General features: G+C 39.3%; 1 protein-coding gene and 1 long non-coding RNA gene across 11 annotated transcripts; both read right to left on the reverse strand.

Annotated features, from left to right (window-relative positions):
• Window positions 1-4723: 4723 nt before the first annotated feature.
• On the reverse strand, window positions 4724-9706 carry LOC120498347. The gene is made up of 2 exons (XR_005626666.1): window positions 7673-9706; window positions 4724-7167 (listed from the first exon to the last, which is right to left on the reverse strand). It is a non-coding gene; the product is annotated as an uncharacterized LOC120498347 (long non-coding RNA).
• A 157-nt stretch (window positions 9707-9863) lies between these two features.
• On the reverse strand, window positions 9864-86829 carry LOC120498344 (activating transcription factor 7 interacting protein). Of its 10 annotated transcripts, none has more exons than XM_039700936.1 (17): window positions 86693-86829; window positions 85092-85196; window positions 50085-51139; window positions 45697-45777; window positions 43519-43664; window positions 42246-42383; window positions 41076-41141; window positions 40479-40552; window positions 39882-39970; window positions 38024-38146; window positions 36440-36507; window positions 34818-35036; window positions 21138-21216; window positions 15172-15351; window positions 14128-14313; window positions 11860-11972; window positions 9864-10463 (listed from the first exon to the last, which is right to left on the reverse strand). In XM_039700936.1, the coding sequence occupies exons 3-17, from the start codon at window positions 51130-51132 to the stop codon at window positions 10047-10049; spliced, it is 3027 nt and encodes a 1008-aa protein (XP_039556870.1). In that variant the 5' UTR covers window positions 51133-51139; window positions 85092-85196; window positions 86693-86829; the 3' UTR covers window positions 9864-10046. The 10 variants fall into 10 exon arrangements, with proteins under 10 accessions (XP_039556870.1, XP_039556866.1, XP_039556867.1 ...); XM_039700932.1 differs by having other exon boundaries at window positions 34818-35033; window positions 38024-38662; XM_039700933.1 differs by having other exon boundaries at window positions 15172-15348; window positions 38024-38662.
• Window positions 86830-144179: the final 57350 nt, after the last annotated feature.

Raw genomic sequence — 144179 nt, forward strand, 5'->3', positions numbered from 1 at the left:
TACAGCAAAGCTGTTGTTGACAATGAAAAATTCATGAAGGGACTGAAGTGATTTGTTTGCTGAGGTAGGAGGTAGGTGTGACGTGCTGTGTGCAGAGACGCCTCCATGTGGTGATGGAGCCACTGCCACAGATTGGATTGAATTGACCTGGATTGAGCAGGCTGCAGCAGGCATTAAAGAGGACACTTAAGGAATGGATCTGGGTCATGAAGAGCACTGCAAGGATCTAAGCTACCAGCAAAGGACCAAGAATCAGCTGCTTGTTTGAAATAGGAAGCACAGAGGGGCTGGAGGATGGCTTGACTTCACTGTCACTCCTAGACAATGCAGCAACACTGCAGGATCTATTTACTGCTTTTTCACACAGTTTTATATAAAAATACAAATGGAGAAGTACTGTTTAAAAGTTGGTCCCCAGGGACCAGGAAACTGGCAATGGATTACTGCAGTGAACAGTGTTCTTGACCCAGGGCACAGCTGGATGCTTCCACCTGCAGGAAGTGGATCTGTGTGGCACCTGTGATGTGCCCATGACATGACAATATGCCTGGAAATAGCAGCTCTGCCTTTCTCTCACCTTGAGCCTCCTACCCTGAGGTATGACCTGTTTTGTGCTCCAACCCAGAGTTGTGGGAAATCAGAGCTCTTCTTTTGAAAGTGCCTTTCTGTAAGTAAGTATTTACACCAGTGGTACCTTGTGAGCCTTAGGACTACAATCTGCGTGACTTTGGTTATTTTTTTGCCTTTGGTTGTGCTGCTAAAGGCCACTGCATTCCTCTGGCTGTGCTGTCCTTTGTGCTTCCTTTGTTACCAGGCCAGCCAGGGCTGATCTGCCAGTCCTGACCACAGCAGCCGGGTCCAGCTCCTCCTCCCTGCACAGCTGCATCAGTGACCAGAGGAGGCTTTGATAGCATTGCATGGCCCAGTAGGCAGGAGCAAAAGAACTGGCAGATGACTACATGAAGTAACAAGGTTTCTTTGAGTATCTTATTTCCTTCTGCAGGTGCCACTTGGAATAAAAAAAAAGGAAGGTATGCTCTAAGTAGAGGATTTGTGGCAGAAGTTGCTGCATTTTTCATACCCTGCTTTCAAGTTTTTCCAAGTCCTGTGGCTTCTGACTCTTTAACTTCAGGTTTCCAGGGTTGTCTGAAGAGGGACTTAGTTGGTGGGGAGATGGAAGTGGTAGTGATAAATCTCTCTTGCCATAATGAAGAAATACTCTTCAGTCAATGCCTAGAGGAAATGACTCCTCTCAGCTGGACCTTCAAAATTGTCACATCAAACACAAGCCTTCACATGCTTTACCATTCCCGTTTTCTGAAATTCAGTCGCAAACTTGCCCCTCCTGGTTCTAGTGGTCATACCCTGCACAGCCTCAGCTCTAACAGGGGCCACAGTCTGTCACAGCATCTCTCTCTCTAGCAGGGGACACTGGGCAAGGTCCTGTCAGTGCCTGCCCAGGCCAGGCTGTACAGTACTTCAGGGAGAAACCAACAGCACTCCTTTGGCAGTGTCCTGGTGCTGTGCTGCTGGCTCAGGTTTGCTTCTCAGATGACTTCTGGGGTTTTTTCAGTTTGCCTAGTAAAAGCATCAGTGGTGTGCAGAAATGGACTTTGCTCTGGGGCTGTAGCAGTTTCCAGACTATAGTGTTCCAGATCTACTCTGCAGCAAACAATGAATGTTCTGCATGCTCACGTTCTCACTTGGCTTTACTTCAGCAGGAACTAAAATTAAAGCAGTGCTTGAGCAGAGTAGTTATGTTGTATTTGATGACAAAACATAGGCTCTGCACTATGTGCAGTACATATACTTGTAGTTTAAATAGGTAGTTTGAGAAACTCAGGACTTTCAAGTGGGATTGTGCTGAGGCATCACATCACAAGAGTCCATCATCTGGTCAGTGACTTGAAGCAAATTTCAGTAAGTGCATGGAAACTAATTATTAGCATCACAAATGAATTATATGCCCTTGAAGTACAGGCTCAGCACTAATGCAGGGTCGGCACATCAGTAACTCCATGTTCCAAGTACTTTGAGTTCTCAACAATTTGGCAGCAGAGTTGGGTCCAAGAGGCAATTTTCCCAGACTGTCTTCTAGTCCAGCTGTTTATTGGTCCCAAACGAGTTGCACAAGATGTGTCGTGGTGCTGTTCCTGGCTTCTTCCTTGAAGCAACTTGGTGGGGGAGAAGAGCCCTTCATGATGCCTGCACTGAAAGATGTTTTTATTAATTATTTATTTGTAATTTATTAATCCTGATTTCATTGTCCCTGAGTTATGCACTTTGTGCTGTGCCCAGCAGCTGCTTCCTGGCCAGGTGAGTGGGCCTTCATGCTTGAATGGTGCTCTGAAAAACTCTGGGACTTTGTCCAAAGCCTCTTGCTCAAAGAATGACCGTCGCTTCAGAGGTCAAACCTGACATCTTGGAGGGCAAGGAGAGCAGCACCAGCAATTGGATTTCCATTCCTGAATTTATCTGGGGCAACTTTGGGGTGCAGGTCACTTTATTCTCTGTGTCCATGCTTTGCAGAAATGCATGGAAGGCAACTTTCCAGAAGTTACAGCAGTGCTTTGGTTTTTTGCTTCTGTGATGGTAGCACCAGGCAGTTGACTTCCTGGGAATGACCACAAGCCAAAGCCTTGCTGCTCAGTGTTGGCTGAGCAAGGTGGCCACACCTCTGGAGAGGAGGAGCAAGCTCTGGGCTCTTTTTTGAGAGTTGCCTCCTGCTGTGTCAGGAACTAATGCACAGATGACTCAAAATGTTAAAAACCCAGTAGTTTTATTTCAAAGTATAAATTCCAGGCTTGTCAGACAAAACCCCACTAACAGTTAACACAGACACACACCAATCTAAAGTACATACAAAAATGGGGAAAGCTGGCAACTGCCCAGTTTAAAGTGGACATTAAATCAGTCCTACTTTTTTTTTTTTTTTGTATTTACATGTCCAGCTGCAAAACAAAACAAGAAATCAGATTTGGAATTTTCCAGCAAAGGATTTTGCACATTTGACTTCTGATAACCAATAAATTACTAAAGCTGAACAGGAATCCCTAAACAACTACTACTCAGCTATCTTATTTACAGCAACACCCCAACAGTTTAAACAGCAGTACAAATATATATATGTGTGTGTATATAGATATATACACACATCTATACATATATATATATATATATAGGCATATGTATATAAAAGAAGAAAAGAATGCTCAGCCTGCATACTGACAATGAGAACGAAAGATGCCTTTTTAACTTAAAAGGGATGAAAAGGAAAATTCATTTATTTGCTTTCTCCTAGCAATCCTTAATTTTTTCCTTCTTCTCTCAGAAGGTGTTTGGAAGGGAATAGATCTGCATGGCAGGGCTGGCTTAGTGTCACTTAATCTCTTCTCCCTCCAGTGTTTTCATACAATGCCCACCCCTACCCAAATCAACAAATTAAAAAAATATATATTTAATATCTCAAGCTTCTATTTAAAATATCTGCATAGATATTTTTGACAAAAGGAGAATACTCAAAGGGTGTATAAGAAGGCAGAATCACAGCTTGATTGTGTACAGTGTATGCAATACTCATCCTGGGGCATGGCTGGCTTGGGAGCAGGAACAGACGTGACCCGTCCCTTTATGTAGTATTGGGTTTTATTTACTGTACATTTAAGACTAAGCATCAAGGAAGAGCTGAAGTGGCTATTTCTGTTACAGTGCAAAATGATGTTCAGATCCTACTACTGAGCTGAGTCATGGTCCCAGTGAAGACTGAGGGGTCTTGCCTTTGTTTTCTAAGGAGACCCCTTAATTTTATAGGGAGAACACAATGAGTTTTTCCAGCCTTGTGTTAAAAACCTTGAGAAAGGGTGTCACAGTGCTTGTGCTCAGTGATCTAACATGGCCAAGGGCAGCACAAACAATTCCACGGAGCAACGTCAGACCAATGCATAGGGAAGCTGCTCAGAGCATGGAAATAATTACAGGCTGAGAGATCTGCATCCTTGTGTTTTCTGAAGCTGTCACTGGAGACTGTGCCATAGCTGCAGTCTGTCCTCTCCTAGCATTTATGGTTTTGTATCCAATACTTTTTTATCCATACTGCAATAAAACAGGCCAGTGAAGCTGTAACTAGGAGAAATGCAGAATGCCATTTTGTCATCAGCACTCCACAGCAGGGCTCCTCTCCAAGTAGATGAATTAACTCAAATTACTTTCAACCTGGACATCCAGATGCCCTTGTACCACACACAGAGAAAACAATTTAAACCTAAAACACACCAAAAGTAAATGAGGATTGAAAACACAGCTGTAGTCAGTGCTGTGTTTGCTAAAACATGGGCAACTCGGTCCAACGTGGTACTGCTGGAATGTCATGTACCCAGAGGCAGCAGCAAAGCACAGAATCACAGAATTCAGACACAGAGTCAGGAATTACTTTATACTGAAAGATGGAAAAGTTTGCATTAAGTGCAAAGAAGAAACCAAACTCAACACTTCCACTTAAAAGCCATATTAGAAATTTTTAGTGTATTAAAAAGTGGATTATTGGAAGGCTTCAGTCATTGATACTTTTCATTAATGAAGAGAGCAGTCTAGAAGCACAGTATTAATACACCTGTACTGAATGTTGCCAAATATTTTGGTAATACTTTCAAATAAAGTCTATAAAAGAAACAAACTGTTTCTGGTTGATTGTTGCTAGCAGAAAGTTTTTCAATAGTTTTAATGCTTTGTATTTACATGTCCAGCTGCAAAACAAAACAAGAAATCAGATTTGGAATTTTCCAGCAAAGGATTTTGCACATTTGACTTCTGATAACCAATAAATTACTAAAGCTGAACAGGAATCCCTAAACAACTACTACTCAGCTATCTTATTTACAGCAACACCCCAACAGTTTAAACAGCAGTACAAATATATATATGTGTGTGTATATAGATATATACACACATCTATACATATATATATATATATAGGCATATGTATATAAAAGAAGAAAAGAATGCTCAGCCTGCATACTGACAATGAGAAAGAAAGATGCCTTTTTAACTTAAAAGGGATGAAAAGGAAAATTCATTTATTTGCTTTCTCCTAGCAATCCTTAATTTTTTCCTTCTTCTCTCAGAAGGTGTTTGGAAGGGAATAGATCTGCATGGCAGGGCTGGCTTAGTGTCACTTAATCTCTTCTCCCTCCAGTGTTTTCATACAATGCCCACCCCTACCCAAATCAACAAATTAAAAAAATATATATTTAATATCTCAAGCTTCTATTTAAAATATCTGCATAGATATTTTTGACAAAAGGAGAATACTCAAAGGGTGTATAAGAAGGCAGAATCACAGCTTGATTGTGTACAGTGTATGCAATACTCATCCTGGGGCATGGCTGGCTTGGGAGCAGGAACAGACGTGACCCGTCCCTTTATGTAGTATTGGGTTTTATTTACTGTACATTTAAGACTAAGCATCAAGGAAGAGCTGAAGTGGCTATTTCTGTTACAGTGCAAAATGATGTTCAGATCCTACTACTGAGCTGAGTCATGGTCCCAGTGAAGACTGAGGGGTCTTGCCTTTGTTTTCTAAGGAGACCCCTTAATTTTATAGGGAGAACACAATGAGTTTTTCCAGCCTTGTGTTAAAAACCTTGAGAAAGGGTGTCACAGTGCTTGTGCTCAGTGATCTAACATGGCCAAGGGCAGCACAAACAATTCCACGGAGCAACGTCAGACCAATGCATAGGGAAGCTGCTCAGAGCATGGAAATAATTACAGGCTGAGAGATCTGCATCCTTGTGTTTTCTGAAGCTGTCACTGGAGACAGTGCCATAGCTGCAGTCTGTCCTCTCCTAGCATTTATGGTTTTGTATCCAATACTTTTTTATCCATACTGCAATAAAACAGGCCAGTGAAGCTGTAACTAGGAGAAATGCAGAATGCCATTTTGTCATCAGCACTCCACAGCAGGGCTCCTCTCCAAGTAGATGAATTAACTCAAATTACTTTCAACCTGGACATCCAGATGCCCTTGTACCACACACAGAGAAAACAATTTAAACCTAAAACACACCAAAAGTAAATGAGGATTGAAAACACAGCTGTAGTCAGTGCTGTGTTTGCTAAAACATGGGCAACTCGGTCCAACGTGGTACTGCTGGAATGTCATGTACCCAGAGGCAGCAGCAAAGCACAGAATCACAGAATTCAGACACAGAGTCAGGAATTACTTTATACTGAAAGATGGAAAAGTTTGCATTAAGTGCAAAGAAGAAACCAAACTCAACACTTCCACTTAAAAGCCATATTAGAAATTTTTAGTGTATTAAAAAGTGGATTATTGGAAGGCTTCAGTCATTGATACTTTTCATTAATGAAGAGAGCAGTCTAGAAGCACAGTATTAATACACCTGTACTGAATGTTGCCAAATATTTTGGTAATACTTTCAAATAAAGTCTATAAAAGAAACAAACTGTTTCTGGTTGATTGTTGCTAGCAGAAAGTTTTTCAATAGTTTTAATGCTTCTGCGAGGTTGAGGATAATAAAACCATCAGCCATTCGACTACATGGGAAAACTGCCATGAGGTAAGGAATTAACCACTACTCGTGTTTGTTAGCAAACTCACTGCAGAGATCTGCTCCACAGTGACAGTGACTGCACAAAACTGGCATAGTTCTCTTTGGGCATCAGTGATTTAAGGACCAGCTCCCTTGGAGGTCTCTGCACCAAACCAGGCATCTTAAAGTCAAGCCATGCTTTATCACGCACTTCTCCATCAGTACTTGCTCAAGATACTGAAATCTCACCTATAATATCCCTGCTGGGATGAAACAACGGGGAAGTGATTGTTCACCCCAGAGCTGTGATGTCTTTGGTCAACAAGGGTGTCTCACAAAATCCTGCCAAAACCCTAGAACTGCTGCCATACAGACCAGAAATGGATCTGTTAAGAGAGAAGCCAGTTTTTACAGTCAGTTCAGTGAAGAACTAAATCTTTAGTAAGTAAGTATGAGTCTTCTTTCTCTGATTATGCAGCCCACAAAACCTCCAACTGTACTGACACACTGTCCCTATTAATACCTCCACTGGAGGAAAGAAAATACTCTAACGCAGGACTTGCACCCCCTGCTTATCCCAAAGGAGACAAACCTTGTACCTATCCCAAAGGAGACAAACCTAACAAGAGAAATCTAAATGGAAGCTCAAGCTATAACAAAGCTCACATATAGTCTGGGCTGGAATCACAACTAAATAAATGAAATTCTAGGATGTATCCTCATGTTTATTTCAACTTTCAAACTTTAAAACTTCATACTACTGATACAGCCAAAGGCTCTTTGGTACCACCTCAAAGACACACTGACAAAAAATTGCCCAAGGACCTGACAGCCATCAACTGGAAATAACTCTTCTAATCTCTATTACAGAATTGTCTTTATAAGGACCAAAATTTAGTCTATTTCCACAAACAAAATACATTATTAAGTAATTATTCCTTAAAATAAGCAACCAGAACATTTACTTAAACACAGAAAAATTTTTTATAATAGCACCAGAAATACAGGGACAATTGCAGTTCAAAGGAAAGGTTACACAGTGTGAACCTTCTCTGAGGATACTTGGATTTAGCCAGAATTTAACGCAGGACTTGCACCTCCTGCTTATCCCAAAGGAGACAAACCTAACAAGAGAAATCTAAATGGAAGCTCAAGCTATAACAAAGCTCACATATAGTCTGGGCTGGAATCACAACTAAATAAATGAAATTCTAGGATGTATCCTCATGTTTATTTCAACTTTCAAACTTTAAAACTTCATACTACTGATACAGCCAAAGGCTCTTTGGTACCACCTCAAAGACACACTGACAAAAAATTGCCCAAGGACCTGACAGCCATCAACTGGAAATAACTCTTCTAATCTCTATTACAGAATTGTCTTTATAAGGACCAAAATTTAGTCTATTTCCACAAACAAAATACATTATTAAGTAATTATTCCTTAAAATAAGCAACCAGAACATTTACTTAAACACAGAAAAATTTTTTATAATAGCACCAGAAATACAGGGACAATTGCAGTTCAAAGGAAAGGTTACACAGTGTGAACCTTCTCTGAGGATACTTGGATTTAGCCAGAATTTTTGCTTGCCAAAATCAACTTTTAAATGCAAGTTTCCATACAGAAAATATCCATAACTCACCTGAGAGAAGTGACACTCCCAGCTACATGAAGTAGTGCAGTAAACCAGACAGAGGTCTGCAGTGCCATTTCTTTCACTGTAAAGGTTCTAAACAAACGAACAGCAGCTACAGAACCCATAATCTCTTAGCATATTTCATCAGCCCTGTTTGGGGATTTAACTTCTCTGATACTTCTTCAATTTTGCATCACACTTCAACATGCTGGTTTTGAGAAAGAGAGCATTGAAATGAGCAAATGTCATAGTCTACACCTTTGCTAGATGATGAAGTGTAGGAATGCAACTGAAAATTGCCAAAATTCAATCTTGGCATCTACTTTCTTGTCCAGGTACGTTATAATTTTGTTCTGCAAAAAGCAAGTTTAACATTATAATTATAATGACAGTGGGGGAGACGCACCAACTTCTTTTCTCAGCTCAGAAGCATCATGAAAGCATCTATGAACATTTGCAATCATTCACAAGGCTTAGGCCGGTGTCTAAAACAGTTTCTAAAATGCCCCCTGCAGAGGCAGGCAGGTGATGGGAGAGAGAAGCACACTGGGAGGCCAGCTCCTCCTTTCATACTCACTGAGCATCCAAACGAGTGCAAACATGTGGTAGAAGCTCTCATGGCACCGCACCACAGGGATTTCTTCTTTGGCTGAACTGCAGTTTTCCCAAAAGAACCAGGCAAGGCTCTGGTGGAAAACAATGTCTGTATATGCAGTATTTTTGACAGGACAAAAACAACTACTCAGGAATTACAATAAGGAAAGGGTTGAGTGATATTGCAGATAAGAATAAATTCACCATCAGCAGATGTTAAAACTTTCTTGGCTTTACGTAAATAGCAATTACTGCAGGCCTGGAAAATGAGAAACATTGATAAAAGACTAAAAGGGTAAAGGGAAAAATAACTCCAAGCAAATAAAAGAACACCACAAGATATCTGGCTACATTTTATTTCTGAAATTATTCTTTAAGGCACAAAATAAATCTAAAAAATAGGGCTGGATGTATGAGGGGAGGGACAGAGAAATTGTCGGAACTATCGAGGTGTGAATGGAGTCTTTACAATCCAGTTTCAGATCTGGGAATGCTCCCAGGGCGAGTAGGGGAGGACAGTGAAAATAGAGGAGCATTCTTACTTAGAAGAGGTAGGAGGTTGTGGGGTGATTATTTTTTTCCACCACCTCCAAATTTACACAGGTTCCTGGCCAGACTCAAGTTCCCTTCCGTCCCCTCAGAGAGCTTATTACAGTTTGTAAGGTAAGACCAGACCACTCACGCCTCCAGTACAAAAAGTGAGACCTTGAATCACCCTTCATGTCACAGACTGCTCACAGAATGCTGGGGGAGCAAGAGGCAGATAATTTTTGCCCTTGTGTTGGTGTCTCAAGAGACATTACAGATGTGTATGTTTTACTTCAGACAAACTGCAATTTACTATTTTTGTTTCCACTGTGAAGCAGAATCCCAGCATTCAGGATGTTCTTGGATTAAAAGATAGTAGGTATCTAGGTGGAACACCTGTCATGTTTTGTTTCCACTCTGAAGCAGAATCCCAGCATTCAGGATGCTCTTGGATAAAAGATAGTAGGTATCTAGGTGGAACACCTGTCATGGAAGGAAAAACAAAATTTTCAAATGGCCAATGGCATGAACTATTTCGAAAAAACAGGCTCTCTTGCTGCAGGTCAGACTTTTATTTTTCTTTTGGTTCTGAGTGCATGTAGTGTATCACACAACTGTCTAAAATAATCCTGCAGAGTGGATTTAAAGGTGAAATACATGCATGAGATCAACTCCTCCCAAAACTGGGGTAATTCTTGATAGCACGACGGGTTTAAAGGGTCCAAAGATCTCTAGTTTAACTGCTCTGGGAAGAGATCACGTCTGTGGACTGGGGATCACAGAAGGGTCCAAAGCGTCCATAGACATCCTTAGCCCGGACTGCAAAGTAGTATTTGCTGCCAGACACAAACTGGGTCAGAGTGCACGCCATGGGCAGCGGCAGCGCCTTCACCTCCCCGATCTTCTTCCACTGCGAGGCCACGGTGGCGCTGGGGTCCTCGTGGTAGGCATACAGGTGGTAACTGTCCACGGTGGCACAGCTCCGGTCCACCTCCATCACGCTCCATGACAGCACAATCCCATTCTGGCTCTGCACCCGGGCCAGCTTCAGCTGTGGCTTTTGAGGTGGAGAAGTGTTGGCAGCTTCGGGGGGCAGACGTGGGGGCTGCGGCGCCTCTGGAAGTGGAGCAGGATGAATGGGGCGTGGTGGCTCCTAAGCAGCATAAGAGCAATAAGGGAAAGGTCAGGATCTACAGCAATGGAAGGAGGCTTTAATTCATCATTCCCCAGGTGACTGGAAGCAGATGAGCCTGCAATCACCCAGCCATCCCAACTCTCAGTTCTGTGAGCACAGGAAAAGCAGCAGCTGCAAATGATGAGAAGGGCTGGGAACAAGGATGCCATAAATTCTTACATTATTCTTATATAAATCCCTAGTTGTGTGAATGATCATTGCCACAGTAATTTCCCTGTATCTTCTTTGCTTCCCAGCCAGGAGGGGATGAACTCAACACTGTGCCCTTTACCAGGACTGGGCAAGCAGGTTCGCAATGACTTTGAACCAATCTATGTTTGAGCTGCTGTTCCCACGTTACCTGACACCCCAGGCAGGGCATTAAGCTGACAACTCATCATCTTTTCTCCAGTCAGGTATTCAGTCACAAAAGGAAGACAGGGTAATGATGCCACATAGATTCTATCACCTCAAATTGACCACAAAAGCTCAGCCTCACTTTCCAGAAAATTTTGAAATGAGGGCACAAATGTGTCTTTCCAGCGATATTTCTTTTTTATACTGCAAAAATAGTCCTAAGTCTCTAATTTATATTAGTTAAGGTGAGTTTAGGAATGTGGTTACAGTGCTTCACGCCTGAGATCTTTTAGGTTGGAATCTGGGGTAGTTTTTGTCATCTTAAGTGTTCTGTGTGATATTTCTTCATTTATTCTCATTTTTTATCAGTGGAGAGAGCATTGAATTGATTGTGTCTAGACTGAAAGGATGGTAAGCCACCTTCTTGACAATATATTTACTATTTCAGGACACCATAAGTAATGTGACTGCCCAACAGTGAGTACAGGCAATGTATTTGAAATAAAATTAAATGTGTCAGAGAAAATTCTCAAATTCTAACCAAAAGGGGTTTGAGGTGATACAGAAGTAATCACCCTCAATGCTGACTAAAAACCTCTGGAGTTTGTGAGTTTGCAGCCTTGGAGGTTTGGCCTGTACCTTGTTCTCCTGCCTCAGTTTTGCAAACAGCTGAACTAAAACTGGTCACGCAATTCATAGACAAACTATTACAAAACATTTTACTGGCAGTTCTTCTGTACCCTTGACTCCATGAGTCACTTGCAGACAACTCATGCACTAATTTTCAGTATGTTCTCCTGGTAATTTGGAGAAGGCCAGGGTGAGCTAACAGATTGCAAAGCTTTTACCACTCTGGGCAGGAGTTGCTGTAGGTGACTGGGTGGTGCCATGCACAGAACTGGCCCTGAAGTGTCAACGAGGCATTTCACTGTTCTGCAGCTCACACTAAGAGCAGCCTGAGAGTCCCAGTGCAGAGACAAGGCTGTCGAATGCACGAGGTGGTTGAAGCCCCACTCACCGCGTGCGCTTGTGGCGGCGGCCGATGGTGCACCGTGAGCTGAGGAGCTGCAGAGCCCAGGGCCAGCCCGCTGTTCACCACGTAGGTTGTCTGAGGCATCCGCACGGTCACACCTGCAGGGAGCACAACACACCCTGTGAGCATTCAGTACTTACAGGCAGCTAAACAGAACACTGCAAGACCAACTCCTTGGTTCAGCTGCACGAAGCCAAATTTGAGACACTCCTCCAGCTGCCAGCAGACTGATGAAGCACAGTGTAACAACAATGTCACCTCCCATCCCCTGAGGCTGTAAAAGTGAGCGAGAGCAAGCGCTTGTGTTTGCAGAGGGGACAGAATGTTGTTTTAGCACTTTGTAGCGTGAAAGAAATGGGTGAGGAGAAGTGTGGGAGATACAGGCAGCTTAAGTATGAAAAGAACAATTACATCATTTTGGGATTCAGAGAGGAAAAGAGAAATGCTGCTGCAGCCCAGTGTTATCCACTCAAGAAGGCTGTGCTGTGGATGGCACTGAAAGCAAAAAAGCTAAGTCACTGTCCAAGAAGCTTGTCCTCCCTTCCTGAACAGACTCCATGGACACTACTCACAGGCATCACCATTTCAGTCATTCCCACAGCAAACTGATCTGCCTGGCAGGAATAAACTAGACAGTTTTATAGCCTTGTAAATATCCCAAACTCTTGCAAGCTACTAAGTTCTCATTAATTTTATACCACATCCAATTCTTTTAAGCAACACTATCTATTCACTGTTGGAATATCTATGTTCTGTGAACTCAAAGCTTTTGCTCATTGTTATGGATTACCTGGGTTATCCCTCCATTTCTGGCTAGAGATACAAGATTTGACACAATCTCTATGATACCCTAGTTCTACACTTGTGTAAGACTGAAGCATTCTAATACTCCAGAAGACAAAGCAACACATTATCAGAAAACCACAGTTATTGTATGGCAGTTTCTTCTCTTGAAAAACACACATCAAGCTACAATCCATAGGGGATGAGTGTCAGAAGTCTGTGTAATCTGTGAGTCCAAGGCAGGGAGCTCAGAGTGCTAAATCTTAATGCTTTAATTATAAAGTGCTAAACACTGGGCAGGTGCTTTATATCTTTTTCTTATTGGAATCTGTCTATGAAGCTGATGAAGCTGTGTGAACTCCTGTGGGATAAAACAGTCACCTGAGCTGGCTATTTCTCCTCTATTAGAACCTGGTAAGATATGCTGGTTTAGTATGACTGTAGTTCTCTCTCAGGAAATTACAACCATCTGAAGATGGTCAGAAATGCTATAATAAGATATAAGATACAAACATACCATTGCTTCTAGGTAGGGATACTACTCACTTGAGGCAGAAGTACAAAATTGCAATTTGCAAAACACTTTGGATGGGTTCTTACAGTCAATTTTTCAAAGACAAAGTGCAGTGATCTTACTCAAGAAGCATCTGCTACTGGCAATAAAAGCTGTTGCAATGATAATATAAATCAATATACATCAGTAGCAGCATCACTACTAGGACATCACAAAAGTAGACACATACTCATAAAACAGGGAAATTTATGTTAAACATACAGGTGTTAAAATAACCATAGTGTAGAAATTGTGGGGAGCAAAAAAAAACCAAACAGTTAAAATCCACCACTTTGTAACAAAATATAATTTAAGTTCTTTTTGACATTTATTACTCATTTCTGGAAATGAGTTTACTGCTAGGAGAAGGTATCAATTATGCATTTGCAAAGTCAAGGGGAACTTGCTGACATTTCAAGGAAACTCAAGCATGTATCAATTTCTGATACATCTGGTGAGAAATTTCATCTCTAGAGGCCTTGAGAAAGGAAGGAAATTTGCTGAGCACAGGACATCAGAGATTGCTAAGGAATTACATTAGGATGCCTGAGAGAAATGTAACTTTTAGACAGGAAATCAAATATGATTTTCTACAGTGGTGCTTGTCATATTACCTTCCACTGCCTTGTAAAGTATGGGGTGTGTCAACCAGATGCTTAATTGGCAGAGCTAGTGCCTGGGATGACTTTAACCCAATTTTTCCTCATTCACATAGCTGCAAGTAGAATTTCTTAGTAGCCTAAGATTTTTCTCAATTCTATAAGCTGGGAAAAAAACTTCTAAACTCTCTAACTAGTACCAGTATTGTAAAAAGACCAAACAACACACCCAAATCAGAAACCTAAATGCCACATCCATGAGGCAGAAGGTACCAAGCTGTGTCCCGGTAGGAAGTGCATGAAGGAATCATCCCTTACCTCCAGTCTGTGGTGTGACTGGCCTTAAGCCTGGGCTGGTCATGACAGCTCCTCTTACAGGATTCTGAGCTGGTGGTGCAGGAATAGTGGTATAGACCACCTGATGGTTAGCAGGGGTTCTTGGGATAGGAAGCTTGGGATTAGTTGGAGCCACGGGCCGATGAGTTACATTCACCGCTGTCGAAGCTGAGAAAAAGACAGAGCACACCCTAAACCTGTATTCCATGACTCAAAGCCATATGCCTATCTCCTCTGGAAAACTGACTCATCTGAGACATGTAAAATAAAAACTGTCTGCTTTGGGTCTGCAAGAAAAGTGAAAACAGCCTAAACGGTATTTTAGTATTTTCACCTGAAAGCAGTATGTATACAGCTTTCTGACAGAAAAGATAAATACAATATCTCCCCCACTCCCTGCAAAAGTCTTGCATGTAAGGACAGTGGAAGAATATAAAATCCACCAAAGTGTCTGCAGAACACAGTGGTCATAAGGTAATTCCAATGCCAACTAATCTTCAGCAATCACATACAGAAAAACAATAAAAGAAAGAGGATCCACATTTCTTTAGAAAGGGGAAAACATAACCACACTACAAAGTAATATTTAACTAGAGCTAGAACTTCAACGTCAGCCTTGCTATTCCTTCTGCCAAAAGAATTAACTGCCAAGGGACAGACACAGGAGTGATGCTGATGATGTTTTTCCCCCATTACTTAAAGAAGGCACAGGTTTCTTCTCCTTCACTTTTACCAACAACAGTACATTTAATGATTTCCATGACTATCCTTAGCAGGATTTCTTCCTCTCCATGCAATTAAATTGATCTTGAATTATTTTCAAATCAATAGTACTATCCCCTTCCCTTTTATCAGTTTAAAAGAAAAAATGTTATGGGAACCTGACTGACTAGAAAGATTATGAAATGACTCAAACATTCTGCATCTTCACTTTAAAAGATTAGCAAAATGTAGAGCACACAGCAGTCTAATTCAAGAAAAAAAAACCAGCCACTGCACAGATACAGTGAGGTCAAATGAAGTTACCTGTTGGTAATACATGGATGGTGGTCTGGGAAGGGCCACTTGTTGGCACGCCTGGCTGCTGCACGGGGCTTGGCTGCAAAGGTGGCAAAGGCTGCAGGGGCCGAGCCAAGGGCTGGGTGGGTACGCTCAGTCCTGTCACAGGCGCCTGGCTCTGGTTCTGCTTCTGCTTCTTGCCATCTGCTTTAAAATAAACAAAAGATATAGACAATAGCAAACAGAAATTGTAGTTTCTGAATCACAGTTTCAAGCATCACAGAGTTTTACAATCCTTTCCTCCCTCTCCCATTTACGGACTGGTGAGGATATTTGAAACATGACATTTCTCTGACTTTTTTTGCTTATGCAAACAAATCTGCAGAAAACTCATTTAATTTTCCTCACTTTCATCACTGCAATTTCCCCTGCCCAGACAGATTCCACAATGTTTTTATTCTATTATCATGAAGTCTGCATATTTCAGAGCAGTTTGGAAACCTGAATTCAAGGGAACACTGTGCCAAATTCTTTAAAAGTTGTTATTAAAAAAAAAAGGTAAAACCTTTGAAGGCCTTAACACTGCAGTACTCAAATTTTGTTCCCTAAATAAGTCTTGTCTACCTTTGATGTTTACATCTTTTTATTTGCTGACTCTTTCCTTTGTTCAATCTGTTAGTCAGTCCTCTTGCTGCTATTTTGGATTTTCATGGCATTTACTTAAAAAGGGGGAAATAATTTTATTATTTACAGAAAACTTTAAAAAGAAAATTTGGTTTATCACATTGACACCCTCCTCAACATGACTTACTGACTTGTGATACTGACAAGTATTGCCTGTATCTGTAGTTTACTACAGCAATACTTTTTCCTGCTTTAGTTTATTTGTGACTACATAAAATATTCATTAGAGTGCAAGTCTAATCAAGAATTTGCACAAGTTGAATAAAGAAAAATTGAGAAGCTTTCATCCGGACATTAAAGCAGTAATGGGCAGAGGAGGCACTCCTGAAGAAGTAAAAAGCACAAAATAAAATAATAGATTTTAAGGACTGACACTCAGAAGGATTCTTCCCTAATAAAACTGTACATACATCACACACTAATTTAGTAAAAGAGCATAGAATATAACAATGAAAATATGTAAATACTCATTTTACTCTTGAGAAAATATAACAATATAGTGAGGGCCACATTACAAATGTTCAGTTAAGTACACCAACTAGATTTCAAAGCATTAAGAACAGGGTTAATGCCAGCACAGCTCAAAATATTGGGGTTCCTGGCATTTCAAGACTATTTTGATGGTCTCACTGAGCTGTGTTTAACACTAGCTGCTAACAGCTTGAAGTAGCAGTACCCTTCATAAACTGCTGTATGATTCTATGAGACACAATTACAGAGTCACAGAATCATCAAGGTTGGAAGAGGCCTTAAAGATCATCTAGTCCAAGCATCAACCCAGCACCAGCATAATCACCCCCAGACCACATCCCCAAATTCAAAACCTCAAGAATAAAACACAGTATGAATTGTAGCCCATGTTGTCTTTCTGTAGATTCAACAGCCTGGCTACTTCACTGAAGCCACTGGATGAAAATATACCATGTTTTGTTATTTGTTTGTTTTGGTTTTTTTTTCCAAAGTCTATAAAAGGAGCAGTGAAGGGATACTTATTTTGAACACAAAAGGTGAGATCCTTCCTGCTCTTTGATCAACTAATGGGCCTTGGTGATTGGTTCAAGCTTCTTTTATTGCCCACGATTATGAGAGATTTCCTAGTGTTCAATAAACTACTTGACTCCAAAGAGATTTCTACAGAGCTTATAGACATCTGTTTACTTCAGGTATTTAGAGACTGATGCACATCTCAACTACCACTGAATAATTTAAACGATTAGTGAGTGCATTATTAGTCATGACTTAGAAGATGCACTTACAATCCAAGCAGCAAAAACCTTTAGAGCCTACTTCTGCAAATGTGGTTCAAGGAAAGATGAGAGTCTGAACAAACAAGAGAGCTTTTCCAGTTTTGCTTTTGTTTTTTATTTCACACAGAGCAAGTTCATTTACCCCTGACAAATCCAGAAGAGCCCTGCTGACATTCCAGTGACTGGAAACTAGGTCAGCATTGCACCACCCACAGGAAATGATGACAGATAACTAACTAGACTTCATTAAACAAATGGAAACAAGCTGCACAGGCTATTTAAGTAAAAAACAGCAAGGAAGACTGGGTACATAGTAAGCACAGGACTAAGGTTAGAAGTCATTATGGAACAGTTTCCAATACTAAATGAACACAGCATCATATTCCCAACAAATGTGGACCTAGAGGATTTATGGAAATAAGCATAAAATGGAAATTGTTACTACTGGAAGTTTAAGCAAAACTCCTTCTAATACACAAAACAGAAAAGGGACTCACTTCCATGCCAGAAACAGCTACAACACTGCAGTTATAGCACAAAGGAGTTCTGAACAGTGTTCTAGTTCACCTGTTACAGGTGGATTACAGAACACCAAGCATGCCACAGGCATGTTCAAGAATAAGAAAAAAAATGATCCAGAGAACTACAGATTTGTTACCCAGATAAAACACCTTATAAAATAAAAACTGATTATGTAATTAATATTTTTTCCTACAAAATAATAATAAAAAAGAACACTTTTAATTTAAGAGTATATTTACATATCTTTCTCAGGAATACAGACCCACTATAGACTAAACTTATTCATTGTTTCAATATTAATACAAAATAATTTGATGATCCTTTTATAAAAAGGTCAGCAGAGTTCAAAGTGCAAGTATTGAAAGATACTTGCAGACAGGAAGGTATCTAAATTACTCTTAACATGGTTTCTCAAAAATTACACACCCTTTTCATTCATAATTTTTGCACAAATTAGAAGATGTTATTAGATATTAGGAGATATTAGTATCTATGTACATAGCTTTTACAAGTAGCAGAATTAGGCTTACTATTTATGTGGGTGACAATGCTGTAAAGAACACAATCAGGAACAGTATGCTCCCAACAACACTAAGTGTTGATCTTCAATCTGAACTAATATTGAGCTAATAATCCTGCAAGAAACATCATAATGCTGAAAGTATTTTCTATCCTGAGGTTGTGTAAATCTAGGAGAAAATAAAACCTGTTCCACATTTGCTGTAAACAAATTTCAGTGGAAAAAATATTTGACCAAAGATGCTTACAATCATGCACTGAGGTTAAACAGAGGAAGTGTACTCTTCCTCTGTTCAACCTCAAAGTTTTTATCAGAACTCATTCCTGAGAAACTTGCTCCAAATCCTTGTGCTGTATTCTCAGTGCAGGGAGAAACTCTTTTATTAGGATTTCCCATGTTTCTACAGCACATATTAAAAAAAACACTGACTTCTCACACAAATTCTAAACATGGACTAATCTGCATTAGCTTCAGCCTATCAGCTTCTGCTCTGCAGAGAAGAGACACACGGGAGCTAATAACCCAGCAAGAAAGTACTCCTTCCTCTTAAGACCTGACAATTAAGGGGAAAGAATCTCAGAATATCCCACTGTGTAAATTTTTAAGATACTGCTTCAATCCCCAACAAACAAACTGTGGAAGAATTAAGCTGCAATGGAGCTACAACTCTGTAGCACTCCTACCTATAGAAGCAATCTTACAATTGTATGTACAACTGTGGTATTGATCTTTGATGGCAATTGTGAGGTGAGCATTTACTTAATGCAATTAGGAAGAAAAAAGCTCTCTGGAAAATGTTATTTTCAGAAACTTTTAAGACAGAAAAATATTAGCTGAAATATATTACAATACTGTGACATGCTACTTTAAAATATACCACAAATCAATTTTAATCTATCTGCTGGGTGTCTCTTACAAAATATTAAATAGGACTGGGGAGGTTAACCTTGCCTGACAGGCTTGCACAGTCCCAAGGCAACCACCTCTTTATCTTTTTGACAACTAACCCTCAGAAGAGATGACAGTGATAAAAACTTGATTGTCTCAGCTATTCTGCCACTCAGCTTGTCAAGTCAAGCCTTTCCTGGCTGAAAAGGACCTCTGGTGGCTGTGTAGTCCAATTTCTTGTTGAAGCTGGACTGTCAATAGCAACTTGTTGCTATCTGTGGTTTTGCCTTGCTAAATCTCAAAAACATTCAAGAGGACAGTTTCTACCATCCCTCTGTGCAGCACTATGCTGACTTCTTTCCTCCTCATTCCTGAACTTGTAGTTCATGGCCACAGCCCCTTAATGTATCACTTGGCACTGCTGAAGAGAATTGTGGTCTGTTGTTTTTGTAACATCCCTCCAAGGAGCTGTAGGCTGTCCTTACACTCTCTCTTGCTCAGCTCTTTGCCAAACTGCCCTGGTGTGATCTCTTCTGACAGGTCATGCACTCCAGGCCTTCACCATCCTGACACCATCAATGGGGGCCCCTCCAGTGCTACCACAGCTCTTCTGAGCTTGAAGAAAAGGGAGCCAAAACTGGACACCCTATTTCAGCTGTGGTTCCACCAGTGTCAGTTTGGGGGAATACTTAAATTGAAATGAGAACACACTATTGGCTCATACTCTGATCTCTTCTGACAGGTCATGGCCCCAGGCCTTCACCATCCTGACACCATCAGTGGGGGCCCCTCCAGTGCTACCACAGCTCTTCTGAGCTTGAAGAAAAGGGAGCCAAAACTGGACACCCTATTTCAGCTGTGGTTCCACCAGTGTCAGTTTGGGGGAATACTTAAATTGAAATGAGAACACACTATTGGCTCATACTCAATTCACTGTGCACCACATATCCTCTACTGATAAGAAAAGCAGACCGTCAGCTACCTGAATTGCATCATGCTTCCCTAATACTTGTGTACCTCACACACTCCCTTTTTGGTGATAACATCACATGGAACTGTTCAAGGCCAGGATGGATGGGGCTTTGAGCAACACAGTCTAGTGGGAGGTGTCCCTGCCCATGGCAGGGGGGGTGGAACGAGATCACCTTAAAGATCCTTTCCAACCCAAACCATTCTATAACTCTATGATTTCTTTCTCACTGGAAGAAATGCTACCACATGCCAAAATGATTTTCTACATTTGTGTAATGCAAATGCAAAGCAAGTCAAGCTATTAAGAACGTTTGTGTAAAACTTGAATGCACAAGCTAGAGAAATAACTATCAAGGTTGTCCAGACTAATCAAACTTCTTGTGGCTGGACTTCAGAAAGTAGCACAGGGACATGCATTTAGAGACCAAACAGAATGAAAATTTTACCTCCAGTAGTAAAAATATGATTTTTTTCCAATGGAAATGACAGCACAATACATGGCCTTAAGTAGAGACTCATTACTTCTGTGAAGTACTATCATTCTTCACTAATCCAATGCTAACTATAATTAGACTGGCCTACATTTACACAAGATTTATTTAAAATGTGTTCTTTTAAATGATGAAGTGCATCCAAACTGCCAAAGTACATGAGAGCGTGACTATATTTACTCTGCTCTTGGCATACAGTCCTAAAGCAAACAACAGTTTGCATTTGGTCTTTAAGCTCTTGCCCAAAAAGTGTTAGTTAAACAAAAGATTAGAAGCTGTAATACTCTAATGCCTAAATATCAACTGTAGAATTAAAAGGCCTTTAATTATAATCAGTAAACAGAAAAAATAAATACATCTAGAAGAGCTTTTGAAAAGATCATCAAGAACTCAAACATCTCAAATTACTCCCCAAGCCTGAGGTATTTAAGGACAGATAGTACTAATGCTTAAAGTAAAGGAATAATAAAAATCTTTAGGACTGTAAGCAAAATTCCTTTTCTTTAACACCTAACATAATTTTTTAAACTCTAGTCCTATCTAACCGAAACACCAAAGAAAAAAATACACTAAGCAGAAACAGAAGTTGATTCCTTTCTGTCATTCACAGGTTGAAATAACACTTGTAGCTCAACTATCCCTGCAGCTAGGAAAGTATTTTTCACTTACCTTGAGAAGAGCTGTCATCCTCTTCATCCAGTGTAAGATCAATGACACCTCCTGATTCACTTCCTGTGAACTTCCCGCTCTGAAAGACAAAACTCCTTTGTTTTGCAAAAGCAAATCCAGGGAACACAGGTGGAAAAGGGACACATTGAACATTCAGGAGAGGTCTCAGCATTGATACTTATTAGAAAGTAATTGATGAAATGAGCAAGAGAAGGAAATTTCAGACAAATATCCCAGGACGTGAAAAATGGGCCATAACCTAAGGACTGTATTGCACTAACAAATATTAAAGTATTTTCAGCTTTGTAAGTAAGGAGTAAAAACCCCTGATGAATAGTAGCACATTGCTGTTTTACAGGTAAATGCATAACAATTTTCTGTTATAAAGTATATTTCAACTATGACTCCTAACACTTTAATCTGGTTGTAACCTGTCCTTCCTCTGCAGTGGTGTAACTTTCTGACAGAGCAGTCATCAGGACAATACATTACTTATCTTGAGACAGCTTTGCCTCTGTACTTATGAAGACACTGACTTGACATTAAGAAAAAGAGAAGGCTACACTGGAACTTGTATGCTTACAAAACACACCAAAAGCCATCAGAAAACTCCAATTGTATTCAGTAATTTCATTAGTGTATTCTCACCTATTATGACAAATTTTAGCACTTATTATTCTACATACAAATCAATTTTTAACGTTCCCTTTAGAGAGCATAAAGGAATCTTTTAAGTTATTGCCCAGGTTATATGTTTTAACAAAAAACCCCAGAAGACCACCAAACAAGATTTATCTTCTAGATCAACTACTGTCCCTTGGCCGGTCAGACTGCAGAGATCACCAACATTTTGCCTTAGGTGATGAGAAAAATATGGGGGAGCTCTTATATATTTCTGTGATTTTAAAGACTTTCTAGAAAAAAAATCATGATTATATGAGTTTCTATTTCCTTAAACTTGCTACAAAAAGTAGTTGAGGTTTCTTCTTTTTGTTGTTGTTTTGTGGAGAGATTATCACTGATTGCTGTTGGACTGAACTACAGATTTATGGATTAGAGTCATGAAGTTTCCTTAGGACAGACAAAGAGTTACAAAAGCACCATAATTATCAAAAATCTTTGAACAGTTAATATGGGAGAAAGTATAAGTTACCAGACCCACATGGTCTGTACAAATGCTGACATGATACACCCTAGGAATATCAGATTTTTCCTTGCAGTCAGATGGTGACAGATGCACAAAGCCTAAGCACTGAGATTATTTTCTCTATGATCTTTAATTTGGGTAAGACTAAGCCTTTAAGGAAGTCCTAAAGGCAGTCCTCACACAGGCAAGGCTCTGAGGAGAGGCAAACAGAGGTATCACGATTACTAAATGTAAGTAGAAGCTGCCTGAATTATCAGTCACTGAATTTGGAGGGCCTGACATGACAGTTCTCTTTATTATCCATTATCACAACCTGATTTCTTTTGCCTTAAGTTCTGATGCTGCCACTGATTAAATTCTGTTAACAAAATACAATACCAAATTTAAGCATGAAATGCCTAACTAGCTATTTATGTTCAAAGGTGATAGAAGAGATCTCTATAAGGACTCATCTTGCCAATACACAGAGAAACATATTTCAGAATTATTAACCACAGAATTTTTCCGTTGAGTGGTTGCTATTTAAAATACTTTCTAGCTTCAGGTTTCTTAGTATGATGAGTTGACTTAATCATGTGAAGCTTAAGAAAAAGGCACATTAAAATAATCAATGATAAATTGATTAGCATGAAGTCAAGAGGAATTTCATTCCAGCTGGGTGATCTTCCTAGCAAACAATGTGTATTTTGAACCGTGGCTCTCTCTGCCAGGAGACAGCAGATTGATAAAAGGAGAGGGTGATTTAAAAGGAACTAGAAAAAGAAAAAAAACCTAGTATCAAGCTATTAATTTCTTCCCACTAAAAAATACATTAGTCTGAAGTAATTTCCTTTTAATTCTTCCTCTGTAAGGAAATCAAAATCCTTAGAAAAATACTCTGTATGACAGCTAAATGTTTTGAAGCCCTACTTGACTGCCAATTGAGAAAATTCTCTGAACTTCCTAGTCAGCAAGTGTCACAGCATGCATTTCTTTATTTTGGTATGTCTGGAAGGCCAAAATCTTGAGTTAGTTAAACAGGCTTATTAAATCAACTCAGCCAACAAGGTCTCATATGTGCAATTCTCAGGAAGAAAGACCTTCCCTTGGCCAGCCACACTATTCAAGGTTTTTTATTAAATGACCCTGGACAGCAATCTCCTTAGCAGAAGCTATCCAGAAGCAGTCAGGCTCTCTCTGCAGCCCACCGCAGAAGCTGCAGATCTGCAGTGCAGCCTTTGAGCAGAGCTCTGTGCAACACCCCAGTCCTGCTTCCGAGACACACATTCCAGCTACCCCCAGCAGATGCTGTACTCAATACACAGCACACCATGAAATCCCCAGCCAGATTCCCCTACTTCACCAACCATGCATTTCCCTCAAATTAAATTGAGGGGTATAGGAAAATCTTAAGGAAACTTGAAAAAAACAAAAAGGTTAAACATTGTGTTTCCTACTTAGAGGAGCAATGTAGGCAGGATATCCCCCAACAAAACAGACTGCTCATTATCCCTGTCATAAAGGTCAGGACTTTGACTATTTACAGCATCCACCTACACTCATAAGGAAGAGGAGGAGCATCCATTTCTATATCCTGTCGTGCTGGCACACACAGTTTTTAGATACTTGTAGATATCTCAAATTTGAGATTTCATTTGAGAATGAGAAGGAAATGCAGGAAGAACTGGCAATCTGGTATTAGAGGACTGCTATACACGACATCCCCATGGTGAAATTAAGCATCTCCATGATCTGAGAGAGCAACTTTACCAGCTTATATCCAGATATTTCTGGAGTACTGACACCACCAGAATGGTCAAGACCTACAAATGTAACCACAGGGCATCATCTGTGTGAAATGCAAATAATAAAGAGTTTTCAGAAAAACCTGTACCCAACCAAGCAAGAAAATAAAACCACCCTTTTTTAGTATCATGACTCTTTCACCCAGAAATTCTCTCAAGGAAATTTTTTGTAGTACAAGGTCTTGAGAAGACTCCAGTTTACAAAAGAACTGTGTCTAAGGAAAGACTACAGAGCAACAGCTGCTCTTTTCTTCCTTAAAAAGGAAGGAATGGGATTCTTTGGACAAGACTGCCATGTTACACATAAGAAATGGAGATTCAGACATGCTGCTCTGAGCAAAATTAGAAGACAACTTCAGAATGCTTGCAGCCCTGATGAAGTCAAGAGGAAGCCTGGCACTGGACTGTCAGTCATCTATGAACAACAATTTCATTTGTGTCAAAAACCGCAACAAGAGAACAAGTCCTTCAGCCCCTAATATTAGATTTCAGCAAGCATTTGGGTAGAAACTGGTAAAGCAGCAAAGTGCAGTCAAAGCATTCTGGTCTGCTATCACTTTTTAACTATCCCCAAACACAAGAAGCCAACACATGAAACTGCTTCAGCTGATCTCTGCAGAAGAACAGATGATGCCATCTTAACACCTTTCTATGAGTGCAGCCACATGTGTGAAATAATGAAAACCATTAATGAGAACCTCAAGCATTTGCCTGACAGTTTAGTTTACCTACTGCCTAGCAAGTCTGAGTAACAAAGGATTCACACACCTTAGAGCACACATAAGCTGAAACAGAAAAAAAAACAACCATGGCATCATAAAGTGATCTGTATATATTTAAAATGTCACAGTTACAAATAATAAACACAAAACCAAACAAATCCAACCAAAGCGAACAAAATCACAACCCCACAAGACAACCTGCCATCCTCTGTCAGAGCCAGTGCACCCGTCTCCAGACCGAACAGAAGCTGCTCTTAAAGCTGATTGCTTAACACAGCATCTGGGCAATTTCTAGTAATCTAGCAAAAAAAGTTTACATTGAGATTTAAAAGAAATGTAAACTACCAAATTCCATTTTCCATACTTTTGAACATTCAGTACTTTTGCTCATTTCAATATGAACATTTCATACTGAAATCTAATGTAGCTCCACCCTAAGACAACACACATAACTTGGAGTTGAAAGGCAAAACGTAAGGCGAAGTGGGGGGGAGAGGACTGCAAGGTATGACTAAGAGCAGAAAGAAAGGTGAAAAAAGGAAGCAGGAGGAAGAAGAAAGGTAGTAGGGGAAATGAAAATAACAAACCATGCAGCAACTAAGCCTGCACCACCACAAATATGGAAGGATGGGGTAAGTGTACTGCAAAGTTACTTCGCTGTTCCCAGCGTTGTTTATTTTCCCTGAAACAGCCCACTGAGCAGAAGGCCCTTTGCATTTACAGTTTTGATCTGTTTTGAAAAGTGTGTTTCTTGAAGAAAACCTTGTCAAATTGCAGGCCCTCAGCCCCAGCTGCTTTAGTGTGCAAAGTCACGTCCACACCTATTGCAATTACCAACACGAAATGATCTGTTTGTGTGTCAGATGCCCCAGGCAAGCAGCTAACTTGGCGAGTGTGAAGGGAAAGTATTTTAATGGCAAGCACAGAACTTGTGAAAGCAGCAACTGAAAGACCTTAGAAGAAAGGGCAAAACTGAAAGTGTAAACACTCATCTCTTTTAAGTATCTGAGTGAAACCTGTCAAGTCCTGAAATAGACATCATAACCTCTTCTAAATTTCTCTCTACTAGTTACATGGAAACTGCTTTATAGTGCATATGGAAGTGAAAACAGTGAAAAGCATGCATAAAATGAATACAACTACTCAAATGTGTGTAATTTTTCCTACATCATATTAGAAATTGGTACTTCTAAGAGCTCTACTAACTGCAAAACTTTTGCTTAAAACTAACATTTTCAGATTTTCTTGACCATGAAAACTACTACAAACAAAACTTTAAATTAATTAATTACACAAAATCTCTATTAATATTTTAGTAAATACACTTCAATTCAGGGTTTTCTAAAAAGAATCAGTAAAAATTACCTATGCTCTCAATTTCATGCATATTCTACTGTGTATGCATAGACAACATAATTGCTTTCTTCCACTCCCAACCACTAAAGTCTTTTTAGGAAAGGAAGAAAGTGCTGAGAAATAGACGGACTGACAAATAAGACAGATTTATGGGGATAATTGCTAGAAAAAACCCAGCAATTATACAGTTTCCTTGAAAAAGAAAGTAATTATACATTGACTTTCTAAAACCAGTGGATATCAGATGGATACTGAAGAAATTTAAAATTTAAGTATAGCAGAAAAGGGGTTCTTAGAAGTAATAAAAATTATGGAACTTGTCGAAAATGGATAAATACAGGGTAACCTGAACTTGATGTTACACTTAAGATTTGCAATAAAACCAATGCAAACATTTTATAATGAGGAACTTTTTTCCTTCTATTGGAAGACTGTCATAATAGCCCATATATTATTGACTGCAATATCAAATAATCAAACCACACACTAGAAAACAGTATATTAATAAAGGGAAATTAGAAGGGTATCAGCCTTGCAATAAATGATGGGCTGTCTCTGGCATTCAAGCGATTCTGAAGCAGTTCTAGAAAAACAGGGACATTCAGACAGGCTAGTACCATCATATTTGTTTTTCTACTTCCACAGACCATTTTACAGTGTTGTAAAATACAGTGGAGTGGGAGAAATAATATTACCTTAGCTTTGCTATCCACCAACTTTTTCAGATCATTACTGCTGCAAATTAGGTTGATTCAATATTTGCAATTTTGAAAGAGAAAGCTTTTTTACAGACACCCATCCCCACGATTTTTTTCTATTCTGATACCACAAGGAAAACAAAGGTAAGGAAGGAGACAATTTAAGGACCAAAGCACATATTGGTAGAATGATATTGAGAAAACAACTTATTTCCTGCCATAACTGCAATTTTGAAATTTACCACAGAAAAAGTTAAAACACCACAGCACATATAGGCCAATGGCAAACTACTGTGGAAAACTGGGAAAGAAAACCTCTAAAGATCAAATGGAACAGCTCAACAACATGCACATGTATTGTACCAAATGAAAAACCAAAGGCTACAACTTGGTATTTTGAAGACAGTTCTAAATATGCACTTCTCTATTTAAATAGGATAAAAATGATTTTAAAAGTTTTGGTATTATATAACGCCACAGTTATTTTCATCACAAAGAGCTAGCAAAGTTATTGATTGTAATGCCACCTGCTTTTCATAAAGGAACATTTCAGTATGTAAGAGTGAAAAATTAAGGGGAAAAAATACATTGCAAAATAAAAAAAATAATTTCGAAGTAGTAAAGATCAAAATTCTGAAGATTATGCGTGGCACACTGACACAGTGCAGACAATTTTATTAATAGTTTCTACTGTAATGAACTAAAAAAAAAATCTGGAGGTTGTAAACCAGACAATTAATGAAGCATCACACCACCACAATAATACATGACGCACCAAGGCGTTATATAATAGCAAAATCAATCTTAAATTATGGGGAGTGATGTTAAAAATATGTCTTGGGAATGGAATGCATGTAGAGAGGGTGGCAATGCCGTGTTTGTATGCATAATTATAAGGTCAATATTTCATTTTGAGTCATCCGTATACAAAATTACAGACTTCCAGCACAGTTTAAGCAGTTGTGAAAATTACTTTTTTTATACATTTTGGAGCATATTTCAGCCACAGACTGTTTCAGTGTCAGATTCATCACTCCTCAACCGTTATTTTTTCCAATGCAGTAACTCCCACAAAATTGAAGTAATTATTCCAACTTTCCAAAGATGTCATGATAATCTACTCAACCAGGTACCAAACATATTTGTCATCTCTTACCAAGATAAAAGGAAAATGATAATGCAACAAAGGAAACAGTTTACCCAGATCAAAGTTCACACAAACAAAATTTTACAGTGCTGCAATACATGTTTTGATAGTGTGTGGTTGCATATTTGTGAAATACTCAAAAATACTTTTAACAGACACATTATGTGTTTCATTCACATGATTGCTCCATTCCCCTTACCCTTAACTGGTACTGTGCTACACTTCCTAACAAACAAGAACAATGCTAGCATGGAAAAATTGAATAACCAGTTATAGTAACCCCTATGTATTATATACCCTCTCATTTCTTTGGTGCAAAGAGCAGATGTTGTCCATCTTATTGAACAGTAAATATATTTATAATACTTTTCAGATTAGTTTACTGCAGCTTTTAAAAGCTATTATCCATGCCTGGAGTAATGGCATAATCAATGAGTTTCTTTTAATATCTCTCCCAAATTTTTTGGCCTCAAATGACAAATCGAAGCCCACAATATACAAGTACATTTACTCATTAAAAACTGCTCTCAGTAGTTGGGAGCAGTTTAAGTAACACAGATACAATCGCAGGGAAAGACAATCACTTCAGAAGTCACATGAGAATGGATTCACTTTAACTGTGTTCCTTAAAACAGCCATCCAATTCAGCTACATGACATCCTGCTAACAACTTTATAATTTAGTTTTCTAATTAGTCTCAGGCAAAGGTTCCACTCACAGATGAGAGCTAGAGGCATTTGAAACAGCCTGAACATAACCCCATGGTCAGAGACAAAAGTCAAACAGCCCATTTTACATATATAACTATAAATGTTTATTTTGAGTGATAAAACCATGAAATGCAAGGAAATATATTCATCAATAATGCTTCAACAACATAGAATTAATAGCTGCTTATAAACTGTAAGCTGACATAGCCACTTTGCTCACATTATTCCTAAGAGACACTCACAAAGTTTGTTACACATTGCAGAGTAATGTGATAGGAGTTATAAATATACTTTATTAATGCTTTATGAGATGAATTTCCAATAGTCAGCAAAATAACTTAAATTAAACTGTAGTTCAAAGAACTCAAGGTATGTCAGAAACAATGGGAAATGGGTAGGACACTGGTGGACTTTATTTAATAAACTAATAGTAGCTGTAAAGTGAAATGCACAGATGACATTTAGATTAAAAAACAGATTTGCTCCGCAAGAGGGTAAGTTGCACATGAAGTAGAGAACAGGAAAAAAAAGACTATTCACCTGAGTTGGTGTTTTACTAAATATAATGCAAACAATTCTTGAAGATTGACTTATGCCAGATATTTTCAACACATCAAACCCTGTTAAGATTTGTTCACTGTTACCTTATGTTACAGCATAATAAAACTGCTTTCATAGATTCTCTCATTATACCGTAACTATATTTATATATTATATATAAAAATCCTGTATCTATAACTGGGATTCATACTAAAATACTTTTAAACCTGTCTAAAGATTTGCTATATAATTAAAAATGCCTCTGCCTCTGTAACAATAACATTTGCCCCAATGCAGTAAAAGTGCTTATCATGTCTTCAGAAATGCAACCCAAGGACCCGAGGCACTGGAACAGCAATTGATTAAATGACTTGGAACAAATAACAACCCTTACATTTCTGTGTACACAGGAAAAAGCTGAAGATGAAAGACTAATACAAGTAGTAAGATGTCCCCTTCCACATCCCTGCAGCCACTCCTTTTGGAGCAAGAAGCAGAGAGAAAGGCTGAAAAGAAGAAAACAGTCATATGGCAAAATCGTACATCCAAGCTGCATACGGAAAACTTTAGCAACCACTGAGAAACAGTTCTGTTCAGGATAACCAGAGGTACTAGAACAAAACCACAACAAACCCAAGAACAAACTCAATTCCAAAGCATCCTTCCAATGCCTTCAGGTATTCGACACCGTGCACATTGGAGCACTTTACATGGTACAGAGAAGGTGCACAGAAGCAACACAGAGGTGCATAGAGGGAAATTTAACATACTTTAAAATACCATGCCAACTTCATAAAACCAAGAAGTAATCAGAGTACCCCTTAATTTAACAGCTGAGATTTCCAAACTTAACAGGAAAACAAGTTCTATATTCACAACACTAGTACCAAAGCTGAATTATGAAAATGAGGTGCAAAGGAAGAATTATATAAGGAACCAGTTGTTCTCCACTCTTTTCAGGGTCATCTCCATCAAAGAAAATGGAATTTTATCAATAACATAGCAATCAGTATTAATTTAGTTGACTTAGACTAAGTGCTGGAGGTTTTTTGTTGTCATTGTTTGTTTGGGGTGATTTTTTTGGGGTTTTTTTTGGTTGGGGGTTTTTGGTTGGTTGGTTGGTTTTGCTTTTTAGGGATTTTTTTGCAACTGAAATGAAACATCCTTATTTTAGGAGATCTGATTGGAAAACTCAAGATCATAGACTATAAACTTCTTTCAAAGAATATTTGTTCTGTTTGGATATTTGAAGTGAATTTTAAATTATGATTGGCAATTTTGTGTTAAATTTGCAGCCAAAGTATAAATCTAAGTTTAGACAAACAAACTACATTTAACCTGTTGGTTCACCAAACAGGTTCACTTATAGCAGAAAAATAATGGGAAAACCCCCAAAAACTGTTATCCTGCTGTTTTGAGGTTCTCTGCTGATACTGCAGCTGAGGAGTACAATGCATGTCCATTTTGATAGAATTCATTATGTTCATACAGCATAACCTGTACTGCCATGAACAGCACTGATTTGAAACTTGACTCCCTGCTCCCCATATCACTGTACTCACAGCCAAAATTGACTTTACAAAGCTGCAAAATATGCATTTGGTTCATTTTTTCTAGAAATAAATACATGTAGGAAAGATTTATTTAACACTCTAGGTGGGAGAGGAAACAGGAGAAAGATTTTTTTTCCAGTTCTAGAAGGTTAGAAAGATGTTCTACTAATTAGAAATAAAAGTTTACCAGAAAGCTTAGTAAATAATGGTCCCAGGTCTTGTGAAGCCATAATACTTCCAGCCAAAATGAGGAATACTTTCTTATTAAAAAAAAAAATCTCCCATACAAAAACCCAGACGATAGTAATATTGCAATCAGTAGCTTTGAAGTATCAAGTTCAAACTGAACGTAGTAAGAGGATACTGTATAGTTGGTGCCAACAAAATTAGAATTTAACAAATGAGAATCCAAAAAGACCCCATTATAAGCCAAGAGAACGGAAGTCAAGTTAGAAGCCAAATGATAATCCAAAAGAATGAGAGACATGCCAAGACTGGCCTAGAGAGTCCCTTTTTCTATTTTAATCACCAGCTAGATTTGTGTTGAAGAATGAAGCCATCAGCAATTTGCTGTTGCACTAAGTCACCCAGATGCAGTTAGAACTAGAGGAGGGTGTGTGGTCAGTATGACCATAGTATGCAGCAAGAGGGAACACAGAATCATCTGACATCACACTTTTCTTGTTTCTGGAGGATAAATGTTCTGTGCCAATATGCTGGAAGAAGCATATGTACCTGAGACAAAGATGGGAACACTATTTTGGAGGGGACAGTAATACATACCCATCCTGGTGGAAGTTTAGATTAAATTTAGAGATTAATTTTGCCAATTTTGCTGAGTGATTAATTCTATGAATCCCTAAAATTTGGAAATCTATGTCACCTAAAATATCCTAGATTAAGTTACTGCACAGTTCTCCTACATTTTGAGAACTGTCTGCCCTTTGTTTTTTCACTTTTTCTTCTTGCCATTAGAAAGGATCACTTTCTCAACCATCTCTAATTCATTTACTTTAGGCTTGACAAAATTGACCCATGCCTTCTTTCCTCTAGTCATTTATGTCGTGAATTAATGCTCCTACTAAGGAAGCAGGACTGTGTAAAAGTAATTTCTATATTAACAATTACATCTGATCAATTATCTCAACCATAGAGGAGTTTAAGATCACTAAAGAACTTTTAAACCTTTATCACGATCCATTAGAAAACAGAGCACTGTGTTGGTCTTACCCTTTGGAAAATTGATGCAGTAAGTATGAATAATTGACACAAGGTCACAAAGGTAAATATTATCAGCCAAGACAAAAACTCCAACATTTAGGTATTATCAAGTCCTCTGTACAGACTATAGCAGTGTCTATATCGACTATACACTACAACAGAGTGATAAATCTCATTCAAAATTTGAAAGCCTATTCCAGCAAGGAAGTTCTCCACAGAATTAAGAGTTTATCATAGTCAATTTGTCATTTCAGATGGGACTTTTCCCTATTTTGTCCATTGTTGAGCAACCTCAACACTTCCAAGTGAAGTCCTTAGTGTGATAAACCATGTGAAGTGCATCTGTGTACACACATTTGAAGAGGACAAAGCAATTTCTATTTCATTGTTAATATATGGAAAACAGTTTTAAATGCTACACTGTTTCTTCTTCCAAAGTGGACCAACTATAATCTGTAATTCTAGAACCAGTTTTGTATTTTTATTTACAGGGAGATCTCTTGTCAGAATCTATGATGAAAATTATTCACATATGCTGAGAATTTCCAACCTGTAAAAACCTAGGGAAAAGATAATGACGGGACCAAGTTTACTGATCTGAAGAAGTTAAAACCAAAAATAATAATTTGACAGGGTTCAGTGGGGAAGAACAAGATGTACTTCTTGTGAATTACATATACTGGCAAAGACTAGAGTGCAAATATGATCTGACCTGTAAGGAAGGGGGTTGGTGAGTGGAAATACTAAAAAAAACCCCTCTCACAAGTTAGGCACAGAGACAACACAAACACCAATTAGCTGGCATTTAAGCAAGAAATTGTTTTCAGCTCTTTTGAGAATGTTTTCCCCATTTCATGCACAACCAGAGAGATCCCAATTTTAATACCACACGTATCAACAGTGCCCTCCAAGAACAGAATTACTGGAATCTTAAGCCAAATATATTAAATAGGAAAAGGAAAGACCTGCAATGCAAATCTTCAGCTCACAGAGAAAATCAATTTAGAAGAAGGCTTAAAAAAATAAGGAAACAAAGGCACAGTGCTCTGGTAGGTCTGATAACAATTTGAACAGAGGGGGACAGTGGTTAAGCAATTCCAGGTGTTTTCATGCGTATGTATATATTTGTAGTGCATCTGTGTCTATTTCATTCAGCTTCTACTTTCTTGGTGCTCTTCAGTAATCAAGTATTTGATTTGTAAGATGCTACATTAGTGCCAGCAGTCACAAAATGGTGTGATAAATAATACTCTTCAAAAAATATAAAAGCCACACTCTTAGTGAAGAAAGCAAATATCTTCAGCTAAGTGGAAATTAATATCTCCCTTTCATGTTTTTTAAATAACTCTGCTTAGCCACTTGGAAGAGTCCCAGCTGCCACAAAAAAAAGTCATACAAACTCCAAGCCCTCCTCAGTTTAAATTTCTGCTCCACAGCTCACATCTTGAGTGCAAACAGGACACTTCTTGCTGAATTAGACCATAAGGAATTGCCTTCGCAGACCAAATAAAAAACCAAATCTGATAATTTTTCCATTTTAGCAACTCATCTGAAATCAGTTCTATTACAGAAACATCAAGTCATAGGTTCTTGTTTTATCACACGCTTTATAAAGACAGGTTTGCTACAACAGCCTTGAAGGGGACCGGCAGTCAGGTTCCCACTGGTCATGCTCTTGGGCAGAAACACCTTGGACGTACTGCGGTTCAACAGGACCGGGCTTTTGCAACTCAGAGCTGGGTGTCCCTCAGGGACTAAAGCCACAGAGTTTGTGCCAGGTGGCATCACAGATTTTGTAGGGAATAAAATTTTGTTTTGTTCTAGAACAGTACGTTTTACAGAGGAGGTGGATGCACCAGATACTGATTCTTTTATCCCTTCATTTGGGATCCTGCTATATCGATAACTGGGGGCGTTATTTTCCATTCTATCTGACCAGGCCCTGTAGCGAACCTCTGCAGATCCCCAGTAGTGCCTAATAGCAGACTCGGAGCGGTGGCCTGTCACGGCCATTATCTCCCTGGGCCCCAGTCCTGCTTCACAGAGGAGCTGGATGGTGGTAGTTCGGAGAGAATGATTGGTGTACCGCTGAGAGAGCCTGGCTGCCACACTTATCCTGGGCATCATGGTACCCAGATAGTTCACACCCATTGGTTCTCTTTTGTACCAGACAGGCTGCTCTTGCATTTGCTCTGACGTTAGCTTTAGAGGGTGCAGGTAAAAGGCAGGGGGCTCTGGAGGCAACTTGGACAAATAAAGTTCCAAGGAAAACACAGGACAGTTTGGGTCCCCAGGCATATCATACATTTTACCCATTTTATGAGGATCTTCTCCATTTTTGCCTTTGCCAGGATATCTAAACATAGCATATCGACGCCCATTCTTGTCCTTCTCAACCACAAATGCATCTGGAGCCAGATCTCTCAGAATTTCCCTCCCTCGCTTGGCAAAATGCAACTGCAAATCAAACCACACCTTGTTGACGAGTGCCAGGGGACTGTGCAAACCCAGCACACCAGATTGCTTAATCCTACGCAGGTCCTCGGCAGCTATAGGAGGATGGTGGTGAGTCTCATCCTTTCCCTGCATGCGCAGCATCTTCAGCACGCTCACAAACACCATGTTTGCACTGGCAAACTCTTTGTCCTTCATTAAGCAAATCTGACGATTAAAAGGCGGCATTTTGAGATGCCGGTTTAAGCCAGCACGCATTGACTTGTAGCTTGCCACACTGTAGGTATTTCCATCATGATTTCTTATTGTGTAATAAAATTCTCTTAAGATATCATTGAGTTCACTTACTGGGACCAATTCAAAGCTAGGATCCTTGCCATTTTTGGCCAGCCACTGTTTTAATAGGTTAGCTGCCCAGCCAGTCTGCTTGTGGGTGTTTTTGATGCTCTTAGCATCCTCTTCCTCTTCCTCCAAGCCAAAGAGGACATCCTCAGGGAAGTTAAAATTCGTCTGTGCTGCTTGTACTGCTTCTTTATTTTCTGATGGTGTCTCTTCCTGTTTCAACTGCTTTTCGAAACAATTGATCAAAGTTGTACCATCAAATATGCCACAGGTATACGGCACACAGCGAGCTACGTTATGATCTGAGAGCTGCGAAGCGTGGAGTTATACATAATATTTGGGATTTTGTGTAACAAAAAGCAGGTGGCATTAACTGGATTTTTCAAATGAACGGCATGTCAATTCCATACCTCACTAGCCAATTAAAATACATCAGGTGCTTCCTTTTTAACCATGGCATTACACATGCTTTAACTGATTTCACAGAAAGCAAACCTAGAACATATACTACACAACAGAAGACTGAAAACATCTTATGCCTTATTTCCCTCCTTGTAGCTCATCTTCCACTGCTAAATACCATTATCATACACAATCTGTTTTTCCAATTTTTCCCAGGTTTCAGGCTCTAACTGAAGAAAAATTCCAAAATATGCATCTTATACTGAAAATTAAACCTTAAAACTGTACTACTGTCATCCATTATGGTACTGGATTTCCTACTTATCAAGTACTGACAAGGGTTTTGAATAGCTATAATCCACAGGTTGAAAAATGAAGTTCCAAACAACCTTTCTTTATCTTAATGGAAAGATAGAGTGAGACAGTTTATACTCTAAAATACTGGCTACCTTTGCCAGACTACTTTCAGCAGGTGAAAACCAGAATATTGTCCAGTATTTTTCTTCTTGCTTTGAAATACAATTTAGAATAACTGTACCTTGAAACACTAATGAATTTGGAAACGCTGTCTAGAAGAAATTACTTTTATTCCTCTTAATAATATGACTTCTGGTTAATAGGAAGAGTTAATTATGAGGTGCTCTGTGAAACATCTATAGACAGAAAGAAAATTATTTATGAAGAATTTAAGTAGCTTAATTTCAAGCTTTCAAAGCAAGTTCAACAAATTTTAGACAGGGAATCCAGAAGTATTCCAAGTCATCCTTTATCATGAAGTAGCTATTCCTGAAGAAGGTTTCTTTTCCTTTTTGTTTTTCTCCCACGATATATGGCAATCAAACATTAGAATTTCAATTTTAACTTCTGGATTAGTGTAGGAAAGAGCACTGCAATAATTTATAAAATATTTGTAGCTATATAAGTTCAAGCCATTCAGACAAAGACTGGGCAGTCTTTTCTTTGTATGCTAGCTCTGTTTTAGCAGACAACATTTAGTCTGCTCCTGATTTACCAACACATCTACTTAAAAAAATCCCATTAAAACACTTCTGAAAAAATTATCAGAAGCTCATGCTGCAAGTAACAGTGAATCAGAAAAAGAATAATATAAATTGAGAGAAACTACAAAGGATGGCACAAAACAAACTAAAATTGTTCAATTATGATCAATAATCTCCTGTGGATTGTAACTTTAGGATATTATATAGAAACAATCAACAGCCTACCTGTGTTGTTCCCTCAGCAGGTCGCTTGTTTGCCGCAGTATCTGTTGGTGGTCTGCTCATCTGGTTTTCTGAGGGGTAAGAAATTGTTCATTTGCAGTATCTATTCAGTACTAATTATTACTGCCCACTAGCCATATTTGAAGGCAACATGCAAAGCTGTTTGACACTGAATGTTCGATATGTGACATATTTTACATTTAGCCCCAATTTTCAATTACAAGTAGTCAAGTTTGATTAATGTGTTCCTTTCCTTTCCTTCTAAGTTTGACAGTATATTAAAAGCCTTTTATGAGCAATTTCCTTGCCTGCGAACAAAGTATAACTCCAACCTCTCCTCCCTCTGTACACATATTGATAAGCTATTCAACTAAAAATTAATACAATTGTTAAATATTTCTGTACAAAAAAAGACCTGACTGAAAAAAGGATGTTTTAAACAGACTGCAAAATATATAACTGAGGCAGGGAGACTGAGTATCTTTTATAGCTCAGCCAAACATTAAACTAGCAATTTAAGAAGCTGCTTTAATATTTGATGCAAATCTGTAAATTCAAATTCTGTTCTCGTTCCTTTTCATTTTAACGAGAGCTTATCAGCAACAGTGCTGGCCCAAATCAGTGATTCAGTTGTGGTGTGAAAACTACTAGGGCATACAGTAAATCTATGGAAACTGCATAAAATGAGACATTCTTTGGACACATAGGTCCTCCCTTTTGTCACTGTATCTCATCAGTCACAATCCTTTTTATGCTGTCTTAAATCACTTCAATTTGCTTTAGAGCTAAGAGTCAATATAACACATGTCTAACAATGTCTAACTCTACAGAGCACGTATTTTAGCACAGGTAACTTAGATACAGGAAAATGAAATGAAACTAGTTCTGATGTCAAGTTCTGCTTGAGTTCCTTCTAATTTATATTGTGCCAATGAGGCACTTGCCATAACTCCAACACTTACAAATCCTAAAGACTTCTTAAAAAGAAATTCAAGGTATGTAAAATCAGAAGTGCAGACAACCATCAGGGCAGGACCAAAGCTTGATAAAAAGTATTTAAAAGTAATTAATCTAATTATTGTTATTTGAACATTTATTGTATTTAGAGACTTTATTTAAATACTGTAAGTGTACTCCATTGGAACTAGGTTCATATTCAGTTGGGTTTTTTCTACCATTTTGTTTACTTTTAAGTATTGTGAAAATTAAGGTACAATTATACCTTCCTTTCAGTATGCCTTTACTTAGAAAGACAGTTCATATTATTCTGAGAGGCTGTGTTAAAATTAAACACCAAGTTCTTAATGACAGGAGTTTGACTTCATGCTAGGAATTATATAAAGCAAATTCTAAATAAAACAAAGCTTACAATGCCACACTGCTGACTCCAAGGGGAGTTTATTTTCAACAATGTCTGAAACAGATCTGTTGTAGAGATTATTTTGATCTTGAAAAATTCAACAGAAATGCAATCTAGAACTATCTCTGTAAAACACATTAAGAAACAATTTTCCACAGAGTGCAGTTTTATGTTTCTCTGTGACCACTATCTTCCTTTGCCAGTGCCAACATTCAAGCATAACTTACCAGGCTTGGGTGCTGCAGTGGTGGGTGGTTCAGTAGGAGCTGTACTACTACATGCAGGGAGAGGAATCTTCATCTGTAGGGGCGCTCGACTGGCAGTCGCATTATAAAGTCCTGGAGTACCCACTGTGGGCAAAGAAGTCCTTGTGGTCTGGGTAACAGGATGTGTAGTAGGAACAGCCTGTACTGTCAACGTTGTGCCTATTGACCCAACACTGGCTGTAGAGTTCCTTAGAATACCAGGACTGGGCACATGTGGGATGTTATTTGGTTTAGTTGTGTTAGTTGATGCCAAAGACACTGTAGTTTTGGTAAGGCTACCAACTGTAGACGAGTTTTGGACAGATATAAATTCAACGTTGCCTGATGGCTGGTTAGAGACCAAAGTCCCTGTGTGGCCTTGCAGAAGCTGAGTCTGGGATGACACTGCCACAGGTACATGCAGGATTACAGGCAAAGACTGCAATGAGACAGACACTGACTGAGTGCTGCCAGTAGGCACTTGGTTAGTGCCTACAACTGTAGCAGTGTTAGCTGTGGGAAGCACTGCTGTTGTCAAAGAACTGGTGGAGGACACTGGAGTCTGAAGCTTAGGATGTCCACTGACAACTGCTGGAGAAGCAGCAAGACTGGAAGCAGGCACTACACACAAAAAAATAAATAAAAAAATTAAGCACTTGAATCAGGTGGGAAGTTTCACTGCAACACAACAAATGGGAACAATTTATGATGAGGGCAGTGAGTCACTGGAACTGGTTGTCCACTGACAGTGAATGCCCTATCATTTTAAGCGTTCAGCATCAGGCTGGACAGGGCTTTGGGCAACTTGATCTTGTGAAAGATGGCCTGGTCCACAGTGGCAGGGTTGGACTAGATGATCTTTAAAGGTCCCTTCCAACCAAATACCTCTATGAAAAAGGTAGTGTATAATTACTTCTTTTTGCAAATAAAGGCTATAAGTACTATTTTTCTGTTGTACGCTGTCATGTTCAATGGCCTAGCTAAAGACACAGTCAATACTGCATTTCTGTTTATAAGAAATGTCAGAAAAAAGATATATTTAAACACCAATTACAGAAATGGTGGAGCAACTGGTACTTCACAAAACACAAGAAAAAAAACTATGTCAGTTATGACTAATTGCCTTGTATAGGTAGGACCTTGTATCCAGAAGGTTCTACCAAAACAAGGTATTAAAGTGTCAGAGAAGATACTGACTTTTATGCAACAAAACTTCACTATGAATTCTAAAGATCAGGAGCAAAAGACACTACTAAAAGCCAGTACATGCAAACTGTAAGATAATCCTGTGGGAAAGATTCAGCATTCGGTATTAAACTGTTTTTACAGCCAAGGACAGTGAGACTATATTGAATAAATTAATGGGGAGTTTGAGTTTATATTCCCGACAAAATTTTAATCTATAAATGCCATTTTTCAACATGCCTCCTTTAAGAAATGTGGTTTATAATTACTGTCTAGTTTCCCACTCAATTTCTGTAGTCATTAGGTAGAGAGAAGGGTATCATCAGCATCCTATTATTATCAAGTACAATAAGGGGCCTGAGACATGTTTCAGTTCTTAGCAGCCAGTTTTGCTGCCATACTCAGCATGCAGTCTACTGGAGCACCTCATTTACCACAAGTTCTGCTTGGCCAAATCAACATTTTTTCCCACACCTGGTAAGCATACTACACAAATATAAACTGGGAATGCACCAGAGAACTAAAAATAATTATTTTTTAGGTCAGGAAAAAAAAGGAGTAAAATCAGTTTTATTCTGTTTAGTTAGTTACTTCTTTAATGGAAAGCAATAAAACTTTTAAGAAATGTGTTTATAGTCCATAGGGAGTTTCTTACCTGGATTCGCAGGGGCTTGAAAAGTTGATGGTGTGCTCTCTCCTACATTCCTCTTTGACTCCAGCATTTGCCTTACTGTGCCAGCATTTCTAAGGAACAAAGTTTGAGTTGACATTTCTCCCAAAAAGCCACATAAGGTGTATTTATAAACAGTACAATGGTGAAAAAAATCCCTAATTTTACAGCTGTTCTTTTATTTCAGATTTTTTTTTCAAAACCCACTTTTTGCCTCTTAGGCAAATTAACTTTGGATATTTCCCAAATAAAAAGAAGTATGGAGTTACTTATAAATTTTCAAGTCCTTGCACCAAGCTTGTCTTGCACCATGAGAATTTTACTGTTCTTGAAACTAAACTTCCACTATTATCTATCATTTTTTAAACACTGAAACTGATGCTAAATACCATCTAGATTTAACCAAGAATGAGTTAAATTCTGTCAATTTATGACTTCTGTAAAAGCAAATCAAATTTTACAAGTGAAGAGCAATGAAGGAAAAGCAAAACCACTTTAATTTAAAAAGAAAGGAAATACAGAGATTATCTGAAGTGTCCTATTGTACCTTTTAACACTGTCCCAGTGATGTGCTTTGCTTACCGATATGTGGCATTGTTTACATTTGCAGTCTCGGGTGCTGCTTTCCCTGGAGATACAGGTGCATTTGCCACACTCTACACAGAATGAGAAAGAGAGGCCATAACAGAACAACTCTAAGTCAGCTTGCAAACTTATGCTTTCATTTTATTTCACATCCATTCACTGCTGTGTGAGATATTAATTTTCTGAAGTCAACACTGCAGGAAAATTTGACATATTTCACTAGTGCAGAAAATCTCCTTGGTCCTACTGCCTCCCTCTCCTATATCCTCCTTCTTCTTCCCCCTCTCATGCCCCAGAATCAATAGTGGGATGCACTTTTATTTGCACAGTACTCTTCATACTGAAGTAAATTAGATTCAGTTATATACAGTTTAAGGTGTTTTCACACTAAAAACAGCTAAAGAAGCTTCTGTATAATTCAGAATTACATAACAGATGTTAAGACTTCTTTAACCAAACCAGACAAATTCAATTTGTCAATGCCATTGAATAAACGAGTCACATCTTTCTGCATATAAATTTTCTTTATTTTCCAACACAACGTTTAGGCTAACTCAGAAAAAACCCCTAGACCCCAACAAATCTAGTTCTTACTTCTTGTCTCTTTTTCAAGTCCTCCTTGGCTGCTCCAACCCGCTTTGTCAATCTTGCAATTTTAGCCTAAACAGGGAGAAGATGAAAACAAACAAAACCATAAACCCCCAAGAACCATGAAAGAAATTTTATAAACTAAAAGATCTATAACTAAGACATCAAGTCAAAGGCTATTTTTATACGAGGGAACTTATTCTTCCTTGAAATACAGTACAACTGTGTTATTTTCATCTATATTATAGCAGAAAGACAAATGTATGCATCACAATCAAGGAATCTTAGAGACAAATTATTTTCCTTCCTATTCAGAACTGCACAAACTGAATCCATTGGGCACGGACATACAAAACTACATAAATGAAAACCTTACATGATGTTATTAATTTGACATTCTAGTTGATGGCTAAAGATACTGCTAAAGAAGTATATTGAAAGTATCTTAGAAAGCACTTAAAAGATCAACATAAAATGTCTGTGGCAACAAGAGGAAAGAATTGTACAGGGGGAACTTATCTGGCAAACTCCATATTTCTTTTAATGAAAAAAGTAAAATGGCCTTATTTTTTGAATTTGTTACAAGATAAGCTTTCAATTGTCTTGTCAGTACAAAATTCTTTTTTGTGATGTTCTTCATGTCACCATTATGTACATGCTTTCTATAAAAAATGCAGGAAAGCATGCTGCATTCAACACTAGCTATTTGCCTCCTTGCTAGAACATCAACTATTTACACTCTGGGGAAACGTGATGTAGGATGTTTGAAGTCCAGTGCTACTGTCCTCTCCTTTCTGAATGTTCCAATTTCTAAGCAAATTTCCAGCTTCATAAAGACCTTAGACATTTTCATACTTGGCATTTTTTTGAAAAATGTTTAAATGGTACAGAAGAGTGGAAAAGCAATCTACTAACAGCTAATGAATCACTTTGCCACATGGAAGATACCCTTTGGGGCTTCTATATGATTAATTGGTTGCTTCCCTCCTTCTGAGTAGGAAAACAGTTTTACAACTCAAAAGGAACATTAGTATTTGCTGCTCCCCCCACCACCTCCTTCCCTTGCGGAGTCAAAATGGTTTCCCTACTGGCAACTGTAGGAACCTTACTACTAAACACTGAGGAAGTTATTTTTGAATTTGACCCTAGTATGGAGTTGAACACACAAACACTCACCTGCATTTCAGTAAGCACATTTTTATGCCTTTTGTTGCATTCTACTTTCTCCATTCGGGTTTTCAAGTCTGCCAGAGTCTTGTCAAATACCTCACACTGTAAAGTGGTAAGTTTTTCTTCTAACAGTCTCTGGATAATCTGCAAAATTTTTACATAAAAAATACAACAATGCAATCCCAAATTTGGGGGACCATCTATAAAAATATTCTCAACTCTTAACAAATATCCTGCTATAAACAGAACAATGAAAACTGTTGTGCCCTGCCAATCAAATAAATCTACAGTCAGCAATAAGCATGTGGTTGCACAGCTAAGTTTTGACATAATTTTGGAAAATACAAATGATTTGCCATTAATTCAACAAATTAATTTCCTTGCAGTATAATAAGGGCATAAAATCTTATAATATATAAAAAGAACCATAACAACAGAAGGTATTCTTTTAAAGTGCAGTGCTTACACAAGTTAATTGTTCTTTTTACTTTTCTATTTTTGAGAGGGACATTGGCATTCAAAAAACAGAAGCTTAAGACATTCAACAAAAACTTTTTTCTGAGATATATTTTCTCGTAGCAAAAATTCAGTGCTGCCTTTCTTGCAGAAGCTAAAGACATAAGAAGACTGGTTTTCACAAAGTTTATTTGATAAAAGTTATTTAATGTTTTTCTCCCTTCTATACCTACTGCAGTGTAGAAAGTTTTCATAGGAAATAAAAATAAATAAGCCACTAATGTAATTCAGTTTTTGCCATACTAAATTAATGAAGTCACAACACATGCTAGCTAATGAACTAACAGAAGAACAGCAAATATTTTTTTTTCTTCAAGATCATATGTTCCTTATACAGCAATTGTGCAATCAGGCTATTAACAGCTCTACAAAAAGCTGCAAAATGCCAAATGTATTACACTCTTCTTTGGAGACTGCCTTTTTTAAAAGGCTAGGCACAAACTAAAGTGCATCACATATAAATCATCATTATTAACATTTTCAGTCCAGAGTCATATGAGGCTTGAAGTATTTTATACATTTCAGATGTAACTCCTACAGCATAGTTTTCAAAAGGTATTTGGTCTCTTTTTAAAAGGAGGGCTATGTAGAACTTTGTATAAATTAAGCACCTTTGTTATTTGAATTACATCCAATGTTCAACCACAAAAAAAGAGAAAATGTTTGGGGACACAGAGTGTGTGCAGAAGGACTGCTTATGCAAAGATGGTAACACAAGTGACAGGTGTGTGTATATGTTTTCTGCTCTGCACCTCTATTTTACCTTTTGCAATTTTAGGTCAACATCCTTTCTGGCTGTAATTTTGACTTGGAGTTCTGCTTCATAATCTTCTCCCATGCACCGACGATGTTTAGAATGAACATTGTCCATGTCCTCAGATTTGGAACGCTTTCTCTTTGATGCTTCACCTGGAACAATTAGATAAAACTGCTCATGAAGAACTCCTGAAAAAACAGGTATCTTCAGAATGCCATGATTACTGTGAAGTTGTTCTCAGGTCAAACTTTTTCATGCTAAAGCAGCAGTAATGCCTTTGGAAAAATATGCTTGATGACATCAAAGTACAAAACCAGTCCTTCTGGTATCTGTACATTACTGCCCAGCCAGTGAGTTCTGCTTTGTGATTCACCCAGTCGCTGCTCCAAATGCAAAATGGTTCTAGTACCACCACTCCTCTCGCCAGAACGTCCCTCCAGTTCTTCCTGCTCTATCAGCACCATCCTATAATGACACATGGCTTCTGAGAAGCAAAAGAAAATCTTCTTCTGAAAAACGAATTCTCTTCTCAGAATTCCAGCCAAATAAAACCACATCTCATTTAACTATGCCAGCAATTAACTGTATTTACTTGCCACGAAGCTTTACCTTGTACCTCCAACATCTGACTGAAAAACCATTCAAACTTTTTTTTCACTTCTTGGTTGATGGAAAGTAAAAATCTAACAAAAGAACAGGCTCAAAACAGAACTAGATTATAAAAGTCCTTTTTAATAACAGTGATGAAGCACAAATGAACTAAAGAGACCTCATTCTCTCCTCCAGATCCTGGCCTTGTGTCCAGAAGGTTCTCAAGGACAAAAGGGACCTCTGCTTTTAAATAATCTTCAGATTATGTAACAAGGACCCAGGGAACTACAGGATTATTAGCTTTACTTCAGTCCCTGGGAACATGATGGAGCAAGTAAATCTAGATAGAAATCATCTCAACGTCTATCAAGAAGGTGGTGATGGGGAACAGAATGGATTTATCAAGGGGAAATCAGGCATCATCAGCCTGATAGCCTTCTACAGTGAGACCACTGGCTTGGTGAATGAGAGGAGAACATCTTTAATAATGCTTCTGACACCCAAACCATCCTCAAATGCTTGATGTATGGCCTAGATAATTGCACTGGCTCAACTGTTGGGCTCCAGGAGCTGTGATTATTGGCACTTAGTCCAGCTGGAGCTCAGTAATGCACACCAGCAGATGATACTGGTACCAACACCACCATCTTCATTCATGACCTAGATAATGGGGCAAGAAGATATCTGCAGCAACTTGCAGGTGATACAAAACTGGAAGGAGCGATTTGTATACTCCTAAGTGGTTATGCTGACATTTGGAGTCACACTGACAAACTGGAGAAATGGGCAAACAAGAACCTCATGAAGTTGAAGAAAAGGAGATGCCCAAGTGCTACACTTGCATAGCAATAAAACCATGCATTAGTACAGGTTGGGAATTCACTGGCTGGTAAACACCTTTTTAGAAAAAGCCCTGGTGTTCTCTATACACATGAAGTTGAACATGAGCCAGCAATGTGCCCTTCTGGCAGAAAAGGCCAACAACATTCTCGGCTGCCTGAGAATGAGTACTGACAGCAGGTTGAGGGAGGTACTTATTCCCCTCTAACCAGGGAATGTGAGCCTGAACCTTGTGTCTTTTGTCCCGTTCTGGGTTTCTAAATACAAAAAAATATGTGAGCATGCTGGACAGACTGCAGCGTAGAGTCACCAAGATGTTTCAGAGACAGAAGCATTCATCAAGAGCTGAAATTGTTCAACTGGAGAAGGCCATTGGGGGAGATTTTATCATGTGTGTGAATTACCTGACAGGTGGAGCATGAACAGAGCAAGACTCTTAATGAGTAGCAGTGACAGGACAAGAGAAATGGATGTAAATTGAAATACAGAAATTTTCACTCAAACATTTAAAAACTTTTTCCTGTGAGGAAGGTCAAACACTGGGATCAGAACACAGGAAATTTCTGGAATCTTCACCCGTGGAAATACTCAAAACCTGTCAGGATATAGTTCTGGGCAAACTGCTTTCTAGTTGACCTGGTTTGAACAGGGGCATCGGACTAGATAATCATCAAAGGTCCCTTCCAAACCTAATGATTCTGTGCTTCTAAAACACACAACACAGTGAAACACAATGGTTTTAACATTACATACTTTTCTCTATTTGTTTCTCTTCTTTGTGGACCTCTTCTTCTTTATCTTCACATTCCTTTTTTCTCTCCCCCTCCACCTCTTCTATAAACAGAAGAAAAAAATCCATGTAACACTGTCTCAGATTTACAAGTCTTGCAACAGTCCTGTTTTGACTAACGAGTTAAGAAAACATGAAAAAAAACCATGTGAGGGAAGACAAGAGAAATAAGTATCACAAAGAGGGAATGCAGATATGAAAAAATTAAGGGAATACCCTCAAAACAAAAATTTGAACTATCATGCAACACATTCAGACTCAGTTTTGAATTTGTTAACATTTTAACCAGAATTACTGAATGCAAGTATGAGGGAAACATGTTTCAGTTACCTCTGAAACAAAATTATGTATTTTTAATGCAGCTGAAGGTCTCAACAAATTATTTTAGCTTACTTTTCCACTTAAGGACAAAGCATAAAAATTTCAGTAACAAAATACTAAAATACTAATATATTGCTCTATTTACAATTGATAACTTCAACTATAATCTTAATGGTAGGAAAAGCCTAGATTTAGGTTAACAAATATTAATTTTAATTTGAAGTTTCTTGCTAATACGAAGTATCACAATTTAGAACTAGGCATTCAAAAATACTCTTTTTAGGAAATGCTTAAAAGAAGAAAAATCTGAAGCCACCAAACAAAGATAAAAATGGTAGCACTTGCAGAAAAATTTTATTATATGTTCCATGAGCTTCCAATATGTGTTTCATATATACGTGAAAGAAACAAGCTTCCATTGTGTGTTTCTGTGCTTGTTAGAGACAACACAAAACTACTGGTTTTAAGATTACAGTAAAATCTATCCAGACTATAAGAGAGGAAGTAAGCACTGTTTTACACATCTTTATCTGTACACTTCTTCATTTGCCTATATTCATTTTGTTATTACTGCAGGGTTTACTAGCTTTTCAATGGAAAGTTCTGGTTGCAAAGATATGCTTGATGCTCTCTTAACATTAAATTTCCCTTCTATTACGAAGAACATTTAAATGATTTAAAACAAGTTACCTAATAAATGAGAAAAAGGAAGGAGTCAAAACCCAATAACCTGGCAATATGGTATTTTAATTTTTCTTATTAATGTAAAAATAATATTCGTAATACAAATTCTTCAATCCAAATCTGACTTACTTTTAAGGTAATAAATTAGCATAATGCCTATGCCACCTGCTTTTTAAGCCTTATAGATAAGCTTTGTGTATTTAATTGCTCTGAATAAAATAGGACTAGTTTACTTATGAATCTAAAGGAGAACTGTTAAGTTCAAGACAACTTTTCCTACAATTCAGAGATTTTAATATTCAGCTGAAAGACACAAATATTCCATGGAAAGACATGCATATCTAGAATGTCTTTAAAACATGTTACAATCTACAAATCCAAGGTCTTACTTTTGAAAAAACTTTATGGGGTTTTTTCCAAAAAACCTCTATATAGAGGACAAGTAATTTCAGGGATGAGAAGGCCCTTTCCTTACTAACTTCCATTACTATAAACAAATCTAAGGCACTTAACTAAAGGTGGTTTCAACATGATGCACAGCTGAACTCTCAGTTAAGGAGGAAAAGATTTCACAGTTGGCTATCAGCTTAGTTTCCACTGTTAAGCTGTGATCTCATTAGCCTGATGCTAAACAAGCAGAAGGAATGAATGCAACCTTGTCAGCCTCCTATGAGCTTGGTGTATCATAATAAAGTTTTCATGTTTCCTAATTTATTCCAATAATTTTTCACTTGATTTCTTCAACTGCCATTTTATCAATGTTTCCTCAAAAGCACCTACTATAATCCTGAAATATTTTTACTGAGAGGTCAGTTCTACGTTCTGACCAAGTTATGAATTTTGTACTCATGTGCACCACTTTGTAGATAATTACTATGAATTTCACCTGAGAAACCTGTTTGTTTCTCAGTCAATCGGCATTGTAAAATTCTCCAGTTCTTCATATCAGCAAACTGTGACATAACTAGTTACCATTCATTTTAGACAATTTATTAATTCTGTCATACAGCACAGTCTCTGGAACTAGTCTCTGGAACTCTGAATTTATTTTTTATTCTTCAGCTGATTATTTCCTCCAGGAGGCCTTTCCATTTTACTGTTTCAGTTCCAAAATTTCTTGGTAAGAAATCACTTGTGCTTGGATATCCAAGAGAATTCACATCACGGCTTCCTTGTCACATGCTTGTTTGCTTACACAAAAAGCTCCAAGGCTTTCTGATGTATGATATTTCATTACAAAAATCTGTGACAACACAGCTATTACAGTTACTAATTCCACTTGGGAAAGACATTCTATTAATCTGTTCATTTGAATAAAGTCTTCTAGTACCATTTTTCACTGCTGCTTAGCCATGTTGTTTTTTATCTTGACTTGTTGAAATCTTGCTTCTTAAATGAGGAGTTTGCATCTGTTTCTCCAATACAGAATATTGAAATTATCTCCATATGGTGTCCTTTTAAATTTTTATTTAAATTTTCTTTTTCCCAGACCCTTTCCAAAAGTTACTCTTTATAAAGTAACTCTACCTGTTTTCTCATACAACTGTTTCCTGCCTATGCAACCTCTCTGCTATTATCTTTGTTGCTGGTTAAGGCAGAACATAATTTATTTCATTTCATGAACAGTCTCAGTTACGGCCACACAACTCTAAGAGTCAAACGGTTATAAGCCAAGAAATAAAACACCTAGTCAAAAGAAATTGACTTGTCACCAAAATTTAGAATTTTTAAAATCTATTGCTGGATACATTAATTTTAAACTTCTGCAAACTGTAGTCCAGTATTTAATATTCACTTCAGTCTTTTTGCTCCATAGCAAATTCCCCTGTGACCCCAGAGTGTTTTCTCATTGGGTAAGATGAAAAAAGTAAACATAATGGCTTCAATGAGAGAACTCTTAAACTGAAGTGAGAACAAAGAGAACCAATATATTTGTACTGTTTATTTCATAAAAGGGAATCATAACACTACAATTTTGACACAACTACACACAACCTTCCTTCCCGCTGCTTCCCCACCTCCAATAGTTTTTGGAAGACTTTGTATGCACAACAGTGGTATCACTTTCTCAATCTCACTGACAACAACTAATGCCTACCTTAGCAGAAACTATGGAACCTACCTTATCTCCATTTAACTAGCATTATTTAAAGGTAAATACTAGAAAAGGAGGAGTCAAAAACAGGGCTGAAAAGCCATTCTTATCTCTGTTTCTCTAGCTGTTTGAAAGACTGAAGACTTAGAATGTCACAGTCTGATCATTAGTAAAACAAGATTTGAGAAACTATAGTCACTAACTTCCCAGAGACTAAAACCTGAATCTTATTTAAGCCATGAAATTTCTACCCAGTCAACCATATTTAAACATACTTGGGTTAATACGGTCATAATTTAATACAAGCTAGATGGGCGCGGGGGGCAGAAGAGGGGGAGGAAAAAAACCCAACAAAATAATTCCAACCCCAAGATAATCTGAAACATCTTTCTTAATTACAGATAAAAGAACATTGTCAACGTTTTGTAAATTATTAATTTTGTTTTCTTTTCAGAACTGCAAGAGTATAACAAAGACTGTCCATTGTCAAAATGAAAAAAAGCTTACAAAACTGTATTAAACAGTACACTACAAAGGACATCCATAGAGTTTAACTTAGAAAAATGTTCTGCTAACTACATGAAGAGATTCCACACTTAACATTTAAAAGCATCAATCAGTTGTCATAGTCACAGAAAACTTAGATAAAAACCACTGAGTTAAATGAATAAAAGCTATATGATATAAAAACAATACACGACATCAATTTTTCATTAAACTTTTTTTTCCCTACTGAAAGACAGTATTGGAAATGTTGAAAGAGAAGATGAGGTACACCTGGTTTATATGCGTGTTTTCCTTATCATTTATTTGCATGCTAAAGAAAGCTGAAATACTTTCTTCCCTGTGAAAGCAGTAAATGAATGCAGTTCCTCTTCTTGCAAATCCTTCTGTTCCCTCTCTGACAATTACTTATCTTTCCTTTTTCCACCCACTACCTCACCCAAGTTGGCACCCAAATTTACAGAGTATGAAAAAAACCCAGAGCAAACCAACAACAAAAGAACAAACAAACCCTAAAACCAAAATCCAAAACAAAAAAATCAAAACCACCCAAATCTGGAAGATGACCATTTTTCAGTACAAAGTTTTTTTCCTGTGCCTCAAATACCAACCTTGAAAACTAAGACTACATTACATTACTGGTAGGTAAGGTTGCCTCTTTGATTTAGAAATCTGACCCAAGTGTGTCAATCTAAGAAATGAACATCCCAAACTTAAATTGAAACTAATAATTAAAAAAATTCTTACCTGGAAGACTTGACTTGTTTGGCAATATCCCTTCAGTAAGTTCCTCCTTCTCATCACAGGGATCATCTTCATCAGACAGTACTAAGAAAGCCTCTTTTGGCAGACTTTCACTGCTTTCCTGCTTGGATGGTGAACCCAAACAATTGTCTATTTTTTCTTCTAAATCTTGGACTGTGTCATCCACTGGAAGCAGAGAACTTTTAGTAAAACAGCTCAGATCATCTTCAGCAGGGGCTAGTTTTTCCAGAATTGGAATAATGTCATCTGTTTCCATACACTCTGTATTGTCCAAGATACTTTCACCTGGCTCATCTATTGTCTTTGAAACAGTGGTTTCTGAAGGGCCTGCACTGCCTTCTTGTTTTTCCTGGTCAGCTTCCATACTGCTAGAGATGGCTTCTTCTCCAACACCCTCTTCAACAGTTACCTCTTCAGTTCTCTTTTCCTCACCTGTTCCAGATGAACTGGAATTAACAGGTAAATAATTTGTTTCTCCCTTCTCTTCAGAAGAGTCACTAATATCGCAGACTGGTTTACTTTCACCTTCCAATGGGATATCAGTCTTTCTTTGGTCCACATGATCTTTTCTATTATTTTCTTCATGGAAGTTATCTTTACTGCTACCAACTCCATTTTCAGCCTCACACGTTACTGCAATGTCAGTATCTTTAGCTTGTTCAGGAGTAACATTTTCTGAAGACAGCATTAGAGCTTTGGATTCTATGTCATTGACAATGTTTCCTGCCCTACTTTCAGGCCTTTTGGTCTCACTAATTTCATCACAAGCTGCTCTTCCTTCTTCAGAGTTAACACACAAGTCAACCACGCCATTAATTTCTTTCTTGACTTCCCCACAATCTGTATTGCTTAAAAGGGAATTCATATCAGAATCTCCATTCTCATGTTTTCCATTTAACAGTTTCACTTCAGTTGTCTTCAACAGCTCCTCTTTAGCCTTATAGACAGCTTCAAGTTGTTGCCGATCACTTACTCTCATTGTTTTTCGTGCTTTGAAGACTTTTTTCTGAGGTTCCTCTGTGCTATCCATTTTAGCCCTTAAAAAATTCAGAAAGAACTGTGAAGATAAAAATTCACCATTGTCATATTACACTGCTACTAAGAAAGAGTGCAACGTTTAGCACACTTTAAAGTAACCTGGTTGAAATGATACTGACAGAAACAAATAAACACCTGTCATCACTTGAATTTTATCTGACTTCCCAAAAAGTGAATCCAAGTTTCTCCATATGCTGCACAAACACATTTATGCAAAGGTCACAGAGGTCACACTAAGACATTATGCAGTAATATTCTAACTACACATTTCAGACCACTTGTCTCACACTATTCTATTTTAAATATATATTATACTAAGATAAGAGCCAGAAGCCTCTCTTCTCATCAAAAGGTAAAAAATAAATGTATAACTGATGGATCAAGAATATTTCTATTGTTCTAAATAGATTTAATTTCATAAGTTACAACCAGAATTAATAACTGGGGTAAATGACAAGATTTTTATATCAAATCACTTTTAAGAAAATTTCATCATGTACAAAGAATTTCTCAATGTCTCATTAAGATACTTTTTTATGCACAAATACAACAGACTTTCATCCTCCACTTTCATCTATACAATGGTTACATGAACTTGGATTTTTAGACCACTTTCATTCAGTCTGCAGTAACATTTTACTATGACTATTTGTGGCTATAAAAACTACAGGAATTGGAATACCTTGTAAAAGAATTCCCTCTTTCAAGGAAAACTGGTGGGTTTGCCCTCAAAAGTTATATTCACTCCATCCACCCACACAAGTATTAAGAAAAATATAAATGTTTATAAAAAGTGTAAGAAAAATGGTGCAAAGTCTATTTTATTAAATAAAAACATAGAGTTAAATCCAGCATTACCTAGAATGCTATAATGATTTTGCTGAAATGAAACAAAATCTGATTTCATCTGTTTCCATTTAACAAAACAAATCCATAGGGATTTTTGAAATATATTTTTCTCCCCATGTTGTCTTGCTTAATGGTCTTGTTTTAAAGGATTACATAAGATAATGTTCAGAAGCAGAAAGCAGCTAAGAATGTTCCTATATCCTAAATGTAACCCAACAACTACGATTTGAATCAGCTGGTGCTAACCAAATTAGGTCTGCTGAAGCTACAAACCACCATAAAGTTACTTCTACCAAGCATACGACTTTATTACATTTCTCAAAATCATGCAAAAATTATATTAAAAGTAATTAAGAGAAAAATCATCAGGCAGTTATCTCAATATGACTTTTTTGCCCACAAGGACCAGATAGGCAAATATTTATAACATTGACACAGCAGAATTATCAGGCAAAGGATGCACTTTAAATACTATGTATGACTCATTTTGTGTCAGCTCCCAATTAATTTTCATTTATAGAACTAAGAAATGAATAAATATATTGCATTTTGTCTATTCAGGGGGATATAAATTATTTTAAATTTTTTTGATAAAAGAAAGTAGGATTACTGCTAACACTAGCTCAGATCAATGACAGTTTTGTGTAACCACAAACTCAAGAGCATTTGGACAACCCTCGTGGGCAGGTGGAATGATTCTTGGGGGTGCCAGGCGAGGAGTTGGACTCAACCCCCTGTGGGTCCCTTAGAACTCAGGATATTTGACAATTCGACGAACCAAGGTACAAAATTCAGAACACAGATGCCATTAAATAACAATGGCTCCACTCCGTTTTGTAGCTGACCTCATCTACAAATTTTATTTAGGCAATGCTAAGATTGCCCTTTAGCCTTCTCTTCAGCAGACTGAAGCTGTCAAGCTCCCTCATGGGTCACACGCTTTAGCTACTATCATTTTGGTTTACTGCATCTTTCTTAGTTTATTTGGAATAATTTTTTGTGAAGAGAATTATTTAACATTTATCCCTAACTACAATATTCAAGAATATATATTCTAAAGTACAATATGGATGCTACTGTAAACCCCAACTCACGATATACCTTACATTACAATTCTAAGGTTTATTTTATACTTAACACGACCTGACAAAAACACAGACAAAGCACAGAGCAATTTTTTATATTTCCTTTTAACTTAGCACTGAGCTTCCCTTACCCTTTTCTTGAGTTATTTTCTGCAAAACAATCTAGAATCCTTAGATTTGGGTTACTGATAGTACTTACACTTTGACTCACACCTCAAGAACAGATTAACAAATTTTGACAAAAAGTTGTATCAGGTCTATTTATGAACTCTCAATAATACCATTATGATTATTTTTTTGCCATTCTGACCTAGATTTTCTGAACTGGATTGTCTACTACTGCATTGCCACTAGTGGGAGCAAAATATAACACCCACAGAAACACTGATCTGAAACACCAGTTTACTTGAGTTGAAAAAAGGTTCTCATCACAACCATTTTCAGTCAGATGGCTTATGAACTCCAGGTGACCTGTTAATGCCTTTCCAGAGCTGTCTACATGCTAAATACAATTACTTCATATTCCTTCAGAAAAGAATACATTTAATGCAAGAATTTTACACCTGAGAGTACAAAAAGCACGTAAAGGTCTCTAGGATTTTGGAAGTGCAAGTGCAGTTTTTAGAAGCACATCCCTTCTGTCTTCCCAAGAACTCAGAATGGAAGGCAGACATTTTCACATCACACAAACCGCTTCATTCATATAAACCCCTGTAACACACATGCTGTTATAGATTTTTATCTTGTAAAGGCAATTTCAAAAAAAAAAAAGCAGGCTTGGTTAACCTTGAACAAGTCCAAGAACTCCTAATAGGAGAGCCACTAGTGAGAACCCTCTGGCAGCACAGTACAAAAACAGGGCCTCTGCATCAAAGTTACAATAGGATAGTCTGATCTCCCAGACTACATCATTTTCTTTTATAGGCATCACGCAGAATTTACAAAATATACTACAAAATTCACAGTCTTACCTTTGCTATGATCAGAAAATACACTAATAGATTAATGTAACATTTACAGGTGTCTTAAAATCAAATCTGTAATTGCACCACTCGAATAACCATATAACTTAAAATAAATTAATATTTGCTGTTCTAATTTTCTTAAATCATCTAAGCAGTTTTTCATTAACATCTTTAATACAGAGTAAATACAGAGAAAATAAAAGACACTTCTTTTTACATTTGCCAAGAAGAGCAGTCTTTAAAAAATTCAAACATCAGAATCCCTTTATATTAATGCATCCTTACTTTTTATTGAAAAAAAAAGGATGAAGAAACTTGAATTGCTTATATATTAAAATATTATGTTCACTTTTTATCTTAGGATATTATCCAAAATCTAGTTAAAAACAAAGCACTAGCACAGATCTGGAAAGAACCTGTAGGAAATACAGGCTTCTCAAAATTCCATTGTTAAATGGTTATGGGCATAACTCAGGCATATTGTCCTGCTCAATCCCACAGTCTTTTGCAACCAAAGAGTATTTGATTAAAGCTACCAAAACCAATATTCCATAAAAACTACTGTGACAAAATTATAAGCATAGATGAGACAAACCAGTGTTTTGTGTTCATCTTTGAAAACAATGTTTTAAAATATCTTTACCAGGGCAGACCAGTGTTGAAGCATTTCCAGCCATACCCACAAGGGAGCACAGTGCAGCCAAAGAACAGACTCATGCGAGGGCTGAGTGCAGGAGAAACAAATCAACTGGCAGCCAGTCCAGACAGACTTGGTCACACCAGTGTAAGCCAGTCAGGCACCATTTGATGAATACTGGTTTCCAGTCTTTCAAAGGGGCAAGGTGCACCCCTTCAGAGAGCAACAGAGCAAATTACATGGATTCAGTCTTGCACAAATAAAACTTATCAAATTACTACTATTCTAAATGAATGCATTTTGGTAGTCTCCCTTTATAGTTAACAACATGAAGTTTAGCTATGTTTGTTAAACACCTCCCTTATCTGATGTTTGGGTGTTTTTTTTACTCATTGTGTGACCAAGTCACAAGGAGGAAACCAATGGCCCAGGCACCAAGCCAACATAGTAACACCTTTTATTTCAAAGAATGGCTTTTGCATGCATCAGTACAAAATTACTCCGGCATGTACAGATACCTGTGCAAGGGTTAAATGCTGTAAATAAAGATGTAGGTTTTGGGCTGATTGTTTTTGTTTTATAAAAGTCAACAATTTTGATAGGCCAACATACATGCTGTGTTCATTTGTTTAAATACAAAAACTCCCTTTTTCATTTTAAGCTTTGAAGTCATACATAATTAGTCATGTGAGACATGAACACATCATTAAGCACCTCCCTCCAAAATTTAGAGTCCTTCTCATGACGAAATGTGTGCTAAATAGCACAAAAGTTGCGAATGCAGCTAGGACTGTAGGAAGGTCTCTGAGACATTTCCCCTCTATTTCCTATTTTTTTATTATTCTTACCCTGTAAAGAGATGACGGCTCTAAAGCAAGAAAAGAATGTATTAGCTGGTATGCATCAGCCTATGATCACGTGCTCAGGTAAGCAGCCCATGAGCTGCTCAAAAAGAGAAGCCAATGAGCATGGAGCTGCCTGAATCCTGCCTAGCGACAGGCAGCAGACAAAGGGAAGGTCATGGGAAAATGAGGGGGGGAAGAGGGAGAAGCTGCAATCTGAACAATAGTGCGTAATGGGGTTTGCATAACATCACGGGTCTAGAACAGCACCAGCGAAGGGCTCCTCGAGGGCATGCAGCACCAGACAAATGCGCCACAACCATAAAACGTTTGTCAAAGAACAAGAACTACATGGAAGAAGTAAAATTCACTGATAATGAACATCAGCACTCAAATGTGGAAGCCTACTTACAATGTAGCATAGCCAAATCAAAGAAAGTGAAGCAGCAAATGGTCATGAGTATTGTGTTCTAGATGGAGGCTTCCAGAGAATGAAAGTGGTGAATAAAACCTACCTTTTAAGTAGTGGTTCATAAAAAGCAGTTTTCAGTTGAAATTCTCCATAGCAATTTCAATATAAGTTGTCAGAAATTTACAAACTATTTTCAAATAAGGAAAAAAATAATGTTTGCGACCTACTCTTATAAAAGACGTAATTAAATAATGCACCAGTAATTTGGTTTTCTACTAGTAATACAAGTTGACTGATCTGGCTGAATGGAATGCACACCACCAGCCTAGTGAGCTCCACATACAACTGTGCCTTTGTTTTTAAATGTAATAAACAAAGCCGAAATCACATGACTATCATATGTGAAAATAATAGCTCTTCTAGCACACCACAAACGATTTCAGTTTTTGCCCCCCTAGGCTGAAGTTAAGTTAGTGTTAGCCGAGAGTAGGGAGAAAAAGATACCATTTTCTAAGAAAAAAAAATGACGTCACCATCCTGCCCTACTTAGCCTAGTGCACACACAGCAGAACAAGGTGAGCTGTAATTAAACCCCCTTCAGCTCATCTGTGCCCGCCCCATCCCCAAGTGCCGCGGCTCAGAGCGGGCAGCCAGGCACGTTCCCCTGCGGCAGAGCCCTGCACTGACGCGGCCGCTCCCCAGAGGGCGCCCGCGGGGCCCCGCCGGCCGCAGCCGGACTAGCAGGCCCGCCTCCCATTGGCTAAACGGAGCAGCGGCGCGGCAGCCAATCAGGCGGCAGTGTCTTAAATTCCACCCAGCAACAAGCCCCACGCGGCAGCCGTCGGGCGCGGGGGCGCGCGTTAAAGGAACGGGATTTTCCAAAGGGCGCCATAGAAAGCCAAGGGCTTTCCGTCTGAGCCCTGGAGTTGCACAACAGCGCTGACCCACGAGTGCGCCTGCACAGCCGCAATAAGGAACAGGTGTTTAATGTGCGGGAGCATTTTTAGGCGACCACTGAATTCATGCGATGTTGAATGCTGAATCAAAAAAACCTCTTGAGATCCCACCTGGGTTTAAGTATGGCATCTGGAAAACCTTCCTTTCTTCAGATCCTATGCAGTACCACTGCTTTTTTAGTATTCCAACAGAAAACTGGTGTTTTGTCATGACTGCAGTATGACTTCTGCCCTGAAAGGCGAAGCCAATGTCCCCCACCTTTGCAAAAAACTGTCTCTGAAATTCAACAAAACATTAAGCCCACATACGTATCTCTGCCTAAGAAAAAGAGGCACCTACATGGTTAAAGCTTTCTTAAACCAGAGTACACTCACAGTACAATTTCAAAGAGATTGGTCTTGTTTATTGTGTATGTGATAGTATTGCAATATATATGTAATTTTTGGTTATGTAGAATATGAAATGGTTATATGTCATAATGTTTAAAAGAAGTATCTGAGAGTGTTTTCAAATCCACACATGGAAATCAAGAAATTGCCTCATAAGGCAGCAGCATATCACTGCAAAACCACAGACACAGTGAGGAGAGGCCTAATTTGCTATCAAAAGACACTAGCTCGGGTGGAGACACAGACGATGAATGCTCGTCAAAGCACTGAGATCAAGATGGCACAAGCTGTCAGGGGACTTGCATTCCAATAACCGATTCCCGTAACTCTACCACCAGTGTTTATTGTCTGGTGGGAACTACATTGTCCAGTCCACCTGGAGGAAGAAGATGACGCGAGTATGTTTGTATAGCGTTCATCCCTGATCAGGAATTAAATTCTCCAGTCCAACTCAAAGAAAGGAGGCAACAAGAATATGTTTGACTATGAAAGAAACAAGAGGGACTCTGCCTCGGGCCACAAAAAAAGTATAAAGCTTGACTCCACCCGACTGGCTTTGTGAACAGAGGGGGTTCTGATGAGATAGAGGTTGGACCAGTGTTCACCCAGCGCTGAACCCGGGCTTGACGCTGTCCCTTTGATTGTGGCTATCGAGACTGTGTATCGATCGCAAAATAAAATCTATCATCATTAATTATTAATTTGGCTTTATCAATATTTACCCATAACAGCGTCATGTACTAATTTGAACTATGCTCTCATCACGTTGACATCACAGTAAATTCAGCACTTCTCTTGTGTCTCCTCTATCTCAAGAGAATAATATTTGCTCTGGCACTGGCTCATTAATCTGTTTCTCATTCCAAATTTTTGAGTTTTTTTCCCATGGCACTTTGAAGCCTTGTGGAAAAAATGAATTCCTCATAGGACAAAAATGACTGACAAGTCTATTTACTTGGCTAACATATTTTATCTGCTGGTAGTTCTGCAGAGTTGTTCTTATATGTTCATCACTTTATACCTAGGTAACTGCCTTCTTTGGAACGTGGAAGAATGGAAAACAAGTGGAGAGTCTTTCCTACACAACTTCTACAAGCAACTCAAGTCCCTTAGAAACACCCACTATTTAGCACATGGAATTTAGGCTGATTCTCCAAGAAGAACTCTATCATTTTCTGAATTTTAACAGCTACTTAGATTATTAAACTAGTAAAACTGCAGGACTGGAACTCAGCCAGAGCAACAAGGCTGTGATAATGTGTTTTCTTACTTCCCACAAATGTGAGAGATTTCAGCTTTTATCAACAACTCAAAACATCAGCTTTCAATTCAGCTGTGACATCTCCAAACACTGAACAAATCCTGCTGTTTTAAACAGTGGTAACAGCAAAACTCATCTTTCTTGCTTAGGCTGATTCTCCAAGAACTCTATCATTTTCTGAATTTTAACAGCTACTTAGATTATTAAACTAGTAAAACTGCAGGACTGGAACTCAGCCAGAGCAACAAGGCTGTGATAATGTGTTCTCTTACTTCCCACAAATGTGAGAGATTTCAGCTTTTATCAACAACTCAAAACATCAGCTTTCAATTCAGCTGTGACATCTCCAAACACTGAACAAATCCTGTTTAAACAGTGGTAACAGCAAAACTCATCTTTCTTACAGAAAGATTTTTTTTTAGCACAAGCTAAAACACTAAGGAAGTTGTTTTTTGGTTTGTTTGGTTTTGGGTTTTTTTTTTAATTAAAGGATTTACAGACTGTGAAGTTGCATTTTTGCATTTAAAGATACATTTGATGAATATTATAATACACAGTCTCAATGTTAGATTACAGTTTCATCTCTGGCATAGGATTAACAGCTTGGATTTCCTTTTCATTGTCCTTGAGTGTGAGTAGGACCTAATAATTCCATAGATATGGTCACTAACTGCCAAAACACATCTACAATAAAAACTTACTCTACTTCGGATATTCCAAACTTTAAACCTGAACAACCTCAATTAACTGTTCGTGCACATGCAGATCAAAACATGAGACACGCTGTGGAAAAAGAACAATCTCAGAAAAAAGGCAAGATGTTCTGATCATGTTTAAGCTTTTCCAGGCATTATATAAAACGTATTTTTTTTCTTTTTATAAGGAAATTTTTTATAAATTTTAAACATCTGATTTGCACTATTTCAACAGGCCACAACTTTGACATGGTATCACTAACATATGCACATTTGCATCCCTTGTCTTCTGTTAGAAAAAATGCAGAATAACACTATTGTAATGAAAGAACAGAGATATTTACCCTGAACAGTCTGTTGTCTAGATTAGTTCCCGTATCACATATGCAACTAGCTGTAGCGATGTAACCTCAGATTTCCAACTCTGGCAGCTCAGAGATGTCAGAATTCAGAGGTGAGCTACCTGATGCTGACAGTGATCCTGAGAGTCAGTTCTCAAATGCCAGAAGCAGCAGAAGTGAGAAGAAAATTTGCAATAAAAGAGGCGATGCTGCATTGAAACATTACTGTTTGCCACACATAAGCATCTTCTATGAGGGTTTTTTTTCAAAGATTCTGTTTAAAAAGCAAGTTTAAAATGGAACTAAACCAGCAGTTGGTTCGTTGGATGTTGGGAGGGTTTCCCCCGGGGAAGACACCGTTTGTGGGCAGGGGCAGCACACCCTGCCCGGCCTGCACCAGACCTGCCCTGCACAGGCGCAGCACACAGGATGAAGGGGCACGTTGCCAGGGCGCGAGGAAAACAGCTCTTCCATAAAGTGAAGCCTGGTGGGGACTCTGAGCTGCTCGGGGCAGAGAGGCTATTTCTCGTTTCCCACATTTGAAAGGATGAGTTTTCTTTCAGCGAGTGTCTGAGGCAGGCCAAGGCAGCACCTCGGCAGCCATCTTGTCCTCTTGTCGGCTCCCTAAGTGATGGCGGGGACTGCCAAAGATTTGCATACCCATTTGGGATTGGCTGCTGCAGAGCTGCTTTGCATAAACCAAATCTGCCTGGCAACACGCTAAAAATAGCCAGCACTGCTGCTGCTGGCAGCGGCGCCGCAGCGGGGCGGGAGGGCAGCGCAGCCAACACCGGGGCCAAGGCACGCACAGCCGCCCCAACGTGACGGTGCGTGCGGGCACGGCGCACTCAACTCCCTCAGGGTTTCGGTGCGGCTTTTTAAGTGACAAAAATAGATTCTGAAGTAATTCTCTTTTCAAATCAAAACAAACCATTATAATCCGCACACTATCTTCTTTCTCACTTTCGTTTCTAGGCAAGCTGGAACAGAAGCCATCTTTCTTACTGTAATACCCCATGTCGGTTTGGTGAGTTGGCAATGGAGTAATCCACAACGCCTGCAACTAATGCCACCTAATCCTTACTAGATGTGGACTCCCAAAGTTCTTGTCTCCTGAGTTACCCCGTGTTAATCTCACCTCACCAGAAACACCTGTACCATTCCTCCACTTGAAACTAAAGACAGTGTGGGATTTGGAAGGGCAAGCAGGATGAACTAAGAAAATAAACTCTGAAAATAGAGGAAGCACTTAAGAATAAAATTTAGATACAAAATCCGTAAAGCACAAAATCTTAAAAGATGCTACGTACATACATGTTCTATGATAGAAACTCCAGCAGTAATCTATACGTACATAATATTATAATTTCAATCTACAAAGCACGAATCATCTACAGAAGGTTCATTTTCACTGAAACTGATAGCAAACTCTTCTGACTGCAGCAGAAGCAAGTAAAGAGGTTTCCACATCCGCCCCCAGGTTTCTGTTTCATGGAACAGGTAAAGGCAGGTGAAAGCCAACATGATAAGGTGAACGAAGCAGCCAGTGCACACAGGACATGTACAGCTGTCTAACCTAGCTCTTGGGCAGCCTGAGACGTGCCATCTGATACACAGCATGTACACAAGCACTGCCAGAACAAAAAAAATGGTATTTTCTCTGTCACAAGTAACGAGATCAGGAAAAAAAGTGGCCAAAGCAGGTGGCTGGTTACAGAGATCACTGAAGACATTTGGTATCTTCTGAATGACTCAACAAAACAGAATCACAAAAATTAAACAGAAATCCCAATATGAAGTAAGTGAAATTAGACAAAAACTTGTGCATTAAAATAAAATTGGGGGAAAACCCCACCATCACCACGACCAAAGAGACCAATACTCACAAATTTTCTCATGAAAACTACAGTTTACCCAAACTTTATTACCTGTACCTAGTGTCAGGACTGTTTGTCGCAAGACTTCTTCAAGGAAAGGTATCTTACTGCATAGATCTTAATCAGCTACTTTTAATGCATTTTACTAGAAATGGTATCTCCTATCACAAGGCATTTTTTCATTTATCAGGGGGTAAATGTTTTCCAAAGGAAACTAATGTTGTGAAATGATGGGAACTACGAAAGAAAATGCCAACCTAATATTCTATTTATTACTACATACAGAAGAAGAAAAAAAGGGCACATTTTAAATACCTCTAACACATTGTACTAATATGTTAAATAATGTACGTAATTCATGTTTTTACAATGATAAACAGCCGCATTCCAATAAAGTTCTAAGGCAGTCAATTTCTTACTTTACTAAAGCATGCAACCAGAGTAAGACTTACTTATTCTAGTAGAAGTCTATAATGGCAGATTAAATTCTCTTGGGTCAGCAGGTGGACAGTTATTTTTCTGTATTTGCTCTTAGGCAAAGATTTGTTACATCTCACATTTGTAAAGACTTGCAACAAAAAATTACCCGATACGTCACCCAAAAGGTCCTTTAAATGTTTAATAAGCTAATATGTAAGCAACCATTGCATGGATGATTTTTTAATTTCAGCACATATGGAACAAGCTCTAGAGACACAGATTGCCAGATATAATTCTTTGCTAAGCTGCCCAAGGAACAGGAAGCAGGAAGTAAACAAACCTATGATTTCTTTACGTAGTTCCAATCATAGAAATAAATAAGAAAAACAAACTAGCTTTGAAAGGGGCTTTAATGTCAAAAAGTAGCCTGAAAGGATACTAGTTCTTACTGTATTCTTCCTTTCTAGAACCTCTGACACCTACTCACCATACTTGCTGCACAGACAGCAGACATATGATCTCACTGTGTGCCATTTACCTGACTTGTTAGGAGACCAAATGCAATATTCTATATTTAATTGTAAACATGTAAGAGACACTCTTTTCTCATCATCTTGTGGCCAGACTTCTAAATTCAATAGCAGTAGGAATAACTTTTGAAATGATGCCACACTAGTTGTAAGTGGCACAGTTGTATTGACCTGTATCAGTAGCACCTTAAGCAACAAAGCACAATATGTTCATTTCTGAGATGCTTACACCTAATGCTAATAATTCTTGTCAACTCACATACTCTGAAAAACAAAGCTATTTAAACAAAAACAAAGGAAGATGAGAGTAGTGTCTTGAAAGTAATTACACAGTTGATGGGAAAATACCTTTTTTTTTTTTGCTAGGGTGGGGCTAAAGTTTGGCTGAAATCAGTTGGTAGGTAAAGAATCAAGAAAACAAGACTTGTGTCAATATAAGACAGACGCTTTTTTTTTTTTAACAAGGAGAACACGCGTCACTGAAACAACCTCCCCAAGGATGTGACAAAATCCCCATCACTAGAAGTTTTCAAGATGTAATTTGACAGGATGCCAGATAATCTCATCTAAGCTCTCTTTCCCACGAAAGACCAGATCACGTGATCTTTTAAGGTTGTTTCCGATCTAAGATACTCTATGAACTAAGCTGTACAACTGATTTCATTACCAGAAGATCCATATTAGGTGTTCGATATTAAAATGCTTCTAAAATGGGACTTTTAAAGGTGGTCACATGACTACACCAGTCTTCTGAAGGACTGTTACATCTTCAGCATGACAGCAACACAGTTCAGAAGGTACCTTTCAAGATAAGCCATCTTCTACTAACAAGCTAAGTCATTTAAAAAAAAACAAAAAAAACCTCTTCTTTGAATATAATATGTACATAGGCATTTTATATACTTCATGCATTTTGTGTTTATATAGATGCATATGGTTTCTACATTGTCCAGCAGGAAAACATGATCAGATGGCTTATAATAAGAGAAGCCTAAAATGTAATTAGGTTGTGAACTTGAGGATCTAGTTTCATTTGTATAGGATTTTAAATGTAATTCTTGTATATAGAAGCTAAAAATATATATGGAAACAATAGATCATCAGGCTGAAATAAGCATAAGTGAATTTATCCTTAAGGCAATTTTCTCACAGAAAAACAAATTCATCTTGTTTGCTATCTCTGGTCAGATATGTAAAAAATTCATACAGCTAAAGTAAGACTGTTTCTGAAACTTCATTTCTAATTAATATAAGACACTTGACTTTTATCACACCTGAGATATGAATTCCAAGCACCTCACTTCCCCTTCTTTGGTCAACCAATAGAATGAGTGGCTCATTTTGCATATTTTTCTTCATACTTAGTCTTCTGACATGGCAATATAAACTATTCATTGAGTAAATACCGCTGCTAAAAATATAGAGAAATATATTTAAAGACACTGCAAAGAGTATCAAATTTGACAGGTACCAACTTATTTTCAATTTTTATTTATGAATATCCATAAAAACAATGTAGACAAACAGGATGTCAAATAAAAACTGCTATCAATGTCTGTTTTTAGGGCAAGGTACACTGCAAGGCCCAAGAATTCCATTCTAGAAGGGAAAGGTTATTTTTGGAAGTCCAGACTAGGGGACACCAAGCATTGGACAAAGTCTTTAAGTGCCTGTCAAAAACATAACGCTTTTTTGGATTTTTTTTTAATTCTAATAATTCCCATGAAAAAATCAGGATAAACTTGAAGTGCAATGTAATACAACCCAGTTTTGGTATAAGCTCCTCATACCTACAAAACTCGATTAAAATGAGCACTCTTAAAGTTCACACAAATTTAAATTGTTTTCATACATAGGTTTCAACCACCACAACCCATCTTCCACCTGCAAAATTTCATTTCAGATGAATGTCTGAAACAGCTCACAACTAAAAAAGTTAGGTTTCAAAATATGGTGCAATGAGGAAAAACATGGAATGCAATTTATAGTATTCAGCTATGACTAAATATTTTTTCTCCCCATTCTGCAACTGCAGCCCATGCATGACTAATGCAGTATAATCCCACATCAGTTGTCAAGACAAGTCAAGGAAAAGGGAAAACTGGAGTTTATTGCTACTATAATATAAAATGTAAGACCAAAATATTTGATAGAAAGTCTTGTTTAACTCTAGAAAAAGATAAATTTGCAAAATAAGTTTTATTGCTAGGTTTTTGTTTCCTGTCCCTGACAAAGACAGTTAAAAGGTTCACCAAAATGAGGAATAAATCAGTATAAAATTTCATGAAGAAAAGCAATTTCTTTAGAAATCCTGCTTCAGACAGACTCACTTTACAGCAGCATATCTGTGGCTACCAGAGGCTACCACAGTTGCTAAGCAACATCTTAGTTTCATCTCAATTTTGATATTTGCTATTTTGGCATATTCACTGGAACCCTACTTATTCCTTAAATAACCTCATTTCATTCCAGTCCTTTCAGAACTGTTTTATGAAAGGCAATAAGTTTTTTCAGAGGGGAAGAAGGGGTGCGGGGGAAGCTTCCTTTTTCCTATGCTTTTCTAAGTATCTATGTGTAGATAAAATATCTTAGAATATTTGCATGTGACAAGAAACAGTCACTACAGTGCTACAGAAACCCCACAGACATTCAGCAATCATCCTGCCTTTTCTGATTTCTGGTTTCTCCACTTAAGTTAAGCAAGGACAGGAAGTTGAGAATTTCATACTAAGAGGAATATAAAAAAATTCAAACCACATAGCAATTAGCATGTTATCTAGATTTATTACAGAGGAGTAAAATACTACTCTGATACATGAGATGGAACCCCCTGAGTTAATGAATGTGACACATGAACCCATACATGTTCTCCTTCTATCTTACAAAAAAACCCCAACATAAATGAACTTCAGTGACTCTACCAATACACAGACATCAAGAAGCAGATTCACAGTGGCACAAAATGAAAGACTGCAAAAATCCACACAGTCAACGTATTTTTGCAGATAATATTGTTATGAGGTTACTGCTCCTTGAGAGACTGCCCACACTGACTGTTATCTATTCCAGAGGGGTTTCCTGTGCAACAAGACAGCATCCTCTGTCCTGGACAGCTACTCTGCATGGTTTGCATGCAGTAATAATATTCAAAAGAGGCAACAAGCTTCTCAGAACTCTAGCAGAATAAACACCACCACTGCTAGGCAGTGCCATCTTAAATAGTTTAGTCAATATCCATACACAGAGTCCCATTCTCTCCTGTCCTTATTAAGTAGCATTTAAGCATTAAGAAGTACTCTTCAATGTCTTCTTAAAAGGGTTCTGTTACATTAACTAAATACTGTGACATCTCCCTTTTGGATTAAGTAATGATTGAGGAAGAAAGAGGAGAGGATGAAATGCTAATAATTAGGTGTAGACTCTTGTGATGAGAACTGCAAATAGTTGTTTTTATGAAATACTAAGTGGAAGCATGCATGCACTTCAGGCAACAGTTCTTCAAATCATTACCTTACAATAATGGGAGAAAAAGCAAGTGCTTAATTACCCATTTGAAATAGGAGATGACAAACGTAATGTTACACAGAAGTCTCCAAGATGTAGAGTAAAAAACCAATTATCTAAAAGCAACCCAGCTATTGGACTTTCTCATCTTGCAGTATGAATCTTAATAAAAGGGAGTCAATTAGCAAGTGCTGTATCACTTTAGCTGCTAAGTACTATTTATTTTTTGTGCTGTGGGATGACCAAATGTCAACAGCCACATCTGTAGCAAAATCCTAGTACAAGAAATCTGAAGTATTTTCTGTGAATTACAGCTTGTTGTTAATATTACAAAGGAATATGGACTTGTAAACATAAGAAACTGAAATTAAAATCTGTAGTCTGAAGACATTTCTTTTCTGTAACAATGGAAGAATTAATCTTTGTGTTTCCTTGATTTCTTAGTCTAAGATCCTTGAAGAAGAAAGCAGGAAAAAGATACACAAAGTGTTCTTTGTCCACAGCACTCAGCAAGTTCTCATGCTAGGTTTCTCAGAGGACACAATGGCAAAATACAAAGGAAGACTGCAGAGATGTTCCATCTAGTCCATAAAGACCTTTGTCTTTTAGATTAAGAAGCTACAGGTCTCAAATGCGATCAACTTACACTTCCCAAAGTGTTTCTTATGTCTGTAAATGACCTCAATGAGGCTTACAAGTAATTCTGGAAGGCTTTCCCAGGTTTAAACTTCACATCTAGGATGACAGTTTTTGTTGGTTTTTTTTTCCCTGATGAATTCTTTTCAAAGCCACCATAAGCCCCACTTTGCAGTTACTCAACACCATCACCTCTGCATGGTTGCTGGCAGCAAACGTGTGGACTGAAGTCAGCCAGCAATGTTTTGTTCATGCTGACTAGTGACATCATACACACTAACTCAGTGAACTAATGAAATGCACCTAGATACATGATCTGTTTAGGACACCAGAAAAACCAGGTCTAGAGCTGTCTCCAACTCCAGTGTTGCATTCCTAAGTGGAAAGGTTGGAAGTGATAAAAAGCAGAACACACTTCTTCCAGTGATGATGTCATTGTTTTGCTTGCTAATGCAAATTTTCAAAAATAAAGAAAACAATATTACAAATACATGAAGCATTGATAGTCTGCACAGAACATCAAACTAGGATTCACATATAATATAATACAATACCAAAAAAAGGAGTTGCAAGTTTACCTCTACTGATTCATTATTTGGCAATGATTTTGCCAGAACAGTATGTAAAAATTTTTTGATCCTGGTCCCAAAAACAGTGACCAGGCTGTAGTGATACTGTCCAATGCATTCATGAGTTGGTAGTACTTGGTCTGGAAAAGACTTCTTCAGTGAAAAGCTCAAAGCAGTTCTACAAAAAAAAGATCCTTTATTTTACTGTTTTATGAGCGGGAAAAACAGCCGATGAAGCAGCAATCCAGTAATACCATTTCAGAAACACTGAAGTACATAAAGAATTTATACAGCTATTTTAGACTGCTTGCCTTCCCAAATTTCATAAAATATCATATGGAGAAAAATGCATCTGCACAGTCACTCAGAGTGACCATTTAAAAAAAACCTTAATTTTTCTTGCCCAAAAGTTTCCCAAATGTGACCCAGAGATAGAAGCCAGAAGCAGACAATAAGAATTATACTTAAAAATGCTTCCATTGATAAAATGTGTAAAAGACACAAATGAAAGCATCTTGAATTTTGACCATTTAAGGTTTGCTGTAAGTCAACTTCCAGAAAGGTTCTGCCCAGAAACCTTTAACATCAGAAGGAACACTTGTCCACAGTCCGTCTCTTGCCAGGTGACCCAGCAAGCCAACACGCTTGCTTGCTTCCTGGAAAGGACAGGCTGCAGTTTCACCTCATCCAAAAAATCAAAGGCTAGATTTCTCCTTGAATTAAAGAAGAGTCATTATACATCCCTTCTTCATGTGCTGGCACATAGCATAGCTGAACTGTTTCCTGATAATTTTTCAGACTAACTACAGACTCTCCTGATGAATTTGTATGCATGATCACCTCTCCTGGACTTGCATTTGCAACCATAAAACTATTTTATTTATATAGCCCCAAGGTGAATATGACCAGGTCATAATCATTCTTGTGCTTTTTGCCGGGACCCCTCCTAATTTTTCAGCACTGTAAAAAACCAATACAGACAACAGGACTGCAACCTGTATTGAGGCATAATTCACATCATCAGCATTTAGTATCATCCAGGAACATAACTTTATAAAGAGTACGACTTCCTTACTCTTTCTCTGTATGCTACAGAATTTCAGTCCCTCCGCATTACCTGTTTATTTTGGGCTTTAGCAATCTATTTTGTCTGTGTGATCCCCTCTTACTCCCAGGACAGTGTCCTGTCAAGCAAATATGTTTTGTGCTGGATGTATACAGATGTATAAATCAGATTTTGGTGTGCAAGGGTAACACATAGAATTTAATAAATCTAATAAATGGTGTTTGGGTCTCACTAAGCAAATTATCCTGATGACTCTGTAAGAGTCAATCTTTCCATCCCCTCTAAGTTAACAAAAAGTAACTATTTCACAATGCCAATCATAAACTCTACTTGGAGCATGATTGCTACCCTCTCCCCTTCAAAAGCTTTAAAAATCAATTTAATATCTTATCGATACAGGATTTGGGGAGGGAAGTTGTTATTTAAGGAGTATCAAAGAGTAAGTGCATTACAGATACTGGGTATTTACACCAAATAATTTTGTTCTAAAACAATTTAATTAGGATATCCTTTTTATAATAGTGTTTCAGCAATTAAATGACCTCAGCATTGACTGAAATAATATTCTCTCACATCTACTGACACACTGTTAATCCTCCATTCTTTTTCTCCAGACCTTTTCAAAAGTCTTCAGGGTCTTCCACAATTCCAACTTTATACTGAGTTACTGGGAGGGACATCTCAGATTTCCTAGCCAATTCTTTTAAAACTCCTGGATGGAGATTACAAAGACCTCATTATAACCTTTGCTAAGAAATATCTATCATGTAACCTTTAATATCAACATTTCAAAAAGTTAAGTTGTCTACATGACCTTATAATATTATCTCACTTTCATCTAAAACAATGCAAAACATTTACTGTGATATATATATTTTTCTTTCACTATGATTTTGTTATTATCACCTACATTACTGTTAGAATTCTCAATTCTTAAGAAATATCACATTTGTTATTGTTTGCTTTACCAGTCAAGGTTTTCCTCTCAGGAACATTTTATTTTAATCAGTTTTCTACATTTTTCATGCCCCACTCAATGCCATTTCTCCTGTACCATACTAACACTCACACTTCACAGAAAAGAGGGAGGCGCGCTAAAACTGCTTCCTTCATACAGCAAGGAAAGCAAGACTGGTTCTAATGGAATTTGACATTTATGGAAAACTTTATAGGCGTTAAAGGTTTCTAGTGTAATGTATGTAACCATACACCTGTGTTTGTACTCTCTCACACACACACACCCATTTTTGTACTTTTTGTAGGTCAGACACGCATGTAAGCGGACAAGCAAAATTCCGTCCACATCAAACCTTCAGTTAGCACTAAAAAGTTATCAAAGGTTTCAAAGTGTGTGAGCTATCTACAAACTGCAGCTCAGCCATCTACCATTGTAGGCATACATCATTTTTCTCGGCCATACGAATGTAAAAGTTTACCTTTCTCTATTACCGTTAAATTTTCTTCCACAGTATCAACAAGTTATGGTTCTCCTTCCTAGCATATTTACTCTATCGACCTTAATTCCCAGGCCATTTCAGAATGCCTCCCATGCTTTCAATATCTATCACTGCTGTTTTAAACTGTAATAATTTGACTTGCTTACTTTGTCCTTCTACCTCTCTAGTTGAATTCTCTTCAACTGATCTTATTTTTCCTTCAACCAAAACAGGCCTACTTCCAGTTCCACATCCCTATCTTGAGCTGATGACTGCCTTTAAGAGGCCATGTTTTGTTGGCTTGTTTATGCATCTCCAATTATCTCTTTTCTCTAGGTCAGTGACCATTTCAACTAATTTTCTCCTACCATCTCTCCCTCCCAGTCTTCCATGCTGTCATTACTTCAACTTGTAAAACAGAAACAACACAAATGTATTTGTGCAGAACTAGCACATCTGCCCCATGCAGCCATTTCATGCGCTACATGCATAACCACAAGAGAGCATATTATGTAATTAGCAATACTTCAATTATGTTAAAATTTCCTGCTTTAAGGCAAAATTATTGTCTTCTCAAGGGGAGAGATCATAAATACACCATATTCTGATCTAGTTCCCCTCTTGCAGCTTTTAGTAAGGTGTATATATAGGCATTTAAGAAGGTATATATACTAAAAAATACATGGACAACAGTTCAGTATCTAACTGCTTTAACAGCTTTGCAATCTCAACAAGAAAATTCAAGCTACAACCAGGATAACAAAGATCCTTCATAACACCACAAAGCCAAACACAATTGGTGGATTCAACTTTGTCAACTCTGCACCCCCTCCAGGGTAAGCTCTCACTATTGTTAAACCTCCATGTGCATCAACCAGTGTCACTATAGAGACAAAAATAACACACTAGCAAAACAGTAGAGGTATGAATCAAACAAAAGCAGCAACATTACCAACAAAAACTACACATTGAAATTTTGAATATTTTTTAACTACTTAGTTTTACTAAAGTAAATAGTCTACAATAATGTCTGGGTAACATTCCCCCTAAACACAGCAGCTCCAATATAATTACAACCACAACAAATGACTTTTGGGTTTATCAGAAAATGCCACTTGCATTGAAATTTAATTCCTGGCATTGTGCCAAAGTGGGGGGGTAGGACCTAAATGAAAAATTAACTTCCAAGTCCTCTAAAACATGAATTAGAAAATTAGTTGATTCTCTTACCTGGTGAGAAGATGGCACGTGCAAAATGAGCTTTCTCCTCTGAGTAAGCCACTGACATGCAGCTCATTTACCTAAGTATTATGAGCTACAAGTAGACTTCCAGGTCGGCCATCTTGATACTAAGATCTTGTTTTGTTTACACAGCAGCATGAGTACTGGTTTTCAGCCAGCCTGAGCTATGCTGTTACACCTCTCAGCTAGTAGCCTACATCTGTTCGTTAAAGCGTGCTGGAATTTCTACTTCTCCACATAGTAGCTGAATGCGTCAGAGTGCCCCTGCAGCTCACTGAGCATGCCACAGCCTCTAAGGAAACTGTTGCAACTGCAAGTGCCTCCAGTTGTACTCTTTGTGCTGCCTTCTGTGCTGCCAACTATTAGTGCTGCAGCAACTATGTGCAGTGAAGTACCTCCCACATACCACACAGTAGTACCAACAGGCAAAGATTTATTACAGCACAGCGCAAGACAGCACACTGGGGAAAAAAAACCCAAAAAACAAGAAAGCTGAAATTCCCTCAGAATTTTCACTTACTAGCAATCTAATTACACCTAGATTCCTTTGTACATCTTTTCATATTCATCAGTGCTGCTTTTTCTGTCTGGAAACCAGAGTGCTCCTGCAGCCTGTGTGAAGAAGTCCATGACACATGTTAGCTGCTGCCGACACGGAGCCAGACTGCAGTTACAGCTAGCTGGCGCCAGTAAAAATTTACATAAAGGGGCCTGATTTCAAGATTAAATTGCAGCAGGATATTACTGAGCAAAGCCTTGCCCCTCCCCACGGGTTCTAGAATATACCTTTCTAGGTATTTGCTTACTAATAATCCAGATCCATGTCAGAAGTCAAGTGCTGCTCTCATTGTTCATATAAATGAAAATTGACAATGGTGTCTGCAAAATAAATTTCACCTTGCAGTCTGTTTCAAATAGGATGTTACACGCACTGTTCACAGTTATTGTCTAGTAAGAGAAATAACAGCAGAAAAATTACACTATGCTCAACAACCAGGTTGTCTTAACCTAATATTTCCAGTATTTTGCAGATTTCCATCAAGAAATAAATGTTAGTGCCAAGTAAGACAATTTTTTTAACCTAATACTGACAAGTAACATGTCTGGCCATTTAATTTTTTGTCTCTATTTCACATTTAACTTTTTCTTAATTAGTTAGGTGTAGGAGGGAAAGAAAAAAAATCTCTCAAGCATAATTATTTTTTTCAAGTATCTCTAAGGTACAGTGGCAGAAGCTGGGATTTCAGCCTTACTTTGACTTGTAATACCTAATTTTAAAATTCTTACCTTTTTTCTTCCAGTCAAAGTCCAGTTAAATAAATGAATAGGTTACATTTGAAAAACGTCTGTTCCAAAAATCACTGTACTTTTTAGGGGGAAAAGAAAAAAGAAGCCAGGCTTTAAGAATGAGTATGTGTATAAAGGATGATTAATTTGCAAATACATCATCCCTCCTCACCTGCCGCCTTGCAAGAACTCTTAGGGTATGAAAGAGCCAATGCAAATAGGTACATTATTATACTAGCTGTAAACATAAATTTGTGAAACCTTAAATAAAAACAAGTTTGGCTAGCTACACATTTAGCAATAGGCAGCTGTAGTTGCAGCCTGGCACCATTTAGTGAAAAAGCAAAGCAAAGGAGACAGGGATGCTTATTAATCTGAACATGGCAGAGCATCTCAGGACCAAGAGGGCCTGCTTTACACCCCTGGCCTCCTCTTGTTCCCTGCATTGTTCCTTTTTAACAGTGTCAAGGCTATATACAGTCAAATTGTATGTCCCATTTTCTGCTGCAAGCATAATTTGTTCATTATCACTGGTTCCAGGTTATTTGAGCATAACATAATATGCTCATCTGTAATGTCAACAAGATACTATTTTTGTATCTGAAAATACTTAGCAATGCAAAGTATTCCTAACTTGTTGTTATAATTTATCCTCAACTTTTGCATCCAAAACACCAGAGTGATTTGTAAGGGAAAGCTAATTATTTTTCCAGAATTCCTGTCACTTTAAAGTGACAATCACTAACATCCCTTTTATTTTAGCTCTATCTTTTGATTTGCAGTACTTTCAGACTGATTTATGCATGCTAGCGCATCTAAGCGCATGCAAAATACATCTTTCAGCGATTCTGTTGTCATTTGCAGAATGAATCATCGGATTAACAGCTTCTGAGCTTAAAAAGAAAGGGCACCAGTGCTGCTTAAAAAAAAAAAATCTTAGATTTCCCAAATACAACCGTGTTACTACCCTCCCCCCAGCTCTACTGCATTATGCACAAGTACCTGAATTAACAGTATTGTTCTTAACACAGTAAAACACGCTGTAAAAATAAGAGCCTTGGAGCATTTTCTGTTCCAGGCTCCAGTCCGCTCTGGCAAGTCCATGCCTGAACTTGCCGGCAGCCCCCGCGGGCGAGCGCTGCATCTGCAGTCTGCGGGAAGCACCACCCCGCTTCCAGAACGTTCGGGCAGAGTCACCCGCACCCCCTGGCTGTGCCTTCCTCCCTCTCACACCACTGGCTATGACAAAGCTCAGTTTCAAACACAAAACGTTTTCACAGAGAGGAGGAGCCACTGATTAGGGAGTTAGAAATGCAGCAGCGCGGTTCGGCAGGGCAGAGGGGCCGAGCCCCGGACCGGCGGCAGCCTCTGTCTGCCGCGCACAGGGCTCGCAGCCGACCCCAAATCAAGTACAGGGATCCTTCAGCAGCCTCCAGAGAACTGGATTTGGGCGGGATTTTTTTTTTTTCTTTCCAGCTTGGGCTTTCCCCCCCCCGCCTCGGGCTGGAGTGGGGAGGGGGGGGGAGTGGGAGGGGAGCATGGTTTGTTTTGTCGTTTGTTTGTTGTTGAGACAACAAATCGTAATGTACTCAATCATAATTCTCCGGTGACTGCCACTACGGAAAAAGCCAAAATGTCTGCCTGCTTTTTCCACGTTTTGCCCGTGATGGTAGAAACACCTAAAAGCTATTATATTCTCAGAGCCAGTTCTCTTCCTCAAACAGGTAAACGACTTCCTACTCCGCCACCAGAAATGACCTTAAAGAACAAATGTTGCAGTCAAAAGTAGTGATTCTAGCTGTGTTCAAAATAACTATTAACTGTATGGGTTCAATAGGTACTAATCCAAGACAACTGAAAAGATCAATTCAGTTCTCTCAAAATAGTTAGAGGAAAAAAGTCATATGCCACCAGAAATGACCTTAAAGAACAAATTTTGCAGTCAAAAGTAGTGATTCGAGCTGTGTTCAAAATAACTATTAAGTGTATGGGTTCAATAGGTACTAATCAAAGACAATATCTGAAAAGATCAATTCAGTTCTCTCAAAATAGTTAGAGGAAAAAAGTCATACAAAACTATTTCCCCAATCCAGACAATTTTAAATATTGAAGCATTTCATTGGCAAAATTTGTCTAAAATAAAAGGAAAAAAACCCCATAAATCCAACCATGATGAAATCTATCACTAGCGCCTTGACCTAAAAAAACCAAACCAAACCAAAACAACAACAAATCTTAAACAAATAAGAAACACCCACCACAGAGCAAATGAAAATGAAAGGCCCTGAGCGTGCTGACACCAGTCCAAAACATTATTTTCCCTGACTTTTCTTCTCCAAAACAAAACAGATCAAATTACTACTTATTTAAGAGTCAACTAAGACTTTAATAATTCCCAAAATATTCTCACAATTGTGTTTCAAAGACACAGAAAATTGTGCTCATTTCTGAAGCGGAAAACCGTCTATCAAATCATTATCTTAGCTGCTGTGGTTTATTTGAAGATATTTTACAGCAGAAGCCTGTATCAGCAGAAAGAACAGGAAGGGCAGGAAATGGGGGAGGGAGGACTGAAAATAATTCTATCTGCTTTTCTGTTGTAGAAAAGGGGTGATGAATGTCTAAACCGGCTAAGTTCCAGGCTCTAACAGTCTAATATGTAGCACCCCCTTTCTTCTAGAAATGTGGAGTCCTCAGTATGAGTATTTTCATCAACTTCAAAACTCCCACATTTTTCTCATTTAAATTTACATGCAGAATTTTGTTATTTACTAAACAGCTGACTGATCTCAATCTGAAAAGCAAGATGATGGAAGATAGCAAAAAATTCAGCTTACTCATAATTCCTTCAAAGACAGTACACGCTTAAAAAAAACCTACTAAATTTTACAGCTAAAAAATAAAGGTCCAATTCAACTGTTTAATAACCGTCATAACATGATTAAGATTCCAAACAGTTCTAAGAACTTGGTAACCATTTACTTCCACCTAAAGAACCAAACAAGTCAGCTGTTTTAAAGTGATATCCATATATTAAATAGTATTGCATTCATTCAACAGTCTGTTCCAGTCCATTTCAAATCCTGCCTGAAACTGTTTGCTCCTGAAATTTCTATCAAAATAGATGATGCAGCTATGCAAATTGAGAGAATTCAAAACTTTAAGAGGGACATAAAAATAATCAAATCATGTTAGAATGGTTTCAAGCAACTATGATTTAGTAATGAAAAACAATCCAAATAAGTTAGTGTATAAATGAAAAAATAGAGTCATTACAAGAAAATTATTCTTTTAAAGTACAGCATTTGCAAGGGGGGAAAAAAAGGAATCTACATACTTTTTCAGAGTGAACTACTGTTTTTTCTTTTGGAAATGGTATTTCTCTTGGACAATTAGGTAGATTTGAGACTACTACCCTATTAGAAATTTGTTTAACTCCTGATAGTCTGTCCTTCAAGTTTACCTATCAGCAGTACAAAGCTAATTTTTCTAGTATACACAGACACAAGAATACTGACCGCAGTCTGACATCGCATCTTGCATTAAAACTGCAGAGCAATCAATTCAGTTAAAGTCACTGCTTCATTACACTCATCTATTTCTAATTCAAAGCATGGACATCTAATTTACGTATTTAATAAAAGTGGTGGTAGTAGGAGGGTGTTTCAGCATCCACTCAAGTACCCTGTTCCTCTGTACATAAATTGGTGGTTTTCATTTTTTTTGACTAGTAAGACCCAAACTATTAGCACCATGGAAGTCAAGACAGAAAAAGACTGTGCTTTCAATTACTAGTACTACCATAAAAAACCATTACAATGCACCTGGATTTCTGAAAATGGGAATCTATCCCATATGCAAAACCTACCATACTTTTAATATTCCAACACCTACTTCAGGAAAGAAAAAAGAAAACCAACCAGCAAAACCCCAAACTAATCCACAGTACCCATGCAGCTCATAGAACAAAACACTACAGGCTCCCTGTTGGGCCACTCAGTCATTTTGTACAGCACTTCCAAAAATGGATCTGTGTTCAAAATGGCCCATTAAAAAGCAAAGGAAACCAAAACCAAAGGGAATGGGAAACACAGAGACAAGAGCTTTTCTCTGACCTCTGGCAACCACTCCATGCCTTTTCTGCAAAATGGGAGTAAGCTCACTCAGCTCAAAATAAAAAAATAAAAAAACATGGGCGACAAAAAGTCACTAAAAGAATTTTTTTATAGAAGACAAGGACTTCTTTTAAAGACATGGTCTAGAAAATACAGTATCTTATTCAAATGAAATAACTATGAAAAACCACTCCTTATTGCAATTGTCCAAAATATTCTACTTTTCACACTTCCATTAAAGCAGAGTTTAACAGAGAAATATGAAATCAACAAAACAAAGAGCACTGGGCAATATTTATATGCCTGCTGTTTTCTTTGAAAAACCCCTACCAATCAAAAACCCAACTCCCAGAAAACCAACAAACCACAATAGGATGTGTATGGTAAAGTACGTTTTAGACATAAAACTTAGTCCCCTTCAGAGATTATAAAGTAGGAGTTTGGTGATCTCAAAGAATGAAATGTTTCAGATTCCCATGAACAATGTATGTTACTAACATCTGGAACTAATGAACAATAACTGACTAAACACATAAATGTCAGTAATAATTTCCAAGACTAGGGTAAGGATAACTCAGTATCTTGCAGAAAACCAGAAAGATTATTGTTGCACTACATTATTAATCTACATAATTAGATGAGGTAAACGTATGGCAGAACTTCAGATTTTATCAAGATGTGTTTAATTGGAATTCGTGGTTTGAATTTTCAGACATTTTAAAGGACCCAGATGTTCCTAGGATCTTAACTATCTTACCCAGTCAAAAAAAGCCACTATGAACTAAAATCTGGTGTAAATCAAATTCACTAAACAACGTTCCACTAACAACTAAAATAATAAAACTATCTGGTTTTCATCACCACTTCTGACCACATATTTGCATTACTCTTATCTCGTATCCTAAAGCAGAAAAAAACTACAACCAATTACATAGAAATTTACTGTTAATTGAAGTCATCAATCCATCTCACCTTAAAAACTCTGCATTTTACTGACTTTATTTCTTTTTATCAAATAAAATAAACATGGAGAAACGTCTCCTGAGAATCTAACATGCGATGTCTGCACAAAATATTCAGTGTCTTTATAAACACTGTGTTGTCATTAACTGTGCAAGATAATGTATGAGAAGAGATATTTAATACTAATTTAACCACCAAGTGCTTTGTTATAGGTTATAGTGAAAGCGGAAATTCCGAAAAAGGACTCAACGTGTTGGCATTTAGACTAGCTTTCACAGTCCTAGCACCAAGTTCAACTACAGCCAGGAAATACTATGAGCTACCCACTGGTGAGTTATCCAGCTCATCTGCTACTCCTGGTATTTCTGGAGAACTTCCAGAAGCTTCCTGTTTACTTAGTCTTGGTTTAATTTCTGCGCAGTTTAGGTTCAGAACCCATGAAGAGCTGAACAAGACACAAGACACAGAACAAGAAGACTATATAGACAGTCATGAACAAAAATGCCTTCTTTCTTCTCTTCTGCTGTCCAACTCCCCAGTGAAAAAGCTGAGCATTACTTTTCTTCTACTTTCATCTCCCAGGACACAAACAGTACTTACTAATGAGTTTTAAGGATGACAGCAAGATCACCAACCGGTACCACACAGCAGAATACATGAGGCCATGTGAAATCATTAACACTTCGAAACTCAGATTTCAATGAAGTTGTGCAAAAGAAGTAACAATAGACCGCAAAACTTCCATCTTCTGATTTGTAGGAATCCCAGAAAATTTGTAGTATTATTCTTGAGTAGCAAATAAGTGCTAGCTGCAAAACAGTTAACATTTATGTAATTGTTGTTTTTCTAATGTATTTATATAGGCATTGTAATTATCTACCATTGGAGAAGTTGCACATTGGAAACACGATAATCCAATGTAATTGCTTGGTTACAAAAATTTAATAAAGTTTGTAAAGAGTTTATTTAATTTTTCACTTAAAGTATGAGGAAAGCATTTGACAAAGGGACAAAAGACCTCTTCTGGTCTGCTAAGAAATTAAGCCAAAACAAAGTAATTTTAGTAGCAAGACAAATACGATATTTGACCTGTCCTATCTCATCTAATCTGTTCTGTAACTGAGACAAGATAGAGGTCTGTGAATTCATTCAGTGTAAAAGCAAAGAGAAAACAAAGCACAAACCAAAAAAACCTAATGAAAACTGAACTCCAAAAACTAAACCACAAACAAACAAAAAGTCAACCAAAAACCGAAACCCACTACAGTTGACAAAAAAAAAAAAAAAAAGACAACAGCATTGCAACTTATTTTACATAGCTTAGAATTAGTTTTAACTATGCCTAACCAAGGTTTTAAATTGCTTCTCAGCAGAGTAGAGCTGGTGCTCACCTCTAAGGTCTAGAGCACGTGATGATAACAGTTCTGTTCATTTGCACACAGTCAAGCTGAAGTGCTACACTGAAAAGCACTTTTTCAGCCATTCTGAAACTGCTCTGTCTCAGCTGTACTGAAAATAAGACTAAAATGGCTGCAGCATTCACTCAAGCCAAATCAGAGACAACTCAGCAAGAGGTAAAACATTTACACAGCCAAGCACCTCTGTCTTTACCACACTGCAACAAACTGCAGAGGTGGAAGGGGTGGGTACGTGTGAGCAGAGGAGTGGTTTCTTTGACAGGCAGGAAGTGGTTAATGCACAGCTACAGCACTGCAGCTTCCTAGCACCACTGGTAAAGAGAAAATCAAACCAAACCAAAAAGGAGCAAGAGGCAGCCCTGCTAGGCTTGTGATCCAGGTTTGTGTAACATGCTTCAGATCTCACAACTGCAAGGCAGTTCAGAATTCTTGAATTCATGTCACATATTAACAGTCACAATCTCTCACAAGTGCAAGGCAGTTCAGAATTCTTGAATTCATGTCACATATTAACAGTCACGGATCCAGAGCCGGATCACGCGCAGAGCTGACAAACAGTAAGGAATACTTTTCAAGAGCAGGCTCACTTCAATGCTTCTAAAAAAAAAGCAAAACAAACCAAAACAGCCCACTTAAAGAGATTAATCTACAGCTTTGTACTGCTCCATCTATTTTGAAATAGTCTTTAATATTAGTTGCCCAATATAAATTTTACTTGGGGAGGAAAAACAGATGTTCACTTTACAAGAAAGCTAGCAAAATCCTAAGAACATTCCAGAACTTCATCCCTTGAAGAAATCTAACTCTTTATGACTTCAATGCAGCTTGTTGTCTAAGTTTTTCAAAGAAGGACTGTATCTGGAATCACTTAAGGAATTTTGATGGAATCTTGTAACAGAGCAGTTCCTGAAGACTTGATTTGAGAACCTATGGTAGGGAGAAGGGAGTTGTTAACCAAAGACACAAGTTTAACACAAAATTAAATTAATACAGGTTTCGCTCTATTGTCTGTTTATTGTAATAAAAATAGTAATATTAGTTATTAATGATAATAACCAATCACGTACTCTCATAGAGGCAATGCTGGATCAGTTCTGGAGTGTGCTCCTCTATATCTGCCTCACTTCTTTCTACATAATCCAAATTTATCTATTTCAAAACAAAATACTTGCAAGAGTCCATGGGGCAATTCTAAAGAAAATTAGTGTTGAATTATATCTAGCCTTCTAACAAAAAATACTCTTTGCAATCCAAAATTAGTGCAATATAGTAAGTCACTTCTCTCTAAAAAGCAGAACATGCCCTCCAACCACTCAAATTATGAAATGGTCTAGACTCATCTAACTGTGCATGTCTGTTGCCAGCTGTAGCTAGTTATTTCTGGATTGATTAATCATGCTAGCAGTAGTTGTCTGATGCACTCATCAGCACTACAGTCAGTATCTCTAACTTAAAAAATGGTGAAATACACCATCTGGCTTTTCCTTTTGTCCTTGTATTACCATGACCTGCTGTACAAGGAAGGGCACATGCTACACAGGAGAGAGCTCCACTGATTGTCTCTGATAGTACTACCGTACAGATTTAGAAAACTAGATTAAAATACACTTGAAGTTCAAAAAACATATTTCTTAAAAAACAAACTCATGAACATCAGAGAACAAATTAATTACAGATAATTTAAAACTATCCATTACAATGAAGCTTTTTTCACCAACACCTTGTACTAAAGTAAAAATCAAATCTACAGCCAATTCAAAAGAAAAATTTTATATTATCTTGATTATATACCCCATGTTGCTTACTCTGAACACCATATATACCACACTAGTTGGTGAAAATTTACAATAACTTGTAAAATTTCAAAATTAAAACTTAAATATTTCATTTGTATAACAAATATACATATACTTTGATTTCCCCAGTAGCAATGTTTTAAACAGAATTCTGTTTAGTGTATCTACAAAATTTGTACATCAAAAGGTGAATTCTGACTCCAAGTCTTAAAATTCCAAGAATATCACAAAAACCACAGGGACGTTCTAACCCAGAATCCAAAAGTTGCATTTGTCACTGTGTTTTATGTAACGTGGCATCTTGGAGCTTGACATACGGATGACAATGACTTAAATAGGTTTGAACAGGCAAAACAACAAGTTTGCAAAAAAATTTCACAGAACACTTTCCCTGAGCCAGAGAAAACAAAATCCATGTCACAGTCTTGTTGCTACAAATGTCTTGCCTTGTCAGAAAGCTTCAGCAACATGCAGAGGCACTAATACATTAACACAGACACATGGATGCCAAAAATCTTACTGAATAGTAAGAAATAATATGCGTTAACTTAAATGTCCAGTTCAATATACCTCCATTAGCACACAAAAGCATGTTAATAAGTGTGCTAAAAGTTATTAATCAAACTAATTTTAAAATAAAACCTGAAGTTTAAATAAACACAGACTTACGAATGGATTAAGTTCTCTGAAACTGCTTTGGCCCAGGAAATGTTAGACTCAACCTCCACTAACGTGTAATTCTGTACTAGCACGAGACTACAGTTTTTTTCATTGCTACCTAGCATGGCATTTATACAGATTCTTTAGTCAAAATCTCAAGAAAATAAAGCATTTTTTTAACACTAGAGAACAAAACAAACATGTTACGATAAGAACTGCAAACAACCTTTAATCCTGCCCTCTTTTGATAACATGCCAAAACACTCCAATATCATCTCAGTAAGTTCAACTACCATAGCCATAAATTAAAACAGGGCTTCCATTTTCCCAGTTTCTCATGAACATCAAACAAGAACCACAAGAGAATGGCATCCTGTTGTTTCTCTAGGTATTGCCCTGTGTAAGTAACATCACCTTCCCACGTCTCTTAAATATTATTACATAGAGGCACAGTTCATAATACCAGGGCTCCTTCCCTGAAGAATCAAGGCCAGACAGCAATTTCTGCCCTTTCATACAAGGTTTTATGCATTTAAATATAATAAGGGCAGGAGAGAACAGCCAAGGCATGAATACTTTTTTTTGCTCAAATTTGATGCTTAGAAACCAGTTAGCTACATGTCATCCACAAATCCTTGTGTCTAAACTACATCCTATCCACTTTTCTCTTCTACCCTTTTCCATTATTGATCTTTTTTGTTTTGTTGAGTGGAGTTTTATATGTTCATCAACATTAAGTAAGCAAAACAGTTCTTACACCTTGACAAAATTCAGGAGAAACTACTATTTGTACACATTTCAACTTAAGTCTCTAAACACTATCCACTGAAACCCTTTTTTACTCCCATGTTCACATGCCAGTAGACTGACTTCAAGAAACATCTTGGCTCTCATTAGGACTTCAGAAATAAACACTACCTAAACTTCTGGGGGAAAGAAAAGAGCTCATAATCATGAGACTGGAGTCTGACATGGAGTACTGAAGTTAAGAAAAACCAAAAGTCTGCACAACATTTAAGCACACTTCATTATTCCAAGCTGCTTGGTGGTAGGACCAAAGAGGGAAATTTTCAGTGCATTGACTGAAGTTGGCAAGCATTTATATTAATGTGTTTAAATACATTTCTGAAAAAAACAAAAAAAATTTGAATTCAACTTCTTTTAAAAATGACCTTATGGAAACTGCAATATGTTGGAAGCAAAGGTAGAAGCAACATGGCAGCTTTTGGATTGTTTGGCTAGGGTTTTTCTTTTGTGGGGGGTGGGAGACAAGAGGGATGTGCTTTTGTTTGGAAAACTATTTGTTGGGTTTTTTTTTTTACCATAACATTCTTTACACTGCTGTGAAATGAAAGATAATGCTTGAGACAGCACAAAATGACAGTTGTTAAAATAACCTGTGTAGTTCTTCTGTCTCCCATATCCACAGCCATATAATTAATAAAATCTGTGCATTGACTACGGAAGTTAAAAGCATTTTCAGAAACCACATCTAGAAGCGGAAAACATTTTTCATGTATTACAAAAATTCATGTTACCCATAGCAAAGTACTTCTATTACTTGAGCTAAATATTTTTTTAAATACATTTTAAAGTACATTACACCCAGTCATCTAATTTCCTAAGTTCTCAAACGATTTGATGCTTGTTCATGGAAGAAATAAGAGCTAGTAAGTAGTTCCTATGTACAGTTTTTAATTATTTGTAACAACCACAGCTCAAAATATAACAAAAAGCATAGTATACTTTCGTTTTCCAAACAAAAGCTTTCCCAGAGAAACCTAAAAGCTATTTATACAGCACACATCTACTTAGACAAACTTATGAATTCTTCCGCTATGATGGGATGCAAACTGATGTACAACTGAATATCAAGCAGTTATTTAATACCATATAGTTAGTACCATGCTCTCAGTTACACCTGCATGGGAGTCTTTACTTTCAGAAAAAACCCTGAAAGATGGGAAGGCATGGAAAGGGAAGGGCAGACTTGCTGTTAAATATACGGTCAATTAAAAAAATATACACCAGCAATACTAAACAAGATAAGAAGAGAGCAATGGAACTAGCGGATCCACATTTCCTACAGATTATAAACATTGTTTTGTTACTTTTTATTCACGTTGTCACTGGTGCCTTACTACACCAAGCAAGTAAATAGTGGACAAAACAACAACAACAACAAAAACACCAACCAAAAAACTACCAAACCCCAAAAAAAAAAAAAACCAAACAAAACACACCAACAAAAAAATCTGCCACACACAACAGCCCTATCTTGCTCTCCATCCTGTATTTGGGGAAGTCACTGCTGCTTGACAAACAGCTTCTTACAGTACAGTGGAACTAGGAGAATTTTTTCATGCAGTACACACAGTGCAGTGAGTAGAACAGAAACACCAGGACTACAAATATAGATCATGAAAGCAGCATTTATCTTGACCAGTTTATGAACTCCCACTTATATTGTCTGAATAGTTCACTTTCTCAGAGTAAGGTCACGTACTAGAGAAAACGAAGGAGACCAATGAGAGATGTTTCTCAAAAATAACATTAGATTTCATTGCATGTAAGAGCAGTATTAAATAAAAACACATCAGGGAGGAGAAAAAAAATCCCAACCCCCCATATTCATATATCATATCAGTTTTGTAACTTTTAACTTATTTTCTTCATTTATTAACCCTTATGAAAATGGTCATGAACATGTGTAATTGCCGTAATTCTCAAAATAAAGTCATTATGTAATGACGTAATACAAAAAAGCATTCAAGAATAGAGCAAATAGGAAAAAAGAAAATCATTAAATGCAAACTGTCAGGTAAGAACAACATACTGGTTTAAAGTGCTTACATTACATGAATAAACTTCACAATTTTGCCAGATGTATAGTTTCTGACAATTGAGATAAATCTGATAAATAGTTACCTCATTAGAACATCTAGATCGCGAGAAATGAGATTTTATTCCCGTATTTTGAAAACAAAATGCAGTATTTGGCTTAGTCAGCTCCTTTTAATGGTGAAAATATTTCTAGTTTGTATCGGGAATCACATGCAAATACATGGAAAAGAAAAATTGAGTTAGTAACAACCAATCAGTATTTTAGAATTCATTGAACGTGTAAAACACTTCCGTTTGCATTGAATTCTGCAAAATCAGTACTTAAAGCTAAGTTATTAGCTAGCAACTTTTATTAAGTTGCTTATGCTCTTTCTTGGCTGGCAAAATCACCTTCCATGATGGTAGGAAAGCATATGCTTATGTGTTTTATGTCCCCAAGGGAAGCATTACTTAAGGAGCTTTTATAAAGAAATTCACACACTCTAGTTAATGTTGATATTTTAACTTTGTGAAACAACCACAATAATACAAGCTACAGCTTATAAAGGTACAGGAAACATGGCAAAAAAAGATGTGCACAGCTAGTAGAATCAGCATCTCTTGAAAATAGACTTCAAATGGGGTAGAAGATAAATGATCTCGCAAAAAAAAAGCATCAAAATAACTATTTAAATTGATACATATAATTATTGTTGCATCATTTTACAAATAAATGCTGCTGTGATTAGTTTCAAGCCTACACAACATCCAAAACACTCTTGCTAAATTATTTCATACAGCAAAATACAACGCTGTTCCATATTATCACAGAAAGCACCAGCTCAGCACTGCTGCAGTTGGTAGAAAGGTTGCAGCTGATAAAAACACCATTTACTCCAAACAATGTCCTAAGTTCTCTAAACCAAAAATGGAACAAGAATCCAAAATTATTAATATAATGCTCTCTAGATTATATACACAAAGAAACTTAATTTGGCGCTTCTGGAGCATATTAAATAATAACTGCCATATATTAAAAATAAATAGATGATGCAGTTACGACAATTCATGAATTGCATAAATCCTCATGCAGTAATAACTGCAAAATTATTTTACAAATGGCCTGACAAAACCATCAGCCCCATTTCACAGATCTGAAACTGAAAAATTACCTACCCAAGATCACGTATCAAACAGCAGTGGTTTTTGTGCTTGGTTTCTTCTCCTCCAAGAAATTCTTAATATCTGCAGCAGCACTCTCCTTCATACCTTTCTGTAGGACTGCAAAAACCAGCACCTAATTAGAACACCATTTATTTTTTACATTGATAGTTGATGGTTGTGTACAGATTTCATATTTAATTTATTAATCCCACATTTAAGCAGACATTAAAAGCATTCCTCACTCTTATGCTTTTGAAAGTATGAACGTATCATGAACAATAACGAGCGCAAACATATATTTTAACTTGCAAAAAAGAGACAAATAGCATGCTTGTAAAATATTCTGATTTTGCAGTTCTAATAAATGCATTCATAATAATGCTGCATTTCCTTGTATAGTTTGGGATAGTAAACCAATATACCTATTAACACGCGCTTCCTTCTGCTGGTTAACATAGTAAACGTCCAGATGCCTAAGTGACATTTTTTGTGTGACTGAAGCCTGCATTTTTAAGCTCACTGCTTCCTAAAATAGCAGAGCTGTTCACCCCTTTATTTTAAGCAGGTACTTTTCCATCAACATTTCCATCCAACTTTTCCGGTAAGTCTATCTACAGCAAGGACTGCAGTCATGTGACACTACTTAGAATGATTTCAAGATTACTGTTAAGCAACAAAATATCCTACTATCAGCATTTCGACTGAACATCTGCCAACGACTGAGAAATCCAAAAAGATGGATTTGCTAGAGTAACAAATTACTCATGGGCAGAGCGACACCAGGCCTCAGAATTAAAGAAAAAAGCATTTAACTGTGAAAATATTTATTTAAAGTATTTAATATTTAAAATACTTAAGCTTAAGGAAGAGAAGTTCGAATGTGCCTTGTTTAACTTAGCACATGGCTTAAACTCTTTTGCCATGTTGCCTGATGTGGGCGACCATGACACCTCGCGGCGCCACTTGGGCTTTGTTTACTGCTGGCATCACACAAGGAAGCATAACTCGGCCCTCTGGTTTCCAATGAACAAACATATCCACAAAGTACAAAAATTGTGCCCTGGTTCCTGCCAGCGTAGGAACACCACCAACAGTTTCTCGCCGTTGCTTCCACAGTCCATGCGCTGCGACGTCCCACGCCCGTCGTGCCGCTGCGGCCCTTCCCGGCGGCGCCCAGCAGCACCCAGGCCACGCCGCCCCATTTCCGTCAGGAGCGAGGACACGCTCTCGAGGCGCGGGACGCGCCCCTGTCCCACCCAAACACGCGCCGTCACCTCGCCTCGCCTCGCCCAGGCCGCATGAGGCGGGTCGCGCCCGGGCGGGTGCCCGCTGCTCCCGGTGCACGCCCCCGCCAGACCCACCTGTGCCCGCGCCGCCGCCGCCACCGCCGCCGCCGCCGCGCGAAAGCAACGGGGACGCGCACGCGCGCCACCGCCGCTGCACTGGAGCCGGGTCACGTGCTCCCATGCATGCGCGCGACCGGAGCTGCAGCTTCCCGGCGCATGCGCACTGTTGTTGCAGCCGCTGCAGCCGCCGCCGCGCGGAGCAGCGAGCACAGCCGCCGCTGTGCCCTGCCCGCCCGGCCCCCGCGTTCCGAGCGCGCCCCGCGGTACCTGCACCCTCGTGTCCCGCGGTAGCTCCCGCCCGAGCAGCCGCCGCTGCCGTTGCCTCCGCCGCTGCCGCCGCTGTGGATTCAAACTCGCAGCGCGCTCCGGGCGCCGACGCCGCCTCCCCCCGCCGCACACGCCAGGCCGCTATGCAAATGAATCCTGTGTCTCCTCCCCTCTCTCCGTTGGCCCCGCCCCCTCCGTGGGCACAGGGGCCGGCAGTGGGGGGCTGCTCCGGAATCGGCCAATCGCGGGCCCGGCCATCTTGGTGGCATGCAAATAAGCCTCGGTGATATTTAAATGAGCGGTGGCCCCGCCCCTTGGCGCGCAGCCGTGCAAGGGTAGGCGCATTAAGCGCCGGGGCGCTGCCGCTAGGGGGCGTGGCGGCGCACCGAAGGGCGGTGCCGGGAGCAGCCCGCCCGGCCTTCCTTCCTGCCTTCCTCCCTTCCTCTCGCAGCTTCCCGCCACAGGAGCTCCGGGCTGCGTGGCCCTGCAGCCTCTCTGGCACCTTCGAAAGCCCGCCTGCAATCCGCCAGGCTGCATTATCAGTGACCTGCAATGCTCGCTGCTCGTCCCTTATCTCACCTCCTGTCCCGCTTCTGGGCTAGGGCTGTGCCTGACCAAAGCCCAGACGTTTGGAGTTGTTTGATAATGCGCGTTGAGGTTCAAGAGTGCCAAGAAACCAAAGGGCGCCTGTTTGCTCTGTTTTTAGGTGAATCTGAAGCACATGGGTTGTCCTGGGTGAGCCTCAGGTCAAAACCACAAGTGGCTGTTTCCCATCCACCCTCCATTTCTGCCTCAGGCATGGGGGAGAAAAACACACGGCTTGCTTTGACATGTACTAGAACATGGTGTTGTTTGTACCACCGGTAAAGGCAGAACTGAGCAGCAGGTGTTCTGTGCCATGAGCGTCGGTCAGGTCTAGAAGAGAGACCCATGGCTGTGTCCTTATGTACACAAGAAACCATGACAGCATAGGAGGACATGTATAGACTTGTCAGAAGAAGTACCAGTCACTTACTAAGCTGGTAGTGGAGAATTCTCTTCTCTCCCTCTTAAGACAAAGAAAGATCACAATCTTCCTGAATTGAAGGTATGAAAAACAGCATTTTTATTTGTTTCCTTGAAAATTAAGTTAAATATGGGTAAAATTTGTCATATATGGACCAGGCTGACCAATAGGTTTCTCTGTGCACGTATGTCGTGAAACAGTATTTATGACGCAGCCATTGTAAGAGACCCGTCAGAACCACTCTGGCAGTCACACTCACACCACCAAAGCTGGGACTGAAGCTGCTTCGCATTCACGGCTCCAGCAACCAATGGGTGCCCCACTTGACTCCCTGCCCTCACCACACTCTCACAGTCAGACCAGGTTTCTCTACTGATTGACCCTAAGTTTCCCACAGCAGAGTCTCCAATATCTAGATCCTTAAAATAATAAAATCACAGTGCAACAACAGAATAAGAGCTGGAGTTGGTGCCTTGGAGAAGGGATCCTGAACAAAGAAAGCCCTGGGCTTTTATACCCTCCCATTCTACGCGCACAGGAGTCTGAGGAGTTCCAGCTGAGTCCTTGGCTCCTGCCATGTCTCTGAGTGTCCTGATCACATGGCCAATGCCACAGGCCCTTTGCTTCCATTGTTATGCAGAGGGTGGCCACCAGTTCACAGCCTCTTGCCCCTCTGGGGCTCCTGCCCCGCAGAGCTCAATCTGCAGCTGCACACTGAGTTACCTGCACTGAAGGTATTCTTCCACAGCTTAAGGGGCAGTGGTTTAGTTAGCCATTTAGTTAGCCATTCCCAGTGGTTTGCCCATCTCTCTGCTATGTGTTTCCATTGCACAGCCAATAGGGAACAAGGAAATGTACACATGCCCATTAAGTTGCAAAACTATCTGCAACACGGCTTTAAGAAGGGGTATTAGCGTGGAACTTGAACTGCTGAAATGGGAGCATGCATCTTCCTCAGCTGTCTTTGCTACAGGCATGACAATTTCTAAGAGAAAGTGTGACAGAAACCTGTAACCATAATGTCTTAAACTTTCATTGTTGAGCTACAGTGCTGTGGTGAAATGTTTTGTCTTGAAAAAGGGATACATGAATTTGAAGTTGAGTCTTTTGAGCTTTTGTGTACAGTCAGATGACAAGGTTTTTCAGAAAGAAGAGGCCAGAACTACCCAGAAGTGGGCAGTTCCTAGCTGTGCCTGTTGTTTAACTCGTAAATTCACTTCTGGTGAGCACTTTTGCAGGGTCCTTGCATATAAATCCTTTGGGAATCAATCAGGATTGAATGCTTTCTGGCTAAAAGGTGAGTTTCCAGAAGACTGTGAATCTCTTCAATCTCTATAATCTCTTTGAATAATGACTGGCATTATTCCAAACCGTATTTAGTAGAGAAGCTATTACAGCAATGTAGTTTTGTTCAATGTAGTAAAATTAATGTAGTGAAGATAGAGTTAACAATGAGAGCTGGCACCAATCTCTTCTCCCTGGCAACCAGTGACAGGACCTGAGGGAACAGCATGAAGAGGAGTCAGGGGAGTTGTATTAATGTAGTGTCATAGCAAGTTAGTGCCCTGCTATGGCATTTCAGGCACCAGCAGCAATAGTAGGACTGTATCCTTAAATTTGAAGAAAAGACAACGTTTGAATTACAAGATTAGGAATTTGAGGAAATGAAAGTCCAGGTTTTGGTCCACCACTCTTCCTATGACTGGTCATAAATTTGAAAAAGCAATAGTATCAGTTTATGTTGCTCAGCATCTTTGCAAGAAGAAGGTAAAAATAAAAATTTTCAGAAAACCACAATTTCATCAATTTGTCTCTATTTGCAAAATGTGAGGGTTTTGCTGTAAAAGGAATGTGCAAAACAAACAGTACACTGGAATTATATTAAAAAGATAAGAAATTCTAACACCACAAAAAAAGTAGATATCCATCTAGTTTCCTGTCTCATTACTCTGTTAATGTTTTCAAGCATTGTAATGATAAACACAGAGAAAAAATATATTCCAGTGCACTTTACAAAAATAATGTTAAAAATTGAGCATCTTATGTGCAACAGAGAATTTCATCTTGATTTCCAATTCTCCAATGAACTTAAGGCTTAAAATCTGCATACAATATTTACTTTTCTTATTTCCACTACATCTATGAATTTATGTTAAGACATTTTATAAATCTTTTGAATATGTTAACTTTACAGTGTAAGAACAAAGAGCAGACACATGGAGAATATAACCAAAGTACTTGAGGAAATTTTCCAGTAATGAATTAAAACTAGTAAAGGCATTTGCACTTAAGTTCTTTTGACAGTAGATTAAGTACCTTCCTGTAATGTGAATTTTGTAAAATATGCTGTTATTATCTATTATCTTTAAGGCTAATAAGAGGATTTGGGGGAAATTCCTAGATCTTCTCTATTCCTCTCTGATTTTATGTTAGTTTCAAAAAAATTACTAATTATGAAATAAATATTCTCCTGCTCAGCCGTTTTTAATCAAACTTACTTTATTGTTACTTTGGTGTAGTAATCAACTAATTTATTTGCTGAGCAGACATATTTAGTTTAAACATTTACCAGTGATTTTTCCCACGGAGTTGTCCTCTCTCACTTCGCTACCTTCCGCCTCCCCCTTAACAAATTATATCTAACTTAATTTCTGTTTTTAATAAGAAAATCTTCTTTTGTAGCAGCAATATTTGTATATTTCAGTGGTACGTGCAAAGTCTAATTAGTGACAAAACCATGTTTTACAGCTTTTAAAATTTGGTCTAGTAAACTATCAGTATTTTGAGATACAGGCAAGTATTTCTCAATTTTTATGTTTAACATCTAGTAAAGAGTCTATCAGACTTTGAAAGAAAAAGTGATTTTAACAAAATGTGACGTGATTGACAGCTGGGATCTATTAAATGATGATCCTTTCAAAAGGAACCTAAAAATAAAGTCAATTCTGAGCACCAATCAGGAACATTTTTTGGAAGGAATAGCTTGTCTCCTATTGTCTCATTTGATATGAGAAACTTGGGAAACCTAGTTGTAAAACCAGTACCTAATATACAGGATATAATCACTAGAAGTATTCATGTGGCCACAAAATAAGCTGGTTGCCATCAAGTGTGTTGACTGAAACTTAGTTCCTGAATGCTGTTCTCTTTCCATTACTTCAGGAAAATTGCTGTAGGAGTAGCTTGGTTTGGAAGATGTCTTTCTCCTTCTAAAAATGCAAAGTAATACAAAGTAGTCAGGTAAAATAGCATTGTTACTGCAATGTTGTGAAATTAGTACTTAGTTTTAGCTCCCATAATACTTCTCAGATGCAGGATGCTTTATCTTTAGACTACACAGTTTTCTGAACATGTTAAGTTTTATACAATATAAATATTTTTAGAATTGGGTAAAGAGATGTAAAGAATATTTTATATGATTCCTCCTTGGGAATATGATTTGACCTGTTAGAAGGAATTTGTCTGAACATGTCTGGAATGTAATGCCTACTGGATGTTTTCAGTAAATAAACTGATAATCTCACCTGCATAAAATAATCTGAAATGTGTGGGATGATTTTGGTCTATTCTAACTTAGTCTAAATAAATGAAAAATAAATGAAAAGACACTGACCTTGAATGCTGAGCTATGGAAATATACTGGTAAAAAGCCTTATCCTCAGGGCAAATAATTCTTCTCTGTTTTCTTATTCTCAGCTCTAGCCTTAAGCTTTTTCAATGTCATACCTACTTTAGATCCTTCTAGAAAGTGGAAGACTCATGGGTTAAATAATTAGAATGGTATGTCTCAAAAAATTATGTGTATCTGGAGGAAATTGCCAGTGAAGAGTCAGATGCAGAGTGATTTAGTAACAGTTTGAAAGGTAAAATACTTGGGCTTAGCAGCAGTAAACTTTTCAAGATGATGTTAATTACATAATAACTGGGACGTAGGGTATCTCATTATCTCAATTGTATTTTAAAAGGTCTCTTCTTTTTTTCTTCAATCCCAATACAATCAACCTTCTACAGACTTGCTGGAGACTTTGTAAATAAAAAAATGGCTGACAGATGAAGGGTGGAATGTAAGAAAGAGCTTGTTTGGATTTATTTACTTATATTTATCAGTTTTGTTACTTCTGTATTTCCAGCTTGGGTTGAATTTTCTCCACAATGGCTTAAAGTGGAAATGAAGGATAACTTAAATGTTACTGTATTTGTACAAACCTAAAAAACCAATCATATTAAAAAAAAAAAAAAAAGTTTTGTATTTGTACAAACCTAAAAAAACAATCATATTAAAAAAAAAAGTTGTTTTTTTTTAAATCCCATCAAGTTTTGTATTCAGTTGGCCATTGTTTTTGCTGGAAGTCATTGTCTTCCTTTAAAACCTCTTCGTAATTAAAGTTGTCATCTGGTATTTTTTGGCCAGATTCTAAGTACTTTGTCATTATTTCCTCCAGTAGGGTTTTGTTATAACAAAGATGTAATTTGTTACAAACGAAGATGTAATTTATTGTAAACAAAGATGAATATTTCTTCTAGAAATATAGCTCAGGTAATATCCAACTGTTCTTCCAATACTGAGGCATGTAATTAACCAAAACACATGATATTCATTGGTACTGATTAAAGTCATCAACAAATGGAGGAATCAGCACTGCCCATTGGCAGTTACCACACTGTTACTCAATCATGCATTTAATTTACATGACTTAGTAGAATAATTTTAGATGATTCCTCCAGAACGTTGGTGGAAGGAAGTGGCGGAAGTAGCGGAAGGAAGGAAGTGGAAAGGAAGTGGCGGAAGGAAGAAAGTGGCGGAAGGAAGTGGCGGATGTGGCGGAAGGAAGGAAGGAAGCGGCGGAAGGAAGGAAGTAGCGGAAGGAAGGAAGTGGCAAAGGAAGTGGCGGAAGGGAGGAAGGAAGGAAGGAAGCGGCGGAAGGAAGGAAGTAGCGGAAGGAAGGAAGTGGCAAAGGAAGTGGCGGAAGGGAGGAAGGAAGGAAGGAAGCGGCGGAAGGAAGGAAGTAGCGGAAGGAAGGAAGTGGCAAAGGAAGTGGCGGAAGGGAGGAAGGAAGGAAGGAAGCGGCGGAAGGAAGGAAGTAGCGGAAGGAAGGAAGTGGCAAAGGAAGTGGCGGAAGGGAGGAAGGAAGGAAGGAAGCGGCGGAAGGAAGGAAGTAGCGGAAGGAAGGAAGTGGCAAAGGAAGTGGCGGAAGGGAGGAAGGAAGGAAGGAAGCGGCGGAAGGAAGGAAGTAGCGGAAGGAAGGAAGTGGCAAAGGAAGTGGCGGAAGGGAGGAAGGAAGGAAGGAAGCGGCGGAAGGAAGGAAGTAGCGGAAGGAAGGAAGTGGCAAAGGAAGTGGCGGAAGGGAGGAAGGAAGGAAGGAAGCGGCGGAAGGAAGGAAGTAGCGGAAGGAAGGAAGTGGCAAAGGAAGTGGCGGAAGGGAGGAAGGAAGGAAGGAAGCGGCGGAAGGAAGGAAGTAGCGGAAGGAAGGAAGTGGCAAAGGAAGTGGCGGAAGGGAGGAAGGAAGGAAGGAAGCGGCGGAAGGAAGGAAGTAGCGGAAGGAAGGAAGTGGCAAAGGAAGTGGCGGAAGGGAGGAAGGAAGGAAGGAAGCGGCGGAAGGAAGGAAGTAGCGGAAGGAAGGAAGTGGCAAAGGAAGTGGCGGAAGGGAGGAAGGAAGGAAGGAAGCGGCGGAAGGAAGGAAGTAGCGGAAGGAAGGAAGTGGCAAAGGAAGTGGCGGAAGGGAGGAAGGAAGGAAGGAAGCGGCGGAAGGAAGGAAGTAGCGGAAGGAAGGAAGTGGCAAAGGAAGTGGCGGAAGGGAGGAAGGAAGGAAGGAAGCGGCGGAAGGAAGGAAGTAGCGGAAGGAAGGAAGTGGCAAAGGAAGTGGCGGAAGGGAGGAAGGAAGGAAGGAAGCGGCGGAAGGAAGGAAGTAGCGGAAGGAAGGAAGTGGCAAAGGAAGTGGCGGAAGGGAGGAAGGAAGGAAGGAAGCGGCGGAAGGAAGGAAGTAGCGGAAGGAAGGAAGTGGCAAAGGAAGTGGCGGAAGGGAGGAAGGAAGGAAGGAAGCGGCGGAAGGAAGGAAGTAGCGGAAGGAAGGAAGTGGCAAAGGAAGTGGCGGAAGGGAGGAAGGAAGGAAGGAAGCGGCGGAAGGAAGGAAGTAGCGGAAGGAAGGAAGTGGCAAAGGAAGTGGCGGAAGGGAGGAAGGAAGGAAGGAAGCGGCGGAAGGAAGGAAGTAGCGGAAGGAAGGAAGTGGCAAAGGAAGTGGCGGAAGGGAGGAAGGAAGGAAGGAAGCGGCGGAAGGAAGGAAGTAGCGGAAGGAAGGAAGTGGCAAAGGAAGTGGCGGAAGGGAGGAAGGAAGGAAGGAAGCGGCGGAAGGAAGGAAGTAGCGGAAGGAAGGAAGTGGCAAAGGAAGTGGCGGAAGGGAGGAAGGAAGGAAGGAAGCGGCGGAAGGAAGGAAGTAGCGGAAGGAAGGAAGTGGCAAAGGAAGTGGCGGAAGGGAGGAAGGAAGGAAGGAAGCGGCGGAAGGAAGGAAGTAGCGGAAGGAAGGAAGTGGCAAAGGAAGTGGCGGAAGGGAGGAAGGAAGGAAGGAAGCGGCGGAAGGAAGGAAGTAGCGGAAGGAAGGAAGTGGCAAAGGAAGTGGCGGAAGGGAGGAAGGAAGGAAGGAAGCGGCGGAAGGAAGGAAGTAGCGGAAGGAAGGAAGTGGCAAAGGAAGTGGCGGAAGGGAGGAAGGAAGGAAGGAAGCGGCGGAAGGAAGGAAGTAGCGGAAGGAAGGAAGTGGCAAAGGAAGTGGCGGAAGGGAGGAAGGAAGGAAGGAAGCGGCGGAAGGAAGGAAGTAGCGGAAGGAAGGAAGTGGCAAAGGAAGTGGCGGAAGGGAGGAAGGAAGGAAGGAAGCGGCGGAAGGAAGGAAGTAGCGGAAGGAAGGAAGTGGCAAAGGAAGTGGCGGAAGGGAGGAAGGAAGGAAGGAAGCGGCGGAAGGAAGGAAGTAGCGGAAGGAAGGAAGTGGCAAAGGAAGTGGCGGAAGGGAGGAAGGAAGGAAGGAAGCGGCGGAAGGAAGGAAGTAGCGGAAGGAAGGAAGTGGCAAAGGAAGTGGCGGAAGGGAGGAAGGAAGGAAGGAAGCGGCGGAAGGAAGGAAGTAGCGGAAGGAAGGAAGTGGCAAAGGAAGTGGCGGAAGGGAGGAAGGAAGGAAGGAAGCGGCGGAAGGAAGGAAGTAGCGGAAGGAAGGAAGTGGCAAAGGAAGTGGCGGAAGGGAGGAAGGAAGGAAGGAAGGAAGTGTCTTAACAAAGTGGCAGAAGGAAGTGGTGCAAGGAAGTGGTGGAAGGAAGGAGCGATCCACTGATGAGAATACCTACTTAGAATTTGGCTAAGAAGCTTACATGTACATATAGAAAAAAATCTTATTCCTCTTCCACTGTAGCAGAGCCCTCTCATGGAGACATTCCTTATGATACAAGGACCTGAAATCACAGACACTTTTGTCATTATAATAGATGTTAATCCCACAGTCTCCACAACATGCACTTACAACATGAAAAGAAAACCTCTCTCAAATTACTCCACTCCCTGACAATGTCTAGTTCAAGTCTCTCCCAATTACTGTCCTAATCTCTAATTCTTTCAACCACATATTGGACAACAAAACAGACTGGTGGCTTAGCCTTGTTTAACAGTCCCTCACTCCCCCTCTTTAACAGGGCCAGTTGGAAAAAATAAGCTTAGGACAATGAAGATAGACAGTGAAATCACTTACCAGTTACTACTACTGGGAAAACAGACTTGACTTGAGGAACATTAATTTATTGCCCATTAGAATTGATTAGGGGAATGAGCAGTACAAAAATTAAACCACCTTTCACCCTTCCCTATCTCAAAATAAGAAGAGCCCGAAGTTATTATTGTGTAATAAATCATGTATTTCCCTTTATTATTTGCCTTTTGATAAAAATACTGAAATGTTAGTTCCTTTTCACACAAGTTGGTACAGGTTCATGCTTTCTGTTTTTCTGATCTATCTTACAAATTGGAATTTTAATGTCTTCTTGACAGAGCTCATCATGTAAGTCAAACTATTAATTATTAACAAAATCATCTTTTCAAATGTAGCTCATTTGTTTCAAAATTAGGTGAACAAGTTAGACAAATTCAAAACAAAACATTATCTCATCATGCTCAGTTTCTTCATTATGACAGGGTAGAGCCACATTTATAATGCAGTCTTTTCTGTAGGAAAAAATAACCCTGTTGGAGCTGGAGGAAGAGAAATGGCTCATGGAAAAACCCCATAGATATATGGAAGATGTTATGCTGCCACTCACTTTAGGACATAGTTTAATGGTTTAGTGGTGAATGTGGTGGTGGTGCTGGGCTGAAGGTTGGACTTGATATCAGAGGTCTTTTCCAACCTGAACACTTCTAGGATCCTGTGATTCAACAGCATGTTCTAAATGCTTATAACAACTTTGAGCAAATTCACACTTTATTTTGTGTTTTCACCTAGCTTCCAGATGTCAATGCTACTCTTTAGAATTTATTGTGAAAGAAAAGTTTGTTTTACTTTTAGTTGCATTATATTAATACCACTTTATGAAAACATTAAAATTTATTTCATTGAAAATGCACACCTTTTAAACCAATAAGCACTCATTGTATGCCCTCACTTTATCTCTGTCTTTTGTTTCTAAAGAGAAAACATACAGATCTCTAGAACTCCACACCCTAACCAGAATTAAACAGCTCACCCTCATGATGCTAGTGCTGAGTTGTCTGAAATTAGAGACATGCATAATTTTTAGGGACAGCAACACTGTCAGATACCAAACTAAAAGTTTTTGTGTGATAAATGACAGAGAAGTAAATATATCACAACACTTAAAATAATATATCTTCCACACAGTGTTTGATTAACAACAGACTTGGACAACTACAGAAATAATTGTCAGAAATACCACTTGAATATTTTATATATTTTGAAGGAATATATCTGTTAAAACCCACTTAACTAATTAAATGTATTCAATTGTCTTTTCTTTACCTCCTCCTCTTCATAATCACTCTTCCATTCCTGTCCCCAAAACTTGACACACAAAAATATATTTTGAGATTGTATTGAAAACTGGTCACAAATCACTGTCAGGGGACAAAATTCCGAACAAAAGAAATGAAATACTCAGGTAAATTGTCATACTATTTCAGATTACTGAGATTTTTAGGTGCATTTCTTTCCAGTCTTCTGTGTAGTTCTGCATTTTATTCTAATCTCCCATTTACTTCTGAGATGTGTCCACAAGGCATGTCTTTGTTTCACGTGCTCCAGCAACTCCAGGATCTGGTATCTCTTTTGCCTTACTCTTTGCCAATGTGGCCACAGTTTTCCAGTTCCACCAGCAATGTGAAACTGTTCAGGGCTTCTCAGCTGAGGAAAAAGCAGGTTCATTCACAATTTTGGTGACCCAACAGCAAAACCAGCGAGGAACTACGTAGCTACCAGTTCACAAATCTGTAAGCTACAACATTGGAGCAACAGCAGAAAACCAAAGTTGTTTTATATATATCCATTGAAACTCAATTATAATGAATTACCCTACAATTATAATGAAAAGGAGGTGAAGCTGTTTACCCAGGAAAGACACCTACATGTTTGCAAAAGGGTCATAGATTTGTGCTGTTTCAGATTTTGCTTGGATGAATAACTTTCTTGTGCTTTGTAGGCTTGTGGTTTTTTTAGTGGCCTTGATGCCTCTAATTTTAAAGTGGCTCAAAAGTAATGTCCATTTGCAAGAAGGGGTTTGAGTTTCCCTTACACCATTCTGCTTCTTGCCAAGGATTAGCACCACGGTTTTACTTATTACTTACTTGCTAATTCACAAATGGTAGGAGTAGTTTTCCTAGAAAAGGAAACCAAATGCTTTTAGGGATTTATTTCCCATTCAAAATGACCCCTTTGTGATGTCTCCTCTCTGGCCATGCACAGGTGTTTGCACGCATGTGTGCAAACACTTTTCATCTCCCTTAAATACCTTCAGAGGAAACTAATTCCACCAGCGTACGGCATTCATGAGGATAACACCTCTGCCTGTTGGCTGAACCGTGACCACAGTGGGGTGCATCATATTGGGTTGTGCAGCCCATCTGAATGCCCAGGTTCTGCTTTTAGTGAACAAAACTATGAACAAGATATTCTCATTGTGCTTTTCAGAGCCACGGAGCGGCCAGTGGTCCCATATCCACGTAGGGCAACACAGGGAATGTGGCTGGGCTCGGTGACACCGGCCTATGGATGGAACCCCAGTGGCAATGCATGAGGCACTCGGCGTTGCCTGGCAATCAGGGCTCGGGACATGAGGTGTCTCCCGAGAGTTCGGAACATGGCAGGGAGCGCAGGGGGTCAGGGGCACCCAACAGGGCAAGCAGCAGGAGCAAGGATCGGCTGAGGTGGAAGGGGCACAGCCGGTGTCTGGTACTGGGCGTGCCAGGCCAGCGTTGGCCTGGTGCTGCAGGATCTGGCTCTGGCTGTCCCTGGGGATGGCTCCTGGCACACACAGCTGGCTCTTCCTATCTGCTCTGTACCCCACTCTCCAGTCCACAGATGGGGCAAGCAGAGAGAATGCTGGTCTGCATTACAGACCATCCCTGCCCCAATTCTGGTTCTCTTGGTGGAGACCGAGACCAGAAGCAGCCCATTGGAGAGTATCACTTTCAGGCAGTGGAGGTGCTCTCTAAAATCTGGTCATCATGGTTGTACTTTTGTTCCATCAGTAGCATTAGTAATACAGGTAGATAAAGTACAGTTCCCAAAACCAGAATGTGTTTACAGAGACTTGCTGAGATTTAGACTTTGCATCCCAGCAAAAGAGGTCATAAAGTGAGAGAGGAAACTAATGGAGAAAGCAAGACATCTGCATAATGATAGTTAACTTTTTTGGTTTTCTGTTCTAGATGTTCTGAAAATTCATGACCTGCTCATGCCAAATGAGTAGAGTGGCTAAGACAAAAAATATAGAATACAAGAGTAACTATTTATGCATGCATGTGATGTGTCCCCAGCCAAACTGGGGTACCCCAATTACAGCTTTATGCAAGGTTCTCATAGCTCTAATCACTAACACAACACTACTAATTGCTAATCATAGTAAAAGTCTGCAAAGCAACTATACTTCTGCAGCACTGTGGCTGCTTGTCTGTGGGGTCACACATCAGTTTTGCTATAGTTACTTACAGGTAAGTGGGCTGAGTGAGTTGGGGATGTTCATCCTGGAGAAGAAAAAGCTTCAGGAAGAGCATATTGCAGCCTTCCAGTACCTAAAGGGGGCCTATAAGAAAGACGGGCAAAGACTTTTAGCAGTGTCTGTTGTGATAGAACAAAGTGTAATGGTTTCAAGCTGAAGGAAGGTTAATTTACATTAGATAGAAGGAACTTGTTTTTTACAGTGAGGGTGGAACAGGTTGCCCAGGGAGGTGGTAGGTGTCTCATCCTTGGAAATTTTCAAGGTCAGGTTGGGCCCTGAGAAGCCTGATCAAGTTAAAAATGTCTTTGGTTCTTGCAACAGGTTGAACTAGACGGCCTTTAAAAGTCACTTCAAACAAAACCATTTTATGACTCGAAGATAAATAAAAATGTATTCACTTTGGGTATTCTTGAGTTTTGTTCTACTCCAGGCATTAAACTTGTTTCTCTTGCATCCAAAAGAGAAACAAATTCTGAGCTTTTTTCCTTACTATCAAACTCTGCAATGGAAAAGAATTTTTAATTGTTTTGTTAAAACCCCTACATGTCAAGCTGAATTTCTGGTACTAGACCTATTCTACAGGACTTCTGTTTAGAATTGCCATTTTAGTATTGACTTTCCTACTATGTGTGAAGTGGGTACATTAAGGAGCAGCTGATGGGGAGCCAGGCTAGAAGTAAGTATGTAGGTAGATTCAGTGCCATAGTCTAGAAGTAAATTTGTGAAGTCCCAGATGTAGTGCTCCCTCACTCTCCAGTTCCTGTACTGCAAAAAATTCTAACTGCCCCAAGTTCTTCAGCCATCAGAATTCTACTGGAGGCACAAATCACTGTGACTACAGGTTCTTTTTATGATTTGTGAGCAGACTCTGTAGTATTTCTGAAGAGTAGAGTTTTATTTCTGGTTTCTAGTTAATGTGATAAAATGCCCTGCCTTTCTTTCTCCCTGTTTATTACTGTCACCAGCACCCATTGGTCAAATTATGGTCTTCTGCATTAGAAAAAATGTATGTTCTTCTTTATCAGATATATAGAAAAGAATAATTCCATCCATAAAGACACCTTACTTTACACTGACCTTGAGTTTAAATTGAAAACACTTAATATCAAGCACAGAACAGTAACACTTTTTATAGTCAACTGTGCTATTGAAAGCACCATATTTTATTTCCTGTATCCAACTATTGCATGTGCCCTTGTTTGCTATTTGCTAAACAATTATATATGAAGATGAGGGTTTCCTCTGCCCCACACATTACCATGTGTAATTGATATACTGATTTGTTAATATACAATTCTGATTTTGTAAATGATGCCATAAACTTTGGAGTAGTGATGCCCTGAAATCCATAAACAGGGTAATAAGAAAGCAGAACTTTAGAGCTTTACACTGTTATCTGACATTTGCACTAACAATAAAACATTTTAGGAATAAACAGGCTATGGATCCCTGACTCAGGAAGCTTCAGGCTGACTCAAAATCTTCTTGTCTCATTTTACATCACCCACAGCTCATGCACTGCTGGTGCAGTGCTGCTGCCTCTCCTCACTCTGGCACCCAAGATCTCTCATGCCTGTCTGCCACGTGGTGAATCAGGAGTGGACAGAGCCATTATTCCATGAGGAGTAATGGCAGGCCATGTCCATGATACACATCTCAGTGTGCTGTTCTTCCCAAAAGCAGATTCCCTGGCAGCAGCCTGGGATCTATGTTGTCCCTTCCATATTGAGGGGAACTTGGCACAGGACAAAATGTAGATCTTCTTTGAACTGGAGGGTTTATTTCAGCTGGACTTCAGAAGCTGAGATGCCTATGCTTGAGGAAAACAGTCAGCTGCTGGGGGTTTCAACAAAAGCTGCCATACTGTGCACTAAGACAATCACCAATGATGCCCTAGTTGCTGAGCATCCTAGGCTGGGTTGCTCTACTTTAAGAATTAAAGCTGGTTTTACTGTTCAGCTGCAAAATAAATAGGTCATTTCTCAGGGACATATAAGTAAAGTAACTGCCTTTCATGTGAAAAGCAACAGTCATCCTTCTTTATATTAACTCATAATTTCATTGTATGTTTTGGAAATGCAGGGGATCCTTTTATCCTCTATTTCTGTCTCAAGATGCAATGTGACTTGCATGCTTCTACAGTAAAGTAGTATGGAAATAATAAATACTAGAATGATATTGATTAAAAGTAAGATACAAAGGGCAAAACAATCTATTACAGTATCTTACAAAGATACATTACAACAAATACTTGATTTATTGTAGAACCCTTCAGAAAAAATACAGGTAGGATTTAAAAATTCTCAACTCTGCAATTGAAGAAAATGGCTGATTTTCCATAGTTTTTTTCTGCTGGATAGATTTCATGGATATGAATTTTTCAGTTGCTCCCAGATTCTTCTTTTTAATTCTAGAAAAACCAGGAAAGGTGTTTGTGTGGGAGAGAAAGAAGAAATCTTCATAAAATTAAATAATTTTCAAGCTCTTTTATGCAGTTGTTGCACTTAAATATTCTATTGGAATGGTTGAAATGATTTTTTACAGTGGACTAACACTTTTCACTACGGAGATTAAGGAACACTTAAAATCTAAGGAGTAAGACAGACATAAAGGACAAAAAGACAAAAGTAGAGCAAAAAATAGCTGATATTTTTGGTTCCATGATTTCTGTCTTGGTTTTTCAATTTCAGGGTGTGCCTTTATATATATATATATGTGTCTATCTGCTTTATATGGCAGGGGAAAAAAAAAAAGGAAGGGCTTGGTTGCAGGAAAAACAAAGAGAATGGGAGGTTGTGAAGGACCATTGGAGACAGGAAGTGCAGTGTTGATGAAACAAGGAAGTGAGAGTCATAAGGGAAGCAGTCCATCAGACGGGGTCAGGAGAGTTAAGAACAAAGAGTACTGTGCAATGACATCATCACTGCACCTACTGAAATTATTTCTGTGTCTCCCTAACCCAAACTCTGGTGGAGTCCTTACAGGAAAACGCTAAGCCTTCCCCTTAGCTCATATAAACACCGCGTGATGGTGGCTAAGGAAATGACTGCATGGAAACTAAGGCACTGAATGATGAGGTGTGAAATGATGATTTTTCTCCTACAGCAAGGCTGAAATACCGCTGAGAAAAGAATGTGGATAAGAAGGACCTATTTGCCAATGCCCTTGCAATTCTGTTTCTGCATATTTTGTAATTAAAGTAGAAATAGTGTCGTTAACCACAAGATACGCATTTACCAATTCAGGATGCCTTTGCAATGTCATCTCTGTTGTGAAATCGCACTGCACACAACAGTTCCATTTTAACAACATGTTCCTCTAACTTCCTCTCCTGGGAGGCAAGAAAACTAATGCAACCTTGCACACTGCATACTCTCCTGCATGCCATGATTGCATCTGTAAGCTGAAGGTTATATATTCAAATCCCTTTCACGGCTGCATGCCTGCATGGCAGTATTACAGAGTAGTATTAAATACTTAGAATGCAGCTCTTATGAGTGACTTCTGAAGAGACTTACTTTGAAAGTTACCAAGCCTAGTCAGTCAATTAACTACTAAGCCTGTGTACCACTGTGCTCACCTTACCTGCATGCAATAAACTTGGGTTAATATACCTATGAAAACATGTCTCTTTGAAGGATACAAACCAAGCAAGGCTTAGCCATATTTATGACCATTACCTCACCATATATATATTCATCCATAAACAGACTTGTATGTTCCTAATTGGACCTTCAGCAGGTGTCTCACATAGGTAATAATTATTTCATGGGTGGTTCTGTTTTATTATGGCATGCCAAAATATGTCATGCTATTGGTATGACCATCATAGACAGCTGAGGAATGTTAACAACATTGTGTAACAATGTTATGACAAATGTGTAACAAATCATTTCCGCCACAGACCAATGATCACAGTACTTCATTTCTAATGTAGGAAAACTCTCATTCTGTAACAGAAGCATGTATGAAGTGGAATGGTACTGGACATTAATTCAATTTTTGTCTTTTAAAAAATAATTCAAGGTCTCTTTAAATCAAAGTTTTTAAAATAAAAAGCATGGAGGAAAAAAGTCTAGTATTTTAACTGAAGCAAATGGGTTTTCCTTGGCAGTTTCCCATATAAGCATGCTAGCACATGGGAATTGATTAACTTCAAACCCAACATAAGGGCCTTAAAAGTGAACTGCTCTCTCTTACAAATATCCAGTGTCAAGAGGCAGAGAAGAGACAATGTGGAATGCTAAGACCAATTGCACGCTGTGTCCTGGTTCCAACCAGGATGGGGTTAAATTCTGCAGTAGAGGGGAGGGGGTGCAGCCAGGACCTGGCAGTTATTCCATACCACCTCAGTCATTTCTGGGGGCAGGGATGGCAGGGAGAAACTCTCTTGCTTCCAGGGAAGGGGCTCCTGCTGGTTGAGCAAGCGTGGTGGATGGAGCAGTGGGGTAACGCTGGATTCTGAGTATAGGGAATGGTCAGCATGGTGTGGCTGTGGTCAGGTCAAGCTCTGCACTCTCTCTTTTATACCCTTTTGTTATTAATATTCTTTCTGTAGCTGTTCATTTTTTTATTTCAGCCCATGATTTTTGCCTTTTGTGCCTCCAATTCTTCTCTCCAATCTGCTGCAGCATGGAGGCAGAGAGGAAAGGGGGGAGTGGACTAGCAATGTGTGGTCTGGAATTTCAGTGGGAGCACTAAATGGGGGCGTGCCATTCCTACAACAGCATGTTAATACTAGGGTATCCTACCATTGATCAGTGGATATTACATTTGCTTTCTGATCTTAAACAAATAAATGACAAGATATTTTTAATTTTGAGACTGCCATATTGTAGGTAAGAAAAAGTGTAAGTCCATAGGAGGCAAGATCTGTTTGAGAACTTAGAAATATAATGGTGCTATATTTATGTGTACCTGAATCCAAGTCACTTTTTCTAGAAATATTTTTTGAGGGGCCAAACCACCAGCTTCCTCTCCACATTAAAAATGTAATTTGCCTATCTCATTTCACAGAGGTGCTTTTCTAGAATTATGTGGTATTTTCCTTCATATGTCTTGATTTCAGCTGTGTTAATTTTCAGCTGGTAGGGTTAATTTTTTTCTTAGGAGTCAATAAGTGCTGTGTTTTGAATTAAGTATGAGAATAATCATGTGGTTAAACCATGACACTGGGGAATAAAAAAAAAATACACAGAACTCTATGAATGTATATGACAGGAAAAGAACCCAAAGAAACAAAACCAAAACAAAACCCCAAACCTGGTACTGGAAGGCAGTGGTAATTATGATGCTCAGGTTTTAACATCAATGTACACCTCTTAAACTAACATGACTAACAAAGAAAAAGCTTGGAAGACATTTTAAAACAGACCAATGAGCCAAAATGAACATACAATTGCCTCAGAAGTGTTTCATCTTTTGCCTTAGAACCCACTTATTCTTTTTAAAGAAAACCAAAGGAAAACTACTGAGTCAGTAGGACTTGCATAGTTTCAGGAAATGGCTTTATACCCACTGCCAGATTATATCAAGAGGAGAAGGAATGACCTCATTACATCTGAAGACCAACAAAGAAGAGACCTTTGTAACCTTCCTGCTGGTTTCTGGCTTCCCACAGCAGCACTGACAGATATATCCAAGAAGCTGGCTCTGAGTCATCTCACCTGTTTTGGTGCTGTACACGTGAGAGTCCTGCAGGAAGCAGGGTCACACTGAACCCATGTGTGTTTCAGATGAGCCATTCTGCTGCTATCACTCCCCATCCGGCATTCCTCATCACCTGGATCAACCTCTCCATTTACCTCTGCACAGCTTTCTTCTGTTTTCAAATTGTATCAACCTGATGTCAACCTCCTGTCTAAGCACAAGTGCACCATGCAGTACAAGTGTTTGCAGTTGCAGCTTATTTAGGAGGCTATGGTGCAGACCTCCTCAGACTGGCCACACCTTTCCCTCCTTCTGTGCTTCAATATAGCCCCATCATGATCCCCCTGACAGATCCCCCTGTGACAAATCCTTGTTCTTTCTATGGAAGATCCTTTAATCATTAGGCCTTGCTCAAGCCAGCTGCAAAGATAAGCAAGGGGTCCAGCTCATGTTTTTCTCAACCAGCCTCATAAATTCTTCACCAACTTAGAGCAATGCTGCACAATTCTTATCTTTTACCACAGGGTCTGAGTGTGCAATTACAGTCACAGCTGCAGATTCCTCAGATGCTCTCCAAGTGAATATCAACTCCATATAGGCTTGATGGTTGTGTAGAAATGAACTGCAAGTGAAAAAACTATGTTCTTTTCAAGTGCACTTCAGATCGGGAAAAGAAATAATCAAAAAGTGATAAAGAAAACAAAATGTCATCCTTGCTGGTGCTTGGACTAGTATTTGGACAATAAAGATTTGTTCAATTTTTTTTTCTTTATTTCACCTGCATACCTCTGTAGATAGAGGCTGTCACCTGCTGAGTAGCTGATAAAGGTCCAAGGAAGAGAGAGGGTTTAAGGATAAACTTGCTGAGCTCATATCTGCATCTCAGCAAAATGGCCAGACACTTGACAAGTGAAGAAGGCAGTGTTTCCTTATTCCTCCTGTGGAATAAGGAAACACTTCTAAGGAAACATTCCTGTCTGACTATTCAGGAGCACTCTGGCAGTCACACTCTCACCACAAGAGACTTTAACTAATGGGATGGAGGCCCCTTTGCAGTGAGCAACTCCAGTGGGCAGCTTGATGCCTTACACACCTCACTCTCACACAGGCTGACCTGGTTTCCTTACTGGTTTGACCTCAGTTTTTTACAGCTCCCAGCTCCTGTTGTGTCAAGCTATCTTGTGATCTTAAACCAAAAAAACCCCAACAACTCAGGATCTGAAATACTGGCTGGCAGATTTACAGGTTAAAGAATTTGCTGGTTTTCTGTTTGTTTGGTGTGGTGTTTTTTTGTTTGTTTGTTTGTTTTTTGGGGTTTTTTTTTGTTTGGTTGGTTTTTTTTTTTGTTTTTGGGGAGGTTTTTGTGTGTTTGCTTGGTTGGTTGTTTTTGGGTTTTTTTTTCTGTTGGAAATGGTGTTATGATAAATCTCTTTTGACAACGGAGAATTTTGAAGAAAATAGAATTCTATCTGTTCTTGAACATCAGGGTTCAAACCTCCTGCCTTTTATTTCCTCCAAGTTTTGGGTTGTTTTTTTTCCTGTGCTGTCAGCAGAAACTTGAAGGGGACAAATTCATGTTATTACAGCTGAATGCTGAAGAATATATTTGTTTGTTCCTGAACTATTAACAGGATCTGAAGACAATCAGGAGATGTACCAATGGAGATTATCTATCAGGATGATGAAGGAAGTGTCAAAACCAAAGTCTACAAAATTTCCTATCATGCTCAGGTTTTCAATTGGAAATGCCAGATCTGAAAAACTGAAGTTCACGCAGCACTAGAGCATGACAAGTAAACATCGTGTTACAATTTCAAGATATCCTTGGTTGAGATACCCTGCTAATGGAAATGCAGTGGTTCACTAACAGCATAGGAGAAATGGTGCTTGGCAGTTGAAATCTCTTGCAAAGCTATATGGATCTATTTTAAACCTGGGCTAAAGTAATTACATAGAATCCAGAATTTACAGTATAAAAACCAGATGGAAGCCATTTCCAAGACACAGTGTAATGAAATCTGTTCCCAACTGAGCACAAGCACAACCCTCAGCAGATGAGGCTGGCTCAGAGAAAGGCATGGCTGAAAGGAATTAATTGATCTGATGCCTCTCCTTGACACAACTGTTGAACAAGAAGCCTAACTGGGTGAAGCTGAAAGATCAGAGATGGATAGTTTTCTCCCAGGACCCCAGCTGAAACCCTTTCTATGCAGAACAGAGCTCATCCAAGCCTCTGCATAGTTCATTTGACTCTCTTCAAACCCCTCTCTGTGTGACTTCTCTCCAGTCTGAAGCAAAGAGTCCTGACCCCTCAAACGAGAGAGGTAAAATCTGCCACATTACAAGAGATCTCCTGACCTTTGCAGATGGTTTATGTTTTGCAGGGACATGGTGTGCTTTTGATAACTGGCATTTTTTTACACATTTTCAATGCTCCTGTGAGGGAAACATACTGAGAATGTCAAACAAGAACCTGCATGATTAATTTTTTTTTGGAGCCTTTCTCTTTCTGTGGTTGACATATAAAAGAGTGAAACTAAGTCAGACTTTGTTTCTTCCCTGTGCTTCCAACTTTACTTCCAACTTGTATCACTGCAGAAAGATTCAAGGTCTTAAATTTATCCAGCAGCATTTTGTAGTTTTGTTTGCACCAGGAAAGGCACATAAGATTTGGAATCCTTGCAGTCTAGGATTGTTTTAAAACATATTTCCCTCTGATTAGAAATTATTTCTGACAACCAGTGCTCACAGTTCCAGGATAGATAAATGTTCTGGCACTTCAGGGCTGAATAAATAATAAAAAAGGTAGATTATTTCCAAAATGACTCCAGGAGATCGTAAGAAGCTGAGAAGATAAAGCGTAAGATCACCATAATTAACTGGACTTATATTTATTTACAGTTCAACTGAGAGAGGTTACTGGCAGGGAAATTTATGCATTATGAATCTGTGAACTTACCATTTTCTGCACAGTCAGAATTACGGCTTATCTAATCAGTATTTGTATTGACAGAAAGACAATCTGAAAACCAGAAAAACTTAACTGTCAAAAACTGATACAGTAGAATCATACTCTGAAGTGGTACTTGGAAAAGGTAATTTTGAGATTCGCTGCATCAGTGTCAAATTTTCTGTTCTGTTTTAAAGTAGAAACCAGCTTTACATCTGCCCAAAGTCAGCTATCTGCCAAGTCCTCAGAAGTCTATTTAACTTCCCTGGGAGTGACTTGTTGCATGAAGTGGATGTTGGGACTTTACGGAAGTGAAATAGCAAACCAAAATTACATTTATTGGGCTCTACAGATCTGAACAAATCATAAAAGTGTTTTTTTTTTAATCTTCATGGCTAGGCTTCGCGCTCTTTTCCACATGAGTCATGGCTGATACTGTTGGAAAATGTGACTAGTGTTTGGACAGAACTTCTCAACACATACAGGCTGTGACTCTCTATGAATCAAAGATAATTACCTGTCATACAGCAAAGGCGTGGAAGCAATGGAAAAAGCTGGACAGTGGAAAAAGTTATTTAGGTCACCACACAATTTTATCACTTATTTGGTTTTAATCAGAATTTGCACGCTACCTAAACTTCATAATGTTCTCTAGTTTCTGCACCTCAAGACAACTTAGCAAAGAGTAATTTGAAACAAAGTTGTTTTTCAAAAAGATGGCTCCAGGTTTTTCCGAGCAGATGTCATTTCTTGCTACTGGATTTCCCTTTTTTTTTTTTCTTTTTTTTTTTCTTTTCTTTTTTTCCCCCCAGGACATAGTGTTCCACCAATACTTGTAACACTCTTGAACTCTAAGTGTAAGCACTCACAATGTGGAATGCCTAGCATTCTAGTTTGCAGGACATTCTGACGTGCTCTGTTGACCTACATGTGCCTTCTGGGGCTTGCACAAGGACACAAGGCAGCCCTGTTTCCTGCTGTGAGTCATCACACAAGAATTATATTTAAATAGGGGGGAAAAGGAAGTGAAAAAACAACTAGCAGATTCCAGAGAAAAGCAAGTAGCAGCCTGTCTTTTTTACAGACAAAATTAGAGGGGTTTTCCGTTTTAGTAACCTCTTGCTAGGAAATCCAGGGAAAGTCAGAGCCTTGTGGGTTTTGTTACACTATATCTAGCCTGATGAGTGGAAAGACTGTATCAGACTGTATTAGAGCATAATGCTGACCTTGTCTAACTGCATTGAAGTAGCCATTGTCCACCTGTTTGTCTCCTCTCGCATTCTACAGAGAAATTTTAGGAATGCATGCAAGCACAACCCCTTTTTTATCTGCAAAGACAGTCTTATCTTAAAGAAGAAACTTTTAGAATCTGGATCAGTTGTGTGCAAATTAACCTTTACAAACATCAGGTCCTCAAGTTAAATGGCCAAAAAGGTAAAGTCAAGTGAAGACAAGCTCTGTTGGGATAAGTGTTAAAGACACTTTTTCTGGTTTAGTTGTCTGAGTTAGTCCTCAGCTTGTACCTTCCTCTGAAGCAACTAACACTAATTACTGTAGGACAGATCATACTTGATTAAAGCACTCTACCCAAGAAATGTTTTCCTTGCTGTAGAATGCACAGAGCAACATCTTTCCAGAAACAACTTTTCCTAATGCATTCTGCTTTGTTTCTATCAAAGTGTTTTTCTGTCTTATAGGCAAGATGATTTTCTGTCTTGGGAATATGGGCTGACAAATGAAATTATCTACTTTTTCCCAGTGTTGTAAAAATTTTTTTTTTGTTGGGTTTTTTAAAATAATTTTTGATAGGAACAGCAAACAACCCAGAAGGATTTATGTGATAATTAATATGTGGGGGAAGGAAGGAAGTGGCAGAAGGGAGGGAGGGAGGAAGGGAGGAAGAGAGGAAGGAAGTGGCAGAAAGAAGGAAGTGGCAGAAGTGGCGGAAGGAAGTGGTGGGAGGAAGGAAGTGGCAGAAGGAAGGAAGGAAGGAAGGAAGGAAAAGAACAGTACAGAAAGGAAATCAGATTCAGCTGGCCACGAACAACAAATAGAACATGGCAGATGAACAGGAAGAGGTAAAAGGAGCAGTCAAGGGACCTTCTTGTGTTCTTACTGTGAGAAGGCAGGATGGTGCCACAGGTGTTAAAAAACTAAACTAAAAGGATTAATAAACCAGAACCTGTCACCTCGGTTTTTCCAGCTGTTCTCAGGCTAAGATTGACTGAAAGTTATTCATTTGCTTGCTGGTTCTCTGCAGCCTGTACAAAATGAGCTGAGTTATTTTCTGAGGAAGTAGTGTTCATAGCCCTCTACTTCATGTACTGCTTCTAGAACACAGTTCTTGTGTTGGGAAGCCCTGCTGGAAGGCTTGCTACCGCAAAACCATGGCAACTAAACTTATTTTTGCTTTAACAGGGGTCTTGTGGACATCTCAGAGAAGAGCCGCAAAGGGAAGCAAAAAGTAGATGGATGTAAAAGTTCATATACTCCTAACCACAGTTCACCTCTTCTGAGACTAGACAAAGACTGTCACTGTCAGTGTTCTAACTGAGGCAAAGAGTTCTCATTCAAAAACAGCTCACCTTCAAAACCACCTTATTCTACTATTAACTGGAGGAGGAGGAGAACACCAGCTGCACCTGGTGCAGGCTTTGGGGCTGGCTTTGGGGCTGATGTCACCTTAACAGGAATGAAAAGGTCAGCTGCTTGCTCCTACCTTAGTTGCCTGCCACCCCTTTTCCTGTGCTGATAAACCCTTTATGGAGATGTACTTTACACCAGACAACAGAAATTGTTGGTTTGAAACGTAGCTGTACAGAGGGGAATATACTTTGGGTTGGTTTTCTTTTTTTTTCATCCCTCTCTTCAGTGACCTAATTAACAGTGCAGCTTCATGCACCATTGATCTGGTTCATCGAGGAGGGATAAATTGCATTAGTGAGGGAGAAGTATGAGGAGGAATAAACACCTTGAGGGTTGGGATCTGATGCTGAGAAAACAGTATTTGGAAGAAGTGTTTGGGAGCGCTGGGAAAAGCTATGTCAGATGAGGTTTCGAGGTCCTGAACAGCTCTTCCCCATGACACCATCCTTGCTCATGGGTCTGGTCACCAGCAACTCTATTGCTTTCCTAACAACTGTTTCCATGGCACTGCCACACAGATATTAGTCACCCTGGCTGGAGAAAATGGTGTACAAAGGTTCAGGCTCCAGTGCCTCTGGTGGGGGAGGGCAGCAGAAGGAATCTAGACAGCACTGGTTTGATGAGGGTGTGGCCTGTTTCAAGAGCTTGTAAGGACAAGGTCTGTATTCAGCTGAACTGCCTGCTGCATTCCTTCACTGGTAGTTGCAATAGTAACGTAGTTTCATTTAAAGCATGAGCTTAATGAAACTCCTCCTTAATAGCAGGAGCTTAAACCACAAGCAGTGGTTGGAGGAATTCTATTGCTCAGAAATCTCTCCCGAGATTCCTTGGCATTGAAGTCTGAAATTAAAAAAAAAAAAAGCGACGGCTTCTTCCATCCACTTTTGGAAGGACATGCCACAAGCAGCACTGTACATAGGCCTTCCTGCAGGCCAAAACAGGAAGCCTCCAGAGCAGTTCTGGAGCCTGGTGGTGCCTTGGAGCTGATATTCTTGTGTAACAGGTTTAGCTGGCTCTTACATAAGGTTCTTGGAGTTGTCAGCATTTCCAGCGCAGTAGCCATCACCTCCTGGAAGCTGTGAACTGACAAAATCTCCTTCCCCACTTGAAAACAAACAAAAAAAAAGAAACTAGTTATAAGGCTCCTCTGTATGTGTTCCCATACAACGATCTGTGCACGTGATTGCCTCTCTTCATGGGCTGGGGAAAATCCTTCATTCTAACAATAAAGAGCCAAAAAGATTAAGGCGATGGCAAACCTGTGCACACAAGTCTAGACCTGTGTCCCCTCTGAAACTGCTTTGATCCGCTGAGGCTGGGACATGGCACTGATGCTAAATATTCTCAAATATATCATGTCAAATACATTTGTGACTCAATACTTCTAGACCCTGGGCTGATCAGCATGTCTGCTCAAGGATCTCTAGCTCTTTAGTGCCTAGGAGAGCCCTTCTTCGTGGTTAACTGCATCCTCAGATCTTTTGGTCTGGCTTTAAGATGGGTCCAGAGGCAGGGGGAAAATGAAAGATAGCTTGCAGACCTCCTCTCTGACACCTTGCTTATATAATACTCTAATTTGAGCACAGGCATGGTCTGGTTCAGTTTCTGATCCAAAAGAGTAGCTTGGATTCAGATCTTCTAAGTGGAACAAATAAATAACTATTGTGACTGACAAATTCTGTCACTTAGATTCTAAGTAAATACTTTATTAGTACTTGCTTACACATGAAGCTATTGCTGATCAAATCCATGTGTATATACTTTTGTTCTAAATAAGGAATATCCATGCCCAGTTACCAAAGAGCAGCCATTGCACTTTTAAATTCATTGCCTCTCCCAACTCAGCCTAACTTCATAGTGTTGTTAAAACAAATATTGTAATTGACAGTTTGTCTACCTGCTAATATAACATTGATACTCAAAACCAGAACGCTCTTCATGTTAGTTAAGAAGAGGTGAGCACAGCTGTTGTGCTTCCATCTTATTTCACCGTTTTTAATTTATACAGACAGCCCTTGACCCTTTTGGTTTTTTTGCTGTGTCACCCTAAAATACTGAGCTTGGTAGGGAAAACTCTCTTCATTTCACACTTACTATGATGACATGATATAAAGAATAAAGAATGTTTTTTGGACAAATATGAATATTTCAATGGAAAAAAACATATCTGCATGCTTATTTTAATAAAAATTCCTGTACAATAGCCAATGTCACTGGACTTAATTTGTTCATCTATTTATAGATGTTTAATGTTGAGTTTATTATATAGCTATCATCTCACTTTATGTTCAGCCATTTTTCCAAGTAATTTCCTTCACCTCATCACACCTAATTCGATGGAAAGGTCCTCTTGCAGTTAAATGTAAAACTTACCCGGGAATCAAAATATATTCCAAGCACAGTGTGCACACATTAACACAAATGCTTCAATTATGGTTGATGATTAGTAGTGAATAAATATTCATTGCCAAAGAAAAGATGTAGAAGAAATGCAAAAATATCCCTGGCTTTTATAAAACTTTTTAAATAATGAATTTTTAATTTTATGTTTTGGAACTGTTCTTCCTGGTTTATTGGAGTTTGACTGACAAAGCTAAAGAAAATTCAGCCATTCCAGTCTCCATGACTAATACAGCCATGAGGCCAAAAAGGCGAAGAAGAGATGTAGCTACAATGCAAGAGGCACTGCTGCCAATTTGTTTTTGTTCAAAGCAGTGGCAAAAGACCCTCAACTATTGATACATATCCACTTGCACATCTGCTGGTACAAAATGTAACTACCTAAATAAACATTTTTTAGTAGAGGCAAGACCCGCTGTTAAATATCCTGTGCTCAAGGACAACAGCATAATCTTGGTGCCCTTTTATAAACTTTGCTTTTTTTTGATTCATGTCTTCTCTGCTGACCAGATGTAAGCAGATTGCCTAAATCACATGAGAACAACAATCTGGATTTGGCTTTAGGACTTCATCACATGAGAACACAGGCACAAGTTAGCTGCCATGACGTACTCAGCTTTCTGGGAGGAGATGCAGCCTCTTGATCATGCCCTTGATAAAGCCCTCATGTAGGTGGGCACACATGATGGTTTTTATGAGATTTGCAGTACCAGTGAGGAATAGCAAGTTCATCTCCTATGTAGAAATCTGTCCTGTGGGGAGTGGGGCAGGAGGGAGCAGTTAATGGTCACACCTCTGGATTTTTTTGAGCAAATAATGCATTCCTCCTGGCAGCTCACAGTCTGCTGGCAGCCAGCTCGCCTCTGAAATACGAGCTATGGCAGATGGGGGAGGGAAGGTCAGTCTGGAAGGGTGTGGGAGAGGATTTCCATTCCAGGCACAGGCTTTTGGTTAGAGCGCTACTGCTCACTTGTGAGTTAGCTGAAGGATCCATGAGTAAAGTTCTTCTTCCTTCCCACTTTTTCTAGCAATCCTAACATAAGCGTAAAGGAAGACAGACACTTTTTGCTATTTTTCCCTGGTTTCATAGTCCTGATTGCATTGAGGGTTTCACAGTAAGACTTTAAAGAACTTCTGCCTTTTCATTTTACATATGGAAGTACAGTTTGCTTGAAAATATGTGTCCTGCTCAGATTACATAAAGAAAAATTTGGAACTATGACATATGCCCATTAGCAAGACATAAATCAGTGATATTTCGAATTCTGCTGTAGTGTCTCGTCAGTTTTCAGTGTTTTTCTCTCACTCTGGGAAACAGTTTTTTATATATCTCTGTTGGCATTTGGAAAGTTATACCCTATGCTATCAAACACTGAGCACTTTGTGTAATGTCAGCATTAAAGAAAAAGAACTCACAAACAATGAGAGCAAAACAAGAAATAACTTGTTTAAACAAGTGAATTGCTGTGGTAAGAGGCACTATTAAAAAATATGCATCTGAAATCCATGACATTCAATATATAAATTCCTTCCCTCTAGCCAAGGGATACACAACACAAGTATGGGGCAATATGTGATCTAGAACTGGTGCAATATCCTATATAATTTTCCAAATTATTGCGCAAACTTCGAGAACTGTCATTTACTTCTAGTGAAGATTAGCAATGGTAGTAAGTTAAAAATGACAATGGAAGCAAGAGGCACTTTGATCAATTCCACTTCTTCAGAAAAACTGTACACAGTGATACTGCCTAAATTCAGCAAGAACCTAATAACAGGAGACACCTTCTTAGAATATCACTGGCAAAATAGATTTCTCCCATACAGGTCTGATATTTGTCTGTTTTGTTTGCCAACACATGCAAACATGTTTCTGGCAACAGAAACCATTCTCTGGCACTGTAAAGGAGTACAAACTTTTCTACTCTTGGTTGAAACAAGGTAGTTGTTGCTTAATTAAAGTGAATAATGAAAAATTAATCCTGAAAGTTCCTTAGTCCAGTTCATAAAAAGAAGTATTACAGAGAATGTTCATTAAAACACCCATCACCACCACCCCTGAGTAAACTATGGAAATCAGAAAAATGCATTCATAAAAATAACTCAGACAAATGCTATTGTTCAATCAATGAATGTAATTTAAAAAGTATCTCCAGGAATATTACATTACTAGCCTTATCCCAGTTCTGAGGCAAAGCCCAATAACTAAAGACCAGATGAATCACAATTACTTGGTTATTTCATAGCTTAATGACCTGTAAACATGGATGTTTATAAACCATAGTCTGCACTGCTGTACCCAAGATACATCATATTTTGTGCTATGAACTCTAATCTAGACTATGACAATAAAAACCTTTTAACATTTAGAAGATAAATCTGTGAGAAAAAAGTAGACCTTGTACTGAGGTCTATGGAGATATTTTGACCTCAGAAGGATTTCTTGAAGTAAAGCTGCAAATCGATTTGTTCATTAATTCCTACTTTTTCTCTGTTTTATTCTTCATTTTCCTGGTTTATTCCTTTCCTCTGTGTCAGGTTTAATTTTTTTAGAGTATTCTAGAGAGGGTAGTACTAGGACCTGGAGGTTATTCTATACCACCTTGTATCATTGCCAGGGCAGGGGAAAGGGACTCTCTTCCAGGGACAAGGTTTTCCTTCTGGTTTAGAAAACAGGGCAGAGGGACCCATCCAGTGTTGTCTATCATCATTGTTTTTCCGGGATAATAATTTCTTTTCTTAAACGCTCTGTGGTTAGTATTGTTGCTGTTCCTGCTCATTTTCTTATCTCATTGCTGTTTCCAGTAAATTGGTCTTATCTCAACCCATGATCTTTGCCTTTCATGCCCTCTCTATCTTACCAGAGGGTAAGGGGGAAATGGGGGAGTGAAAGAGAGTGAGCAGTGCGGTTTGGAGTGTCAGTGGGGATGCTGAATTGGGGAGTACAAGTCCTCAACCACAACAGTCTGCCAACCTCCATCATTTACTGTCCTTTTTCAGTCTACATCCTTTTGTTCTCCCTCTTATGCCGTGTGTGGTTTTTCCAACCTGTTCTCTCTTCCCATTCTCTTTTGCTGCTGTCTCACAGGACCTGTCCTCAACTCTTCTAACTTTATGTTTCACTTTGCATGAAAGGAGAGATGTAGTTTTGCATTCTTTTCTTCCTCCTTCCCTCTTTTTGTCAAGTTCTGAGTAACCAAAATACTTCATACTTAAAAAACCCCACATTCGTGACTGTGCTGCCATTTAAAATTAGGTAGCTGTACTTGCTAATGTAAGTTCTTAATCAAGACATCTACAGAGGGAGAGGTGTTCTTAATTCTTCTCTGAACTTCTTCAAGCAACTTTTCAGAGGTAGCCAGGTCTGGATGTGACCATCATGTGAATGAATCAGGTGGTTTGCAGCAGATCAGGTTTCCCCCCTGCCCTCAGGTAACTGAAAAGAGACTGCCAGACAATACCAACTGTAGGTTAGACAATTAAAGAGAAGACTGATGATCCCCTAAGCTTTCCAGCAACTCTAATCTATTGCAAATAACCACAAGCCAGAAAACACTAATGGAAGTTTTAGAGCATGGGATCTCTGGAGAAAAGAAAATCTAGTTTTTACTTTCAGAATTTATTGCTCATGAGTCCCCATTATCCGTTAGTTGCAATTACTTTCATATTAACAGACACTTCCTAATACATCATTACTGAGGATTGAGAATAGTTTTAATTATAACACGTTTTTATATATGGGACTTTTAAAAGTATTTTTATGTTGTAGCTTTCCACATTAGACCTTGAGACTTTTCCATGTTTAATTTCAGCTAGAAAGTATTTTTAAATGCTCCAAGCAAAATTAATTCATATGGGGTTTTTTGTTTGTTTTGGTGTTGGCATTTGTTGTTGTCATGTTGTTTTTTCCATTTAACAGCACAGGAGAATAAAGCATTTTATTCTCTGAATATGTTATTTACCAAGGTTCTTATTGCTGTGATCAAGAACCCAAAGTGGAGAACAATCTCTCCTGCTCTCAAAGATTTGGAGAATTTTGGAGGAACAGTAAACTTGCCCTGAAAGCAGACTACTTCTAGTCTTAGTTATCACAAGGGATGTAACACTCTCTTTTCCAGTGGGAGGTGATTACAATTCCCTAAAGCAAGTGAGTAAATGAAGAAGTTTTTACTCTAGCTGTTAAAGAAAGCTAGATTATAACCAAAGAACTACATGTGAAGTTTTAACACAGGTTTTAATCTATAAACTGCTATAGAAAATGAAGCAAACAGAGTAACACAGATAAGCAATTACTCATCTCAGAAGTATATCCTATTGTCTGTATTTTAATCCTCAACAGTAACAAGGCGCAAAGCATTTGCTAAATGCTACAGCAACAAAGAATTCTATTTATTTTGAATGCATAACAAAAATGAAGAAACCTCGTTGAATTCTCAAGATGATAGAGAAAACAAAGAAAATGTTAAATAAGTAGTGATCAGGCGGGATCAATATGTTCCCAAAGAGGGGGAAACAACACTCTGTTCACATGCCCACATTTCTTTGTGTTAGCAGTAAGTCAAAAACTGACCCAACACTAACAGAATGATTCAGGCTTTTTTTACAATTACAACCATCAAAAGCTATTAGGCAAGGCCCAACTTAGCAACAATCTAGAGATTTTGCAGCGTTGTAAATTGTTAAAAAAAATGAGCAATGCCCAGACTAACAATGGTAGCCTAGCATACAATTTCTATCGCCATCAAAAAACACAAAGCTTTTGTGGATGTTTCCCTTGTTGTATAATTTTGATTAATTCTGTACATTGCACATGGCCAAGATCTTGTGAAAGAAAATAATGCATACTGGAAATGTGGGAAAAAGTATTGGAAAAGACCTCTCTAAAACGTTCAAGTCCAACCATTAACCCAGCACTGCCAAGTCCACCATTAATCCATGACCCTAAGTGCTACATCTATGCGTCTTTTCAATACCTCCATGGATGGTGACTCCACTGCTTCCCTGGGCAGCCTGTTCAAAACTCAACAACCCTTTTCATGAACAATATTTTCCTAATATCCAGTCTAAACCTCCCCTGCTGCAACTTGAGGCTATTTCCTGTTGTCTTGTTGTTACCTGGGGGAGTGACTGACCCCCCACTCGCTACAGCCTTCTTTCAGGCAGTTGTAGGGTGAAAAGGTCTCTCCTGAGCCTTCTGTTCTACAGACTGAATATCCCCATCGTCCTCAGTAAGTCCTTGTAAGACTTGGGCTCCAGACCCTCCACTTCTGATTATCCCTAGGAGGTCTGTCTGCATAGTTAAAATTCAGCCAGGTCTGGCACAGAACAAAGTGCCTCTGTAAATTCTGCAAACACATGCTGTATACCACAATGGCTTAAATCTTGAGCTGACCAAACGTAATTACACAAACTGAAGTTTGATCAAGATGTTATGTTCAATGACAAGACAATGGCAGAAAAGAAGATGCTCTAAGATCTTCTGGAAAAGTATTTTGTTAGTTCTGTGGTTTTATACTCCATTAAAAACATCAGGCAAAGTAAGAACTAAAGAAAGAAATTCCATTTATAAGTATTCAATTTTACTAAGCAATACTTTACAATATGCTTGTACATGTACAATTTACACTAAAAAGACTGTATTTCTCCTTCATTTATCTTGCAGGACTCATGTTTAAAGTTTGTTGTTGCCTAAGTAACAGTGGATAAAAAGCAATGAAAACAAAATATTTCACCAACATCCTATATAGCTGTAGACACTTGTGTTATTCTTAATTGTGCCTACAGATACGGAATCTTCAATTCTTATCTTTGCAGATAAGTGAAAAATTGGCTGTCAATTAAATTTTATTTAAAAATCTAAACCCCAGTAATCTGAGAAGAGTAGCAGAGCCCAGCAGTTAGCTGTCAGATGATGGATGTCCTGTGCATGACATGACTTGCAGTGACCTTCAGCAACTCCCCCAAACTCATTCTCATCTTGAGGGAGGAAATTTTTTTCATGCCTACCTTATAAAAAGATGTGTGACACAGGTGACACAATGTTGTTCCTTTAAAGTGCTAAAACATAAACTCACCATGCAATGCATTAACCACGACATCTGGAATATGCAAATAATGAAGAATCTGCTTCATGTTTGAACTCATTTATTTGACACACAGTCTTATGGTGACACCTTAATGCTATAATAAACACTCTGAGAGAGATGGTGGGATAAAAGAAGAGAGAATAATGATCTTTTATAATTTAGACCCATTTTTTTCTTACAAAAATCTGATACACTTCAAACATAACAAAATTAACACAGCAAGTCTGACTGAAGCAACACATATTCAATATCTAAGAGACAGACAGAAAACAGCTTATTCATTGAGTCACACTTCTCAAATCAACATGGGTAAAAAAATCTGTCTGCAACAGGAGTTTACAGTTCTGCGATGGTGTCACAGATAGTCGGGTCTAACTTTCTGAAGTGCAGAAATGCTTCAAGACACAATATCCACGGAACTAAAGAACAGAAATGTTTGATTTAGTCTCTTTCTTTCTCTGATGAGCCACAAGTGCGCATTTTATTATTAAAACAGAAAAACCCAAAGCAGAAACTGAGCTAGGAGAATAAACTGTCCCATGGATTTCAAAATAATTTTAATGCCACAGTACATGAGGGGACTCATCCCCATCCTTTGGCAATATGAAGTATCAGAATAGTGCAGCACAGCTAATTTACCCAAACCACCACAGCTGAATGTACTGTAGTAACCAATATACATAGTAAGAACATTTCTTGTTCCATTAATTTTCCTATAATGAGGATCAAAAGTACCTGCTGCTAAGCTATACTTACTTGTGTATCTTCTTGGAGGAAAATAAGGATATGAGCAACTGGCAAATCTCTTTTACTAATCACATTGAGCTGAAACACAAACACCTCTGGCCCAGTGACTTTGTCTATAGCTACTGCTTAAAAAACCTAAATTTGTCCAAATTGACATATGCTGACTCCTCTGCACTTTTGAAGAACAAAATACAGGTCCTGTTGCTTCCTACACCCTTAGATTCTGCCTGAGCTAGATTACCTCCTGTGGCTGCTTTGGAGTTATCAGAGCAGCTCTACTTCGGGGAAGATATGTGACAATACTGCTGTGAGGTCACATTTTTTATCAGTGGTGTCTCTAAATGGATCTAGAGAGACTCTAAATGGGTCAGAAAACCAGGCAAAAGACATGTTATCTGCATCACCAGTCCTACCTCTGACACAGTTTACACACCAAAAACAAACAAAAAAACCCAACACAAACAAACAGTAAAACCACTGCTAACGATGGACAGGTGAGTAGGGTATATCTCATTTTTCAGAGTTATCTGGAGAAGGGTATAACCCAGTAGGAGTCGCAGGGTTGAAAGACAGAATCCAGAGGCAGATCAAACGCTCATGAGGAGATTAAAGACACACAGAGAGATCGGAGCTAATACAAAAAGAGGGGACAAGGCTGTTTTTGCTCTTCAGTATGATGATTAAGTGATTTGAGTGAGCTGTCAAGCTGAAACCATGAGCCAGCATATATGGCGGTTACCAGCCCAGGGCGACAGAAAACCTGAAAGAATATGAAGACCAGTAATTGTCTCCATTGAAGAAATGGGTACCATTACTATCACTATGTGACATTATCAAATGTACCATTTGTTAGAAGGTGATGAACTTACTGTGCTGTAGATCGCCACTGAAAGAGGATTTAGAAAATACAATGTAATTAACAGTAATTTAGGCTGAGAAAAAATTAAAAATCGCTTAAGTATTAAAGCATGAAATTGTTACCCAAAGAAAGTCAGGAGTCTGTGGCTCAATGCTCTACTGACGAGACACTTTATTAATGAGATTGTATCAGCCATGGGAAGAAAAACAGCAAATGTATTTCAGGGGGCATTGTTGCTTCCCCTACAAGAGCTCAGATGCCATTTTGTACTTCGAAAGGTACCGCGGCAGATCAAATGTAATCCTTATATATTTGCAAACACAGCGGAAAGGGAACCTAGAAAACAAGCATTTCAGACCAAAACCCTGAGTCTAGGGGTTACCAGGAAAACCCATATTTATTTATCCAGGCATAACCAGCGACTCAAAGGCTCCCCACCCCACCCAGGATGTCTCAGCGGCGCTGCCCCACACAGCTTTGTCACGCTTGCAGCACGCTGGGCGCACCCGGGCCAGCACTGCTCCTTGCTCCCGCCGGGCAGGAGCGGGATGTACGCACTGGGACCCGCACCGGGGGCTGGGGCTGCTCCCCGGGGTGCTTAGGCCGTGTCAGGGGCGGTGGTTGCCATGCGGGCTGCCCCCAGCAGCGGCCCCTCAGGCCCGGCCCTGGGCGCCCTTCCCCCAGCGCTCCCCTCCCGGCCGCACAACCGGCTCCTCCGGCTGAAACCCGACACCGGCGCCTCCCGCCCCGCCGCCGCCTGGGGCCCCGCGGGGCGCGGCGGGAAGCCCGGAACGGATTCCGGCTGGAGGCGGCTCCAGCTGCCGGCTGCGGCGTGGCCCGGCCGGGCCATCTCGCGGCTGCCGGCGGTGGTGCCGTGCCCCGCTCCGAGGGCTGTGGCGATCCGTTCCGGAGAGTAGCGCCCGCCCGGCTGCAGGGGCGGCCTAAGTAGCTGCTGTGTCCCTGCAGCGCCCCAACCGGCGCAAACCGGCGCAAACCGGTTCAAGCCGGATCTGCTTCCCTGTTCCTCAGCATTCTTCTGCCTCCTCCTCCTCCTTCCTTCCCCCCCTCGCTCTGGCCTCCCTCTCAGAGGCACCGCAAACTTGTGCTCCCCTGCGGCTTCCCCACAGCCCAGCACAGCCCCCACCACTGCTCTGTGCCTGCAGGGCTGCTGCTGACCCTGAATCCATGTATGTTGTCTCTCTGTCCTGGCTGCCTAACCACATTTCAGTTTCCTCCACACTGAGGGAAGCACTTTCTTTTGAACATTTTGGGTTTTTCCACTTAGAGAAGAAATAAGCAGAACAAGCTTTTTTGTTTTTGGTGAAAGCTGCCTCTCTGCAGGGACATGGTTGCCCCTGGGTGCACCCTGTCCCTTGTTCCCCTGCAGTTGTGTGCAGCTTTCGTTCCTGCCTGCCCCATGCTTGGATGTGACCTTTTACTGCCCTGGCACATGGCCCTAGCTGCTCTGTTCCTTTTTATCACAGCCTTACAAGTGGTGTGGCTCCAGTGCCACCTGCCACCATGGCAAAGAAAGGCCTCCCTGTGCCTGCCCATTTTCCCCAGTCACTCCTCTTGGTACGGAAGACAAAGCTGGGTATTACCCTTTCCCTTCTGCTCCATGCAGATACCAGGAAGATAAGCACACCCTGTCTATGTCAGCCCATGACCGTGAAAAACGCTGCTTCTTCTTTTGCTCTCCCTCCACCAACGCACTCCCCAGTTTTACAGATCAAAGGAAACATGGCCTACTCCATGCTGGGATCTTGTCTGGAGGTTTGATTTGCATTTCCTCTAGCAGCATCTGGAGCAGAAGGGAGACAGCACGCCTCACCCTGGCAGGCTGTGGGATGTCTCTCAGCTGTATGGAGGCAGTGGCTAGCACAACTTCTCTGTGGCTGAGTGGTTTTGTCATGTTATAAATGGGTATTGCGGTGGTTGGTTCTCACAAGTTAGAGATGAATATTATATGTATGCTAAGAGAAGTTTTATAGATGTATAGTTTTGTTGTTTTTATATGTTCTCCCCATTGTTCTCTTTCCATTCCCCTTGTATTGTTGTCACTAGTTGGGGCATTTAGGGGAGGGCAAGCTTGTTACCAGGAGGCATGGCATAGCAGCACCTGATCCCCAATCAAGGTGTAAGAAAGTGATCTCCACTAATGGACAGCAGAGAAGGAGTTGACTGACAAGAGTTTGGGAGGCGCCAAGGATATAAAAGATAGAGGATGCATTTTGTAGACGAGCACGTGGCTGCTGGTCACAGACTTCCAGTATTGTAATTTTTTCTTATTCAGTCCTTAGTTGTATTTTGTTAATATTTAATAAACCTTTGAAATTTTTGAGCGGATGTTGTTTCTCACAGTCAGGCATGATTTTATGCCACCCTGGAGTAGTATATGTGCCTGAGTTTTAGGCAGCTCTGCCACGCTTTTGTCAGTTTCAGTGCAAACTTTCTTTTTAGACTTCCATGCTTCTGAAGGCATTGACTTTACATACCTGAGGGAAAGGAATAGGTATATATGTATGCCACTCACTTCCCTGGCTTTGTTCGTATTTGTCTGACAACTCCTAAGCCAATTTAGTTCACTGACATTCTAGATGCTACTTCTGTCCTCCCAGGGAAATGCTCTGCCAGTTCTGTGAGTTTAGCTGGCTCACCAGAGTCCAGCAAAATGCTGCAACTAACTGTAGAGTAGGTGTGCTACATATGGAGTGTGGCAAAGGAGTAAACAACTCTGTTTGTGGCAGCAAGCGGTGGCAAGCAAGGTTAATTTGTTCTGCTGTCAAGCTGTTTGTGAACAATTCCTCCTTAATAAGGAGAAGCAACCATGTGTACCTGCACCTGAATCTTGAACATTCATCATTCCTAGGGGTATAAGGGCTAGATGTTAAAATTTCTCCCACAGGCGTTAAACAACTATGTTTGGATGTAAATATCTGTGTATTGATTTTAAGGATGGCACAAAAACCAGGCAAAAGTAATCTTGTTGCTACATTGTGATAAATGTTTGCAAAATGTAGAGATTCTGCAAGTGAAGTGGGAAGTAAAATTTTTATTGTCATCACTAACCCAGCTGCTCCCGTGGTCCCCATCCACAGCAGCATGGTGGACAGTGTTGAGCACTACATTCAGTGGCTTAGTGTGTAGCTGCAGTGCAGCTGCTGGTTGAGCTCTGGGTGGCAGGAAGTGGCTGGAGCACCAGGCAAGAGTTTGCACAACAAAGGGCACAGGGAACCTGTGGCCCAGCCAGGTGATGAGACACTCAGAGACAGAGCAGGAGTTAAAGTCTCATCTGGAAGACCCTAGACTATCATGCATAGGGTGAATGTGTAAAAAACCATGACTTCCTTTGTTTGTCATCCAATCTCATGGGACCAGTTCAAGCTGTTTTTGCATTACTGTACCAGGTAATGTACTGTACCAGGATTTTACGTATTTTTGGGTGACCTTTATGAAGTTTATTTTGACTTATTTTTCTAGTTTGTCAGGACTGTTGCTGTGCAACAACCCAATTCATCAAGCACGTTGACCTCTACTTTTCCAGTTTTCTGGCTGCAGTGCAGAATTCCCTTCACCAGCTGCAGCATTTTACAGAAGGCTGTTCACACACTATTCTCACTGCCAGGTGGTGGAGGAGACGCCATTACTCACAGCAATGACCTGACAAGAAATTTATGTATATGCAAACTTGCCTATGTAGGTATGTGCATGCACATGCTCACACACATTACCAAGTCAAGTGTGAAAAAGGGGAATTCACAGAATTTATTACACTTTGGTGGTTTGCAGGTATGCTGCGTATTTCAAGGACTTCATGCCCCAGGAGCAGAAGAATGTTGCATTTCAAAACACGTGGTTCCTTGCCTAGCTGTAAAATAGATGATTTAAGAGAAAAAGGAGAAAAAGAGTCTTACTCTGATCTCATAGGACGATGTGTGTAAACAATTGCCTTCCAAAATGGACTAGGCCCTTGCCTTTAGCTCTCATGCCAGAAGAAAATACTTGCATTTCCACATTTTTTCTTACAGTTGAAAGTATCCCCTCATTTTCATACCATATTTATAATTTTCGAATCATGGCAGACCTGGCTGTGGCTCTGAAAGGCCACTCCAGCACAGGGGAAAGTCAGTGCTCTACCTCTCTTCCTCATTTCCTTGCACTCTCTCTCTGGTTTCCTCAGAAAATACTCTAGGGAAGGGGTTCAAGTTTTTAACTGTAACTGCAGGAATAAGACTAACAAATAAAAGAAAGCAGAAACCTTCAAGAATTTAAGGAATTAGGAAACCATTTTGCATTACAGTTGAATATGGATTATTTTGCAACAGCCATGTACTGCTGAGCATTTTTTGAAACGTCACTTGAAAAAAATCTGTCTAATGCAATATGTCTCATTTAGGATCAGCACCAACAGTCCTGATTTTGGCTGTTCTCATCTGTCTCCCTCTCCCGGTCAGTGGCAGCTGTTTTTTTTAGTGGGATTTTGAGTAGGAAAGTCTTTGTTTGGCTGTTGTCCATACACAAAGAACTCAAAGTGAATATGTGGCTTAGCAAAAGGTTTTATGTGTACATATTTGTTCCAGTGGATTGAGTGGCAAGATAGGTATTTAGATATTTATATATTTAAAAATTCACCTCTGCAGTCTTGGAATGAAAACATAAGTATTACCATATCTCTAAAAATGAGCCAGAGAAAACCAGGCAAGGGGAGTGCTCACTTTCAGTCAAGCTCAGGATGCTGGAATGATGCCACAAATAGTGGAGCTGAGAGGTGGAAGCATTTCTAAAGAGGTGGTGACAGGGAAAATAGCTGAAGTCAGTTTAAGGCAATTCTACAGTTTTGGTGTAATTAATTGATTTTTTCCCTGTTTTTTTAAAGAGTTAGTATGGACATAATACACTGCAGACTGCCAGTATTTACCTTTTGCTTTAATCAGACATATAAGTGAAATGTGAATTTAAAAAATAATTTATTGTTGTGTACAATGAAAAGCCTGGGAATAGTCTGAGGGAGACTAAGATAATGTGTAATCTTCCTGCTCTAGTTCTGATGGCACCTGTTACTGAGCAGTGATATTCTTCTGATGCTATGACAAAGAAAGGAAACGTGCCATTAGAAGAAGAAATGGCCATTAGAAGCAAGATTAGGCAACATGGGAGAACAACAGAGATGCTCTTCACTGAATTGGAGTTGAAGCTGGCTATTACTGTGAGGAACAATAAAAAGAGCTTAAAAAATATTAATAGCAAAAGGCAGACCAGGAATAGCATTGGTTAGTTACTTGATGAGGACAGTTACTTCCCAAACAGGGACATAAACTAGGCAGAGATGTTTAATGATTTCTTTGTCTGAGACTTCTACACTGAAGATGGGCTAAAAATGAGTAAGTGTGGTGGTTTAAAACCAGATGGGAATTCAAAAGTTCAAATACGCCATTCCTGTTCTCCCTGTCCCTCCCTGTTTCGAAAGGACAGATGCAACCCTTTGGGTTGAGATAACAATCTACTAAAACAAAGGGCAGTGGGATGATGAGAGGAGGGTAACAGCAGCAATTAACACAAGTGTACAAAAGAGAGGGCGACTTACATATTCAAAGGGGCTCATCACCTTGGCTCAGTTCCACATGGCCTCCTGAGACAAAAACAAGATGGTGGATGGCACCATCTCCAGCATCATGTGGTCTCTTGAGAAAAAGGGGAGAATGGCAGCCGTTACTGCAGCGTGGTGTTCTCCTCCTCTGAGCTCAAGAGAACAAAAAACAACTGTGGAGAAATACCCCAGAAATACCCCGATCTGAACGATGCTACACCTGAACCATAGTGCCCTGCCCAGACTGGCAGCTTCTGAACTGCACTGCTATGTGGGTTCAGCTGTATTCAGCAGTAGTTGGCCAGGCTTGATGGTGTTCACCGCTTGGAGCTGCATTTCTCCCAAGGGACAGGAAGGGACAGGTAGCATGGAGACGGGCAGAGTCCATAGTGCTGGTTGCTGGCAGGTTCTCTGAGGAAGGAATGGGACAAAATGGCACACTCATGGTGTATGTTCATCTTTCTCTTCTCCCCAAACCCTTGGCCCCCAAACCCATGACCCCAGTGATGATTTCGGGATACAGAACAGCAACCTAGCCATGCCCACACAGTGCCAGGCTCTGCCCCGTTCCCAACACCTGCAAGTAAAACTAGGACAATAACTAATGTCAGAGTCTTTGAGTTATAAGAAAGTAGCCAATTGGAACATTTTTTATGTAGAAGGCAAAGGGAAAATTCAATGAACATAAAAGATAAGTGAAAAATTGTTTCAGAGAATATAGAGTAAAGAAGAAATGTAATAAAAACTCGAACAATTCTGTCCCAATATTTCCATTTAAAAAGCAAAGCAAGCATTCAGCAACTTTATTTTTTATGAAGAGTATGCCCATGTTTTTTCTGAGTGGAAAATATATATTCTCAGAAAATGCAATTTACCTGTGAATCTGAAACAATGCTTTAGGAAAGCTGTATGTCAAATAGTTTTTTAATTGTCCTGGATTGTTTTATGATAATTCTTCAAAATTTTCAGTCCATTAAGCTGACTCAGATCTCCTACCCTGACATAACAATGGGATTTTTAAACATGTGTTGGGTTTTTTCCATACTTTGTCATAACTGAATACTTTCCCTTTAGCAAACAAATGTTCTACTATGGAAATTTTACAGGAAAGAAATTCTCTTAAAAGAAACTTCCCTTCTTTATTCAAAATGGTTTAGACTGTCACTGCACTGCTATTTTAATCTGGCAGAAGTATGGGTTGCTGTTGAAAGGAGCAGGCTGGCTTTCCTTCTCCTGCTGTCTTCTGCCACTTCTTCCCACCATTTCCCGTGTGCCACTCATACGCCTGTGGCTATGTGATGTCTTCTTAAGGGTGTCACTCCAGTTGAAAGCTCGTTTTTCTTTTGCTAGCCTAGTTTTCCTGACTTTGAGGAGTGCAAACAGTAATGCCAGCCCAAGGGCAGCAACAGAAAATAGTGTCTAGAGAGAGGTGGGGAGGTGAACAGGATTATTCTTTGATGTTTGTTTAATGGTCAGTTTAAGCTCAACAGGATTTGGAAAAGTCATTATTTGCTAATTTTACGAAGTGTTGATAACTTGATTGACAACTGATTTTTAGTTGAATTAATTAATCTGGTTTTTGTACTCACACACCTTTTGTTTTTCCGTGAAAGACAAATTGCCTGAGAACCACATAAGTTCAATTTGGATAAACAAATAAATTGATAGAAGTGTTGGATATACAATCTTGCAAAGCCTCTAAGGATTCTGTTGTGGTTTAGGAATGGAAACCCCAATTCAGTGCCCCCAACAAGACTTTCCAAACCATGCACCACTCTCTCATTCCCCCACTTTTCTCCGCCCCCTCCCTTCTGTGGCACAGTGGAGAGGAGAATTGGAGGCACAAAAGGCAAAGAATCAGTGTTGAAATGAGAACAGTTTACTGGAAACAGCAATGAGATAAGAAAATGGACAGTAACAGCACCAATAGTAATGACAGAGGGTACAAGAAAAGAAACAATTCACAAAGAAACCCCCTAACAGTAGAGAACACTGGGTGGCTACCCCCACCACATTTTCTTGTCTGGAAGGAGCGCCTTCTCCCTGTAAGAGAGTCCCTTCTCTCACCTCTGGCAGTGACATAAGGTGAAACAGAATAACCTCCATGTCCTAGCTGTGCCTCCTCCTGGTTATTGTAGAAAAATAATCCTGTCCTGGCTGGAATGAGGACAGGATCTAATGGAGATACTGGTAGGCTATGCTTGCAGGCTTCAAAAGTGTCTTGGACTGGTCTAGAGATTCATAAGACCTTAAGCTTTGGCAGAGACTGAGAGAGCTGGCCACAGCTTTAGATCAGGGTGGTCTCATATGAAGCTGCAGGAGATTCTTGCTGCCAAGTACACCTCTGCAACTTTGGTTCTGTGTATTTGCCAAAGTTTTAGATAATATATCCATAACATATGTGCAGCTAAATGAGTAAGAAACTATGAAATACACAAGTATATTAAAAATAATAACTTGAAACCAGTACTCAAAAAAGAAAGACTGCAAGTTTAAAATTCACACGTTTAAATGTATGTAAACACTTTTTCATAAAAATTTTGTAAAAATTCATGTGTGAATTTGCCCTTGTTCTTTATCCCTAAGCTTTATTTCATCTTGGTTTGGTAATTCCATAGCATCTGCCATCATTACAGAAATTAGCACAGGATTTAAAGTAGAACAGGTGTTTGAATCCCTATGTGAAACTCTGATAATACTTCTTGAAACCTGCATTTAGAGGGTAGCAAGAATTTGTCTTGGAGTCTTTCTGCATCATCTCTTTTTAGTACAGTGTAATTCTGAAATGTCTTGAAATACTTTAAAATCCTCAAGATGGTCAGTGAAATGTTGTCTGAAAAATATACACAGAAGTAGACATAGTGCTGCTAAACCATTTTTTCAGCACTATATTTCAAGTGAAAGAAACATAACATTTTATTAATGAATCTAACTTTGTCACAAAAATGTGGATTAAAAATGTAGGCATGAATATTGGAAAAAGAGAAGGTCTAATTTACTGAGTTTCTTCTGATAAGCTTTCCTGGGGAAGTGTTAAGTTATATTCAGGAAGCTTGGAAGCAGAATAGATGGATCAGGTGGTGCAAAATAATCTGCAAGAGAGCTGAGAGTTGAAAGGGTATGGAAGCTGAGATGCAGGAGAGATGAAAAGGTGAATGAACAGGAGGTAAGGAAGTAGAAAAATCAAATTTGAAATTTTCTCATGGCAAGTGATGAAGCCTGCAGATTTCTAACAAAGGATGCTTGCTGAGAGCTGAATACACTTGCTGGTTGCTGGCAGTACAAGAAAGCGTCCTGGCATGCTCCCGAGCAGCTGCTTACGCAGGAGTACTAATGTTGGTCCTATACTTTCCTACAGCATAGCGTGACTTTTATAAAAAGAGAACAATTTCTAAATCTGGAGAGAATGGGAATTTTCCATTAAAACCAAAATAAGTTCTTGGAAAGTGATTGTGCTTTCCTGTCCTCAAATCAACATATTGCATATCACTCCTTTTTCTTGATGAAAATAAAATAACCTTTTTGCTTGCACGTTCTTATACATTTACAGACAAACTCCTCCTGTGAGCTTGAGTTGTTTATGTTGCTTGAGTTGTTCAAATCAGAGTTTATGTTTCACTTGTTTTTCAGGCAATTAGCTTAAGGGCTTTGCATTAGTCAGACAAATGCATGTGTTGACTTTTCATGCTCCATGACATTTCTTTCATGTTAATTTTAGACATGGTTACAGAGACAAGATTGACATTCTAGAATGACAGCTAGGGAAACTGTAGTATGGCAAAGTCTACCACTAGGTTTATCAAGAGAGAGAATCATTACACATGCAGTCCTGGTGCAGCTTGTAGTTGGCATGTGTGACCATTGGCTTGAGTAACCCAGAACTGGCCCAGTGAAATAAACCAGAGACAAAAACTGCTCTTGTGTGATTTCAAAGCCTGTAAGCAGAATGGAAGGAGATAAAGAAATTGAGGAGAGTATCTTTGTAAGTATTTAGAAAAGAGGCAGGGAAAACCAGTGCTGAAGTGGGGGAAATAATTAAGAAAAAATATAAGAATCACAAGAAGAAAGGATTGAGGAACACCAAATATAAAGGAGCTGTGTTTGCATGGATCTCTGCACTGCTCAAGACTGCTGGGATAGCTGATAGCTAGGATTAGTGAGTTCTCATTAACAATGGATAATGGATAACATTAATGGCTAATGAATAATAATGGGTATTGCTTTGTTTTGTATAGTTGTGTCCTGTGTATCCTGTAAGGCTTGTCTGTGAGATGATGGAGTGTCTGTCTCAACTGCTGTTTTACTGACTCTCCCCTGATTTACTGCTCTGGTAACCACAAGATGACAGACTGTGCTCGCTGTCTCTTTCCAAGTGCCTTGGTGAGCAGGGAGAGGTGGGAAGACATACAACAGAGCCTGCACCCAGACTTGCAACATTGAGTTGTTAACATCTTTAGGCTGAGAGTCAGGGGAGCACCTTAAGGGCAAGTTATTGATGTTTTTATGTGCAAGGCTGTAAATAATTTGCCTACCAGACTGATGTATGTTGCTCAATGTGGGGAAGCACTCATAATCTGCTACACAGTTTTCATCTTCCTCTTGCCTGTGTTAGACCTCAACTACCAGAACAGGAAATGTTGATAATTGTCTTTGTTACTTATGACCAATGAAGGTGACACACTGACTGTGTGATGATTCTCTGTGATTTTATTGGATGAATCACATAATAATGTTAACCATTTGTGTGCTTGAATTCAGGTAACTGCTTTTCTTCTCAGTAAGCAGAAGAGTCTGCTGGTGCAGTCTGCTTTGTGCAAGGACTCCTTATGCTGCCTTTGGTGAGGATGAGTGGGAGACCCAAACACTGAGGGCTGTTTGTTAGGCTGCCCTCTATGACAGTGCTTTTATTCACTTTTATGTTCTTCATGAGTTTTATTCTTGTGATCTTGCTTCAGAAAAAGGAGAGCAGAAGCTGAGGTTGGAGATTACTGTGAGATACTTGGAATAGCTCCTTGCCCTCACAACATCTTTTTAGTTCTTCTTGACTGTGGGAATCTGGGAATACTTCACAGCTCTTGGGTTCAGCTGTAAGTTAAAGTGGAAGAAAACAGGAGGATGGCAAGATGGAAAAGAGAAGTGAGAGTTGAAAAAAAAGTAGAATGTAAAACTCCATAATTCTCAGTACAGCAGAACAGTCATGGTTCTAGCTGGAACAGCCAGTAGGAAGCAAATATTTTTGTGTGCAATTTAAGGTTTGGTGTGAGGGTGCATTTCCTTCCCTAAAGCTAAAAAATAAAAGATTATACTAAAAAAGATGGGAGTTTGAAAATATTCTATGATGTTGAAGACAGCACAGTTGTTCTTGTGGGGAATGATGTGACATAAATTTTTTTATCTTGGTTTTGACATTATGAAAGTGAAAATACTTAGATGGAAGAAGTAGTAAGTTCTTTATGAGTGACCTGTGACCAGGACTGATTAGCATCTAGTGATTGCAGAAGCAACTAAGAGGCAGTAGAAAGGTGGGAACAGGAAAAAACCCCTGCAAGATGTGTAGCATAACAACCTAGTGGACTGGATATTACGTTTAAAAAAAATGCTTTATTTAACGATACAGAGATCTCTCATAGCCAGCACCTGTAGTATCTAACAAGTTTAACAAGTCAAGGGAAGTAAATTTGCTTGTGGGATAGCTTGTTGTTATTTATAGCACAAATTGCTGAGACTTCAGGTGTTGCCACTGTGTCCTCACCATCCTTTTTGGAAGCATCACAACAGGTGTGTTTTTCAGGCTCTATTCTCTCCTGCTAATGCAGTTGTGCTTGGCCTAGGTCACCTGAGATGAATTCTGCACTTCTGAAAATACTTGAGTTTAAACATTGCTTATTTGAATAATTGCAGAAATAATTGCCAGAGATTTGGGAAGCTGAAACCTCGTTCACCTGTGTGAAAAGTTAAAGGCCCCTGTGCTCCTGGGAATTTTGACCACCTACATCTGCACTTATATTGACTCCACAATGTCTTCCTTTTCCTGTATTACAAGTGAAAAAGGTATACTATGCAAGACTTGGATAACTTGAGGTATATTTTCTTGTGTCTATGTAAGTGGAACTAGCATGTTCTGAGGCAGGCACAAGCTTTTGGATGAGGTTGCTTAATGGTGTTGTGTATTTCTCTGCTACGAGACAGCTGTGGAATAACAATGAAAGGAGAGATGTGCAACTCCCCATGTAAGTGCTGGTGAAATGATTAGGAAAATAAAAGATGTCCTCTTGAGAATTATGCTTATCATACTGTATTTTAAGGACAGATATGAAAGGAACATATCTCTGACCTCCTGTTTCAGCAGACTGTAGAACTGCCCTCTATATGTTTTTAAATCAAGCTCAATAATTCCCCTTAAAATTTCAAAGTAATTCTCATTCTTGAGTTAAAGATTTCAGTGAGTGTGTCTAGAAACATTGTTTCTATGAATATTTTATCTGTTAGATTTTATTTTGCACTGTTTCATGTTAATTTAAGCTATATTCAGTTCCCAGCTTTCAGCATATCTGTAACTGATTTTCTGTGAGACTAAAGGACACTTACCTAAGAAAAAAATCTCACCACATAAACACATCTCAGTTGCTGTGAAACAGATTCTTACCTTGCAGAGCTGCAAAATGTTTTCTTATAAAGCAAGAAATTATTTTAGTAAAAAATAGTGAAGAAAGAAAAATTTAAGTATAATTTAAGTTGAAGAAATTACATGGTAGCTAGTATGTAGTGGGCTTTAAAAAAAATACCATAACCAGATATTGTATTTTAATGCCTATATAACTAAGAAATATTTTAAGTTTGAATAGCAGTAATAATATCATTTTAAAGAACAGGGTTACATGTACATGTGAGCAAAGGTCTGGCATTTTCTGATATTTAAATAGTGAAGGCATTGACGTAGGATTACCTCATTGTTTTAAAGTGTTATTAAAATATCAGTGGGACACTAACCCCAGGGAGCATTTTGTTTACATTTTTAGTAAAAAAATAAAATGAAAAGTCATTATCTTTCCAGGAATAGAGAGAAGACTTTTTTTCTTTTTAATTAAGATTGTATTTTGCTAAGTTTTTGAAAGACTGCTTAGTTTTATGTGCCACATTAGCTTTCTTTCATTTCTGTTTGGGTAACACCAGTGTTATAAAACGTACAAAGAACCTTTGTAAAGTGGACAATTGTTTAAATTTTTTTTTACTCAGCAGTTATGCTGTGTACAAAATGTACTTTTATGTTGTAGAAGGAGGAAGTCTGTGTTTTCGCCAGTGTTATGGTAAAGGGCACCTCCCCAGTTGCTGTGTGAGAGAATATTTTTGTAAAAAATATTGCTTTTTTATTTCTATGTGAATAAATACAGCTAGTTTTAGAGCAACTGATGGTTTATTGAGCTATTTTATCAAAATCTTTGTGAGAGAATATTTTTGTAAAAAATACTGCTTTTTTTATTTCTATGTGAATAAATACAGCTAGTTTTAGAGCAACTGATGGTTTATCGAGCTATTTTATCAAAAAAAAACAGGAGAGAGACCTATTCTCACTGAAAAAAAATTTGACCAATGTTCACAAATGTTTAGGCTTTTCTGCAAAATAGTTCAGGCAATTAAAATTGTCTCTCGAAAAGAAAACACCATGTGGTATTTTGGCAGTGTGGTCACTCCAAAAGTCTTCTCACCATTTAAAAGGTTTGTGGTGTGCACTCTTGGGATATTTCTTTATAATTACAGCTAGAAGTACCCTCAGGTGTTGAGAATACCATTAGGAAGTGTGTGGAGTGCCTTGGAATTAGGATGATGTCATGGCAATTGGAAATGAACCCATCGCTGGCTGCTTTGTTGTTAAGAGTGTTTGTGTTTTATATGGAGCAATACAGTCACACATTATGAGCAGCTAGGATTTCGGGTTCTCAAGAAACAATGCAGGAACCCAGAATTCTCTTTGCCAGAGATAACCACATGTGATATTTAAAAAAAAAAAACCAACAAAAAAAACCAAACCAAAAAACCCCAGGAAGTTTATGATTCCAGACACCGCAATTTGTTAAGTGCAGCGTTATTTTACAAAATTTATATGAGAGTGGACTATCCTATGTAGAATAATTTTCCTGTATTTGCAATACTTCCACTCCCATTCTCAGCGATTTAGTGAGTTTTCATTTAGTGTGTCCTAATCTACATTGTAAACGTCTTTTGCAAGGGTTGCCTTTTAATATATGCTCTTGCAGCAAGTCTACAGTTCGATGGAGTTCTGATTGGACCTGCCTTGAGGAATTATTATCTTTATGGTACATGTAACAGGAACGTGACTGGCAGTTCTAGTCTTGGAAAGCTGCCCTGTGTTCTGGTAAGGAGAGTAGTAACTCTCTCTTTTCCAATACTTCCCTTTTTTTACCAGTCTGCCACACACAAACAAGATCTGCGAATCCACAGCAATTCAAGGAACGCTTCACGAGAGCATTTTTTTGGCTGGGGTTTTAGCAGCAATGCAACAATGGCTTGAGGTTGGCTCGGCAGCGCGAAGGGAGAGGCTGAGCCGTGCGATGCTTTACCAATGCTGCCATCTCTTGCTCTGCTTTGGTATCGCCACCCTGAAAATGCATGGACAAACTGTCAGATCCTTAAAGGCGAACCCAAAACCCCTCCCTCCAAACCCCGGAGTTAACAAATGACATCAACATATTTTTTTCTCCTAAAACCTCTCAATTTTTATATAAATAAACTCCTTAAACACACAGCTTCATTTACCTCAAACAAGGCTGCTTTCAGTCTTATTATTTTTAAAAACTTCATTGAATGGGTTCTACTAACTTTGAGGTTGTTTTGAGTTGCTGTAGTTCAAATTAGAAACAAACATGGAGAAACGGAGAAATCAAAATCGACAGAAAAATCAAAACAACAGATCTATCCAGTAGTACTGTGTGCTTCCTGGACTCCTAAGAGGTTTCTTTTATTACTGGAAGGCATGATGGGAGTAGATTGTGAGTAGAGATGACAAAGTCTTTTTCTGTGCTCACACAAGTTGAAACCCCACTTTCTTTTTCTAAGCAATGGCTGCTTTGATGTTTTCTTGAAATAAGGTCTTAGCTTGGTTTCCAGTGGGCCATCCAAAATGTTGATTCCAAATGATAGTTCTGTGTGAATATTTTAATAATTTTGTTTCTTTTTTCTTATTTTTTTTTCTTTTCACTTTCTTTGTACAAAAAGATACCAGTTTCCATGCCTGAATAAATTAATGGGAAAGTGTGGATTACAATAGTCTTGTATTTTTCCACAGCTTAACAAAAAGGCCAGTCTGGTTTAGGTGTTTGGTTGGTTTTTTTTCCCCTCTCCAGTTGATCAGTGTTTTAAAATATGCAAGTTTAAGATTTTAGGTTAAAATGACAGTTGTCTTTAAGCTAGTGTATATGAAACCCACTGAAATCTGAAGGTATAACTTTGAAATTATTGAGATAGAATAATTCTGTAGAAACCTTCTGAAATTATTTCTGTGTTTTAAGAAATAGCTGAGTTATGTTTTGATATGTCATAAAAATTAATACGGTTAGATATTAACTTGAATGGAAGATAGCATTTCTCAACAGATCCAAGCTCTGCTGCCAGATGAAAATGAACTTGTTTCTAAATATACTCCCTCCTGGACAGCTGGTATGATTATAGTCCCTGTCTTGGCAAATGCACTTGGTAGGTAAAGATAATTATGCCTGTCTAGCTGTTTCCACAAATGGTTGTTTAAATCCTTTTAAAATAAGTGGTAAGCAAATGCAAGTTTAATTTATATATTTTCTGGTTTTCCTCTAATTTTTACAATATAAGGTGGTACATTTCCAATGAGAACACTTTAGGGTTTTTTTTTTTTTTTTGAAAACTGGTCTGATACTTGCAGTACTGCTGAGAAGTTGTGTGTTACAGAATACTGGTCTGAAATGGAACTGATGGTTCAAAAATACTTGGATTTGTAATACAATTTCATATCAAGCTTCTTAGAAAACCTCGCTGTAACATTATTCTGTAACTTTGCTACTGGGGCATTTCAGTGGTGGGGGAAGACAACTGGATTGGTTTATTTTCAAATTGCTTTTTTTTTTTGTTAGTGTTTTTCTTTGACTCCTTCTGCTTGTGGTGCTCTTGGCTAGGTAATTTATGGCTTAATACGAAGCTCTAGACAACTGTCCTGGTTGCCAGAGGCCTGACAGTCAGATCTGAGACATGCTTTAAAGACGCGTTTGGTTTGAAATTGCTTTTGTGTTCTTCCCCAAATGAAACCCTGCTGCTACACACATTATTTTTGCATTGGGAGAAGCTGCAGTGGAGCAGGGATGGTGTGTGTTTATAAGGACACTTGAAAAACAAAGCTTTTTGGAAGTTGAAGCTTGCTGGGGAGGTGAGAAGTGGGCCAATTCGGTTTGGAGAAGAGGCGGAGTTTTCACAGACTGGGGTGGGTGTTAGGGTAATACTGCTGAGGGCATGGCTAACATTTGCATTTGTGCAGGCTGAAGCAGTGACCCTTCCCTGTCTCCCCTGATTCTCTGCATGCACATGCTGCAGCCCTGGGCATGCTGCTCTCCTGGGGTCTGCTGCAGAGGAGCATCCTGTGATCCTACAGGGGTGCCTGGCTCTGTGCTGTTGTGTGTGGTAGAGCTCCTTCCTCAGCAGGTCCCAGTGGCCATGTGGCTTCTCTGCATCACCATGCTCTGGCAACAGGGTGGCACTGATTGAGGGCTCTTCAGAAATGAAACACGTTTTCTTTGACTGGTTTGTTTGAAAGAGAGCGAGGAGAGTAAACAAAGGGTTTGGCTACATGTGAGATCCAGCAAATAGAGTCAAGGCTCTGGTGGTTTTGTGAAACCTTGTGATGTAATAAAATTATAAGTTTTCTAGGGAGCTCTAGAGGGAATCCTGGTAGCTTTTTGTTCCTTTTCTGATTGCTGCTGCTTTCAAACAGCAGCTCCTAGGTGTTCTCTCTCATTTTCCTTTAGTTTAGTATGGTACTTATGGAAGCTCCCATCCAGCTGTGTTCTGGATCTGCCAGCTCATCTTCTTTGCTGACCGCCAAACCTTGTCCCTTCATCTTCATTCTGTCTCCCCAGCCATTTTAGCAGTCACATGTATCATACAAATCCCATTTTTTCCTTTTTAAACATCGCATTATCCTTCTGGGTTTTTTTGGGTGCCTCATCCTTTCTCCACTTAGGAGACTATCTGGCTCCATCTGAAGAGCACAGTGTGACTTCCTCTCCAGTGTACAGAGCTTGCCTTTTGTTGATTTTTGATCTAGACCCTCATCCCAGAAATTAGGATAAATTCTTCCATCACTTTCGAAGCCCTACAGAAGCTGAGCTTCAGAGTTTTTCTGAGGTTATGGTTGTTATGTCTTCAAGCTGAATTATCTGCTCCCAGGCTGAATTGTCCAATCTTTTGTAAACATTACCGATGTAATCAAGATAACTTCTACAATAAAAGTTGCTTGGTGAAGAAAAGAACGTGGTGTTTCAAGCATTAAGTAACACAAAGGAAGGGGATAGCCCTAGTAGCAAATTGCTTGAGGGATGATTGACCTTTAATACCAAGTGTGTTCAGAACAAGCTACAGGCAAGTTAGTTCTCAGCTTGTGCTGAGAGCTGGGCTAGGCCCTGCAGTAGCAAACAAAGTGAGTAAAGCAAAGACCTCTTTCCTCAGGGAACCGTGGTGTGTGTCTATGTGGTGTATAATGGACCAGTACGAGCTTGTGATACCAGAAATATGTTGCAGAATCATACCTGTAATAAGTTTGTCCCTGAACATGTATGCATTTAGTATGGCAGAATGTTTGCTTATTAGAAACAGTGCTGTCAACCTAGACATAAAGAAATCACGTGCCAAGCCTTCTTTCCAAAATGTGATTGCCTTTAAAATTACAAGATTAAACCACTACCAATAACAAATGAAAGCAATACTTTTTTGATTCTCTTTATTTGCTGTGTAGCGTTGGGATATTCGTTGTCTGCTTGCAAGTATGCAAAGTTGCATTAAATCTCAGATTCTAGGGTAGTTAGTTGATTACAGCCTGGGCAATGCTTGTTAATACTCAACAAATACCACTAGAGTTTTGTCGAGTGTGGCTACTCTGGATTGTGTAACTGGGGAGAGTCACACCTGTGTGCTGTGAGGAACCTGAATTTGAATGCCAGGGTGAGACACGTACCTGTTACATACGGAGTAGAAGTGGATTTAGAGAATGTGCAAGATGTCTGAGGATGTGGACAGGCTTTTTTGTGTCTAGGTAAGGTAGTTTAAGAAGCTGTCATCCCCATCTGCTCAGTTTCCATTGGTGCTAGAGATTTCAGTCTCCCCAGCTGGGCTAGTGCATTTGGAAGGATACTACAGTACATTGTGAGATAGTTTTCCCCACCACCTTAAGCTCAGATAATGGGCTTTGAAGAACAATAGGTGAGGAGTGCTTGCACCTTTTGTCCTCCTGGCAGTGGGAGTGAAAATCCTACTGATAGGTGTGAGGAGATTTGGGGTGACATGCATCTAAGGAATGCTAATGTCTTAAATCACTTCCAGTTTTTTGTAGAATAAACATGTGTCTAACCCAAGGCAAGGCTGGAAAGGTGCTAGTAACGTGCCTTGATATTACAGGCACTGAAACTTCCTGCCTCAGAGGAGCTTTATGCTTTCCCAAGAGAGATTGCAGTAATGTGTTGTGAGGGAAGGTGTGTGACAAGCAGAAAATCAGGTGTCCTCTCACTGAAATTTGTTTGCCCTCTAGACTGAGGCTGAGCCACTGAAACTGTTTTGGGTTTTATTTCAACATTAGGAAGTGCTGTGTCAAGTTTATAGTGATATGCCATCTTTTGCTCCATCACTACTCTGCATCTATCCATGATTAAATCCACATGGAGCTGTCTCATCCTTGTCCAGCTGCTGCTACTGCTTTGATTTTGATGCCCTGTGTTTGGAATCAGATCGTAACCCACATCAAGAAGCAAACAAATGCCAGGAGCTGGAGTGCAGTTGATTTATTAAGATAGGCTGACTGGGTGTTTGCTCCATTTCTGACATTTATGCAAGGCTTGCTCTTGCCCTGGGGATACTACTGCCTAGCAAAAGTGCAATATAATGCAGATCTAAGGATCATGCATTTTATATTCATTATAATTTTAACTAATACTTGCCTGACCTCATGTATGGGGAATGATCACAACTGTTCCTGAGCATGAGCTCTCCTCCATTCTGTCTGTCCTGTCCCTGCCCTTCTGTCAGTGAACCAGCAAAATGGCTTTTGTGTTGGTCTCTTTGCCAGTCTCCAGGAGTTCTCAAACTAGATCCCTTGGCTGAGATGAAAAGAAGGAAAAAGCGCTTTTCTCTGACCCTGTGTGGTAAAACTTGGAAAATTGTCTCTTTACAGGAGAGATATGAAGGAGTGAAGTCTAAAATTTTTTGAAAACAGTTGGGTAGAAAATAAATCACCATGGTAAGAAAAACATTGCTTTCAACATGATAAGGAAACTGAAGTTCTCTGTTCATATCCATTACTAAGGGACAGAAAACCATGTGCTGCATGAGGTTTGCATAAGTTTGTCATGTGAGATGAAGACTGTTCGAATCTTCAATCCTTGCAAGGAAAGAGAAAAAATGTTCCTGGGTATGTGTTTTTGCCATTTCTACCCAACTTTTCCTTGTCTTCACTAGTGGGAATGTGTGTCCCAGAAAAATTAATAGTCTGAAATTAACATTTTTCCCTTTTACCTGCTATTAGCAGTCAGATAAGGATTTTGTTTCTAAATAATGTTACTGTTCAGCATTCAGGCTTGTTCTCAGGAGGAACTGGTAGTAATTTTGTCATACCCCAGATGTGACTGTGAGCATTCCCTAACGTGCAGCAATGCAAAATTGCCTCTATGTGATGGGAAGGAGGGCTGATTTTTCGGGGTGGCGGATGAGGAGTGTTCTTCTGTTCCATCCCACCGGCACCACTCTGATGAGCCCATCAGAGCACTGAAGATGTGTACAATGAATGCTAAGCACATCGTGCAAATAAGCACAATAATAATAATAATGTTGAAGATAGGAAATGAATAATTTCTCTAAATGAAGCTTGGGCAGGAATTCAGATAGAAAGTATGTAATTAAACCAAGCTGGAACTTGATCAAAATACTGAAATGGTATTAGGAAAAAAAGAGAAAAGTTATTTAATGACTATTAGCAGGAAGAACCTTGAGTTTCTGCTTCATCCGGAAAGAAGACAACTGCTGCCAGCTCCAGAAAAAATTGAGTTCCCAAGAGAATGTCCCTCCTTCTCCCAAGTGATTTTCCCATGGAGAATTTTTGTCTTGGGCTGCCAGGATAATATTCACCAGTTCTGGAGGTGGGGCAGATATTTGTGCAGGAGAGAGAGTTTGAGGCTTGGCCCTGGAAGGACAGTGAGGTAGCTGGTGGCTGAGCTGAGCATGGCCGGTGCTGGTCCTGTCTGAGGCAGCAGACAGTGGCAGATTGTCACGGGTTGATGATGGCTGGGTTCTGGGCACCCACAGAAGCAGCTCACCCCCTCCCTTCTGCACCTGGACAGAGGAGAGAAAGTATAAAAAGGGTTCATGGGTTGAGATAAGGACTGTGAGAGATCGCTCATCAAATATCATCACAGGTAAAACAGGCTCAACTTAGAGATATGAAGTGAATTTATTATTAATGAAATTAGTGAGAAGTAGTGAGAAGTAAAAAAATCCCTTAAAACCACCTTTCCCCCACCCTCCTTCCTTCCCAGCTCTACCTCCCATTCCAGTGGTGCAGGGAGACAGGTGATCAGTTGATCACCTGTGGCTTCTCCTGCTGCTCATGGAGAGGAGTCCTTCCCCTGCTGCACTGTGGGGTCCCTGCCATGGAAGACAGCTCTCCATGAACTTCTCCAATATGAGTCCATCTCATGATGAACAGCTCCCTGCGAACTGCTGCAAGATGAGTCCATCCCAAAAGCAACAGTCCTCCTTAAACCACTGCAGCATGGTTCACTCTTCCACAGGGTGCAGTCCTTCACAGAAAGGCTGCTCCAGCCTGAGAGGAGGGCCCCTCTCTCCATGAGTGTCCCATGGGCTTACAGCCACCTCTCAGCCATCCACCTTCTCTAGCACAGGGTTTCTCCACAGGCTGCAGGTGGATCTCCATGGGCTGCAGGGGCACAACTGCTTCACCAGGTCTTCACCATGGCCAGCAGAGAAATCCCAGCTCTGGTGCTGGGAGCACCTCTCCCCCTCCCCCTTTTTATTCATCTTTGTTCTTAAATGTTACCACAGAGGCTTTACCATCATAACTGGCCCAGCCTTGACCAGCATGCCCATCTTTAGAGCTGTCAGGGACTGGCTCTGTTGGACACAGAAGGAGCTTCTGGCAGCTTTTCATGGAATGCACCCTGTAGCCCGCTGCTACCAAAACCAGGTCATGCAAAACCAATAGACAGGTATAAATAGCTGGTCCTGCTGAAGTGGATGAAATGACTGGTTACTGCGCCCATTTGAACTCTGACCAGACCAATCTTTTATCTCCAGTACAGTCCTCTGGCAATCTGTGGAAACAGGGTGAGCAGCAAGGATCTTCACCCTATCACAAACTACAAAGGCCCATTTGCTACTGTGTGATAAAAACAGAGCTGCTGCTGGCTTTACTGGTTAGTGATTGCTCCCTCTTCTGCTTCCATGGCTAGAGGACATAATAAATTACCAAGAGAGCCCTCCCCTTAGCTGGGCAAGGGCTGAACTTCACTTGTGTATTTGAGCTAAGTGCACAATTAACCTGGCACAATTCACTGAGGCATAGTTCACTGTAAATCCTTACACAGTAAATGAATTATAATCAATACATTTTGGTGATGACTGAAAGGCAATTTGAAGACTAAACAAAGCAGGATGTTGAAATTTCAGAGAGTAGGTATGTTGAAAGGATTTGAGGCAAAAGGAGAATACTTGGAATGCTTGTGATGTGGCTATATATGCTAATAGGATGGTCAAGCAATACATACCTGCATAGGCTCATGGGGAGAAGGAAGGATTGAGCCTTCATTCCTGCAGTGGAGACAAAGGATGTGGAATGGCATTGCCAGACATGTCATGGACCCTTGCTCAGTAGTTCTCCAGCCCATTTTCCCCCCAATTTTCATAAAAAGGATACATTGCTTAAGGCAGGGGTTTATTCCACAATTGTCTCACTGCTCATTTGACTCTACTAAAGCCAGAGTGTCACTTAGCTGTGCTCTGGCTGTGAAGGATGGTTTTACAGCCCCAGGCATGTTGGTGTCTGTGTGAGACACTAGGGGCAAGGAAGAGTTTGCAGAGAAAGGCATCATTGAATGCCACAAAGCTTTAGCAGTGTTAAGGTCAGTAATCTTACAGGAGCTTCTAGCAGCTGGCACTCTGCCCCTGGCTCCCAGGTGATGGTGGTCCAAGGCTCTGTGCCTCTCTGTGTCTGTGCTCAGACACAGAAAAATTAAAGCAGCAGGAGCAGAACTGCTCAGTCTGGGACAGCTGATGAAATGGCACCTTAGAACATGCCAGTTACTTAGGAATATTAGAATGGGAAGAGAGGGAGTTTACTGTGATGGCTTTCATAAGCTGATGTATGATTTAGACCTGGTTTAACATGTGATCATTGGGCTGTAACCTTCTCCTAAGTTACTGGGAGGAAATCTACAATACGAGCTGTGCTTGGCTCCCTGCCGTGCTTGCGTGATGCAGGCTGCACTGGGGACTTGCTGTGCTTAAGGTGCTATGAATTGGATCCAAGCATGATTTAAGGCAATTTTCTTGTAATTCACAGTCAAGCAATGGAATAGATCTGTCTTCTGAGAATCAAAAGTATTAATAACTCCCTTAGACACAATTTGGAAGCAAATGAATATCTACATTTTTTGCTGAATTTGAGAGTGTTATTTTACTGTACTGAGATGAGCTCCATTAGCAGAACACATGAATTAAAACAAAGCAGCTTTATTTGCATTTTGGTTAACTGTTCTTGAGACAAGAAAGCTCATCTAGTTGTGAATATGTGGCAACAAAGATTATAAATGGTGCAATGGGGTTTAATCTTTAGGTTTTATATTTCTACAAAATGGCTCTCATACAGAAACAGTTCCTTACCTACAGCTGAAATTTGTCACCATGGTAACATTCTGTGTTTGGAGGGGTGGGATGCTCTAGGCAAATATGCAGCTACAACCTCAGAAATTGTTACCCAAACTGAGTTTAATTTCTCCTATCTTTCTTTAACATCTGTGAGGTTCTTACACACTGGACACTGCTCATGTAACCAGATCAGAGAAAGGCTGTATTGAATTTAAACTCTTTCTTTTTTTGAAAGGAGCAGTGTTTGGGGCAATTTCCTCCCTTATTTAACTGTCTCCATTGCTCTCTGACTGCAGCTCCAAACCGGTTTGGCTCTCCAGGTGTTGCTGGACCATGTTCTGCTCCAATACCTGCAGTGTCACCCACTGTTGCTGGGAAAAAGCAGAAATCCTGGATGGGGGCCCAGCACCTCAGCAGTGGAGAGCATACTGTTAATTTGCTTTTATTTATTCTGAGGAGTCAAAACCCCTTCACACAAACGTGATTAAGATTTCTGAAATTAAAATTATTAAAGCTGTGGAGAACCCTTGCTCACAATATTGTGTCAATGCAATAATATTTGAAGGACACGTCAACATCTTGATCATTTAACTTCTGACTTTTATTTCCCATTTATATGTCAAACTTCTTCACACTGCTTGCCCATGTTCTATTTTTGGGTTGTAGGAAAATGGAGGAATTTGTGATTAAAGCTCTGGACAAAGGCTGTGCAAAAGCTCTGGACAAAGACTAAAGTTGCTATTAGTGAACTACTGACTTCCACTAACTCTTGACATAACCATGGCTGAGTCATTCCATGTCTTTGTGCCTTAGGTCCTTGTCTGTAGACAGCACCCTCTTTCATCTTCTCCTTGTGCTTGTTGTGTGGGCATACAGTATGGCAGGAGCTGGTGTCAGGGATGTTCCTAATCTGTGCAGTAGGGCCTTGATTTTATCTGAGGCTTCTTGGTAGAGAACAAAAAAAACAGTGAGTAAAAATTATTCAAGGGAGTGCAATAACAAGCAAAGTGGTGACCTTTCCTGTTTATTTGCTTTTTGAAAAGCTCCTGGCCTGCCACAGGAGCCACCAGTAGAAAAGACCCTGTCATCTGAGTGTGCCTTTCTTCTCCCTGTGACTGATGTTTACATCTTCTTATCTTTCCCCTATAGGGTGGAGCAATCAAAAACATTCCTTCATGTAAAGGCAGGATGTATTTGAAAGTGTTGTCTGGCCCAGGCTAGCTCTGACTTCTGTGCC

The sequence above is a fragment of the Passer montanus genome, unplaced genomic scaffold, assembly GCF_014805655.1.
Source record: "Passer montanus isolate IOZ18808 unplaced genomic scaffold, ASM1480565v1 scaffold146, whole genome shotgun sequence".
Taxonomy (NCBI): domain Eukaryota; kingdom Metazoa; phylum Chordata; class Aves; order Passeriformes; family Passeridae; genus Passer; species Passer montanus.

What these genes read in the sequence shown, in the direction of transcription:
- LOC120498344 (XM_039700927.1), bottom strand. Translation starts at nt 51,132, where the DNA reads ATGGATAGCACAGAGGAACCTCAGAAAAAAGTCTTCAAAGCACGAAAA. An exon ending in ATGTGCTTACTGAAATGCAG is followed by an intron (nt 41,142 to 42,245) that starts GTGAGTGTTTGT and finishes CTCCCTGTTTAG; the next exon opens with GCTAAAATTGCAAGATTGAC. An exon ending in CACTGCAGCACCCAAGCCTG is followed by an intron (nt 36,508 to 38,023) that starts GTAAGTTATGCT and finishes CTTACCCCTCAG; the next exon opens with AAAACCAGATGAGCAGACCA.